The sequence below is a fragment of the Capricornis sumatraensis genome, chromosome 3 (genome assembly GCF_032405125.1).
Source record: "Capricornis sumatraensis isolate serow.1 chromosome 3, serow.2, whole genome shotgun sequence".
NCBI lineage: Eukaryota > Metazoa > Chordata > Mammalia > Artiodactyla > Bovidae > Capricornis > Capricornis sumatraensis.
Window position 1 is genome coordinate 62,102,345 of NC_091071.1, and position 130,301 is coordinate 62,232,645.

At 37.8% G+C, this 130,301-nt stretch overlaps 1 protein-coding gene across 1 annotated transcript; it reads left to right on the forward strand.

The window, feature by feature from the left end:
- The first annotated feature begins 14,884 nt into the window (after positions 1 to 14,884).
- Positions 14,885 to 102,948, forward strand: SESTD1 (SEC14 and spectrin domain containing 1). The gene is made up of 17 exons (XM_068967938.1): positions 14,885 to 14,970; positions 18,163 to 18,271; positions 31,278 to 31,368; positions 35,153 to 35,266; positions 53,556 to 53,669; positions 54,803 to 54,900; positions 59,705 to 59,760; positions 62,733 to 62,944; positions 79,691 to 79,813; positions 87,792 to 87,986; positions 88,513 to 88,627; positions 90,087 to 90,246; positions 95,036 to 95,117; positions 95,823 to 95,945; positions 96,752 to 96,943; positions 99,607 to 99,728; positions 102,257 to 102,948. The coding sequence occupies exons 1-17, from the start codon at positions 14,916 to 14,918 to the stop codon at positions 102,384 to 102,386; spliced, it is 2,091 nt and encodes a 696-aa protein (XP_068824039.1). The 5' UTR covers positions 14,885 to 14,915; the 3' UTR covers positions 102,387 to 102,948.
- Positions 102,949 to 130,301: the final 27,353 nt, after the last annotated feature.

The following is a 130,301-nucleotide window of genomic DNA, read 5'->3' on the forward strand; positions in this document are numbered from 1 at the left end:
GCGCTACAGTCCATGGGGTTGCAGAGAGTCAGAAATGACAGCAACGAAACAACAACAGCAACAAAGTGTAATATAGAAGATTTATCTTTTTATGCCAGTTGTTCGCTTTCTCAGCTAAATTCATGAGTGTTAGTTTTACATATTACTCAAGTTATTTTTCTGAGTTTTATTGCTTGTAGTTGTACTTTTTGCCTTTGAAGGTAGTTACTGTGGCATTTGATGCATAAGCATTCTTAATTTTATATTTTAATTGTATAATATGGCTGCTAACATTAGACGTTTCTTTTTGCCATGTTTCAGCTGCTTTTTCAACTTGAAATCTTCAGTATCAGGATCACTACTTTTGCTTTTTTTTCTTTTTCTTACTCTGTTTTTTTTTTTGATATGCCATGGCCTCTCTCTTTAATTTTTAGTCTTTTTGATTTACTTTGTTTTAGGTTATCTTTTTTTTTTTAATTGAGGTATACTTGATTTACAATATTATGTAAATTTTAAATGTAGAACAGTGATTCACAAATTTTAAAGATTATATTCCGTTTATGGTTGTTAAAAAATAATGGTATAGTCTCCATGCTATACAGTATATCCTCGTAGCTTATTTTACAGATGGTAGTTTGTACCTTTTAATCCCCCACCCTTATTTTACCCCACCTTTCTTAGGGTATCTCTTGCGTACAGCATTAGTTCCTTTTTGTGAGCTGTATTAAAAAATTATTTTCTGTTAATGATTGTGGAATTTGATCTCAGTTTTGTCATTGCATGTTGTGTGCTCCTGTATGCATTGAGCCTGGCATGGGGTCACAAAGACTCGTACACCACTGAGTGTGTTTCACAGGCATTGTTGTATTTTCTTTATTTCTTTGTGATGTGCTTTACTTGCATTTCCATTTTAAAAATGTCTTTAGACATTTGGATTTTTTGTTTTTGTTATAGAAGCGACTTGTGTGCTTACGCCTTTTAAAAACACCCTCTTCCTTGTTCTCATGTTTAACTTTCTACTGTCCTTTATTTTAGTTTTTAATGATGTGCTTTGATCCTTATCTTATATGCTGTTTCAATAATCAATGAGTTTATTCTGTGCTTTTCTTTTTTTTCTCTTCTCCCTTGTTTTTAGTTGAATTATACCTACTTTGCCTTCAAACCGAACTGCAGATTTGTTTTTGCACTTAGGTTTACAGTTAAATTTGTTAAATCCTCACTATCAGTTTTTGGCTGAAGTTTCCCACTCGCCTACTGGTTAGATCTATCTCAGTTTTTAGTAGATTTTTAAAGAAGAGCTTGTGAACACAATTTCCCTGAGTTTTTACATATTTAAAGTTGTTTTTCGGTAGCCTTGATACTGAAGGACAGCTTGGTTCACACTTTGTTTCCTTACTTACAAATGTGGCCTTGTTCTATATGTCATTTTTTTTGAGAAATCTGATCCCATTCTTAATTTTCTTGCACTTACAAGTCATTTGATCCTTTTGTTTGAAATTCCTGGTTTTATTTTCCCTTTTATTTTTACAGTCTGAATAGTTTCATTGTGATTGATGTCTTGGAGTTCCCTATAGCAGGTCAGTCTTCTACCTACTGGATTCTTTTAATATGTATAATTGGGCCTTTTGTTTCTGAGACACTTTCATTTGGATTATAGTCTTAAATATTCTAATGTTTTGTTTTTCTTCTGTTGGTACTCTAGTTACACATACTTATATCTTTGTCTATCTTTCATTTCAAAAGCTTTCTATTTTTTGCTTCATCGTGTCATTTTCGTCCTCTTCTTTTACTGTTTTCTTCAATGCCTTTTACAGGTTTTATTTGTATTTATTCTTGAGCACCTTGTGATTTGACCTTCAATTTTGATAGAATTTTATCTTCTTCACCTTTTTTTCATTTCTGTTAGCTTTTGTTCATTCTGTTTTTCAGCTTTAAATTTGTGATCCAAAGTGGTTTTTGTTGTTATTGTATATCAAATTCGTGTTTAAGGAGATAGACTTGAGCCTGGAATGTTTATTAACATTTTCTGCTTTGTTTTTGATTTGGAGAGGTATTTTTCATCAGCATAATTGTTCTGATTTAATTTTGTATTAGTTTTATATAGATGACGATTGCTCATGGTTCTGCATTTCTGTGAGCAAGGCTGATTGTCTTAGGGACTTATGAGAATACTAATTTAAGAATACTCCCTCTGTTACTGTCGCAAAGTGCGCTTTTTTTCTCTGTCTGTATTTCCTCTTGTAGGGGAAAGGATTGTGCATCCCTCAGTTTGCCTTGGTGTTCGGTTGATGGGTATCAAGGGAGATTCCTGGGAGTGGGGAGGCTCTTAGGAGGGAGTTCAGGAGGGTGATTGTCTTAGTTTTAGTCCCTGTAATTGTAAGGATTGAAGCCATTGTAATGAATGTAAGCTAAAAAGGGATTTATTGAAAGAATTCTGGGATTTCGCCCTATACAGAATGGCAGCTGGGCCTTCTTGAGGTATGAAGCCAGAGTGAGTGGTGAAGCCACCTGCTTCAGGTCACGCAGCTAATAAGGAGCAGAGTTAGGATCTGACCCCAGCTCAGTCTGACTCTGGTTCTTGCTCATGATACCCTGCTGCCTCTGCTTGTTTTCAGGGCTTCCACACACACAGTGCAGAAGTCATTAAAAATGGGAAGTGGCTGCTTTGTTGCCTCCTGCCTAACTTTGTACTAGAAGCAGCAGCCAGTTTAAGAAAGCCCTTTTAAACTTACATCTTTTTTCTGTAAAGTGAATAATTGATATATCTTCTCACTTAAAAAAATTAATTTTGTATGTTGTGTGTCCCAACAGAAAAATAGTATTCTTTCTAATTGCTGTTGCCATCATCTCCCTTCCAGAATATAGTATTAGTTGATGGCAGACATGATATTGTTTCAATTATCAGAAATACTTACTGTCAAAAGCTTCTTCTTTGGCTATCCAGAGGAGTCTGAAGTTTCTTCTGTGGTTGTTTTGTGGATTCTACAGATCAGATGATCTGCCAGGTGAGATGTGGGTGCCAAGTCAGGAGCCATTTAAATATAGCAAGAAAGAACTAGGAACTGGGAAGTATTTTATAGATGTTAAAGGGAGAAAGTGAGGTGGAGGAGGGGCTGATGATGAATGCTGTGATTAAAGTGGAGATGCAGCTTCCGAAAATGAAAAAGTGTTCATGTTAAATAGTGATTTTTCCCAAGTGTTGAAAATAGATAATGAAAACTCACTTGGACTATAAATGTGGTAAAGTTAAACAAGCCATTTCTAAAAGCCAAAATTAAGAGTTGGCTCAGCATAAAGAAGGCTTTATAAAATGCCTCTCTTCATTCATGATCCCGATGGGCCAGGCCCCAAGATGTTTCAGTAAGGATCCCTGAACTAGGTAATTTAATATTCTCTACAGAGTAAATGCATGCTCTATTCATAGTGCTTTGTCAGGTAAAATTATTAAGCTTGTTTTTCCCTTGCTGCTGCTTCTCCTTCCTAATTATTCTGCCCAGTGACACCTAAATGAGAAAGCTGGCAGGATTGTAAGAAGGGAGTTTATTCAACGGTTATTTATTGTGCATTGGTCATGTGCCAGGCTTTGTCCTGGGCAAACAAGTAGACACATTCAAATGGCCGAGCTAACACCTACTTTAGATTTCAGAAGTAAGTTTTTTGGCTCTATTGACTGTATAGGCAGAACAAATTGTTATTAAATTTGAAACATGCTCTTATGTGTTAATATGTTATACACAAAACCTTTGGACTCTCATTCTTTTCTGAGTCAAACGATATGGTACTTAATTGAGTCTCCACCAAAGAGCTCTTCCTGTCTTCTGACCAGCCATTCTGTTCATCCATCACAGTGAATGCCTATTGTGGACATAAATTTTGCTTTTCTTAATAATTTAATTACTTATAAAAGATACAGTGAGAGGGAGACTTCTGAAAAAAATGCCTCCAGTCACAAAGTGAGACACGTATAGGGATAGGAAGTAAGCCTGCACTGCCAATACTGGTGAAAGTAGGCATTCTGCCTGCCTACCTTCTTTATCTTTGGTTATTGCCTGTGTCAGAATTGGTCTCTTCCTCCTCAGCAGTCTTAGTTGGAGACCAAATACTTAGATCTTTCTACATAAAGAATTTTAGGATATGATGGTCAATATGTGAAAAAATTTTTAAATTATGGGTAGCCTGTTTCCTGTCTCTTGACTTTGAAATAAGGAAAATATTGCTAAATGTAAAAAAAGTTGTTAAGGATTGTGGCTTCCTCTTTTACAGTATTGATAGGTTTAAAGACTTAGTTTTCTTAATTGTATTTTGGACATTTTCAAAGATGTAAGAGCAGAGAGAGGAGTAAAATGAACCACTGTTGACCCGTCATCTGTTGACTGCCAGCAGTTGTCAATGTGACCAGTCCTACTCCATGCATATCCCCCTCCCCATCATTGATGCAGATCCCAGTCATATTGTGTTTGTGAATGTTAAAGTGTCATCAATAAAAGATAAGGCACTGTTTTTAATAAACATAAATTTACTGTCATTACATCTAAAAAAAATGTTCTATTTGAGAAATGTTGAAGACCCTCCTTATTCATATCATAATATAGGTCACTGTGTTAAACAAGAGCATGAGAAGTAATGGCACTTAGGCCTTGGATTCAGCATTAGGTTTAAATGCCAGTTTTGCTGCTTTTTAACTGCATGAGCTTGAGCTGGTTCAGCTCTCTTCATCTCACTTAGCCTCCGTTTCCTTAGCTGTTAAATGGAAATAACAGTAATTCTGGCCTCAGAGTTCTGAGTTACAAATAAAGCAGTGAAGGTGAAGTGACTAGAATATTGTTTTATTATTACATATAGAACATTTTCAGTAATACTAGTCATTTTATTTGGCGATATAAGGAAATGTACCTTATATGCCTAGGCTTCCCAGGTGGCTCAGTGGTAAAGAATCTGCCTGCCAGTGAAGGAGACGCAGGAGTTACGGGATCAGTCCCTGGGTTGGGAAGATCCCTGGAGTAGTAAATGGCAACCCACTCCAGTATTTTTGCCTGTAGAGTCCCATGGACAGAGGAACCTGGCAGACTGCAGTCCATGGAGTTGCAGAGAGCTGGACACGACAGAGCATGCATAAGGAAATACACAGATAACTAATTTCACATTCCACCTTTCAAGTGTAGGTGATGTTTTAAGGTGATTTGCATTCAGTGATACTCTAAGCCTCTGATTTTTATGGGATGCTAAAAAGTCTTAGTATTGTTTTAATTCAGAGGCATATTTTACACTTTTCTCAAAAGCAGATGATTTGTTTTAGGACATATGATGCTGTTGAAAGGAATAAGTATTTAATCTTTACTCCAGTCTTGGATGTCGTTATGTATATTTGTATGAAAGCTTTGAGAAACCCTAAGAGACCATTCTTTATTTTTAAAATTTTGTTCATGTATTTATTTCGGTTACACTGTATCTTCATTGTTTTCTGCAGTCGCAGCGGACAGGCCCCCCTCTTCACTGCAGTGCTCAGGCTTCTCATTGCTGCGGCCTCTCGTGCTGCAGAGCGCAGGCTTTAGGCGCACAGGCTTCAGCACTTGCAGCGTGTGGCTCAGTAGCTGTGGCTTGTGGGCTGGAGAGCACAGGCTCAGGAGTCGCGCGGCACAGGGACTTAGTTGCTTCATAGTGTGAGGGATCTTCCCGGACCAGGGATTGAACCTATGTTCCCTGCGCTGGCAGGTGGATTCTTATCCACTGCGCCACCAGGGAAGTCCAAGAGCCCATTATTTATAAATCTCCCCATAGCTTAAAAATAAAAAGCAGATCTAAATGCCCTTCTGTAGTGCCAGTTTCCTTAAAGTGATAGTTTGGGCAACTGTAAAGTAAAAGTGGTATCAGTATTATTGCTTACACTCTCCTTTCTCCCCTCTGTTTAATCCATTTAATCTTTTCTTATTTTACACCATCCAGAAGGTACAATGTTGAAAGAAATTTGTCTTTGTAGCTGAAGTTCTTTCATAGCAGGGTATTCTGCTGCTGCTGCTAAGTCGCTTCAGTCGTTGTCTGACTCTGTGCGACCCCATAGATGGCAGCCCACCAGGCTCCTCTGTCTCTGGGATTCTCCAGGCAAGAACACTGGAGTGGGTTGCCATTTCCTTTTCCAATGTATGAAAGTGAAAAGCAAAAGTGCAGTCTCTGAGTCATGCCTGACTCTTAGCGATCTCATGGACTGCAGCCCACCAGGCTCCTCCGTCCATGGGATTTTCCAGGCAAGAGTACTGGAGTGGGGTGCCATTGCCTTCTCCGAGGGTATTCTAATTGTAGTAAAAGTTGGGGATAAATTGTTCAGCATAAACAGTTCAGTTTATAGACTTTCTGAAACAAATTGATTACATATTTTTAGTTTTAATTTTTAATACTTGAAGTGCACATCATTTTCATTCAGATTTTCCTGATTTATAAAATGTTCAATTCTGGTTTTTTAATTATTTTTTGATAGCTTTATTAAAGTAAAATTTATGGTCATAAAATTCACCCATTCTAAGGTTGCAATTCAGTGATTCTTTAACACATTTTTTGACTAGGGGCTTTTTGCAGAAACTAATGCTTGTGGCTGGTGATTTGTTATGAAAGTGAATATTGAAATGTCTGTGGTCAATAACATTTGGGTAACAAAAGATATAGTAATACATCTCTGATCAATAATATGTTAATAGAGTTAGAGAATCATCACTGCAATTTGATTTCACATTTCCATCACCCCAAGAAAGAATCCTTGTGCCCATTGCCAGTCATTCCCCGTACCTAACCCAGATCTAGGCAACCATTAATTTGCTTTGTTTCTATGGATTTGCCTGTTTTGGATATTTCATTTAAATGGAATCATATGATTTGTGACCTTTTATGTCTGGCTTCTTTCACTTAGCATAATTTTTTTTAGCATAATGTTTTATGGTTCATCCATGTTGTATCATGTATCTATATTTCAATCCTTTTTTAATTGCTGAGTAATGTTCTATTGTATGGATGTACCTTATTTTGTTTATTCATTCAGAATTGATGGACATTTGAGTTGTTTTCATGTCTTTAGTGTTATGAATAATACTGCTGTGAACATTTGTGAGTAAGTTTTTGTGGGGACATTTATTTTAATAAATTATTCACATATGTAGAAATAATGGTTCTCTGTTAATTCATGTATTTTTAATTTTGATTTTATTATGTGACAGTATAGTGGAGAGAAGCCCTGTGCAGGGTTTTAGGAGTCTGGGTTTCATGTTATTACTCAGCGTTCAATGTTATTACTCAATGTTAGAACAGTGAATCTGTGTTTATAGATCTCAGTTTCTGCTCTAGATTGAATCTTTTTATCCTTCCCAAAATTCATGTATTGAAAACTAATTGCCAGCATGATAGTATTTGGGTAGGCCTGGAAAATCCCATGGACGGAGGAGCCTGGTGGGCTGCAGTCCATGGGGTCGCTAAGAGTCAGACAAGACTGAGCGACTTCACTTCACTTTACTTTTTAGAAGGTGATTAGTACACTTCTAAGAGAAACCCCAGGGAGTTCCCTTGCCCTCCTACCAAGTAAGGATGTAGAGGATGGCCCCGCAAGAACCAGGAAGGGGCCCTCATCAGACGCTGGATCTGTCTGTGCCTTGATCTTGGACTTCTCAGACTCCAGAACCATGGGAGATAAATTTATTTATAAGCACCCCTTTATGGTATTTTTGTTTTAGCAGCCTGAATGAAACTGTGAAAAATAAATTTCTATAATATTTCTATTATAACAGCCCACATGTACTAAGACAGTTTCCTTATCAGTAACGTGAAAAAGTTGAAGTAGATGCCCTCTATGGTTCTAATCACTGGTTCTGAATCTATTAGTTTTTGTCTGACCTTGGGCAAATTACTTAATTTCTCTGTGCCTCAGTCTCCTCATCAGAAAAAATGGGGATATTAATGTAATTCTGGCTTCCCTGGTGCTCAGGCAGTAAAGAATCTACCTGCAATGCATATAATTATGTTGTTTTGAGGGGAAAATTATATTCTGGAAACTTGAAATAAATGCCAAGATGTGTTAAGCTACTTGTAGTATGTTTGTTCCCATTTTAGTGTGTTGTACCAAGAAGGCCTCAGTGGGAATGCTTTGGCTGTGGCCTCTGTAAAGAATCAGTGGTGGAAAGCTAAATAGTAGCTGGTGGAGGAAGGAAAACTGAGCTGCTAATAATAGATGCCGTTGAGTGCTTACCATTGTAGAGTGTACTGACCACTGCACATGTATTAGTTCACCTAATCCTGGGTCTGATGAGTTAGATTCAGTGACTGTGCCCATAAAAGAAAAGTTAAGGAATTGTCCAAACCACCTAGCTAGTAAGTGGCTGCGTCCTAGTCACACCCTTGCCCTAGGCCATGATGCTTAACACTGCACCAAACCACCTTTCTGGGAGAACACCTCCCCACCTCCACGGGACAGAGTCCCAGGGCAGAAAGGTGTTCGGTTGGGGAGGACTTTGCTTGGGAAAGATTCCTAGTATTGCTAGCAGGCCTTCTGAGGGCAAAGAGGTACTCATGTTGCACATAGCTTTCCATATGTCTTATATTACTTGGCTGCCTGTACAACTGTGATGTGACTGTTTAGTTACTGAACAAGTTAAGGGATTTGCAGTATGATCAGTATTGTTTTTGTGTTTTTGGCTCAAAAAGACATTGTAACATACATTGTTGTGTGTGTGTTTTTTAATGGACTTTTTGTCTGATGGAAAACAACTTTCACGTGTTCCACTGGCTTCTTTCTACTTGGGTAATGCCATAATAATTTCCATTTTGTGAACAGTTTTCCATATCTTTAGTTAACTTGTTTTTTAAACTTTTGTTTTGTACTATTATACATTTTTAACTTTTTTTCCAGTGTGCTGTTTGATGTACCAAATATTTTCATCATATAAACAAAAATTAGGAACCTAATGATACTTTTGTTCAGTCCGTTAGACGATTATATGTCTGAGTTAGATTGAAAAGCCTGAGATTATCTCAATGAAAGGTATGTATGTCTTTGCAGAGTATAGAGTAGGAACACTTCTTTCTGGGATAAAGGTCAATAGAGAACAGATTTAATGATGACCCAGAGAAATTTTGAGATAAAGAGAGGATGGGAGCTAGAAATACAATCATGAGTTTGTTATCACGTGCTTCCCCTGATGAATGAGACAGACCTATTCCGCAGCAAGTGAACTCAGTGGACACATCTGTTGCCCTGGGGAAGGAAGTGGTCCAGGCTTCTTGGAGCTCAGTGTGATACTCAGATGCAAAAGCTGTGCGTGAAGAGAGATCACTTCAGAGAGCTCTCGTATCAGGTAAAGACTCTCTAGCCATGGGATGCTCTAGAGCTGGGGATGCCAGAAATGTCTTTACTGGAATTCTATCAGCCTCATTCACTTCTCTAAAGCGGTATTCCTTTTGCTGCCCCAGTTTTGGCGAGGAAGGATTTACTTTTAAATTAACACAGATAGGAAAAGCCAAAAATTTGAAAAAGTCATACAATAAAGGACCTTCTGAAGCTGAACCTTCAAAAAATGCAGGTTTGCAGTTGCTAAGGACTTGGTAGACTAGCTCAAGAGGTGAGGAGGTCCTTAAAGAACTGAGTTCCCTCGTGTCTGGCTCCTGAGGAGAAGGGGCAGCAAGGATGATGTAGGGAACTGCCTGTATTGTTTTTGAGAAGGGTTTTGAAGTGGCAGGCTATCATTAATATTAGCTTTAAATCTTTGGACATTTAAATACAGTGTAGGACTTTTCATGCATTGGACCTTTACTGTAGAATTTTCTTGTCTTTCAAAGTAGGTTATGTTTTCATAGAAAACTTGGAACTTTCTCTGTTTGCTTCATCCCTTTCTTCTTTTCTCCCTCCCTCACAGAATAAACTAGGTCTTGACCCATCTGTAAAAATGGTGTCAAACGAGGTTACTTCAGGTTTCCATTTTATTTAAAAGAATTACTGTTTTGGATAGATTTGTATTGCTGTGAAAGTTAAGCATTTTATCATTTTCATTTGAAGTCTATCCCGAAAGCTTGGTTTTCTTTCAGAATTGTCAATGTTACTGTAAACCCAGATTAATAATCATACATTGGCACCTACAGTGACAAAAATGACACGTTTTTAACTGTTGATCTGCTTTATTAATATATTTTTGTAAAGTTGAGTAATGTTTATTTCTGCCTAATTTTACACATGGATATGTAGGTGATGTGTCCAACTAGGTTATTAATACTTGGTACCTCTGCGTGTGCTTATTTGTTTTCATCTAAGGTTGCTCTTGCTTTGTAACAATAGTTGAAAGTATTTGTAATCTGAATTCAAGGACAACTATAGTATTTCTTCCGGAAATAGAAAGCTAAGGGAGCGAGCGTGCATTCTGGCTTTGTTCATTGCCATTATGTGTCTGCGTGATGTAGACTCATTAGAGATGATTTAGTTAGCCTTCGGCTATCCTAATGGGTTTTCACTGGTTGTTAAAAATGCTCTTCGAAGAATAACTAAATTTTCCAAATAAACTGGTTGATTTATACTCAGTGAAAGAGGAGTTCCAGTGCACCCATTCATATCATCAATTACAGTCTCTTATGAAGTGTAATTTGCCCAGTCTTGATTAAAAGGCCTGAAATTCTCTTTTCCTGCTGCTTAACACATCTTCTGCTGCCCTCTAACGGCTGCCCATTGCTAGAACCCATCGTGGTCCCCCTTACCATCACATAGACCTGCCTTTCTCCAGCATCTCGTGATTGTGGAGCTGCTGGATCCCTGGGAAACTGTCCCAGTAGAAGCTGGAAGGAGCTGCTTTGAAGGAAGATCAGCTCGTGTGACCTGTGATCACACCACGGGGCGCTGATGGTCAGGTAGTTGTGATGATGTTAGGACTCCTAGGCTGTGTGTTTCACTTTGCTGTTTGTCACATGTTTGTTCATTTGTTCACTGATTTATCCATTCATCAATGAAATATATTATGAATGCCAAGGACATCCAGAGCATCTTGCCTTGTTTCAATCTAGTAGATGCTTATTGTAGATTTGTTAAATGAATGAATGAATGAATAAATAAATATGAAAATAAATAGGACAAGTCTTTCCTTTGGGGAGGCAAAATATCACTTTAACTACGTAGTTGCCCCAGCTTTCCTTTTTTTACCTCTTCAAGATCTTGAGAAAGATGTTCAAACTAGAAGACAGATACAAATTTCCATTGAAACCTAGTCTCTTTATATTTTTCAGAATTTCTCAGAATTCATCATCTCTAACTGTAGACGGGCTATTTTCAGATAGGATTTATTTTGCACCCAGGAATGAGAATTTACTTCGATGTTTCTTGCTTTTGGTTGGTGGCAACATGCAGTCATGGTTGCACATTTTCCTGTATATTCACCACTCTCCAAGGCATCTCACCTGCTATGAACTGGCTTTCTGCTTCTTTTATGAATAATAAATTGTGACTTAATTTACCCAGATTGTTTTAAATACCATATATGAAATATGACATGTTTGTGTTAAGCACTTTGTGACTTGTTGAATTTTCTGCTAATTTTTTTAGCCTGCTTCATTTGGCAAGTTTTTTTAAAAAACTTATTTTCCTTGCCACTTTCCATTAACTCATATCAGGTATATGCCTGTCATTGACTTCATTCCTTGTTCAAGAAATATTTCACTCAGATATGTTTAGGTTCAATAAGTTTCTAGTGAAAAATCAGTGATCTGGATCTACCCACTGGAGAAAAGTATGAGCAGATACCCCATATTTAACACTTACTGTGGTGATAGCAGTGGACAGTGATATTTTGCAGGATTTTCTCTTTATTTTGTTTTGTGTTGTATTAGCTGTGAAGATGTCTTGCGGAATAACCTGAAGAATCTTTTTGGCCAACCCAATATGTTAACTATTTTATGAATTACATATAAGATAACTACAGATAGGCAGATTTGCTTTTTCTTGTTTGTTTCTGATGACTGTGCTAAGGACTTGAAAAATCTTAAATGACTTCCGTAAAATTAAATTTAATTGGAACTAGTAGTACAGAAATCATGACTTTTCATTACCCACCTCTTTTATGATAACAATGAAAGAGATTGATGGAAAGGAGACTCTAGAAGGGAGGAAGATATAAAAAGTAAACATTACAGCTTTCATCTCATTGACTGCTTCACATTTTATTCATCCGTTTGATCTTGGCCCACACATCCCAAACCTACGTTTCTCATTACTTTAGATTACTTTTTCATCACTTTCAAGATGTTATTTAAAGAAAAGGGCTATTGGATTAAACGAAAATCAGTATTTTGCCATGCTGAGATGGTTTTGTGAAGTCATGGAAAGTTTTAGATACTGCATCTATGTCTCAGGAGAGTGATGAAATGTACTCTTGCTTCTGGATATTACAGTTTTCCAAGATAAATCTATACCAGAAATTGAACCATCTCCCTTTTGTGCTTTAAGTATGTGGAGAACACAGTGGTGAAAAATTTGGCACTTGTTGGCATAAAATTGATAACCTGACTTGCAAAGCTCACATAACACAGATTTACTCAAAGGGTCACCTTCAGCTATTACTTCTTATGCCTTAAGAATTCCCGATCTTCCATTTTCTTAGGTACTGATTAATTGTTATTTTTAAGATTTTTAAATTTTTTTATGGCTGTGCTGGGTCTTCGTTGCTGCATGTGGGGTTTCTCTAGTTGGGGTGAGAGGGGCCCATTCTCTAGTTGTTGCAGGCAGGCTTCCCAGTGCCGTGGTTTCTCTTGTTGCGGAAAATGGGCTTTAGCATGTGGGCTCAGTAGTTGTGGCTCGTGGGCTCTAGAGTGCTGGCTCCTGCGCTGTGGTACGTGGGCTTGGTTGCCCCACGGCATATGGGATCTTCCTGGACCGTGGACTGAACCCGTGTCCCCTGCGTTTACAGGCAGATTCTTTACCACTGAGCCGCCAGGGAGGCCCTGATTTGTTGGGCTTTATTGTGACAAGGCTTAAAACATCAGTGTTCATTTAGAATAGATAACAGCAGGTTGGGGGGGAACCCACAAAGAGCAATCAGTGGCATTGAGTGATTGTATATATGACCTACCAAACTCTAAACTGCAGTTTTGCTTCCTGTACTGGTCAAGTTTCTCCATTGACTAAAAGAGAAGTCTGCTCTGGGAACTTAAGCAGAAATGGATCTATTAGGAGAATAACTCACAGAATTTATGAGGCTCAGAAAAGTAGGAATGACCCAAAGGCAGCTGAGAAGTTGTCTGTGCTTATACCATAGGAGAAGTGTGGTGAGGAAGCCAGTTCTGTTGATGCTTCTATGACTAAGTTGCTCCTGTATCTACATTACTCCTTCATGTTTGAAATTCCTTTGTGAGGGCATCCCACTGATGACCTCGATCAGCAGTTCTCTTTTTTCTAGGTTTCAGGGTGTCTGTAAGTTCAAAATTATTTTTTAAGTAATTTTTAGTACGTCTTAATAGTGGGCTTTCACTGCATTGACATTTGCACTGATGATACAAAAGCTAGACTCCATCTTATTCACTTGGCCTAACGTCACTGGATATTTTCAGGCCTGTTTTATTGGTAAGGTGATGATGTGATATAAGAACAGTGTTACTGGAACCAGATTCCCAGGGTGTAAGTCCTAACATCTCCACTTACTAGGTTTGAGATGTTGGGCCACATTTAACTTCTCTCAACTCCAGTTTACTTTTCTGTAAAATGGGATTAATAATAGTACTTACCTTATGGAAATGTTGTGAGCAGTAATCAAGTTAATACAAGTAAATCAGTGTATGCCTTGTAATAATCACTTGCTAAATGTTAGCATTCATAATCATTATCCAACGTTCACATCTGATCTTTGACAAGCTGGTCACAAGAGAAAGGAGCTTAGACATGAGCCTGAGCTGTCTGGTTCTTGAGGAGCTGAAGAAAAGACTCATCGGATCAAGATACTGATCTAGAAACATGACGTGCTACTATTTTAGGTTAAAAATGTAAAACATGAACCTTTCCCTCATTCTTCCTACTGTTTGTATGTTAGCCTGGGCTGATGTAGAACAAAAATGAATGACCAAATTGCAAGCGAATATTCAAGGATAAAACTTAAAGAGAACATATCATGTTACTTTGACAACATGTTTTCTTTTGTAGACAGGTGCCAATAGTAGTGATTTTTTTTTTTAGTTGTATATGCAAAAGCTGTAAAATAATATGCTTCTTTTAGGTAGTCATGCTTAAATAGTCATTATCTGACGTGTTAAGATTACATTTCTTTCTCCAAATAATCTCGGATTTCTTTTCAAAAGACTGCATTTTTTTCAGGGCAAGGCTGTAACTTGAGATTTTAGCTTTAGCTGAAAGCACAGAGCTTGAAATGGAATAGGTTTATAGCAAGTATTTGCTGAATAAGTAATGTTTTGGTTTTCCAGTACTTATAAAAGTTACACTTACACAATATTATAGTCTGTTAAGTGTGCAGTAACATGTCCAGAAAAACAAGGTGTGTATCTTAATTAAAAATATTTTATTGCTGAAAATGGCTAACCATCTTCTGAGCCTTCAGCGAATTTAATCTTTCTTCCAGCGATAACATCAAAGATCACTGATCACAGACCATCATTATAAATTAGTAATAGTGAGAAATAATAATAATGGTGAGAATACTTAGTAATAGTGAAAAACTTTGAAAAGTTGCAGGAATTGTGAAAATATGACACAGCGCAATCAGGAAATAAGCAAATGCTTATGGAAAAATGGCATCAATAGACTTGCTTAATACAGGGTTACCACAAGCCTTCTATTTGTAAAAAAGAATACAATAAAGTGAAGCATAATAAAAATGTATGCCTGTATATATTTCATAGAGTAATTATTGCTATGCAGTTGACACTTAACTTTCTGTGTTTTCAGAGAGAAAATTTTATTGGAGGAAGGTTATTGGAGTAAAATGGAGGCCTCAGTAATATTACCCATTCTGAAGAAAAAACTAGCTTTCCTTTCAGGTATGTTTCTTCTTGAAATTGGAAGTGTTTGATGTATAAACTTGCTTAATCTTTTTTTCTTTGATAATGCAGAAATCCATTTCCTTTTTCTAGGAAGGTTCTGTTTTAAAGGTATTTCTGAGATACCTTTCACTCAGAATGGATAGCAGTGCAAGCCAACTCTGTCACTTTTGGTGCTTGGCAGGCCAATTTTTATTCTGTTCTGTAATTTGATTAAAATGACCTCCATAAGGTAGATATCATGATGTCTCACTTCTCATATGAAAAATGAAATAATTATTACAGGGTGAGAATAATTGACTAGCCAACATCTAACTTACTGTTTCTGAAATACAGAATAATTCATTTTTGTCATATCCTCTGTCCTAGCTTTTGTCTTCCATCTTTCTAGGAAGAAGAGTTATGAAATATGTTACATGATTTTCTCTTTTTACTACTTGAACTTGGTTTATACAGGCTTGAATTTACCTTCAGTTATTAACCCAAAGGCTGCATCAACAAGGAAGAGACAAAGAGAATCTTTGAGATGTTTTACTAGTGTGAAAGCAGTGGTAACACTGGGTGTAGCAACTTTATAGAATTTTGGATCATTGAGTAAATTTGCACATGCTGTAGAATAGGTACTGTGGCCCCCCTGTTGAAGATTAGTTAAATTATTTTGTTTTGTTTTTTTTCTCTTTAGGTTCTATCAGAATTGTCTTGATATTGAGACTATTATGTCCTTTTTCAATGTATATTGTATCTCTGTGATTGGCATGCTTTTTTAGTGTATGTTATAAAGGACAAAGATACTGAATTTCATTAGTAATATTGCTTCTCTAATATGTGTTTCTTTTTTTAAAAAATAAACTTCCTTCCTTATCAATTGACACTTAGATGTTTTCTCTGTTTTTTTTAATGATATGAATGGTGTTGTAGGAAGCATTCTTAACAGTTTGTGAGTTTTGTGCAAGTTCAGCAGTATAAATTCCTCCAAGTGGAAGTGTTAAAGAGAATTTACATTCAAATTTGTGTTACATCTCGTCAGATTGTCCTTCAAGAATATTGTTTCAATTGTTATTTCTTTTCTCCCATCAGTGTATGAAAATAGACCCACAGATGTAAAAAATAGACCCACAGGTGTAAAAAAACAAATTTGCAGTTACCAACCAAAAGAGAAAGGGGAGGGATAGTTTGAAATTTCAAATTAAAAGATACACACTACTATATATGAAATACATAAAAACAAACTCCTAATGTGTAGTCCAGTGAACTATATTCAGTATTTTAAAATAACCTATAAGAGAAAATAATCTGAAAGAGAAGAGATATATATGTGTATAACTAAATCACTTGTCTGTGTGTCTAAAACACTGTATATCAACTATACTTAAATTAAAAAAAAAAAAACAAAAAACGCTTATTTGCCCATACTGTTGCAAAAAAGAAATCTTTATCAGTGATGTTTTTGCATTCTTATTACACTTGTCTCTGCAGCATTTGACCTTGTTTACCGTACCCAGCTTGAAAGGATGTTCCTTCTTGGCATCTGCCTTCTTTTGCATTTACGCTGGTGATTATTTTATTGTCCCTTACAGAAAGCTAAGGGCATAAGGTTAAATCTAGTGCTAAATGTTAGACCTGTCGTCTGCAGGCAATTTCACAGTGGTTTAGAGTGCTACACTTCAGATATGAACCTTTTTGCAGATATGGTTTAATGTAGGAATAAAGCTTAGCGGTTTTTGAGGAGCAGATGAAACTTTTCTGAATCCAATCCCTCTTGACTTTCTCTACTGACTGTTAATTATTTCAGTCGGTAATATTCAAGCTTTTTGAATAACAGACAAAAACTTTTCAAACCAACAAAGTCCTTCAGGGAATACAGTTTGAAAACTATGGGTGCAGTTCTTTAAAAAAAAAAGAAAAGGAAAAAACTTGTATTCTAAACAAAAAACATTTGCAGTAAGGCACTATTGATTATTAAGTTAACCATTTGAAATTGCCATTTATTGAGATTAAACAAAGTGCTTGAATATCAGTAATTTATATGGTTAACCTGATAAAGGATCATTTATGGTTTGTACTTGGTAAATTGTATCCATGTTATTCATAGGATGGAGAAGGAAATGGAGAAGGAAATTCTCTTGCTGGAGAATTCCATGGTCAGAGGAGCCTGGCAGACTACAGTCCACGGGGTCGCAAAGAGTCAGACATGTCTGAGTGACTAACACTACATTTTATTCATAGGAATCTTTTTTTCTTTTTTCATTTCACTTTGTTCAGTTTTTAGTGAAAGAGATCATATAAAAGTGTTTCCTTTAGTATTTACGGGCTTTTACATTTCTAAAATTGCCATAAATGTCGGTTGGGTTAAAAGATGGACTTCAGTGTGAAAACCAGTCATGTGGGAAGCTTTGAAAGAAGCTATGTGTATATAAAGTACTAGTAATATTTTCATGTTTATGGAAAATCAATGAGGACTTGAACGTCTATGAAATACACACACACTCCACTTCCTGGCTTTCAGGCTTCTTTATGAGGGCCCATACACTCTTCTTAGCTGGACAGCGCTTTCCCTGTATTGCCTCATGAACAGAGAATCCTATATGACCTTTGTGAGTTACCTCAGATCATTCCTTGTCACAGAATGCTCTTTTGGCTCTAAATTCTATCCATTTTTCTTAAGTTTTTAACTTTTCTATGAACCATTATACGTATATTATGGCTCTTACGTTCTCCAGTTTCTAAATCCCTATTTATAATATTTTATATTTTGTACAGCACAGCCTAGCAAGCTGTCATATTTCATACTATTATTTCTTGTGACTTAAAGTTTTTCTTCCTAGATTGATTAGAAATTTATTTTGTTTTACTTGTAAATGCTTACTGTGCTGGGCACACAATAGGTGTTTGATGAATTGATTACAATCAGGAGCAGATTGAATGGAAGAAATTAAACGAAATGGTAATTGCTATGTTTAAGTGAAGAGTTCATGGGTGAATTTTTTCCTCCTATTTTTTTCTAAATTTTGTACAATTTTACTGCACTACTATAAACATTTATAATATATAAAATAAACAGCCATTATATTGTTTTTTACTTATGTCTTAACCTTGAAATTGTTTTTGTAACTTTGAACTCAAGTATATATTATTCATTTAGTGCTTCAGTATCTCTTACATGTTAAATTTACATATTATTTTCTTTAATAGGAGGAAAGGACAGACGAAGTGGCCTCATTCTGACAATTCCATTATGCCTAGAACAGACAAATATGGATGAGCTGAGTGTCACCTTAGACTACCTGCTCAGCATTCCAAGGTGACTCTAAAGGTGTCTTTTCTTAAATTTCAGTATGTTTTCATTTACTTAATAGTGATTCCTGCCATTGTTAAGCTATAGTTTGTTGTCTTATTTGCTTTTATTATCAGTGAAATTATAGTCAAAACATGAGAATCAATCATATATAATGCCATAGCAGATGAAATAAAGACATTTTATATTCCTGGGACACTGAATGATCACAGATTTCTAAAATGTATGTGCTGTCACCTTTTAAGAAATACAGAGATTGAGCATCTGTCTGTATACCATGTAAGTTGAGAAAACTTGAATCTTGTATTTAGGAAGCCATTTAGACATAACTGAGCCTCTGGTGGCTCAGACAGTAAAGTGTCTGCCTGCAGTGCGGGAGACCTGGGTTTGAGCCCTGCGTCGGGAAGATCCTCTGGAGAAGGAAATGGCAACCCACTCTAGTATTCTTACCTGGAGAATCCCATGGACATGGGGTTGCAAAGAGTCAGACACGATTGAGCAACTTCACTTTCACTTTCTTTAGATATAACTATATAGATATAAATATATCTGTGTTTTTTAATATATTGGATGAAGGCTGTTTGGAGTTAAAACATTTTTTAAAATGTGAAAATGTTTATATTTTAATCCAAAGAGGTTGGATTTTTAATTTTTATATTTCTTGGGTGAAGACCAACCTTAACCCTTTGTATATGCTCGAACCTACCCATCACTACAACAGCAACAGACAAACCCCTCCCCGGCTTCCCTTCCCACATGTGATATTTGGGGGCTGAAGTCAGACTGCACATTAGACTCATCTGGAGATTTTTTTCAAAATTTTTATGCCTGAGCATCCACCTCCAGAGAGTCTGATCTAGTTGTTCCTGGGAATCCTGCTTATCAGAAAAAAAAAAATTCTGTTAAGTTTCCCAGACAATTCTTATATGCAGTCAGAGTTGCAAATCATTGCAGTAATGAGGGCAGAATTTTTATGTGTGTTTGTAGAATGTAGAGGTGATAAAAGGAACAAAGTTATCTCTTAAATAATGCTGGTAAGGTTCAGATGCATTTTAAACATTTTAATCAAAGCAGACAATTTTTTACATCTTTTTCCTGTACTTGAATTATTGACATAATAAATTATTTAATTTTAAACCACGTTGCAGAATACAAGGTTAAAATTGTGTTTTGGAACAGCTGACTTTAATCCCATCTGCTTCCAATATTGGTCTATAATGTAATGATTCTATTGCTGAATGTTTTTTCAATATTAGGGGAACAGAGGTCTCCAGGTAAAAATTTTCAATTTTTTTGTTTTTGCTTTCTGGAAAGGAAAGTTATCAGACCTCGCAATGGATTAGTACTAAATAACCTTGCTAATTCTCTGAGCTGCTGACTGCTAATTTGTATTATTCTTTATTAGATTGTGAACTGCTTTTTAGGTAAACAACACTGGTTAAACATATAACTGGCAAATTATCAAAAAGAATTCATGGTTTCATAGGTGGTTAAAAGTGCTGAGGGAATTAGAGACCATCTGAACCAACTGCCTTATTTTCCAGTTGAGGGGGTTGAGACTCAGAAGTTAGTTACTTGCCCAGGATTACACAGTCAATTAGCAGTAGAGCTGGGGTTAGAATCCGCAGTTCTGACAGCAAGACAGAGATCTGCATACTTCAAATGAATAGAATACAGTGTAGTTGCATCTTACCTGAGGTGAGCTTCCAAAGTATAGAATGTAGTGCAAAAATGACTGATAGTCAAAATCACCCTTGAAAAATGCCTAAGGAAGAATTAGAGACTTAGATGAGCTATTATTTTGTGAGCATGCTAGGTTTTCTTCCAGCGTTAGAACATGTCATGAAGACTGAGTTCCAGAAGACACAGTTGTCCTGTGGCTGGGTCTGTGATCAAAAAGTGCATGCTGTTATATACTAGGATCACACTCGGCCTCCTAGGATGCTCATACTATACGAGGCCCTGGGTAACTGAGGCTAAGGGACGAGGGGTTTCACTCATGTCTCCTGTCTGTTCACTCTGGGTGTGCAAACAAGAAGTACAGTAGAGGGCAAAATAGCCTACACTATTTAAACGTTCTCTTTCTCTCTTTCATTGTTGTATAGGTATGGTGGCTCAGCGGTCAAGAATCCACCTGCCAGTGCAAGACACCCAGGTTTGATCCCTGGGTCGAGAAGATCCCCTGGAAAAGGAAATAGCAACCCATTCCAGTATTCTTGCCTGGAAAATCCCTTAGACAGAGGAGCCTGGCAGCCTACCATTTATGGGGTCACATAGAGTCGGACATGACTTTGCAACTAAACAACAATACGTATAATACTGTGCATGCTGAGGCCCTTTAGTTGTGTCCAACTCTTTGTGACCCTATAGATCGTAACCTGCCACTCTTCTCTGTCCATGTGGTTCTCCAGGCAAGAATATTAGAGTGGGTTGCCCTGCCCTCTTCCAGGGCATCTTTCCGACCCAGGGGTCAACCCGTGTGACTTAGTCTCTTGAATTGGCAGATGGGTTCTTCACCACTAGCTCTACCTGGGAAGCCCATGGATAATACTATTGCAGTGTAAATTATGAGTCAGTTTCTGCATACATACACATACCTACCTGCCAGCTAACAGAGAAAATACAAGTTGAAATAAGGTGAAAGAATTTAATTTAGCAAGACAAAATAGAGATCTGGATACTTTATTTTTGATAATTGTTCTGCTAAATTTTGACCTTCTCAAATATTTGCAAATGGCTCTGAATTTTTAGCCTTCTGCTTTTCTGGACCAACCTCCTATAACTTTGGCTTTTAAAAACATAGTTGACAACTTTAATCAGTACTTGCTATTTCATTAATGAGCTCAAGTGTTTTTGAGGTCTTCTTTGCAAGCCTGAAGAGTAATTTATTAGGTGTAATCCTAAAAAGTGGTTTTTCTCCTTCAGAATACCTACTATTCAAAACTACTTTTAAATTGTGTTATGAGAAGTCTCAAATATACAGAAAAGTTGAAGGAACCGTGCAGTAAACATCATTACGCCCATCACCAAGAAGCCTGCACCCAGTGTTGCAATACTTTATCACGTATCTATGTGTTTATCCATCGCTCTTTCCATCCCAGAACTGTTTTTAAGTTTACCCTATCAGATCAGGCTCAGCCTCGGTCTAGAAGGGGTTTCCTTTTTTTTTAGTATATCTGCATTTTTTGTATTTTATATTTATATTTTTATAAATATATGTATAACTTTATAGGTTTATATATTTTTTCCAATTTTGATTTGATTTTTATTTTATTTATTTTTATTATTTATTTTTTACTTTACAATATTTTATTTGTTTTGCCATACATCAGCATGAATCTGCCACGGGTGTACACGTGTTCCCAATCCTGAACCCCCCTCCCACCTCCCTCCCCATACCATCCCTCTGGGTCATCCCAGTGCACCAGCCCCAAGCATCCTGTATCCTGCATTGAACCTAGACTGGCGATTCGTTTCTTATATGATATTATACATGTTTCAATGCCATTCTCCCAAATCATCCTGCCCTCTCCCTCTCCCACAGAGTCCAAAAGACTGTTCTATACATCTGTGTCTCTTTTGCTGTCTCGCATACAGGGTTATCATTACCATCTTTCTAAACTCCGTATATATGCGTTAGTATACTGTATTGGTGTTTTTCTTTCTGGCTTACTTCACTCTGTATAATCAGCTCCAGTTTCATCCACCTCATTAGAACTGATTCAAATGTATTCTTAATGGCTGAGTAATACTCCATTGTGTATATGTACCACAGCTTTCTTATCCATTCATCTGCTGATGGACATCTAGGTTGCTTCCATGTCCTGGCTATTATAAACAGTGCTGCGATGAACATTGGGGTACATGTGTCTCTTTCAATTCTGGTTTCCCCAGTGTGTATCCCCAGCAGTGGGATTGCTGGGTCATAAGGCAGTTCTTACATTGTTGGTGGGAATGCAAACTAGTACAGCCACTATGGAGAATAGTGTGGAGATTCCTTAGAAAACTGGAAATAGAACTGCCTTATATCTGCATTTTTATGTGTGTGACTTGCTTGTTTCTCCAAGCCCCTGCTGTTAAAGTTTCAATTCAGTTCAGTTAAGTCGTGTCCGACTCTTTGCAACCCCATGAATCGCAGCACACCAGGCCTCCCTGTCTATCACCAACTCCCGGAGTTCACTCAGACTCATGTCCATCAAGTCAGTGATGCCATCCAGCCATCTCATCCTCGGTCGTCCCCTTCTCCTCCTACCCCCAATCCCTCCCAGCATCAGAGTCTTTTCCAATGAGTCAACTCTTGGCATGAGGTGGCCAAAGTACTGGAGTTTCAGCTTCAGCATCATTCCTTCCAAAGAAATCCCAGGGCTGATCTCCTTCAGAATGGACTGGTTGGATTTCCTTGCAGTCCAAGGGACTCTCAAGAGTCTTCTCCAACACCACAGTTCAAAAGCATCAATTCTTCGGTGCTCAGCCTTCTTTACAGTCCAACTCTCACATCCATACGTGACTACTGGAAAAACCATAGCCTTGACTAGACGGACCTTAGTCGGCAAAGTAATGTCTCTGCTTTTGTTAAAGTTTAGCTCCTTTCAATTGCTGATGTCTCTGGACAGCTTCAGCAATGTAACTAGCTAATGTGGCCTCTTCTTTATAGGAGATATCCAAAAGGAGTCTGTCTTTGCAGTGAAAATGTTAGCATTTTGAATATTACTAAAAGTTATTTAAAAATGGAAAGGAACTATTCAGTTTCTTATCTATGAAAGTTAAAGTCTCTCAGTTGTGTCCAACTCCTTGTGACCCCATGGACTATACAGTCCATGGAATTCTCTAGGCCAGAATACTGAAGTGGGTAGCCTTTCCCTTCTCCAGGGGATCTTCCCAAGGCAGGGATTGAACCCAGGTTTCCTGCATTGCAGGTAGATTCTTTACCAGCTGAGCCACAAGGGAAGCCCTTCTTATCCATATTTTATGCTTATTTTAACGACCAGGAGCAGGGTGTGATACCTACCTATTTCAAATGGGTAACCCAACACCGCTGAAAATGAGAACATCTCCTGATTTTTTGTCACACACAGTTTGGCCCTAAGCTTGTGTTTTTGTTCCAGACTCTTAATCAGAGGGGCTGAGAAGAAAGGAGAGGTTCAGGTTAATCACTGACTTCCCAGGTGGCGCAGTGATAAAGAATCCACCTGCTGGGGTAGGAGACACAGGAGATGTGGATTGATCCCTGGGTTGGGAAGGTGCCCTGAGGAGATCATGGCAGCCTACTCCAGTGTTCTTGCCTGGGAAATTCCATGGGTAGAGGAGCCTGTGAGGCTTCAGTCCACAGGCTTGCAAAGAGTTGGACACAACCTAGCGACAGAGCACAGTCATGACCAGAATATAAGTTTATGGCCAGGTCTGTGCGAAGTTCAAGGCTAACCCTTTACTGCCCCATTTTCTAGAAAGGATTTTTAATGAAAAATAATATAGACTGAAACCGTTGGACCAACCTGAGTGCTGAGTTTTAGGAGAGGTGAATGGAGTTTTTCATTTGTTTTTCCAGCAATTGCTGTACATTTTAAAAATAAACAACATGGTCAGAAATTGAATCCATGATTCAGAAAGCATAATCAAATTTGAGATTCCTTTACGGAGGTAAAGACAAGACATATAAATTAATTTGCATATCTTTTTATTTAAAAAGTAAATACTGAGATTAGCTTTATCTTATTTCTTTTTATATTTCAGAATTTTACATCAGAAGCATGTTTACCTTCAAAGTATAAAATGAAATTTGTGTCAGTACTATCATACAAAGTATGATAATAGATATTGAGACTGCCTGCTTTTTAAAAGGGTTTCCCGGGTGACTTAGTGATAAACAATCCACCTGTAATACAGGAGACCTAGGTTCAGTCCCTGACTGGGAAAAATCTCCTGGAGAAGGAAATGGCAACCCACCCCAGTATTCTTGCCTAGAAAATTCCATAGACAGAGGAGCCTGGAGGGCTACAGTCCATGGGGTCACAAAGAGTTGGACGTGACAAAGCCACTGAGCACGCGTGCACATGTTTTAGAAACGTGTGACAAAACATTATATCCGTGTTTCTCAGCCATTTTTTGTTATTGTTGTCTTTGTGAGGAGCCCTTTTAAACAGTTTTTCCTATTCACTTCTGCTTGATGTCATAGAGTTCACTGTTTAATCAGTTAGTTATTAGATTATAAAGTTATGTCTTCTTTATCCCCAATAAAAATGATTTGGATACCTTAGGTGTTTCTTAGACGGATACTGAAGGAACCAACCAGAATGAAGTCATGGAAACTACCCAAAATACATCATGAAAGGAGCTATAACAGCTGTGTAGTTCTTATTTAGAATAGTGAAATTTTAATTTGAATCCCGTATAGGTAGTTTCATAATTGCCAGAATTCTATGGGCTACATATTCTATGCATTCAGAATGAAAAAATATCTTTGGGCATTTTTATTCAAAGAAGATCTTACAGAGAATCTAAATTTATGAAAGAGTTAGAAGTCAGGCCCACAGCCTTTTCTGCTCACCCCTGCCTTCTCAGACTCCACTTCTGCTGTAGTGGCCCCTTACAGAGCACTTAGAGGGTAATTTGAATATGTATGCAACACTGATTGGTCATTGGTTTGTCTTAGACTTTAGAAAGCTCAGTATAGTCTGCGAGGGTGCCTTGGATGGCTCTTCTCGATTTCTGTTTTTTATGGGGCATGCTTCTAAGAAAGTTTGAGCCAATGCCTTGCTTTCCTCCTTAGCAAAAGCACTTCTGGCAAATGAAGTATAATTGTGTTGACCTACTATAGTTAAGTGCTCTGGACATGCTTTATGCTGTTGATGAGTGCTTTTTTAAGATTAATTTCATTAATTTCAATGACTATGTATTGAAAACTTACATTGTTCCATTTTAAAATGTGAGAGCTAAGTTAGTATTTCCTTTCTTTACCATGAATTTTTAAATTTGTTGTCTTTTCTGTTCCCTTATGCTTAAGTTCACGTCGAGGAATGGCTTAGTTGTCAGGCTGGGCTAGTACAGCAGTATCCAGGCTAATTTCTCTAGCTCCAGTCTCTCCCCGATTTGTACACAAGAACAAAATTAATTTCGCCAAAACAACAGTTCTGTCATCCTTCTCAGTTTTATAGACCTCCTCTTTCACACAGTGAACTTTAATGCAATAGTCTGTTTATTTTGTTGATACAAAGTGCAGACATTGTTCACCATGCTTTGTGAAGACCAAAAGACTGTGTCTGCACTCTCGATGAGGGTCTTTCAGTCTTCTCAACTGCTTTGCCGAGACTGTGTGTGGTTTAACCCACTCTTTCAGTTCCTGTTTCTTGAGTGCTTACTTATTATGCAAGACACTTTTATAGCACTTGCATTAACTCAGTCTTCAAAATAATGATATTATCTCTATTTCGTGCATGAAAAAATTGAGGGCAGAGAAATTAAGAAATTTTCCCAAATTGATGAGGTTCCTTTGCTGATATTCCTCTTGCTCTGTTTCCTTTTATGTTAGTTTTCCTTAGCTGCTTATATAGGTATTTCCCAGAATCTGCCAGCATTTCTTCAGACTTACAGCACTTGCCGTTTCTGACTCTTTAGGCATTCAATCAGAATGTGTTTAGTGATAATTCCTGAAATTTTCCATTTGTTTGTCTTATATTTTAAAAAATTTCAAGGATGTATGTTGCTTCCCTTGTAACATTAAAAAGGTAATGTCAGTGAACAGAGATTGGACACTAATTAAAATACCTGCTCCCCACCTTTTCATCTTTCTAAATGATCTTAAGCTTCTTAATGGGAGAAACTGTCTTATGTATTTTTTCATAGCCCTGTGCAGTACCTCATACTTAGTGATCCATAGCCAGTGGATGTGGGTTTCTGCTCTTATCTGACTACTTCACTTTCTTCGGAGCTCTGTGTTCTCAGGCTGACTGAGCATTCTCACAGCATCTTACGTTTTGTTGGAAAAATCAAACATGTAGAAGTTGCAGCTCAGTAGAAGCCATTTTGATGGAAACAACACTGTCTAGGCTCGTCCTGCTTTCCTTTGAGAACACTAAATTTGAAATGGACCTGAGAATTTACTTATGGATGATAAACTGCATTAGTTTACTTATGGATGATTGGGATGCATATGTGAAAAGAATATTCTGTACTTAAAGAAAAAATAGGTAACAGTAAGTCATTTAATTCTCATCAGAGCCCTATTAGACGATCACTGTTATCCTTGGCTGGCCCTGTCTTACATATAAGGGAACGGAGGCTTAGAAAGTGTGTGGAATTTAAGTATCTTGATTAAGAACCTGTGGCAAGTTAGGGTTTAGACCTGGTGGCCTAACTAAAGCCTGTGTTTCTAGTCACTGTTGTACTCACCTCTGTTACAATCACAATGCCATTGCAATTGAAAACTCTAATAATCATTTACATTTAACCTGCATTTATTACAACTTAGGGTTGACATAAAGATAACTGTGGTGAACCTAGTGGAACATAATGTAAATCTTTCAGATCATTTTTGTTTTAACATTTTCTTTCAACCATGTATTCAAGGTACATTTAAAATCATAGCGTTTTTCTAGGTCTCAGGGAAATTGTTGGTCATGGAATGTCAAGATTGGAAGGTACCTTAACAGTAATCTAGACCAACATCTTCTATCATCTAGACTAACACTTTACCCATACTTAAATCCTCTTTATAGAAAATGCTGCCAAGTAATTGCCCAGATTAATCTAATTCTGTAGAGTCACCATTTATAGAATTACCTTTCTGTTTCTTTCAAGTTTTGTGTTTTTTTTTTGAAATTGAGTTTTAGGTCTGTTCTTCCTAATTGTAGAAAAACTCATTTATATTACAGAAAAAAGCTTCATCATACAAGGGTTTAATGAATGACTTGTCAAGAGTCACACGGAAATTAAGCTCATAAGTCTTCAGTCACTCAGTAAATACATGGGATCCTGTGATGAGTTCCTCATCTTTCTAGATGCGGAGGTAGTGGTGAACAGAGGCCCAGTCCTTGCGTCCATGGGCCTTGTGTGCTAATGATGAAACGAGCATTATACACAGTGCATTGGCTGTCCATAAGTACTGTAGGACAGAACACGGAAGGAGTTGAGGAGGGATGGAGTGGGAAGGACTGTGTGGCAATGCTGTACAAGATGATAAGATGACATTGTACCAGAGATGAGTGAAGTGAAGGCCAGGCTGTATAGATAGCTGATGAAAGAGCATTTAAGAAAGACTATTTTAGACAGAAGGAGAAGTAAGTGGAAAGAAAGACGCTGAGGCAGTACTGGCTCAGTGTGTTGTGGGGTCAGTAAGGAGGGTAGTGTGGGTGGAGCAGTTAGAGAGAGAGAGAGAGAGAGTGCGGGGGGAACGTCCAGAGGGGCTGGAGTCAGACCTTAGAGGGCCTGATGAGAAAGAAAGCCATTGTTATGTTCTGACCAAGGAGTGTGGTGTGATGTGTGGCTTCTGACATTTTTAGGGGCCCTCTGTATTTAAAGCATTGAGCTGGAAGCTTCCCAGATGCCAGTAAGACAATAATATCCTTGCTTTCTGGAAGCATGGTATCTAATGAAGATGAATTATAAACAAGCAATTGTAAGAAAAGCATAAGTGAAATTCATGCCATGGTGGAAGTATAAGGAGAGCTCTTTGAGTGGGAAAAAATGGAACCTTTAGTTGTAATCAAAGAAATTAGTAAAGAGCTACAGAATACTGAACCCAGAAAATCCACTGATCGTCTCTTTCTTGCCAAAGTGAATGAACGAGTTTATGAGCCACTTCTCTTTTAAAAGCTGTTTTAATTCAGCCACCAGACCCTTGAAAGGCTCTAATGGAGTATGAACAACAAGGTAGGGTCTTAATAGATTTTGATTTTTTTGTATATTGGTCTTAAAACTATGAACATGTTAATAGTAGTATAGGAATTTACTAATACAGCACTTCAGCTACTCCAATACACCATTTGTAAGGGACATGATGTGCTTCTAAATCTAAGTATATTCTCATTAAACACAGTTTAAACTGTGAGTCTACTTGTAGGACTGAAATTAAAAGAATTCCTTTCAAGTAGTTTGTAGTATCAGTTGGTCTTGCAGTTTTCAAATATGTAGTATCTTAGCACTGTGTGTATTTTCTTTATCTATCATAGTAAAATGTGAGAAAATTATGATTAAGGCTGTTTTTAAGTACTCTAAAAGATAAATTTAGAGTATTTTATGCCCTTAAGTTCCTACAGATGGTATTTGCAAGCTTCATTACTTTCTTTGTCTTAGTATACAGATTAATTTATTGTGCTTTGAAATATAAATGTGTTTGTATAAAACTTGCTTGTTCAACAAATTGATTGTGCAACCTGTGCCTCAGAGATACAGATGCCAGTGACAAGAAAGTGCCAAATTATGGGGATGACACATTTTTCTTGGCTCCAGTCCCAACCAGGGAAGGTGCTTCACTGGGAACCGCCACATGTCATAGCTCCCCTTCTTGCAAACTTCCATTCTGCACTGGTGGAGTCCCTGCCACTCCTCTGGTGACCCCTTGCTGACAATTACTCTGTTAGGCTGGTCCTTCTAACACTTGTATCCCCCCTCAGTCACAGTGGTCTTTCTTCCTGCCTGGTCCCACACCTAGCAATTAGATAATCAGAGTTACTTCCCCAGCGAGTCTTTATGTTGCCAATATGAAAGTGATCATTGTATTCCCTTACCCCCACCCTTCAAGAGTGGTTAGTGGGTCTTTTATTTTATAATGCAAAATCCAAGTCACATACCCATCACTTTTTTAAAGTGTTTATTTCAGTGGTTTTCGGTATTTTCACAAGATTGCATAACCATCACTCTAATACTCGAACATAGCCATCAATCCCAAAAGAAAAGCTGTACCCATTGGCAGTCACTCCTCATCCCGTTCTCCCCTCCTCCCAGCCCTTGGTACCCACTAATCTGCTTTCTGTCTCTATGGATTTACCCATTCTGGAAATTTCATATAAATGGAATGATCAGTATATGAACTTTTGACCTGGCTTTCTTTTCACTTAGCATAATGTTTTCAAGGTTTATCCATGTTGTAGTACATATCTGCACTTCATTTCTTTTTATGATTGAATAATACTCTGTTGAATGGTTTACCATTGCATTCATCAGTTTTTGAAGATTTGAGTTGGTTCGGATTTTGGCTCTTATGAATTGTACGGCTGTGAACGTCTGAGGGCAGATGTTCTGTATGGACGTGTGTTTCCATTTGCCTCACCTCTTGAGGTGCCTCTCTTTTCTCTTTGAAAGCTCAGCTTCTGTCCCCACTTACTGGAGCACCTGTTCTTCCAGGTCTTTAGCAATATTGTCCCCATTCTTGTTGCCTTACTGTTTCTCGGTAGAATTGGATGTCACTTCTCCAGTAATCCTGTAGAGGTTAGTATGAGTGCTTGGAGAAAGTAAGGAGAATTAGTAAAATTCCATAGACTGTTGGATTTAAATCTCAGGAGAGGTCTCCTATTAACCTTTCCTATAATGTAGGCAATTGAAATAACTTTGGGGAGAATTTTTACTACCAAATCCTTGCTCTGCTAGGCACATCTGCAGTTTCTTCCACTCTGTTAGAGGGAGGGCAGTTGAGATCCTTGTGTTAAGATGATTTTTTTTTTTCCTTTTTATTCTGTTGATTTCTTTTCTTTTCTTTTTTTTAATTTTAATTTTACTTTATTTTACTTTACAATACTGTATTGGTTTATAGTAATACAAATAGTAATAATAATAAAGCTATGTAGTTTTCCACTTATGATAGAGTTTTTCCATGTAGTTGTTGCATTTTACTAGGGCAGGCTTCTGGGAGGTGTTTAGTTGGTACTTGAATAATTGAATGTAATGTATAAGCAATAACACATTTTCCACCACTCAGGATTTTCTGGTCAGCGACTAAGAGGCAAAAGTGAGAACAGAGGTAGCTCCGATATGGTGTGTTCGAGCTTTGAATTATTATATACACCAAATTTTCACCTCTTTAAGTTTCTCCCAAAGACACAAGAACCTCATTTCCAATGGTTTAATAATCAGTTCAGTTCAGTAGCTCAGTCATGTCCGACTCTTTCCAGCTCCATGGACTGCAGCACGCCACACTTCCTTGTCCTTCAGCATTTCCTGGAGCTTGCTCAAACTCGTGTCCATCGAGTTGGTGATGCCATCCAGTCATCTCATCCCCTGTCATCCCCTTCTCCTCCTCAATCTTTCTCAGCATCGGGTCTTTTCCAGTGAGTCAGTTCTTCTCATCAGGTGGCCAAAGTATTGGAGCTTTAGCATCAGTCCTTTCAATGAATATTCGGCATTGATTTCCTTTAGGATTGACTGGTTGTATCTCCTTGCAGTCCGAGGGACTCTCAAGAGTCTTCTCCAGAACCACAGTTTAAAAGCATCAATTCTTTGGCACTCAGCTTTCCTTATGGTCCAACTCTCACATCCATACATGACTCCTGGAAAAACCATAGCTTTGACTAGACGGACCTTTGTTGGCAAAGTAATGTTTCTGCTTTTTAAAGGTTTGGTAATAGCTTACTTTATTTTCCACCTGATTTTGAAATATCAGTTCACAACCTTATACTCTTGGCGGGAAGGAGAGATAAGAAGTATATCCACACTTGGCAGTCATTAGTTACCTATCACTGTGATCCCATTTTACAGATGAGGAGGTTGAGGGACCAGTGAGGCTATTTGAATGTTAGTTTTATTTTTTTCTCATATTAAGATGTTGAATTTACATGCTTTTAGAGTAATTTTCTCACCAAATTAGCTTATAAATTGTCGATGTTTCCTGAAGTGAGAAAAGTAAATTGCTTGAGAAAACTGAAAACTGAAAGGACATCCTGAAGAATTTTGTTGATAGTGCAAACCAAATCAAGTGAAATTAATGCTGTGCCATATACGATTCAGCTGTAAGCTTTATTTAGGGTTTTGAAGAATAAAATAGGAAGCTTATTTTAATATACTCTGTAATTTTGTTTTGTTTCAGTGAGAAGTGTAAGGCTCGAGGATTTACAGTGATTGTGGATGGCAGAAAATCCCAGTGGAATGTGGTGAAAACAGTAGTCTTAATGCTACAGGTAATTTTATTTTTGGCTATCAGGAAGCGGTTTTATTTTACAGCAACAGATTAGATGATAGCAGCAAATACATTTCATTTATTGGACTGTGCCCAAGATTCTAAGCAGTGACCGAGCTCTGAAATGCACAGATGAGTGTTGAATTGTTCAGATTTGATCTTTATAGGTTTTGCTTGAGTAGTAAAATAAATTTCGGCCCTATATTAAAGGTATGTAAATTACCAAAAATAACATGTCATGTTTAAGTAATTTAAGCATTGAAGCCAGTGAGTCTCAAAATGTGAGGGCAGAGGTTACCAGACTCATCAGGGCACTCTGGCACACTGTAGTATTTGCATCATCCCACCTCAAGGAGGGAATAGGACTGGGTAAGTCTAAGCTGAGAATTCTGATAGGTTTCTCCCTTCTGTTTCCCTCTTTCCTCCAAAAATCACCAGGATTCGTGATAGTCATATCTGTTTCTAATCTAGAAGAAATGTACTCAGCTTTAGCTGTTTCCTTGGGGACTTTAGCAGCTCACAGACAAGCATTTCATAAACAGCTGTGGCCTGGGTGGGTCATAGTCTTTTGCTTATATTTCCTTGTGTTCCTCACAGAATGTTTCTGTAATCCCTTGCATGTAGTAGGTGCCTAGTAGATACTTGCTGATTTATTATGAGAGTATTGAGGATATTGAGAAAAATATAGCAACTGAGTGAGTGAAAGGGGACAGATTGCCCTCATGTACCTGGGTTTCCTTAGAAGGGCTTGTGTAGAAAGTTAAGGTTAAGTGAGTTAAAGAGATTATCGAATCTAAAATAAAGAAAGTGGAAAGGGCTTTCCTGGCTGATTTAGTGATAGCTCAAAAATTAAGTGAATACAGTAAAAGGAGCTGATGGCAGGCTCGTTGGGGGAAGGTGAACATTCGATTAAGTATCAGTGATATTGAAAGAAAGATCAAGAATTTCAAATGACCTGGAAAATGATTAGTAGGTACTTTAGGGTTCTGTGGAAAGGAATATAATTTAAAATTTTAAATGACAACGAGGGAGAATGATTGTTAATGGATTATTTTTTGTTTAAGATAATTAGAAAAAGAATCTCAAGGAATGGGTACTCATAATTTTAGTTTTAATGCTTAGTATGGTTCAGGTGCTATGTTCTAAGCTTGTTATATAAATGATCTCATTTAATTTCGTCCTCACAAACTTGGGAAACAAGTTCTGTTATCCTCAAAAGTCTTCAAGGATTTTAAATAACAACCTATGTTCTTGTGGTGAACATGGGAGAAAATCACAGTTGGAACCTGGAACAGCCTAAGCCCCTTTAAAAGTGTATGTTTAGCAATGGGATGTATCTGAGATGGTTCCCAAATTTTCTGCACGGTACCTTATTCTTGATTGGTTGGCCTAAACCTTCATCATTAGACTCCCTCCTTTGGCTCCAGTGGATCAGTTTTTAAGGGAACACAGATTGGTGTCCCATGAATAACTCTTTCTGTTAAATATATTCCCAGCACTTTTATATTCTAAACCCTGAAGATAAACTCTTCTTTGTACAAATTGTTAGAAACCCGTTAATTACAGCCTTGTGTTCTTCCATTCAACTGTGTCACCAGTGAGCTGTTTGGGATCAGTGGCAGTTTTGAAGAACAATCAATGGATGATTAAATCCCCTCTTGTTTTTTTTTTTGTGTGTGTGTGATTTCTATTCTGATAGGTGTTTTAACAACTTTTGGATTTTGTTAATAGTTACATTTTCAGAAATTGCAATGGCGTGTTGTTCACTCCTCCTCAAATAGTTCCTGCATACAGAGTTAGTTATGTAGCTTTTATTTCAGAAGGTGCTGGAACCAGCTGTTTGGGAGCCCAGAGTTTAAGCACTGGCTCTGCCTATACATGACTGGCTTGTTTTCTTTTGTTCCTAACGGCTTTAATACTCAGTGATTTTGAATATTTGTTTTCCATAATCATTATGTAAATAAACCTCATTCTACTCTAAATTTCCCACCCCTTCTGATAAAGTTTTGATAGCACTGAGTTTTCTTTTTTAACTTTATTCATAACCCAGGCATTGCAGGGGGCACTAGATTTGTGACATGTCCAGTGGGATATTTAAATTGAAAGGCTTTCTATTTTCCCCTGATCAATAATAATAATACTTATTATCATATAGCATTATTATTATTCAGTAGTGCTACTTATGGTCTAGAACAGTGGTTGACCCCTAGAGTTTGTAAACAGAGTTTTGTTTACATATTGTTTATGGCGGCTTTCACACTATGTGGACAGAATAAAAATAGTTGCAACAGAGACTGTATAGGCTTTAAAACCTAAAATATTTTTTATCTGGACCTAGAGAAAGAATTTACTGACCCCTGGTCTAGAATGTTTGGAATGTCATGGTAAAACTTGAAAGTCAGACCGACATATTTGTTGTTCTAGTACTATTCCTTCAAACTCCGTTCCTTTAGACAAGTTACTTTAGTTCTCTCAAGCTCAGTTTATGCTTCTGTAAAATTGGAAGGATGAGATCCACTTGTTCATGTGCATTCATTTATGCAGCAGAGATTCATGGAGTATCTTCTGTGTGCCAGACACTGTCATAGGCCCTGGAGATACAGGAATGCCGTGATAGATGAGGTACCTGCCATTGGGAAGCCTAGGTTCTGTCTGAGGAGTCAGACTATAAGCAGTTAGTTACATTACTAAGTAATGTAACATCATATACTGATAAATGCTATTTAGAAAAGTAAATTGATGAAAGGGGACTGAGTCAAATGTTGCTGCTTTACATAGGATGGTCAGAGAAAGTCTCTCTAAAGAGGAGGGACTATTTGAGTAGAATCCTAAATAAACTGAGAAAGTGCTCCTAGGTATAGGGGAAAGAACATTCCAGGCAGAGGAAACATCAAGGGCGTAGTCTTGAGCTGGGAACAGACCTGTCACTTTCCAGGCGCAGCAAGAAGGCCAGCGTGGCTGTGGTAGAGGAGTGAGCTAAGACGGGAGAGGCGTGTGATGAGGTCTGAGGTCATGGGGCCTTGAGCTGGGCAGGCTTCCTGGCTTTGCTAGGGGTTTTTTATTCTGAGTATGAAAAAATGCAAAACTGGGAGGCCTGCTAAGAGGGTTTCAAAAAGCTGACTTATTTGGCGGTATCAGCAATGTAGGTGGTAGAAACAGGTAGGTTTAATTAAGATATATTTTTAAAACAGACTCTGTGGGACTTGCTGATAAGATATATATGGAATATATATTACCTCAGTAAATGTTAATTTCCATTCTTTAGGTGATGATGTGAATAACTATATCTAGCAAATGTGAAATTGTATTTGTGGAGGTTTAGCTTTGTCTTCTTCAAGTTAATAATCATGTAGAATCTTGGCTTCTTTATATAATGGAATAAGAAACATTTTGTTAGAAAATTGATTTACATTATTGGGAGAAATTCTCTAAGATGATTGTGTTAGACAAAATTTTTTTCATATCATAGAAAAGCCAAATTTATTAATTTCTGAACTAAAAGTTATCTTGCAGTTTAAATATATTCCTATTAGAGATTCAGTAAAACACAAAAATAATTCACATGTGCTGTCTTTAAACATTATTTTCTGAATCAGCTTATCTTTCAAATATTTCTTTATTGCCTTGTATGTTTTGCAGTTTGCAGCGTTTCTTGTGTTTTATCACTTTAATTATTTTCCAGAGGTCTCTTACTCTGCTCAATCATGAATACCTAATAATTTACAACTTCAGTAAATTACTAACTTTACATGTATAATTTTTTCTTTTTTTTTTGTATTTTATAGAATGTTGTTCCAGCTGAAGTGTCCCTTGTTTGTGTAGTGAAGCCAGATGAATTCTGGGATAAGAAAGTAACACATTTTTGTTTTTGGAAAGAAAAGGATAGACTTGGCTTTGAGGTAAATATACTCTATGAAAAAGCAGAAGTGTGCTATATCTTTAAAAACAGCATTTTGCTGGTATTATTCTGTTTGTTCAGCATTGGATACTATGCAGTGCTTACACAATGCTCAGCCTAAGTAATGATTAATATTTAGTCAGCATTCTTGTTGAATGAATTATTCTTTGTCAAGGCCACAAATGCTTTCTTGTTTTCATTTTTATTAATCTTTGTGAATTCTTTTGAATAAGTAGAACCTTTCCATTAAAAACATTTTTGGGGACTTTCCTGTTGTTCCAGTGGTTAAGACTTTGTGCTTTTTGATCCCTGGTTGGGGAACTGAGATACCATAGGCTGTGCAACATGGCAAAAAAAAAAAAAAAAAAATATATATATATATATATATATATATATATATATATATATATAAAACATTACCAAGAAGGCATTTAGCTAATACTAGGAAATCCTAGGGAGAAGGCAATGGCACCCCACTCCAGTACTCTTGCCTGGAAAATCCCATGGACGGAGGAGCCTGGTAGGCTGCAGTCCATGGGGTCGCTAAGAGTCGGACACGACTGAGTGACTTCACTTTCACTTTTCACTTTCATGCATTGGAGAAGGAAATGGCAACCCCACTCCAGTGTTCTTGCCTGGAGAATCCTAGGGACGGGGGAGCCTGGTGGGCTGCCATCTATGGGGTCGCACAGAGTTGGACATGACTGACGCGACTTAGCAGCAGCAGTAGCAGCAGCAGCAGGAAATCCTAGACATTTAGAAACTGAAGTCAGAGCCTATTTGGTATGATGTCATAATTATTTCTTAGTATGTGGTTTGATTTTGATATATAAAAAGTTATTCATCCTTCCCTGTTTACAGTATACTCTCCCTCTTACTTTTCTTGTGTGAAACTTCAGTTGACCCTTGAGCAACATGGGTTTGAACTGCACAGGTCTGTTTACAAGTGGAGTTTTTCAATAAGTACGTGTTAACCCTCCGTATTTACAGGTTTAACGTGTGCAGATAGAGAGGGCCATTCATTGTACTTTGCCATTTTGTGTAAGGGACTTGAGCACCGCAGATTTTGGTGTCAGTGGAGTGTCCTAGAACCAGTCCCCTGTGGACATTGAGGCAAGGCTTACATATTATTATTGTGGGTCAGAAAGAAGTCTCAAGGTAGAATGCAAATTTAAACAATTCTCTCACATTTCCTTCCACAGCCTATTAATCCCAGCTTCATAGATGTTAACCTTTATGTTAGCTAGAGTGTGGAAGCACTGAAGGGTGCCAACACCTAACCCAGCCCTGTAAAACCTAGAGCCTTGGAATGTTTCCAAGAGTCAGGCAATGAAGACACATTGTAGACTTGGCCATACTACAATAGTCATTTTTATTTTCAATAAAATCAATGTATTTTTTGCATGAAATATCTTAAAAATGTGTAACATTTTTCCTGCACTTTAAAGTTACATATAATATTCATCTATTTTAGTGTACAGTTCTGAGAGTTCTGATAAACCCAGACTGGTCTGTAATCACCACAGTGAAGAAATCCAGGGAATATTATTCTATCATGTTCTTTAGTCAGCTCCTTCTTCCATCTTTAGGCCTGACAACCACTGATCTGTTTTATGTTCTGTGTTTTTTGCCTTTTTCAGAATCCCATGTAAGTAAAATGACAAAGCATGTAGCATTTTACATTTACTTCTTTCATATACATACTTGCGTTTGGGATTCATCTGTGTTGTTGGGTGTACTGGTGGTTCCTTTCTTATTGGTAGGTAGCAATCCACTATGTAGATGTACCACAGTCTGTTTAGTCATTCCCTGATTGAAGGACATTTCGGATTGTTTTCAGGTTTTGGTAATTACAAGTAGTCACTGTAAATATTCGTGTATAGATTTCATGTAAAATTTTTTTTAAGAGATAAAATATCTAGGAGTGGGATTATTGGGTCGCATGGTAAGTGTATGTTTATTTACTTTGTAAGAAACTTCCAAACCAACAGTTTCAAGGTGGCTGTATTACCTTCCATTCCCATAAATTGTGTGAAGTTCCAGTTGCATCTTGGCGGCACTTAGTATTATCAGATTTTGTTTCTAAATTATAGTTACCCTAGTAGGTGTGTAGATGTTTATCAGTATTGTTTTACTTTGCGTTTCCCCAGTGGTTAATGATGTTAGTATATTTTCAAGTATTCGTTAGCCATCCATATACTTTCTTTCATGATGTCTGTTCAACTCTACTCATTTTTTAAAAAGTAATTAAGGCTTTTGAGAATTATGTATGTGTTTTGGATAGAAGTCCTTTGTCAGATATGCCATATGCAAAAATTGCATCTCAATTTGTTGTTTGCCTTTTCATTCTCAACAGCGTTTTTAGAGAAGATTGTTAATTCTGATGAAATCTGGATTTTAAATTTTTTCTTTTATGAATCAGGCTTCTGGTGTCATAGCTGAGACATCTTTGCCTCAGCCAGGGTCACGAAGATTTTATGTTTCGTTGTAGATGTTGTGTAATTTTAGGTTTTATATTTAGATCGGTGATCTATTTGAGTTAATACTTGTGTGAATTATTGTCTGACAGTATATATGTAATGACTTCAGTTATTTTATGTTTGTTAAGATTTGGTTTTTGAGCCAGTAGATGCTCTACTTGCTGACTTCCTCACGTGCGTGTATTCTCCATGTACTGCGCGTGTGTATTCTGCTTCGGGGGTGGCGTGATCTGCAGCCATCAAGGTTGTTTATGGTGGTGTTCATGGGCTTTGTAGTGTTCTGTCTGCTTATTCTACCAATTACTGAAAGAGGAATATTACACTCTTCCAGCTATAATTGTGTGTTTATCTGTCCTGTCATTTCTATTGGTTTTTGCTTTATGTATTTTAAAGTTCTTACTGAGGTGTCTAGTTAAGATTTCATTACTAAATGTCCTTTTTTTTATCCATGATGATACATCTGGTTCTGAGGTACACGTTGTCTGATACTACTGTAGCTATCCCAGCTTCTTTTACATTTACAGTGGGTTTTTTTTTTTAATAGATTTAGTATAGTTGGGTCTTGTTTTCATATCCAATCTGACAGTCTCTGTCTTTTTAGTGATTTGTAAGACCAATTATATTTAATTAATTGTTAGTATATTTGGATTAAAATCTTCTATCTTGCTAGATTTTATGTAGTTTTTCTTTTTCTGCCTTTTGGATTATTTTTATAATTACATTTTATCTTCATTTAGTTCAGTTCATTTCAGTCACTCAGTCGTGTCCGACTCTTTGTGACCCCATGCATCGCACGCAGCATGCCAGGCCTCTCTGTCCATCACCATCTCCCAGAGTTCACTCAGACTCACGTCCATCGAGTCAGTGATACCATCCAGCCATCTCATCCTCAGTCGTCCCCTTCTCCTCCTGTCCCCAATCCGTCCCAGCATAAGTCTTTTCCAATGAGTCAACTCTTCGCATGAGGTGGCCAAAGTACTGGAGTTTCAGCTTTAGCATCATTCCTTCCAAAGAACACCCAGGACTGATCTTTAGAATGGACTGGTTGGATCTGCTTGCAGTCCAAGGGACTCTCAAGAGTCTTCTCCAACACCACAGTTCAAAAGCATCAATTCTTCGGCGCTCAGCCTTCTTCACAGTCCAACTCTCACATCCATACATGACAACTGGAAAAACCATAGCTTTGACTAGATGGATCTTTGTTGGCAAAGTAATGTCTCTGCTTTTCAATATGCTGCCTAGATTGGTCATAACTTTCCTTTCAAGGAGTAAGCGTCTTTTAATTTCATGGCTGCAGTCACCATCTGCAGTGATTTTGGAGACCCCCAAAATAAAGTCTGACACTGTTTCCACTGTTTCCCAATCTATTTCCCATGAAGTGATGGGACCAGATAACATGATCTTTGTTTTCTGAATGTTGAGCTTTAAGCCAACTTTTTCACTGTCCTCTTTCACTTTTCATCAAGAGGCTTTTTAGTTCCTCTTCACTTTCTGCCATAAGGGTGGTGCCATCTGCATATCTGAGGTTACTGATATTTCTCCCGGCAATCTTGATTCCAGCTCGTGCTTCCTCCACCCCAGCGTTTCTCATGATGTACTCTGCATAGAAGTTAAATAAGCAGGGTGACAATACACAGCTTTGACGTACTCCTTTTCCTATTTGGAACCAGTCTGTTGTTCCATGTCCTGTTCTAACTGTTGCTTCCTGACCTGCATATAGGTTTCTCAGGGTCAGGTGGTCTGGTATTCCCATCTCTTTCAGAATTTTCCACAGTTTATTGTGGTCCACAAAGTCAAAGGCTTTGGCATAGTCAATAAAGCAGAAATATATGCAGGGCAAAGGCTAATAGAATTTTGCCAAGAGAACGCACTGGTCATAGCAAACACCCTCTTCCAACAACACAAGAGAAGACTCTACACATGGACATCACAAGATGGTCAACACAGAAATCAGATTGATTATATTCTTTGCTGCCAAAGATGGAGAAGCTCTATACAGTTAGCAAAAACAAGACTGGGAGCTGACTGTGGCTCAGATCATGAGCTCCTTATTGCCAAATTCAGACTTAAATTGAAGAAAGTAGGGAAAACCACTAGACCATTCAGGTATGACCTAAATCAAATCCCTTATGACTGTCTTCATTATTGACTGGTAATTTATATCTCTTAATTTTTTCCAGGGGTTGCCCTGGGTTTATCATATACATCTTTAATTAATGGAGTCTTATCTTCAAATAATACACCATTTAACACTGGTAATCCCTTAGTACAGTATATCTCTAATACTTTCCTCCATTGTTTTCATGCATTTTACTTTCACTATACTGTAAGCACACAATATACTGCTACTATTTTTGCTGTAATATCTTTATAGAAATTAAAATAAAAATTAGTTTCATATGTCTTCACTTATGATATTCCCAGTATTACTCATTACAGCTTTTTGGCTGGTGTAGTCCTTCTGCCTAAAGAACTTCCTTTAAACATATCTAGCATTGCAGGTCTGTTGGCTTTGAATTTTCTTAGATTTTGTTTGCCTGAAAAAAATGTTTCTGTTTCAGGTCTGAAAATTATTTTCAGTTGGTATCGTTTTTTTTTTTTCCATTATTTGACTTTTTTTTCTTTTAGCATGTTAACTGTATCACACCTTCTATATCATATCTGTATCATTGCCTTCTCACTTCCTTGGTTTCTGAGAACTCTGCTGTCACTTGTATCTTTGGTCTCCTATAGGTTATATATCTTTTTTTAATCTCCTTAGCCACCTTTAAAATTTTTGCTTCATTTTTAATATTTAGCAGTTTTATTTGGTGTTAATTCTATTAGTTGTTTGCTTCACTTCTTGGACCTCTGATTTGACTTCTGTCATCAGTTTTGGAAAATTCTTAAGACATTTTCTTTTCAAATATTTCCTTTGCCTCATTTTATTTTTCTACTCTTTCTAGAACTCCTATTGCATGTATGTTAGACGGTGTGAAAATTTCTCACTGTTCTAGGTTGGTGTTCTATTTTATTTTTTTCTTTTTGTGTTTCAGTTTGGATATTTTCCTGTTGATCTGTTTTCAAGTTCACTGCCTGCTTCCTTAGCTGTGTTGAGTCTGTTGATGAGCCATTTGTAGATGGACTTTATCTCTTTTTATCATGTTTTTGGTTTGTAGCATTTCTTCTGGATTCTTTCTGATGGTTTCTGTCTCTTTGCTGTAATCCCTGTGTGTTTTGCCTGTTGTCTTCCAGATCTTCCATGAGAACTTAAAGCATAAATAATAGTTATCTTAGTTCCTTAGCTAATAGTTTCAGTATCTGGGTCTCTCTTACTCCAGTTATATTATTTGGTTTTTGGTCTTGGCAGTATGTTGCTTCCATTCTTGCTTTTTGTATGTTGCATGTTGGACATCTTGTTAGGACAGTAAAGACTGAGATAAACTGTATTTGTGCCTGTACGTGAGCCCCTCTTGTTGTTGCTGGGCTCTTGGTGGGACAGGGACGGGCTTGATTTAGTCTAGACAGGAGTTGAACTGGCCCTGGCTGTTGCTCTTCTTTTCCTCAGGGCATGACAGGCTTCAGACTCCTCTAGAGTGGATGTTTGTTTCACCCTCAGCTATAGATCTTTCTTTTGTGCCTGTGTGTCTCAGAAAAGGTTTCTCTTTGCACGCCGCTCAGCAATAGACTACTGTTACTTGTTACTCAGTGTTTGTCAGTGGTTCATTTTTTTTTTTGTTCTGATTCAGCTTCGGTCTTAGGAATGCTTTGGGACCCAGGGTCTAGAGGGTCTAGGACCCGCTTTCCCAGCTTTAGGAAGACTAGCAGTCTGGGTTCATAATATATCCCTGCCTCCACTAGGATAGGGGGCCTTTCTTTCCCCTTCCTCCAGCTGCAGTGGGGTTTTGCGTTCAAAGGGCTTCCCAGGTGGTTCAGTGCTAAAGAATCCACCTGCCAAGAAGGAGAGGTGGGTTTGATCCCTGGATCAGAAAGGTCCCCTGAAGAAGGAAATGGCAACCCACTCCGGTATTCTTGCCTGGGGAATCCCATGGACAGAGGAGCCTGGCGGGCTATGGTCTGTGGGGTTGCAGAGAATCTGACACAATCGAGTGATTAAAAAACAAAACAGCACAGGTCATCCTGTCTCACTGGCTTCCCTCAGCACCTGAAAGTTCTTGTCCCTTAGGGATGACAGAGTTGAGGAATCTGGGCTGTGCTTCAGCTTCCTGCCTTTCCCTTGGTGGTTGCTGTCCCCTTAATCCAGGTCTTTTTTGTAATTTCTTACCTCCCTATCCACAATCTTTCTCATGAGTCTCTGAGAGGTCTGTGGAGAAGAATCTGCAGGTACTTTTTAATTCTTCTTGTATCTTTGTTTCCAACAGGTTCAGTACCTTTATAACAAACCACATTTGGCCTTTAGCAATTCATTGGAAAATTTGGCTGGATTCTTAATCTGACTTGTATCATACCTGGTATTTTCCCCAGATAAGCAAGTGTTCCAGCTCCATTTGTCCTTGAAGGAGGGTCTTTACTGGTTTTCCTGTAGACTTAACTCTGTGATGTGTTAAAAAAATTTCATTTTTCAGATTAATTTGCATTACTTTGTTGTTCTTGTAAGGATTGGAGCAATGCTCTTTCCATCTTTCTACATATCCTAAGCAGAAGACAGATGTTTTGTTTTCCAGTGTTATCTGGCAAACTTTTGTCATGGGCTAACTTGACTGTGATGTAGACTTACTAGAAACTGTTCGCCAGCAGTAAAAGGGAAGGCAGCCCTGGCTGTTGGATAGGAAAGGTGTTAGCCTAATTGCCAGATGGAAAACTGCATCCCATGGAGGAGAGTGAAAAGTGGACTGAGGGAAGACAGTAAACGCTGAACGCAAGAGGCCTGCATGTAGCCCTGGTGAGCGAGTATTTCATTCAGGCAGGGAGGTCTGCCTTATATGCCAGGGCCATGCAGGAAGTGTTGCTCTGATGGGATGCAGAGTGGACAGAGGCCAGTAGTTCAGATGCTAACACCGTGAACACCAGGTAAGAGCAGAGATCCCTTTCATGAGGAACTTGTCACATCCTGCTTAAGTGAGGCATCTGCTCAGAAATGGTATGCCTAGTTGGGTTTCATGCTATATGAATTTGTAATGGGTAAATACCTTGCATCTTAGAGGGTAAAATGGAAGACAGAATTCCTATCTGCCTTGAACTGATATCATAGATAGTTTAGTTTTAACTTAGTTTTAAAACTGTGGTTTTACAGCTTATTGTATCAGTATATTTCTTTCACATATTGAAGAGATCCAGCTATTTTTCTAGCTAGATAAGTAAATAAGCACTAGACACTTATTTAAAAGCCTGATGTCTTAATGAGATGAAAGTAATTTCAAATGCTGGCTAATATACCACCAAACATAATCTGCTCTAAGGGGCAATTCAAAACCAGTCATTAAATGATACTTAGAACTACATATCATTATAGATGTTTGTTTGATTAACAGTTACTTTCCTTGATGTTATTTTGGATCATTTGAGTTGTCATAATTGAGCTTATGTTTTTTTATATATTCTAAATATTTTTAAAAGAATAACTGTTACGAGTACTGATATTCCTATAAGCAAAAGTTTATGTTTTACCTTATTGAATTATTCATCACAAAAATTTATTACCAGCTGTCCACAGTATTCATCAAATAAATATCCGGTTGTCATTTTAATGGCAGCTTGTTACCGTGATTTCATATTTTCCTGCCTATTATCCTTTCTATTTTTTTTTTCCCCTCTGGATGACCTTCCTCTTGTCCAATTTCCTAGTGTTTTTCATCAGCCATTGAATATTCCTCATCTCAGGACATCTCATTGGTCATCTAAATATTTCTTTATATATTCTTCCTATCTCTGAAATAGATACCTACCTGTTCCTTGTTAGCAACTCAGATATTCCAGGGCTTTCTGACCTTCAGTAGCATTATACCTGGTGCTTTGGTACCTTTTGCTGGTTAGTTGATAGTATCTATATAGTCTAATGACAAGGTGGAATTGAAGTAGTGCTGGCATTAATCTTAAATTGAGAAACTAATAATCAAAAGGATCTTATTTTCTCATTCTTTATTGTCATTCATGAAGGTAAATTTTTTTTTTTTTTTTTTACTGGTAATGTTAACCAGTAAGAGCAGTAATGTTAACCACCAGTAATGTTAACCACTGTTCTAAGTTCTCTTCTTGTCTTATTTCTTCTATTACGTCATCTGATCCTTTTTTCTTTTTGAGGCCATACCTGTGTTAGGATCCAGGACCAGACTTCCTTCATGTTTCTGTCGAGAATACCTGTGGTACCATCACTTCTGACTTCTTTCTAGTTTTTGCAGAAAATTATTTTCTTTAGTGAGAAAAATATTCCCCAGCCAACAGATACAACCAAATATTCACATTGAAATAGTATAACAGATAACATACACGTGAATCTGTATTAAGCACTCAGAGACACACTTGCATTTTAGATCTTGCACACACATTTTTAGCATGAATCAAATTTAAAAAGTAAAAGCATCTGAGTGCCTACAGAGTGAAAGTTTCAGTGTTAGATTCTTTGAGAATTTTTTATTAGGGAAGGATAAGTATTTTAGTTATAGATGGAAGAGTGGGAGTAAAGGAGAAATATGTTTTGGGTCTTTCTGTAAATTAGATTCCAGTAAACCTTCATAAATCTTTGATTAAAAACTTTATGATAAATACCTTTTTCCTCAAACTTGTTGAACAGTGGTATGTACTAGTTAGCAAAATATTGTGGTTTAGTTGTTTAATTTGTCTTGTCTTAACCTCTCTCTGACATATGTAAAATAAAGGAAAAAATATTTATGTAGGACATTACTATTTTTAAAATGTTATGTTTTTATTTCCTTTGAAAGGACTTGGCAAAAGTTTGAAAAACTCTCGTAGGTAGTATTTTTCCCTCCATCTTATAGTTCTTCCATTTTACTCTGGTTCACTTTGCACTTGTTACCTGGTGTCAGATTTCCCTGGAGATATATCTAAAGTTTAAATTTCTGCTTATTAAAGTGATAACTACTTTAAATATAACCAATAACCCTTTTCTTTAAGATTTTAATTATATCTGTCCATACTAAGATATTCATGGAGATGAATATTTGAGGATAATTAACATTGGTTGTGCTTACTCAGTCGCTCAGTCATGCCTGCCTCTTTGCAATCCCATAGACTGTAGCCCTCCAGGCTCCTCTGTTCATGGGGACTGTCTTGGCAAGAATACTGTAGTGGGTTGCCATTTCCTCCTCCAGGGGGTCTTAACAATCAGGACATGATCCCCACCACATCCCTGAATAGGTGAGATAAAGCATATGCTAAAGAGTGATTTTCATAAGGCTAGAGTCAGGACACCCATGTGACTATAAAATAGTCGTAAGTGAGACACATCCTGCAACTCATTACCTAATGAAGTCATCGGCAACTTGTGAGGTGTGGTTCAAAGAGCACTTGAGGAATTTAGGACTTTCATAGACAGATAAGGTTGCCAGAGTAGACACAATAGTAGCTAATGTCCTAATCCATAAATTCTAAACTTTAAGATTCTGTTACCCTACTGAACATAAATTTATGCTGTTGAAATAGTATGTGTATAACGTATAGTATCCTCATGAATTTGTACTAAGCATACAGAGACACATTTTCATTTTAGATCTTGCACACATAAATAAAATTATTTTAGCATAAATAAAATTTTTAAAAATCCACCGATCATATATCATTTGCATTTCTCTTGAACAAAATCTAAAATTTACCCTTGTTCCTACTGAGATAAGTACCTATTGAAAGAGAAAGTCAGTTAAAGTCACAAGTCTAGCTGTGCGTGAACAAACGCCCAAGAATATCTTTTGCCCATTCCCTAAGATTTAGATAGTGTTTCTGATATGTGAAGTATATTTTTAATAGGATTATATTTTGTAAAATTTGAATATGAACATTAGTGACATCAGTTCAGTTTAGTTCAGTCACTCAGCCGTGTCCGACTCTTTGCGACCCCATGAACCGCAGCATGCCAGGCTTCCCTGTCCATCACGAACTGCTGGAGTCTACCCAAACCCATGTCCATTGAGTTAGTGATGCCATCCAACCATCTCATCTTCTGTCATCCCCTTCTCCTCCTGCCCTCAATCTTTCCCAGCATCAGGGTCTTTTCCAATGAGCTACTTCTTTGCATCAGGTGGCCAGTATTGGAGTTTCAGCTTCACTGTCAGTCCTTCCAATGAACACCCATTACTGATCTGCTTTAGGATGGACTGGTTGGATCTCCTTGAAGTCCAAGGGACTCTCAAGGGTCTTCCTGAACATTCAAATCATTGCAGAATAATAGAAGCTATTTTCTGAAATTTGGTACTACTGATTTTAGTACCAATCTCTCTATAAGCTTTGTATTCCTAACCAAGACTAGTGGGGTTTTTTTTTTAATGTTTTCCCATATTATTTTCCAAATTATTAAATACTTAAAGGAAGAATTCACTTTTTAAAATTTCCCCTTTTCAAAAATATAAGCAATTTCTTTTTCATTTAAAGTGTTGCTGTTGTCCAGTTGCTCAGTTGTATATGACTCTTTGCAACCCCATGAATGGCATCATGCCAGGCTTCCCTGTCCTTCGCTGTCTCCCTGAATTTGTTGAAACTCATGTCCATTGAGTTTGTGATGCCATCCAACCATCTCATCCTCTGTCACCCCCTTTTACTCCTGCTCTCAGTCTCTCCCAGCAACAGGGTCTTTTCAAATGAGTCAGCTCTTCACATCAAGGGGCCAGAGTATTGGAGCTTCAGCTTTAACATCCATCCTTCCAGTGAATATTCAGGGTTAATTTCCTTTAGGATGACTGGCTTGATCTCTTTTGCTGTCCAAGACTCTCCAGAGCCTTCTTCAGCACCATAGTTTGAAAGCATCAGTTCTGCGGCACTCAGCCTTCTATATGGCCAACTCTCACATCTGTACCTGACTACTGGAAAACCATACGGACCTTTGTTGGCAAAGTGATGTCTCTGCTTTGTAATGCCTGTCTAGGTTTGTCGTAGCTTTTTTTCCAAGGAGCAGTCATCTTTTAATTTCATGGCTGCAGTCACCATCCACAGTGATTTTAAAGCCCAAGAAAATAAAGTCTGTCACTGTTTGTGTTTTTCTCCCCATTTATTTGCCTTGAAATGATGGGACTAGATGCCGTGAACTTAGGTTTTAGAATGTTGAGTTCTAAGCCAGCTTTTTCACCCTTCTCTTTCACCTTCATCAAAGACTCTGTAGTTCTTCTTTGCTTTCTACCATTAGGATGATGTCATCTGTATATCTGAGGTTACTGGTATTTCTTCTGGCAATCTTGATTCCAGCTTGAGCTTCATCCAGCCCAGAATTTCGCATGATGTACTCTGCATATGTGTTAAATAAGCAGAGTGACAATATATAGCTTTGATGTACACCTTTCCCAGTAATACATTAGCTTTTTTTTTCTTTATACCTTTTGATCCCCTTAACACATTTCTTCACACCCCACCCCACCTAGTAGTTCTCTGTATTTATGAGCTTGTTTTTGTTTGCCAACTTAGATTCCCCATATGAGATGCTATTTATCTTTCTCCTTCTGACTTAGCCGGAAGGTAAAGAGGTTTTGGAGAAACTTCCATGCTGTTATTTTATTTAGATTTAAAAAAATTTCATGTTGGATTGGTTTTTGCCATACAGTAATGCAGATCAGCCATAATTACACAGACATTCCTTCCATTTCCTCTCCTCCTCTCCCACCTTTCCTGCCTCCAAGTCATCACAGAGCTTCAGACTGGGCTCCCTATGCTACACAGCAGCTTCTCACTCGCTGTCCACCTTACACCCAATAGTCTATGTATATTGATGCCACTTTCTCCATTCGTCCCACTCTCTTCCTCCCCTGCTGTGTCCACAAGTCCATTCTCTGCCTGTGCATCGCCTTTCCTTCCTTGAAAATAGGTTCAGGAGTATCATTTTTCTAGGTTGCATATATATGTTAGTATAGTATATTTGTTTTTCTCTCTCTGACTTACTTCACTATGATAACAGGCTCTAGGTTCATCCGCCTCACTAGAATTGACTCAGATTCGTTCTTTCTATGGTTGAGTAATATTTCACTGTATATACGTACCAGATCTTCTTTATCCATTCATCAATTGATGAACATCTAGGTTGCTTCCATGTCCTGGCTCCTGTAAACAGTGCAGCTGTGAACATGGGAATACATGTCTCTTCTTTGTTTACGGCTTTCTCAGAGTATACGCCCACTAGTGCAGTTGCTGGGTCATATGGCAGATTTGTTCCTCATTTTTTAAGGAATCTCCATACTGTTGTCCATAATGGCTATATCAGTTACATTCCCACCAACAGTGTAGGAGGGGGTCCCTTTTCTCCACCTCCTCTCCAGCATTTATTGTTTGTAGATTTTTTGATGATGGCCATTCTGACTGGTGTGAGGTGAAACCTCACTGTTTTGGTTTGCATTTCTCTAATAATTAGTGATGTTGAACACATTTTCATGTGTTTGCTGTCTGCCCATTTTTGAATTGGATGTTTGTTTTTTGCTGTTGAGTTCTGAGTTCTTTATACGTTTTTGGATATTGGCTCCTTACCAGATACATGATTTCCAAGTACTGCCTTCCATTGAGTTGGTTTGCCTTTTCATTTTGTTGATGGTTCCTTTTGCTATGCAGAAGCTTTTTAGTATGATGCAGTCCTGCTTATTTATTTTTATTGCTTTTACTTTTGGTGTCAGATTAAAAAAAATCAGTGCCAAGACCTCTGTCAGGGAGTTTACAGCCTGTATTTTCTTCTAGGAGTTTTAAGGTTCCAGGTCTTATGCTCAAAATTGAGCTATTTTGAGTTAACTTAAGCTTAAGTGAGTTTAAAATCTTTCTAATATTATCAATTGACTAGTTAGGTGGAAATCTATCAATCATTTGGAAATCTATCAGTCATTTAAGATTTATTACTAAGCTGGAAATTATAAATGATACGGTGGTTTTACTTAAACACTTGTCAATAACAGAAACTGTAAGATTCACTGCTAGTTGTTATATAACAACTTAATAAGGAGCATAAGAATGGTAATAATCCTAAAAATTTAACTCAGAGCAATTATCCTGATGAATAAATTGTACTCATTTCACCAAAATTATTATTTATCATAATGTCTTTAGTACTCTAAAAATTATGGTAAAAATGATAGTATATAATGTGATTAGAGCAAATTTGGATCTTCATTATGGGGACTGAAAGACCTTCTACACAAAGAGTTGTCTACCAGCTTAGACAAACCTGTACTCATATAATTGCTTAAAAGGAAATATAAAAAAGTATAAAAGTAAACCAGCTAAATTTTTTTTTTTAGTATAAAAGTAAAATTTCAAAGATCAGGTTATAAAAATAATTTTCCCCCTCTGTTTGTGCTGGCATAATACCACTTTTCATCCTAATTTATGTGTAATTTTATCCAACATGAAAATAGATAATTTTAAAGATGATTTACGATTCATTCTGTCTTACATAACTATTTTAAAATTAAAGATTATGAATTCCATTTGTAGATAAGTCAAAATTGGTCTTTTTACTTTGGTGTATGTTAAGATAGTATTATGAAGTTCACTTTGATGCAGTATTTTATAATAGTAATAGTTTAGTGAATTTCTTTTTTAAACTTACACTCATTGCATATTATTTCTATATTATATTCTGGACAAAGCAATAAAATTGCTGTATAATGATACAAGATTTTTGTAACTGGGAAGTGCTGCTTTAGAGTGATACAGTGGGTTATTTTCTGAGATGTTCCATTCCTCTAAGAATGGTATTAAGTATTTTTTGAAAAATGAAATGTCAAATTCATGGTTCCATCTTCTCCACAAGTAGACATTGTTTGATTTTTAAGAAGATTTGCTTTTGAGCTAGCAAAATGGGACTTTTTATTAATTAACCATTTTAGAGTAGATGAAAATGTCAGTAGATATGGAAGTTTTATAGATAATATAAAGAACTTAATAGATAATAAGATAATAGATTGTAAACTTTATAGATAATAAAGAACTGATAATAGTATGTCTAAATGAATGTTCTAATACTGTTATGCACTTGTATCTTTCTATGTGTTAATCACTCAGTTGTGTCTGACTTTTTTGTGACCCCATGGGCTCTAAACCTGCCAGGCTCCTGTGTCCATGGGATTATCCAGGCGGAATACTGGAGTGGGTAGCCTTCCATTCTCCTTCCTAACTCAGAGACTGAACCCACGTCTCCTGCAGTGCAAGTGTATTCTTTACTATCTGAGCTGCTAGGAAAGTCTGTGTCTTTTTGTGTCTTTTGTACTTTGTATTAGAATTTTCAGCAGTTGTGTCATTATTTATGTGTTTTCATATTTTGAATCTTAGGGTGAAAAGGGGGTCACACATAATGCATGTGACCTCAATATGTTTTGAACTCTTATTTTCTAATTTTCTTTTTAATTTTGGTGATCATTGCTTTGGAGGACTAAATTTTTATTTAATTATTTTTATTTTCCTCTTTGCCAGGTAATAAAACATCTCCCATAAGATAAAATGACTGCCTAATTTGCACTGTTTTATATTTTAACTTGTGTGCAGGTTTGGTGTATTAGTGATTTCTTTAAGAACTGTTAAGAAAGGGGAATATAGGAAATTTTCCTAGTATAAATTTTTGAAATGTAAGAAGCTGTAATGAATGGTTTTAGAGAAAATAACCTAGCATGGGAATCCAAATTTGTCTTACCACATTGATTTGGAAATGTGTTAGGTTTTTGTTTTGTTTTTTTTTTTAATATATAGATTATTTACTTTCTAATCTGTTTCTGTAATTTACTAAGGTCCAGAGATCTTTCTCTAAACAATTTCCTTTTTTAAAATTAGGGTTAGGGTTAGAATTAGCATTCTAATTTCACCTCAGACCTTAAGCCTCACTTCCCCATGCTCAGCCCTGAAAAATGTAGTATCATATTTTTGCTTGTGTATTTGAAATTACTATGTTTGTGAAGTCACATTCTTCTGTGATGGTTGCTGTCACTTAGAGTTCAGTTTGCTGTCTGTTAAAAGGTGATTTGACCTCTTGGAAGCAGTTGTCTGTATAGTTTATGTGTTGCATTCTGGCAAGTGGTGTCATTTTCCAAAGGCAGTTGAAAACAACACCAGCTGTGTGCTGAGAGGAAGCCTTCTCCTTCCTTCTTAGGATGACACTCCTGACTCACTTGAAAAGAAGATTCTTAGATACAACCATTTTCATACAATAAGATTCTTTCCTACTGTTGCAGACTTCTCCTAAAATGTTGTTTCCCTCATTCTTTTTGAAACATATGTTATGCAATAAAATAAAAACAGTTGTGGCTTTTTTTGCCAGCCTCCTCTGCACTTTCTCCTCATTCTCGCCATCTCAATAAAAATGAGATTATTGCAGCGGAAATGGAGATATTTCACCACGGTAGATAGTTCTCTAAACTGTTAATTTGAAGTGATGGTGGTTTTGAGTCAGATCACCTGACTGTTTAAACCTTTGTTTTTTTTCTTGACTTTGTTTCGCTTTGAGATGCCTTTGCTGTTGATACAATTTGGTATATCTATATAGCAGATCAACTGTTTTCACTTTGAACAGCCACCAGTGAATTTTAAAAGAATATAGATACTATAAACTTTTTTGTAGTGATGGAGAAAATTTGTTTTATGCAAATTTCCATAATTATTGTGTTCTTTTGTTTACATTTGTTTTGCATAACTAAAAATATCATAATAGCAGTAATCTTAGCCAACTATTTAAAAAATTATATTTAGTAAGAGATAGTTTAGTCTCATGGAGAAGGAAATGGCAACCCACTCCAGTGTTCTTGCCTGGAGAATCCCAGGGATGGGGGAGCCTGGTGGGCTGCCGTCTATGGGGTCGCGCAGAGTTGGACACGACTGAAGCGACTTAGCAGCAGCAGCAGCATATTCTCAAATATATTTTGCATCATGGAAGAAAGTGAATCTGTACTCATTACATTTAAATTGATTTTTAGGAAAAAAAAGAAATATTCAGAACTTTTAAATTCACAGAAAATAACTGTGAATTTTCCCTTTGGCTTTTGTTGTTGATAATTGCTAAGTTGTGTCCTACTCTTTGAGACACCATGGACTATAGCCCACTAGGCTCCTCTCAGGAGGATTTCCCAGGCAAGAATATTGGAGTGGGTTGCTATTTCCTTCTTCAGGGAATCTTCCTGACCCAGGGGTCAAACCCGCATCTCCTGCATCAGCAGGCAGATTCTTTACCACTCAGCCACCAAGGAAGTCCCTCCCTTTGGCTTACTAAACTTGAAATCTGTTGCTAATGAACTTTAAGGTATTTAGGAACTACAACTGCAAGTGAACTTAATGTATTTAAGTGTATATAGTGAGATGAACCAGAGTGGATAGAAGATGACAACTGCTGTCTTCACTGCGCAAGATAGGTTATTTATTAGAGAAAATGACCCAAATTAAATGTATAGGATGACAACTCATTAGAATTATGACCTCTTAGAGCTTAAAGAGACATCAAAGATAATTTAACGCAGCTGCCTTCTTTGGCACATGGATAAGCCTGGAGTGAATTCCTTTAGGTTGTCTTCTACAAGTCAGTGAATTTGTGGCAGAGCTAGGACCGAAACCTGGAATAACTGGCTCCTGGCTTAGTATCCTTCCAATTATCGTATAATAATGTTTAACCTAGGAAAGGGATTTGAAATCATTTGGGATATCCTGGTAAAGCTTTTGGCCCTCTGTGCTACCATGACCAAAGAGAAAACATTTAGATTTAGAGTATTTTCAGTAAAGGTTTTAGAAACAAACTGGAAAACTTTTAATATACAAAAACGTGCAAAACTCTCTGGAATATTATAGAAGTAATAACCTATGGCTGATTCGTGTTGATGTTTGACAGAAAGCAACAAAATTCTATGAAGCAATTTTCCTTCAATAAAAAAAATAAATTAAAAAAAAAAAGCTCATTTACTTTGTAGAAGCATCTTATTCATCCTTATATTCCCAGCTCTGGAACATGTCACTTCTAATAAATAATACTTCTAATAAATAAATGTAGCGTCCACTATGGAGAAGGAAATGGCAACCCACTCCAGTATTCTTGCCTCAAAAATGCTATGGGCGGAGGAGCCTGGCGGGCTACAGTCCATGGGGTCGCAGAGAGTCAGACACAAAACAGTGACTGTTGAAAAAATGAATAATGTATCATTAAAATGTTAAGTTATAAGGGCTACATGATACCAGTTTCTCAAAGATATGTTTTCACTGTTTGAATATTGTGCCAAATAAGGGAAGATTGAGGGCAGGAAGAGAAGGGGCGACAGAGGATGAGATAGTTGGATGGCATCACCGACTCGATGGACATGAGTTTGAGCAAGCTCCGGGAGACAGTGGAGGGCAGGGAAACGTGGCGTGATGCAGTTCCTGGGGTCACACAGAGTCGGACATGGCTTGGTGACTGAACAACAGCTAAAGGGACTGACTTTTATACCAAGAAATTACTCACATTGATAAGATTTTGAAAAGATTTAAACTGAGCTGCTAGTCTCTTTTTTTAAAATGAGATTTTAGAAATGGATTATGGTAGCTCTTTTCTTAAAAGATTGACAGTTTATTGAATTGCTTTTAAATGCTGTTATATTATTAAATATTTATATAATATTTAATTATGTTGGAAACAGTATTGGATATTAACACCTCATCACTTTTCTTGACATTAATAGTGGCTCATTAAGTGGTTTTTATTTCTTTCTTTTTTTTTTACCTTTATAGGTTATTTTAGTATCTGCCAATAAATTGACTCGTTATATAGAACCATGCCAGTTAACGGAAGATTTTGGTGGGAGTCTTACCTATGACCACATGGATTGGTTAAATAAGAGGCTGGTTGGTATATTACAATGAGATAACATGTTATTACATATAAATAAGACATATTTTGATAGCTATTTCATTTTAATCCACTAAAATGTAGATTGTTTTTCATTGTACAAAACCAAAGAAATATAACATGTACGTGATAGCATTATGCTTGAAAGCAGATACTCTGGAGACAGACTCACACTTGCTAACTATTACTGGTGTCATTAGTAGCAGTATTAAAGTTGTAAATCTTTTGAGTTGAATAATAGTAGCATAATTTTCTGAGAGATAATCTAGTTGATGCACCATTTTCAGAGAAATATTTAGACGTCAATTTGAGTTGAAAAGCAAGGTTAAAGTTTTTATTTCTGAAAACATATCTTCTTTCTCAGGACAGGCTTTGGAAATCTGCTATTCTGTACACAAATGCATTATTGTTTAATTGAACAGCTGGGGACTAAAAGAACAGATTTAAGTTAATGTAGTTTAGACTATATGCTAATGTTTTGGAGAACAATGAGTCAATGGATATTTCAGAATGGATATCCAGTTCTTTTTTCACCGTATTTTGAATAATGATATTAGACAAATAAGTGTCTATTTTGTTATAAACAGACTTGCCCAAATCCCTTTTTAGAAATATTTTAATAAATCATGTTAAGATTATAACTAATTTATTCTTCTGCTACATGCTTGTATGTAAAACTTTAAAACTATTACATATAGTCAGAATGATTAATAGAATAACATAAAGAAATATTCTTTTAACTGAGATTAGAGGCTTAGAACTGGTCTAAATAATGTTCATATAGTGAAAATGATTGTTGGTGCAGATGTTTCTTAAGGAAACAGGAATAAATATAAACTGATCTGATTGAGAAATAAAATAATTTCTTAATGTATTTAAATTATAAAAATTCCTTATCCATTAAAACTATTCACTGTTTTAGAAAGCAGTGTTGTTTCTCAGTTGTAAAAAGCAGGTGGTTTTTGTCTTTTACATTGCTGGGCTCTAGTGATTGACTTGTGAACTCTGATATCCAGAGCTGGAACCAGAATCCCGCCTGGCTAATTATGTTGCTCTTTGTTGGAAATCTTTCTGTTCATATGAACTTCTAAGGTTATTCTTAATATGTTAATAAAATCTCATACTGTAGGTTTTTGAGAAGTTTACAAAGGAATCTACATCATTATTAGATGAACTTGCATTGATTAACAATGGAAGTGATAAAGGAAATCAGCAAGAGAAAGAAAGGTAAGTGGCTTCTTGTTGTTCAGTCAGTAAGCTCTTGTTTTTATTTGTTTGTTTGTTCTTTAGTCACTGAGTCTTGTCTGACTCTGTGACCCCATGAACTGCACCGCACCAGGCTTTCCTTTCCTTCAGGATCTCCGGGAGTTTGCTCAGATGCATGTCCATTGAGTTGGTGATGCCATCTAACAGTCTCATCCTCTGTTGCCCCTTCTCCTGTCCTCAATCTTTCCCAGCATCAGGGTCTTTTCTAGTGAGTCAGCCCTTTGCATCAGGTGGCCAAAGTATTGGAGCTTCTACATCAGTCCTTCCAATGAATATTCAAGGTTGATTTCCTTTAGGATTGACTGGTTTGATCTCTTTGCTGTCCAAGGGACTCTCACGAGTCTTCTTCAGCACCACTATTCAAAAGCATCAATTCTTCGGTGCTCAGCCTTCATTAAGGTCCAGCTCTTAAATCTGTACCTGGCTACTGGGAAAAGCATGGCTCTGATTGTACGGGCCTTTGTTGGCAAAGTGATGTCTCAGCTTTTTAATACCCTGTCTAGATTTATCATAGCTTCTCTTCCAAGGAGCTAACATGTTTTAATTTCATGGCTGCAGTCACCATCTGCAGTGATTTTGGAGCCCAAGAATATAAAATCTGTCACTTGTTTCCACTTTTCACTCATCTGTTTGCCATGAAGTGATGGAACTGGATGCCATGATCTTAATTTTTTGAATGTTGGATTTTACACGAGTCTTTTCACTTTGGTCTTTCACCCTCATCAAGAGGCTCTTTAGTTCCTCTTCACTTTCTGCCATTAGAGTGGTATCATCTGTATATCTGAGGTTATTGGTATTTCTCCTGGCAGTCCTAATTCCAACTTGTGCTTCATCCAGTCTGCATTTCATATGATGTATTCTGCACATAAGTTAAATAAGCAGGGTGACAGTATACAGCCTTGACATACTCCTTTCTCAGCTTTGAACCAGTCCATTGTTCCATGTCCAGTTGTAACTGTTGCTTCTTGTCCTGCATACAGGTTTCTCAGGAGACAGGTAAGGTGGTCTGGTATTCCCATCTCTTTAAGAATTTTCCAGTTTGTTGTGATCCACATAGTCAAAGCTTTGCCATAGTCAAGAAAACAAAAGTAAGTGTTTTTTCTGGAATTACTTGCTTTTTCTGTGATCCAGTGAAAGTGAAGTCACTCAGTCATGTCTGACTCTTTGCGACCCCATGGACTGTAGCCCACCAGGCTTCTTCCATCCATGGAATATTCTAGGCAAGAGTACGGGAGTAGGTTGCCCTTTCCTTCTCCAGGGGATCTTCCCGACCCAGGAATTGAACCTGGGTCTCCCACATTGCAGGCAGACGCTTTACCGTCTGAGCCACCAGGGAACCAGGGAGCCAGTGAAAGTGAAGTCGCTCAGTCGTGTCCGACTCTTGGCGACCCCATAGACTGGGGCCTACCAGGCTCCTCTGTCCATGGGATTTTCCAGGCAATAGTACTGGAGTGGATTGCCATTTCCTTCTCCAGGGGATCTTCCCAACCCAGGGCTTGAACCCAGGTCTCCTGCACTGTAGACAGATGCTTTACCGTCTGAGCCACCAGGGAGCCAGTAGATGTTGGCAATTTGATCTCTGATTCCTTTGCCTTTTTAAAATCCAGCTTGTACATCTGGAAGTTCTTGGTTCATGTACTGTTGAAGCTTAGCTTGAAAGATTTTGAGCATTACCTTGCTAGCATGTGAAATGAGCTCAATTATACGGTAGTTTGAACGTTCTTTGGCATTGCCTTTCTTTGGGATTGAAATGAAAACTGACCTTTTCTAGTCCTGTAGCCACTGCTGATTTTTTACAAATTTTCTGACATATTGAGTGCAGCACTGTAACTGTATAATCTTTTAGGATTTGAAATAGCCCAGTTAGAATTCCATCACCTCCGTTAGCTTTGTTTGTAGTGATTCCTCTTAAGGCCCACTTGACTTCACACTCCAGGATGTCTGGTTCTAGATGAGTGATCACACTATCATGGCTACCTGGGTCGTTGAGACCTTTTTAGTATAGTTCTCTGTATTCTTGCCACTTCTTCTTAAACTCTTTTGCTTCTGTTAGGTGCATATGATTTCTGTCCTTTATTATGCCCATCTTTGCATGAAATGCTTCTTTAATATTTCCAGTTTTTTAAAAGAGAACTCTAGTCTTTCTTATTCTACTGTTTTCCTCTTTCTTTGCATTGTTCACTAAGAAGGATTTCTTATCTCTTCTTGCTATTCTCTGGAACTCTGCATTCAGTTCGGTATAGCTTTCCCTTTCTCCTCTGCCTTTCACTTCTCTTCTTTTCTCAGCTATCTGTAAGGTCTCTGCAGACAACCACTTTGCCTTCTTGTATTTCTTTTTTGGGGGAAGGTTTTGGTCACCACCTTCTGTATAGTGTTACAAACCTCCATGCATAATTCTTCAGTCACTCTGTCAGATCAAATCCTTGAATCTATTCATGCAGTTACTTTATTTTCACAAAGCTATAAGTTATCTGTTAAAAGATAACCTCTGTTAACCTCTGTTAATGCAAACCAAGAGAACTAAGGTAAGCACGTCTCCATCAAACTTAGCATACAAAAGTTGTGTTAAATTTATTTTTTAATTCTTGAGAATTTGATTACATGTAAAATTTATTGATTTGAATCCAGGTTTCTTTACAAAAGAGTTTTTTGTTGAATATACTTACTTTTTTCTGACCCTGTGTATAATAATTTACAAGAAATATTTTCAAACTGAAAGACTTAACCGTCCTTTTTAGAGTTTTACTTTGCTTGTAAAGAGTACAGAAAAGCTTGCAGCTTGAAATAAAATCATTATAACCTTATTTAAATACATTAGCACTTAAATGTCTATCTTGTAGAACTCCTGTGTCCTTGTAAAATATGTGATATTCATGAGTTCAGCTTGGGGAATTTATAGTGTTTTATGACACTGGATGAAGTAATTGTTCATTTGTATTATCTAAATGTAACTACCTAGATGTATCATTTTAAGAGATTTCCATTGAACTTTTCAGCCTTAACAATTTGCAGACCAGTTTCCTTTCCCCAGGTGAAAAGCACTGTAGGAAGCAAATTAATCCTCAGTAATAAAGTAGTCACTAGACAGTAATTTTTCATTAGGAAATTTGAAAGGATCAACACTTACCTTGTCTGTCTCTTTTGAATCTGACCTTATAAATACAATGAAACTTTGACAAAATGCATTGTTACTCTGTTAATCCAAAATAGTCCAGACTGATTAAGTGAGATAAGGTAGGACAGCTATCAAAAGGTCATTGTTTAATGCCAAATCTTGATTTAAAACAACGTAAAACAAGTGGTTTGAAGTCTAAAGTTGGAACTAACATTTAGTAACATTCCTACCTTAGAGACCATATAAAAATGTAAGTGTCGAAATTTTACGTATATGTAAACATGAGAGCATGTGTATAGATATCACACACATGCGCGCACTATGTAATTGAAAATATCATGCAAGTTACTTGACAAAAATTTGCCAAACCTCTTTATTTCTGAATAGTCTAACAGTAAGTCTGGTGTTTCTCGGAAAGATGTTCTTTAGGTAAGACATCCTAAGAGGGCACTGGTAGAATCACTGTGAATATTGACAGAATACAGGCTTCCCAGGTAGTGCTAGTGGTGAAGAAACAGTAAAGGAGACGTGGTTTCGATCCCTGGGTGGGAAAGATCCTCTGGAGAAGGGAATGGCAACCTACTCCAGTACTCTTGCTTGAAAAAGTCCATGGACAGAGGAGCCTGGCAGTCACAAAGAGTAGGACACAGCTGAAGCAACTTAGCATGCACACATCGGTTCTGAGACAGTGTTGCAGTAAAGAAACCTGTTTAATTGCTTTCTTAAAATTTCCTGTACTTACATGCCACTGGAACCCTGGTTTTTTTTCCTACCTAATTGTAATCTCGTTCAGTGTTTTGGGAAATACTAGGAAACCATGGCTTGTGACTGCAGGAAGTGTCCGGTGAAATCTTGTATTTGCCAATCTCTTCCCAAGGAACTCAAGTGTTATTACATAGTCTCTTTTAAACTCCATACAACAAAATCCCTCTTGGAAATTTTCATCCCTTATTTCAGTCCTTAGGAAGCACCTGGGCTACACAAGAGGGGAAGCCCTAGATCAGCTGACAAAAGTGACAGGTACAGAGCTAGACCTGTTACAGTAGCTAGGCCCCAGGCTTTGCTTTGTCATGTATCTTTCCTTTATCATCTCCACTTACTGTATATGTTTAAGAAAATGAAGGCCATAGTTCAGCTGCAAATGAAATGTGATTAGTACAGGGAAGAGAGCACATGTGCTAGGGGACACACATACGGTTATCAGAGGCTATTTGCAACTCTCAAGGATTGCTGTAGCTAAGAAACTTTTGATTGGAGGATGGCTACATGCATGTTTTTAATGTTAATGTTCCTGGGTTGCCGTATAGTGACAAATTTCAGTTTAAAGCGTGTATCCAGTGGAAAATAGCAAGATGGATTCCTCTGATATACTTGAAATAATACTGTAGTTAATAGCAATAACTTGTAGTTTCCAAGTATTGTATTTTATTATTTATCACATAGATGTTTCTTTGGCTGCTACTGTTTAATTAGTCTCTAGTGGGCTTCCTGATGTTTAAGAGAAATTAGCCTGGTAGGCCAATATACTTCACATTTTCATACTTACATGTCCCTGTTTTGGTAAGTATATATAAAGCATTTCCTTAAGTTATATATTAATAAATAGAAATACATGTAGTTTTAAAAAATTACTCTTTTGGTGCTTGCCAGGTCCGTGGATTTAAACTTTCTTCCATCAGTTGATCCTGAAACTGTTCTTCAGACAGGTAAGATGAGACAATGTATTCATTACTGATAATCATAATCCATTAAATCAGCCATATATTAATCAATAAGACAAACATGAATTGAGTACATACTATGTTGTAGAAACTCAAGAAATTTTTCAAACTACTCTTTGGTTTAAAAGTATATTAATATACTCTATAATATTAAAAATTACTAATAATGATCAATAATGATCAATTATCTTGAAATATTTGAATTTATTTATCTGTGACTTGAAGATAAAAACTTCTGTTTCATTGGGTTGCTATGAGGATTACTGAATATGGATTATGTTGCTAACATTGTATTTGTGTACATTTTCATATTTCATTCCCATAACAACTCCTAGAAAAAATAAGTATTATCTTCTCTATTTGTATTTGAGGAAGCCAGGGCTTATAGATATTAAAAATCTTGCTCAAGATGAAATGATTATTGAGTTCTGTCACCATAACACTAAAGACAAGGTATAAATCCAGAGCCACTTGTGCTGTACAGTCATCTGTGTAAAAACATGTAGCACCAGCAATGGCCTTGCGCACAGTGTGTGTTCGCTTGCACAGAGCTGCGTGATGGGTATATTCCAGCCCAGATAGTAGTTCCACACATTCTGGAATGCATTGGAATTTTTTCCAATGAAAATACCTTAATTTTATTTATAATATATTTTTCTAGTAATAGGGCATAATTCTAGTTCTCTAGCAGGTAATGTTTTAAGCACTTTAAGTGCGCTAACTCATTTATCCTTCACTACAGCCCAGTGAAGTAGGTGCTCTTGTCATCCCAGTGTTAAGGTGGGGAAACTGAGGCAATAAGATTAGTAACTTAGGCAGATTACAGAACTGACGGTGCTGAATTTGGTACTCGAGCCGAGGCAGTTTGGTCTCTAACTGTGCTCTTTGAAACCATTATATAGTGCTGCTTCTGTAATGGAATTGATATCCACAAGGAAAAGATTAAAGGTAGCAGTCATCAAAATAGAAAAAATATTATGTATTCTGAACTTAATGACTTTTATGGGTATGTATATGTAAAGAATGCATGTGTGTGTGTATATATGTGTATATATATATATATATATATAAAGACTTTGTGTAAGTCTTTAAAACAGATGTTTTTCCAATTATAAATTATGATGAAGAGTAAAGAAATAAATTCTGAATATCTTTATTGTATAGATTCAGTTTTCTTGAGTTTTTCAGTATGATTTGGGTCTTACTGCCTGAAAAAACAAAGAAATAATTGTAATCTGAGTAACTGCATGTTTAAACAGTAAAATAGACTGTCAGTAAAAATATTGCTTTAGATTAAAAATATCTAATATGATGTTTATATTTAAGATTTTTAAAGTTGCTAAAGCCATTGAATTAAGAAACTTGTTACATTTGTATTTTAGAATTATTTTTATATGTCACTGAATCCTTTTTGTTTGTTATTGGCTCATAAATCAAAGATAGAAAATATAAAATGGAGACATTTAAAACAATCTTGGATGTTTTTCAGAAATTGGAAATACCTCTAAATCATAAGAAAAAATGTTTATATTATTTAAAGCCATTTAAATTTAGGACACTTTAATAAAATTGAAGAGGAAATAATTTAAATGTCTGTATTTTTGACTCGTTAATAATAATTATAGTTGTATTATCCTAGAATGTACAGTTTGTTCACTTTTAAAATTGTTAATATTATACATAGAGCTTTAGATGTTGCACATTCTATAATTTTAATTTCTTTTGCATGAGTTATTTTTCTCTACGAGGTTGCTGTAATCAAAGAACACTGAATGCAATTTTTATACTAGTATAGCCCCCCGTGATTCACAACAGTTAATATGTTGTAGAGATTTATGTAGAGATTATTTGAGTATTATTTTGTACCAGTAGTGAAGACTTTATCCCTTTAATCATTCATTTGTTACACACCAACATTTCTCTAAGGTGCTATGATTTAAGGGTATGAATTAATACTGAAATCCTACAACATTAGCTTAGTATTGTTTAGTACCATCAGACAAACATGCTAATTGGTACCATCAGACAGGAAGTCCCAGATTGTAATTGTGCTCTGAAGGGAAAGAGTGTTGGATGGCACAGTATCCTGAGCAGTGAATCCAATAATAACAAGAATGTGATAGAAAGATAGTTAGATCTAGAAAATATATATGCCATATGTATGCTATATGCTTACTATGTAGTATGACATATATGGTATGTATGTATTTATGACACTGGTATCCCCGAGTTACAGCATGGTTTCATCCTGATAAACCCATAATAAGTTGAAAATATCATGTTGAAATGCATTTAATACACCTAAAGTACCAAGCCTCATAGCTTAGTCTAGCCTACCTTAAACATGTTCAGAATACTTACATTACCCTACAGTGGGGTGGCATCATCTAAAGCAAAGCCTGTTTTATAATACAGTGTTTAGTATCTCATATAATTTACTGAATAATGTACTGAAAGTGAGAAACAGAATAGCTGTGCGATTACAGGATGGTTGTCAGTGTATCAGGTGTTTACCCTCATGGTTGTGTAGCTGACTGCAAGCTGTGTCTCACTGCTGCTGCCCAGCATCACAGAAGTGTTATACTGCATGTTGCCAGCCCAGAAAAAGAAAAAATTCGATTTTGAAATATGGATTCAACTGAATGCAACATTGTAAAGTCAGAAAATTGTAAGTCAGACCATCACTAAGTCAAGGACTGTCTGTATGTGATACAGTTTATGATACAGAACATAGTGTATAGATAAACTAAACAGTGTGTATCCATATGTGTATGTATACATGCAGCTTTCCTGTTTATTTCTGTATAAACTGAAAAACTGCTTTTTAGTACTTAAGACCTGTTAGGTAGACATAGGCAGGTATGTTCTAAAACTAAGGGACTAAAATTGAGAAGATTGAGAAATAAGATTTGGATTTCTTTATGGCTGTTAATTGTAAGTATCTTTCATTTGTAAAGGGCATGAATTGTTATCCGAATTACAGCAGCGTCGATTTAATGGCTCAGATGGAGGGGTCTCATGGTCTCCTATGGATGATGAACTGCTTGCACAGCCACAGGTTATGAAATTATTAGATTCACTGCGAGAGCAATATACCCGCTACCAGGAAGTTTGTAGGCAACGAAGTAAGCGTACTCAGTTAGAAGAGATTCAGCAGAAGGTGATGCAGGTAGGTGTCTGTTTTGAATATATTAAATTCTTTTTAAAATCTAATTTTTTTTTTGTAATTCCTACTCTGTACCTGATTTTATACTAAGCCTTATTTACACTATATAGAGAGCTTTAGATATGTCAAACCAGACATTCAAACTATTTTTACAATTAGTTCAGTTTAATTCAGTTCAATCACTCAGTTGTGTCTAACTCTTTGCGACCCCATGGACTGCAGCCCTGCAGGCCTCCCTGTCCATCGCCAACTCCCGTTCACTCAAACTCATGTCCAACCAGCCATCTCATCTTCCGTCGTCCCCTTCTCCTCTTGCCTTCAGTCTTTCTTGGTTAGCATCAGGATCTATTCCAATGAGTCAGTTCTTTGCATCAGGAAGTATTGGAGTTTCAGCTTCAGCATCAGTCCTTCCAATGAACACCCAGGACTGATCTCCTTTAGGATGGACTGGTTGGATCTCCTTGCAGTCCAAGGGACTCTCAAGAGTCTTCTCCAACACCACAGTTCAAAAGCATCAATTCTTCGGCACTCACGTCCATACATGACTACTGGAAAAACCATAGCTTTGACTAGACGGACCTTTGTTGGCAAAGTAATGTCTCTGCTTTTTAATATGCTGTCTATATTGGTCATAGCTTTTCTTCCAAGCAGCAAGTGTCTTTTAATTTCATAGCTGCAGTCACCATCTGCAGTGATGTGGGAGTCCAAAACATAAAAAAATAAAGTCCAAAAAAAATAAAGTCTGTCACTGTTTCCACTGTTTCCCCATCTATTTCCCGTGAAGTGGTAGGAACAGATGGGATCTTAGTTTTCTGAATGTTGAATTTTAAGCCAACTTTTTCACTCTTCTCTTTCACTTTTATCAAGAGGCTCTTTAGTTCTTCACTTTCTGCCATAAGGGTTAGGTCATCTGCATATCTCAGGTTATTGATATTTCTCCCATCAATCTTGATTCCAGCTTGTGCTTCTTCCAGCCCAGCGTTTCTCATCATGTACTCTGCATATAAGTTAAATAAGCAGGGTGACAATATACAGCCTTGACGTACTCCTTTCCCTATTTGGAACTAGTCTGGTGTTCCATGTCCAGTTCTAACTGTTGCTTCTTGACCTGCATACAGATTTCTCAAGAGGCATTTCAGATGGTCTGCTTTTACCATCTCAAAAATTTTCCATAGTTTGTTGTGATCCACACAAGTCAAAGGTTTTGGCATAGTCAATAAAGCAGAAGTAGATGTTTTTCTAGAACTCTCTTGCTTTTTCGATGATCCAACAGATGTTGACAATTTGATCTCTGGTTCCTCTTCCTTTTCCAATTCCAGCTTGAACATCTGGAATTTCATGGTTCCATACTGTTGAAGCCTGGCTTGGAGAATTTCGAGCATTACTTTGCTAGCGTTTGTTCAGTTCAGTTCAGTCGCTCAGTGGTGTCTGACTCTTTGCAACCCCATGAATCGTAGCACACCAGGCCTCCCTGTTCATCACCATCTCCCGGAATTCACTCAGACTCACGTCCATCGAGTCCGTGATGCCATCCAGCCATCTCATCCTCGGTCGTCCCCTTCTCCTCCTGCCCCCAATCCCTCCCACCATCAGAGTTTTTTCCAATGAGTCAACTCTTCACATGAGGTGGCCAAAGTACTGGAGTTTCAGCTTCAGCATCATTCCTTCCAAAGAAATCCCAGGGCTGATCTCCTTCAGAATGGATTGGTTGGATCTCCTTGCAGTCCAAGGGACTCTCAAGAGTCTTCTCCAACACCACAGTTCAAAAGCATCAATTCTTCAGCACTCAGCCTTCTTCACAGTCCAACTCTCACATCCATACATGACCACAGGAAAAACCATAGCCTTGACTAGAAGGACCTTAGTCGGCAAAGTAATGTCTCTGCTTTTGAATATGCTGTCTAAGTTGGTCATAACTTTTCTTCCAAGGAGTAAGTGTCCTTTAATTTCATGGCTGCAGTCACCATCTGCAGTGATTTTGGAGCCCAAAAAAATAAAGTCTGACACTGTTTCCACTGTTTTCCCATCTATTTCCCCATGACTGCAATTGTGCAGTAGTTTGAGCATTCTTTGGCATTGCCTTTTTTTGGGATTGGAATGAACACTGACCTTTTCCAGTCCTGTGGCCACTGCTGAGTTTTCCAGATTTGCTGGCATATTGAGTGCAGCCCTTTCACCACATCATCTTTTAGGATTTGAAACAGCTCAACTGGAACTCCATCACCTCCACTAGCTTTGTTCATAGTGATGCTTCCTAAGGCCTAATTGACTTCGCATTCCAGGATGTCTGACTCTGGCTTGCTGATCACACCATTGTGATTATCTGGGTCATGAAGATCTTTTTTGTGTATTTTCTTTGGTGTATCGTGCCACTTCCTCTTAATATCTTCTGCTTCTGTTAGGTCCATACCATTTCTGTCCTTTAATGAGCCCATCTTTGCATGAAATGTTCCCTTGGTGTCTCTAATTTTCTTGAAGAGATCTCTAGACTTTCCCATTCTATTGTTTTCCTCTATTTCTTTGGGTTGATTGCTGAGGAAGGCTTTCTTTTTTCCTTGTTATTCTTTGGAACTCTGCATTCAAATGGGTATATCTTTCCTTTTCTCCTTTGCCTTTCATGTCACTTCTGTTCACAGCTATTAGTAAGGCCTCCTCAGACAACCATTTTCCCTTTTGGCATTTCTTTTCCTTGGGGATGGTCTTGATCCCTGCCTCCTGTACAATGTCATGAACCTCTGTCCATAGTTCTTCAGGCACTTTGTCTATCACATCTAATCCCTTGAATCTATCTGTCACTTCCACTGTATAATTGTAAGGGGTTTGGTTTAGACTACTGAATGGTCTAGTGGTTTTCCCTAGTTTCTTCAATTTAAGTCTGAATTTGGCAATAAGAAATTCATGATCTGTCAGCTCCGGTCTTGTTTTTGCTGACTGTATAGAGCTTCTCCATCTTTGGCTGCAAAGCATTAAATCAGTCTGATTTCAGTATTGACCATCTGGTCAATTAGTATTGACATTTAAATTATTTCTACAGTGATGATGTTGAGCACTCAGCTTACTGTATCAGAATGAGCTTCAAAAATAACTAGTTATTGGGAACCTCTGTTGTGGTCTTTGTAGTCTTGTAATAAATAACATTTTATTGTTCACCATGAATTTTATTTTAAATTTCCAATAACATTGTTTTTTTTGTTGTTAATTTGGACGTTATGAAGAGATTTTCTATCCTACTGAAATGATGACGTGTGATATGTTAACTATAATATTATTTCGTTACTGTATGGTACTGATAGAAAATATGAAATATATTTAATACTTAGTTTATTTCTTTTTCAAATTGATTTTTGTAAGTAGGCTAAAAACACTAAAAATCAGTACTTAGGAAGATATTTCTGTATTTAGGCTACATTTTGGATTTTCATCTGCTGAATTATTAAGAAGTGAATCTTAAATTTCTCACTTTGCAAATCCAGATTAGAAGTGTCCCAGTGTTTTTAATATAGATTCATTCATTAGATAAGTATTTGTTAAGTATTTACTATATAAAACGCCTTGTGGTTTTTCTGAAGGACATGAATTTGGGTTTTGCTATACTAAGCTTAAGAGCGGAGAGAGTGTGTTGGGTGTCCCGAGGGAGTGACTGCAGTGCTGTGGGCGTTCATAGGGTGGATCATCCCTCTGGTAGCAGGAGATCTGGCAAGACTTAGTGGGAAAGGCAGTGCGTGAGCTTATCCCAAGAATGGGTAACCTCTACTTCAGGTTTCAATGGAGAATTAGCATCCTGTGGAGGAGAAAGGATCACGTTAGTAAATAATAACAGCATTAAATCCCAGGATCTGCTGAAGAAAAAGGCAGCTGTAGGTCCCAGGAAGTGTTCGGCCCGTAATCATGAAGCATGGTCCGTGAGCTTGAGCTGAACCCCTCTTCCTCCATGTATTTGCTGTGTGATCCTGGTCACATTTTTACGACCTGAACCTGTTTCACTTCCTTCTTTCTTTTTCCTCTTCCTCTCTTTCTTTCTCTTCCTTCTCTCTTTCACATATAAAACAGGGATAACAGGACCTCTTTTGAAAGGTTTGTTGAAAGAACCCAGCACTCAGCAAATGGTAGCCATTCCCAGTGAATTAGATTCTAGTCTAGAATTCTCGTTCACCTGTTGGAAAACTTGTTCTGTGAAGGGCCAAATAGTAAGTGTTCAGGCTGTTTGGTTCATATAGTTTTCTTGCAGCTATGGCTGTTTAACTGCTGTTATAATGCATATTCATTATGTAAACAGGTGTGTTTGGCTGTGCTCCAGTAAAACTTTATTTATAAGAACAAGTGGGGACTTGCTTGACAGTCCAGTGGTTAAGACTCTATGCTTCTAGTGCCCAGGGCACCGGTTTGATCCCTGGTCGGAGATCTAAGATCCTGCATGTCATGGGTGCGGCCAAAATAAAAAATAAATAAAAAGTAAAAGTAGATTATTAAAAAGTAAAAAGAAGTGGCAGGCTAGAATTGTCCTGCAGGCAGCAGTTTGCTGACCCCTGACTAGAGCATTAGGGAATCACGGGGAAGAAGGCTTGAAAGGAAGGACGGAATTGGATCATGGACGATCTTGAATTCCAGGCAAAATGATTTAGGCTTTATCTCATGATAACTACATACAAACTGAAGATTTCTAAGCAAGTGTTAATTATATATAACTTTTTCTATGTGACATATTCATAAATTAAAGATAGCTTTTATTAAACTCAGGTAAACTTTAGCTAAGTAGCTGAGAGTAGCTTTGAAACCCATAAAGATGGAATAGTGGTATAAAGTGCCCTGGTCACCTGGGTCTGCCTTCTACCACATCCAGGTGGTGTGATCTTGGGAAGGACATGTACTTCTCAGCGCCCTAGCTTCCTCCTCAGTAAACTAAGGAAAACAGCAACAGTAATAATAATACCTGCTTAATAGGGCTGTTAACAGGGATTAAGAAGATTTAATTTAATAAATGTTCAGTGCTTGGCACATAATGAGTTTTTATTAATAATAGCATTTTCTCACCTATTAAAAGAAAATGAGTGTCTATTATACAGTAGTGTGACATTGTGCCCAGTGGAATGTAATGGTGAGTAAAAACAAACAAGGTCCCCTTTTTGGAACATGGTTACATAATTACAGCAATAGTTGTAAAATTGCAACCATGCCAAGTCCCAAGGACAGTGAAGGGAGGAAGGTTGAGAAAGAAGACAGTATCAGAGATGAAGCATTTCTGACTTGCAAGACTTAATGGATGGTGGTGTTCTCTAGTTAAGGAACATTGGACAGGGCTTGGGTTTATGTGCAGAGGGAAAAGGGGTGGAAAATCATGAGTTTGATCTTAGACATGAAGAATACTGAGCGCTGAAGAATTGATGCTTTTGAACTGTGGTGTTGGAGAAGACTCTTGAGAGTCCCTTGGACTGCAAGAAGATCCAGTCAGTCCATCCTAAAGGAGATAGGCCCTGGGTGTTCTTTGGAAGGAATGATGCTAAAGCTGAAACTCCAGTACTTTGGCCACCTCATGTGAAGAGTTGACTCATTGGAAAAGACTCTGATGCTGGGAGGGATTGGGGGCAGGAGGAGAAGGGGACGACAGAGGATGAGATGGCTGGATAACATCACCGACTTGATGGACTTGAGTTTGGGTGAACTCCGGGAGTTAGTGATGGACAGGGAGGCCTGGTGTGCAGCAATTCATGGGGTCGCAAAGAGTCAGACACGTGACTGAGAAACTGAACTGAACTGAACTGAACTGAGACATTTCAGGAGACTTTGAGACATCTAAGAAAAGATATATAAAGGTAGTCCCAGACAGGTCCAGAAATGAGAAATCTGGGCTTGTGTGTCATCTGTGTATGAATTTTAATTAAAACATTCATGGGGTGAGAGTTGCCCAGGAAAGGAGCTGAGAGTAGATGAGAGGAGGGCTTTTTAACTGAGCTTTGAGAAACTCCAGCATTTAATGACAAGATAGAGGAGCATTTTCCTGAAGAGAAGGCAGTGAAGGATTGGTCAGAGATGAAGAAGAAAAGTATAAAGAGCTGTGTATCGTGAAAGCCCAAAGAAGAAAACATGTCAGGGAAGGAGCTGGGAACCCTCTCAAATGCTGCTGAAAGGTGGGATAAGAGGAAGACTTAACGCATCCACTAAGAATCCCTAAGATCCAGGTTGCTGCTGATGGCAGGGCCGGCAGTGGCAGGGCCAGGAGCACATCGGAGTGAACTCAGGGATGCGAGTGGAATGTGGTGGAGTGTAGAGAACTCGTTGAGAACGTTCTCTCTGCAGGAAAGATGGGAAATAGAGCAGTGACTAGAAGTAGGAGTGTGTTAATTTGCTAGGTGTGCTGCACTGAAATACTGCAGACTAGCGGACTTGAGAAATTTGTTTTCTCTTGGCTCTAGAGGCTAAAAGCCCAAGCAAGATCAGGGAGTTGGCAGGGCTGATTCTGCCTGAGGACCATGAGGGGATGATCTGTGCCAGGCCTCTCTCCTTGGCCTTCTCCCTGTTTCCTCTCATCATCTTCCCTCTATACCTGTCTCTGTTTGAACTTTGTCTCCTTTTAAGAACACCAGTCAGATTAAGGCCCACTTTAATAATCTCATTTTAATTTACCTGCCTCTTAAAAAACCCTGCCTTCAAATGAATATTCGTTACATCCTGAAGTACTGGGGCTTAGGACGTTAACGTATTGGTGGTGGGGGGGGGCTTGAGGGCACAGTTCAGCCCCCAACTGGAATCAAGTGTGGTTGGTTTGTTTGTCTGTTTTTGTGATATGGAAAACTAAGAGGCTTAGTTTGGAGGAGGAAAGTTTCTGTTTGGAGGGAGGGGTTGAATGTGCAAGAGAAAAAGAATAATTAATACTATCAAGTTTGTGACAAGGTGGAAGTGAATGGACTCCAAAGCAGAACTGAAGGGATTAGCTTTAGAATGGAAGAGAGAGAACTCCATTTTAACAGGAGGGAAGTGGGTGGGATGAATTCAGAGTTGCCTCTGTATATGTCAGGCATTAAGAAGATGACTGAGTTCCTGAGTGATGAGGTGTGTTTTGTAAGGTAAGAGACGAATGTGATCTGCTTTGTGGTAGAGATTTGGAGACAGGGCAGGGTTGGAAAGGACAGTGGTTAAAGATGATTAGAGGTTAAATGGAGTGGAAATGATTCAGAATTTTTTTTTGGAGATTGTAAGAATGAAATTACCATGGTTGTATAGATGTGTTTTTAGGTAATGTTGGCCTTAACTTTATTGTGGAAACTTTCTGGCCTGTTCCTGTGAATACATGGCTGGCTGTTAACATTCAGGCACCAGAGAATGTGGGTGATGGGATTCTTCCAGCATTTATGCTTTGCTCTGTGGGATCAGGAGCAAAGGTGTTAGTGCATTTTTGAAATGATGGACCAGCTCAAATGGATAAAGAGTAAAGAAACTAGAGAAAAGAGATGAGGATTCTTAAAATGATGGTGATGATGGCAATGAGATTGTTGTTAAAAACAACCTCATTTCAATTCCATTTTCTTTATGAGCATTACAGGTAAATTAGAAAATTAATATCCATCATGTGATGTTTTCTACACTTTGTTTTTCACAGGTCACATTTTAGAGAAAGATCTGTTTTTCTTGCCAAAATGATTACTTAAGTTTAGCTATTTAGTAACATATGTCAGCACACACAGAATAAACTATCATCTTTAACCTTGCAAATTTGGGGGAGATGAAATTTCTTGTTTATGTAAAAATAATCATAGAGTTGACTACCTCTGCTGATGTAGAATTAATGAAAGTTGACGTTTTCCTGATTTCTTTTTTTAGTGACTTATCACTGAAAACAGAACATAATGAAAAGAAACCAGCAGCTCTAAGAGATGAACTATATGATAAGTAGTATCCATTGCAGTTATCCGTCACTTATTCTCCACAGTTGAGATTGGTAGCGTTAGACTTCATATGGAATGCCGAAGTACTCTGTGTTGCTGCCACTGCATTTTAGAATGAGATTTCACATGCTTCTGGATAGGAGGTGATACCACATCACTGAAATAAGCTATTGTTATTCTGACTATTGATTACGGCAGCAATTTTGACTAGCATTGCAAATATTTCTAGAATCATCTGTGTGATTTTCTTCCTTTGTAGAAAGGAACCATAGATGCAAATCAGATACACTCTCAGGTGCATAAGTATGCAGCTGGAGGCTGTGATCCCAGTTCTCCGCATTCTTTCTTCTGGCCTAATGCTTCACACCATTTCTGTCCTTTATCTAGCCCATCTTTGCATGAAATGTTCCCTTGTACAAAACAGATCTTCATGACCCCGATAATCATGATTTTGTGATCGCTAATCTAGAGCCAGACATCTTGGAAAGTGAAGTCAAGCGGGCCTTAGAAAGCATCACTACGAACAAAGCTAGTGGAGGTGATGGAATTCCAGTTGAGCTGTTTCAAATCTTGAAAGATGATGCTGTGAAAGTGCTGCACTCAATATGCCAGCAAATTTGGGAAACTCAGCAGTGGCTACAGGACTGGAAAAGGTCAGTGTTCATTCCAATCCCAAAGAAAGGCAATGCCAAAGAATGCTCAAACTACCGCACAATTGCACTCATCTCACATGCTAGTAAAGTAATGCTCAAAATTCTCCAAGCCAGGCTTCAGCAATACATGAACCGTGAACTTCCAGATGTTCAAGCTGGTTTTAGAAAAGGCAGAGGAACCAGAGATCAAATTGCCAACATCCGCTGGATCATGGAAAAAGCAAGAGAGTTCCAGAAAAACATCTATTTCTGCTTTATTGACTATGCCAAAGCCTTTGACTGTGTGGATCACAAGAAACTATGGAAAATTCTGAAAGAGATGGGAATACCAGACCACCTGACCTGCTTCTTGAGAAATCTGTATGCAGGTTAGGAAGCAACAGTTAGAACTGGACCTGGAACAACAGACTGGTTCCAAATAGGAAAAGGAGTACATCAAGGCTGTATATTGTCACCCTGCTTATTTAACTTCTATGCAGAGTACATCATGAGAAACGCTGGACTGGAAGAAACACAAGCTGGAATCAAGATTGCCGGGAGAACTATCAATAACCTCAGATATGCAGATGACACCACCCTTATGGCAGAAAGTGAAGAGGAACTAAGAAGCCTCTTGATGAAAGTGAAAGAGGAGAGTGACAAAGTTGGCTTAAAGTTCAACATTCAGAAAACGAAGATCATGGCATCCGGTCGCATCACTTCATGGCAAATAGATGGGGAAACAGTGTCAGACTTTATTTTTTAGGGCTCCAAAATCACTGCAGATGGTGATTGCAGCCATGAAATTAAAAGACTCTTACTCCTTGGAAGGAAAGTTATGACCAACCTAGATAGTATATTCAAAAGCAGAGACATTACTTTGCCGACTAAGGTCCGTCTAGTCAAGGCTATGGTTTTTCCTATGGTCATGTATGGATGTGAGAGTTGGACTGTGAAGAAGGCTGAGCACCGAAGAATTGATGCTTTTGAACTGTGGTGTTGGAGAAGACTCTTGAGAGTCCCTTGGACTGCAAGGAGATCCAACCAGTCCATTCTGAAGGAGATCAGCCCTGGGATTTCTTTGGAAGGAATGATGCTAAAGCTGAAACTCCAGTACTTTGGCCACCTCATGCCAAGAGTTGACTCATTGGAAAAGACTCTGATGGTGGGAGGGATTGGGGGCAGGAAGAGAAGGGGACGACCGAGGATGAGATGGCTGGATGGCATCACTGACTCGATGGACGTGAGTCTGAGTGAACTTCGGGAGATGGTGATGAACAGGGAGGCCTGGCGTGCTACGATTCATGGGGTCGCAAAGAGTCGGACACGACTGAGCAACTGAACTGAACTGCACATTTGCTTGATGTGCTCTTCTGCCTGGTTTGACCTCACATACGTCTAGAAATTCTCTCATGTAGTTTTTGGAAGTCAGCCTGGTTGGGAATAAATGTTAAATAGTCACATGCATTTTTGGCCTCTTCAGACACCTATCATGGTGGATTTTAAGAGCACATCTCCAAGGTTATACTTTGCATATAAACGTAATCATTTGAGAGGTCACATTGATAAGGATTGTACATGAAACTGTGTTTGCTTTAATATTCATATCAACTGAGCAGTAGGTCCTGATTGAAATTATGTTTTATAAACCCATTTTGGGAAACCACCATCATTAATTCATTTAAATACACTTGTGTACTGGGACATCAACCTCCGTTTGCATCATTTTTATTAGAAATAGTGAAACATTTATGGTGTGCTTGTTACTGATGGTGCATTCTAAGGGAAATTACTTTCAGCATACATTAAAACTATATGTACATGTGACTGTGTAACTGAGTTTGTGTGTGTGTGCATGCCAGAGAGATGTCTTTGCTCTACTTAAAGTTTATTTTTAAATTTATGGCCCTTTGAAAGTCTCTGCTGATGAGTTGTTTTTCCCCAGTTATCATGATTTATTTTAACCTGCTTATTTTGTTTCTAGAGTTTACATGTTTTCTAGAGTTTTAAAGTTTAAATGTTTAAATAATATTGTCTTAGGCTTTTAAAAATAATGTACATTTTAACATTAGTTAAAATTTTTGAGTTATTTTTATTCCATCCTTATTTTTAGAATTTAGATATTTTCAGTGAAATAATTGATCACTTGTTTAAAATACATAAATGCTATTATATAGCTTTTATATTCATAATACATCGTAATAAATGAGAAGCAGATGAGTCCCCTCAAGCAAATGGAAACTTATTTCAAAGTGCTTACATGCACTTACTTAAAACTTACTTAAATCCTCTTACTTCAAACTTACTCTTTTTTTTTAGGTTTATTTATTTAGGGGGAGGGTGTTATGGAGAGTCTTCATTGCTGCAGTCTGTCTTCCTCTAGTTGCAGGGAGCTTGCTGTGTGCGAGCTGCTCATTGCAGTGGCTTCTCTTGTTGCAGGCAAGGTCAGGGTGCAGATGCTTCAGCAGTCGCAGCATGTGAGCTCACAGGCTCTAGAGTGTGGAGTTAGTAGTTGTGGCGCTCAGGCTTAGTTGCTTTGTGGCATGTGAAGTCTTCCCGGACCAGAGATCGGACTGGTGTCCCTTGCATTGCAAGGCAGATTTTTAACCACTGAACCACCAAGGAAGCCCAAAACTTTCTCTCCTTCTTTCCAGTTTTTGAAAGCATAGAATAAATGATAACCCTGTATGCGAGACAGCAAAAGAGACACAGATATAAAGCACAGACTTTTGGACTCTGTGGGAGAGGGAGAGGGTTGGGTGATTTGGGAGAATGGCATTGAAACATGTATACTATCATGTAAGAAACGAATCACTAGTCTAGTCTAGGTTCGATACAGGATACAGGATGCTTGGGGCTGGTGCACTGGGATGACCCAGAGAGATGATATGGGAAGGGTGGTGGGAGGGGGGTTCAGGGTTGGGAACTCATGTGCACCTGTGGTGGATTCATGTCAGTGTATGGCAAAACCAATACAGTATTATAAAGTAAAAAAAAAAAAAAAAAAAAAACGAAAAAATAAAATAAAGAAGACCTAAATAAATGGAAAATAAAATAAAATAAAAGCATAGAATAAAACAGTTCAGGGATTTGCTTAAGAAATACATGGATTTTATTGTAAAAATGTAGATGTGAGACAATGTTTATGAAGAGTGATAAACAGAAGGAACTTTTTCCTTCAGAACAAGTGAGAAAAGCAGAGAGACTAACACTATTCATACCATCCTCTGTGCTCAAGTATCTTATGTATAACGACTGTAATCGGGACAACAGTCCTGTACAGTAGGTAACGTTGACACATCTTAAATGTGATGGACCAGAGTCTTTTACCTCTTAGGGGCAGAGCCAGACTTCAGATTTCAGAGTCATGTTCAGTGCTTTCTCCAGGCCAAACTGCTTATCTGTCTTTCATGAAAGAGTGATACTTTGCATAGGCTGGTGGACACAAACAGTAACCTAGTCCCCTACCCCTTCAAAACCAGCTCATACAAAAGATTGAAGCAGAGGAAGTGGAGATGTTGAGGAACATTGTATTCTAAAGAGCATCTGCTGCCAGGGGTTTGCAGATGAATTTAGGACTCTGAAAGCATGAATTTAACAAAGAAAATCATGGCAGTGAGTTATTCCAGTGAGTCAAAAATAATACTTAAACTTCTTTTGTTTTTGAGTTTTTGCTCTCTAGTACTAAAACCTTGTAGAAAAGGTGGAAGCTATGAATATATTAATATTTAAGATACTAGGACAAAAAAGGGGATAGGCACCAAAAGATAAATCCTGAAAGAATGGCATTCACAATTTATTTATTCTAGTATTTAAAAACACACCTGAAGAGGTTTCTGTTTTGAACTTGGTGGAAGTATTTTAAAAGCAGTAGTCAGCTATGTAGAGTTCAAAACCAGAAACAGAAAGCCTGGCTGGGAGGTTACCACAAGGATATCGGTAAGGCCTGAAGCAGGCTTAGATGCAGTTTTATTTTGAAAGTCAAAACAACAGGATTCTAAGGGTATCAGATACGCAGGATGTAAGAGAAAAAAAAGGAGCAAAAAAATGACTCTGAGGGATTTTGGCTTGAGAATATTGCTCCAAATTATAACTTTAAAATGTGTAATTTATAATGCTTTTAAAATATTCTTATTATGTAGGAAGTTTCAAAATTAAAAAGAAATAACAAGAGTAATCACAAGAATGTTGTTTTTATTTGAATTTGTTTGCCATCCAGAAATTAACAGTGCAAGTTCAGACAAATCAGAAGCATCCAGGCCCTTGGAAATGAAAAAAAACTCATTTAAAAAAATAGATCAAAAGAAAAATAAACCGTTCAGTAGAAAATGTAAGACCAAAATCATCAGCATGAGATGAATCTTTAAAGATGAAAAAGAGGTCAGGAAGAGAAGGGGCTCAAAGATTTCAGGCAGCAGGACAGCCCATATTAAAGCAAGACTAGTGACAGAGCATCAGAGAAGGCGATGGCACCCCGCTCCAGTACTCTTGCCTGGAAAATCCCATGGACGGAGGAGCCTGGTGGGCTGCAGTCCACGGGATCGCAAAGAGTCGGACACGACTGAGTGACTTCACTTTCACTTTTCACTTTCATGCATTGGAGAAGGAAATGGCAACCCATTCCAGTGTTCTTGCCTGGAGAATCCCTGGGACGGTGGAGTCTGTGGGTTTGCACAGAGTCGGACACGACTGAAGCGACTTAGCAGCAGCAGCAGCAGTGAGAGAGCATGGCACCCTAGAGCACTGAATGTACAGGGTGGGCTCGGTTAAAGGAGGCAATGGTGACGCATAGGCAAGGGCCCACTCTCCATGGCATTGTATGACATCGTAAAACATGCCAGCTAGCCACCTTGCATCCCGAATGCTACTCAGAACCACACTGGAAGAGAGATTTCAACAAAGAAGAGTATTCAGCAAGACTAGTGACAGAGCATCAGAGAAGGCGATGGCACCCCGCTCCAGTACATCTCTAACCCAGTTTTGTAATAAACATAAATGATTTCAAATTAAATGTAATCATTGCTACATTATTTCGCTTGACTATTTACCCATCTCATCTCTTCCATTAAAGTTGAAGTAGACTGAGGGCAAGAACCCCATTGCAAGAGTTTTTTCGAAATGGCAAAAAATATTTTGGTTGTTAGATACTATTTCTCCCAGAGCTCCTGTGTAGATGTTTCTCAATAAATTGCACTAAGAATCTCAGAAAATAAAAATTATAAGGAAATTAAAGCAATAGTATATATATGTTGTGAAGGTTTATTTTCAATTAAAACTTTCATGACTTGAATGTTTCATACAGAAGTGTTTTAGAGAATAATTTTATAATATATATTAGCCATTAACATTATAAGATCATTGGACCCAGGATGTCATTGAAAACATTTTCTAAGAAAACAATAGAGGATTGGAGAAAAATTCTGTTGTATAACTGCTGTATAATATTCATGTTTAAATTACTTAGACGCTCAACAGAGAACTGGAGCTGTGAAAACAGGTGTAATAGTTATTTGATGTAGGACATTACCTGCTTAGCTTTTACTGTTTGTTGGTTGATTGGATGGTTTGGTTGGACAAATGAGAGAGCAAGAGGGTGAGGCAGGCAAGGAGGTTGGCCTCCTTAAGAAAGAGGTTTAGAGACACTGAAAATTATAACAACTATAGCCACATGAAAGTGAAAAACCCAAGAGAGAAATTACTTGTATTCTATGAGAATCAACTACAGCACTTAAATCTGGAGTAACACATGAAAATGAAATGCATGTGAAAAATTAATGAAAGGAAATACACATGATTATTCGTCAGGTTGAGGTTGTCATTATTGTTCAGTCACTCAGTTGTGTCTGACTCTTTGCAATCCCATGGACTGCAGTACGCCAGGCTTCCCTGTCCTTCACTATATCCTGGAGTTTTCTTAAACTCATGTCCATTGAGTCGGTGATGCCATCCAACCATCTCATCCTCTTCTCCTGCCTTCAGTCTTTCCCAGTGTCAGGGGCTTTTCCAATGAATCAGCTCTTCACATTAGGTGGTCAGAGTATTGGAGCTTCAGCATCAGTCCTTTCAATGAATATTCAGGACTGATTTCCTTTAGGATTGACTGGTTTGATGTCCATGCTGTCCAGGGGACTCTCAAGAGTCTTCTCTAGGACCACAGTTCAAAAGCATCACTTCTTCGGCACTCAGCCTTCTTTATGGTCCAAGTCTCACATATGCATCTAACTACTGGAAAAAGCATGGACTACTACTGCATGGACCTATTGGACAAAGTGATGTCTCTGCCTTTTAATACCCTGTCTAGATTTGCCACAGCTTTTCTTGCAAGGAGCAAGTGCCTTTTAATTTCATGGCTTCAGTCACCATCCTCAGTGATTTTGGAGTCCCAAGAAAATAAAATCTGTCACTGTTTTCCATTTTTCTCTCCTTCCCATGAAGTGATGATCTTTGTTTGGTGAATGTTGAGTTGTAAGCCAGCTTTTTCACTCTCCTCTTTCACCTTCATCAAGGGTCGCTTTAGTTCCTCTTCATGTTCTGCCACGAGGGTGGTGTCATCTGCATATCTGAGGTTACTGGTTTTGATTTCAACTTGAGCTTCATCTAGCTTGGCATTTCACATGATGTACTCTGCATATAAGTTAAATAAGTAGGGTGACAATATACAGCCTTGACGTTACTCCTTTCCCAATTTTGAACCAGTCCGTTGTTCCATGTCTGCTCTGACTGTTGCTTCTTGACCTGCATACAGGTTTCTCAGGAGGCAGGTATGATGCGGTGCTTTTATATAATTATTAAAACTACATAAATTCTTAGATTTTAAAATAAATACATATTAACCTGGTAGTAGCTATGGAATGCACTATAGGTCTGTGCTAAGATAAGCCTGTCTCACTGAGTCTCTAGTATTACTTTGCTGTGTGTGTGTGTATGTGCGTGCGTGTATGCATGCTTGCTTAGCTCTTAAGCATGTTTGACTCTTTGCAGAAATATCCTTATTCATTTCTGGGGAGCTATGCTAAGTTAAGATTTAGGACATAACCATATATCTGTTGTTGAATTTCTGTTTTGAATTTAGCTTACTAAATAATAATTTAGCTTGGTAGAGCTGGGTACTATTTTTTTCTGTTAGAATTACTTCACTGTGTCTATGTAGTTTTAGAGTATATATGTTTGTGGGTAGAGTAAGCAAAACCCAGTTTTCTTCTGCATGCAGATTTGATCTTCTTCTGCATGAGATTTTGATCTTAACTGTCTACCTCTATTCTCTTGAAAACTTGATGAAAATTACAATGTCAGCTGTGTTATTATGTCAGCAACATTGCTTGTAATAAAAATTATTCTGGATCTGGATTGGAAGATCTGTTAATAGCTTGATGGAAGGCATAGCTTTGCACATCTTTGATCTCAGTGACTTTTACAATGGGCATGACACTTGTGTGGTGTGAGGTTTTAATAGAGTGTCTCCCATATCTATCCCATATGGAGCTCATCTCCTGAGCTGATGGACTGTTTCAAGGACTTAGCAAAAGAGAAACACCCAACGCTGCTCTTTTGGCAAACTGTAGTCCTCTCCCTACATCTTTCTGAGTAGACTTGGTGCCCGTGGGACTTTAGATGGTCTTTCAGACCCCTAGAGTGTATTGCAGTAGTATAATTCTACTGTTTTTAATTTTCAAAGTGAGAAAAATATTTTACTTTTTATCAGTTAATTCATTCTGTTTTTTCAGTACTTTGGAAAGAACTCTAGATGATGAGTCAAGAAGACATGTGACTCTTAGTTACTAAATAATGAGTTCTATTACCTTGAACAAGTCACTTAATCTTTCTGAAAGTCACTTTTCTTATTAGATAAAAAATTTCACAAATGTCATTATTGATGGCCCTTCCTATTTTAAGTCCTGTAGTTCTCTGATTTTCTTATCATCATAAGTTAGTTTTTAATCCTATCTTATGGGAGCATCCCAGATTTTTTTAACCTGGCAGATAATCAGGTAGCTGAGAGCCTAAGATGCTCTAGTGTACATTTTATCAAATTTAAGTTTGGGAAGGTTGTCCCATTATAGCTGTATAGTTCCGAAAGAAACGTTTACTATATACAATAAAATACAATGTTCAATAAAACAATTTAAAGAATTTAAATTAAAAATACTTGAGAAACTTTGGGAGGGGTAAACCAATTAGAATGAAAGCTTGAAAAGTTTTTGATTATTTTAAAATTTCGTCTCAACTTCCATTCATAGGTTGTGAATTGGCTTGAAGGGCCTGGATCAGAGCAGCTGAGAGCCCAGTGGGGAATTGGAGACTCCATCCGGGCTTCCCAAGCCCTACAGCAGAAGCATGAAGAGATCGAGAGCCAGCACAGTGTGAGATGCTCTTTCCTCTGCAAGTTGCAGCGTTGTCGTCAATGATAATTTATAGCATGTGTGGTCCTGAGTGACAGGTTGCTATATGCTTTGGTTTGTGGTCATAAAGTACAGTATGGTTATCAAGTACATTGATAGCACTTGACCACTCTGTTCATATTCATTAGATGTTTGGTTTTGGTTTTCAGTTTAGAAGCACAGTTCATGTGAAATTGTAAAAACTACAGTAACAGAAGAAAGAGGGGTAGAACATAAATAGAACCTTCATCTGTAGTCTTGAATTTTAAAAGTATTATCTCAGGAATAGGAGCTGTAAGTTAAATACAAATCATTGAACTTTTTTTTTTCAGCATAAAAGGAAAAAAATCATGTTGGAACCTATGAAATGCATAAAATAGTTCCATTCAGTTCAGTTGCACAGTCGTGTCCAACTGTTTGCGACCCCATGAACCGCAGCACACTGGGCCTCCCTGTCCATCACCAACTCCTGGAGTTTACCCAAACTCATGTCCACTGAGTCAGTGATGCCATCCAACCATCTCATCCTCTGTCGTCCCCTTCTCCTCCTGTCCTCAATCTTTCCCAGCATCAGGGTCTTTGCAAATGAGTCAGCTCTTTGCATCAGGTAGCCAAAGTATTGGAGTTTCAGCTTCAACATCAGTCCTTCCATTGAACACCCAGGACTGATCTCCTTTAGGATGGATTGGTTGGATCTCCTTGCAGTCCAAGGGACTCTCAAGAGTCTTCTTCAACACCACAGTTCAAAAGCATCAATTCTTTGGTGCTCAGATTTCTTTACAGTCCAAATCTCACATCCATACATGACTACTGGAAAAACCATAGCCTTGACTAGACGGACCTTTGTTGGCAAAGTGTCTCTGCTTTTGAATATGCTATCTAGGTTGGTCATAACTTTCCTTCCAAGGAGTAAGCGTCTTTTAATTTCATGGCTGCAGTCACCATCTGCAGTGATGTTGGAGCCCCAAAAAATAAAGTCAGCCAAGTTTCCACCGCTTCCCCATCTATATGCCATGAAGTGATGGGACCAGATGTGAAGATCTTAGTTTTCTGAATGTTGAGCTTTAAGCCAACTTTTTCCCTCTTGTCTTTCACTTTCACTTTAGTTCTTCTTCACTTTCTGCCATAAGGGTGGTTTCATCTGCAAATATTTAGATTTTTCAATTATAGAATTTTATTTTTACGTCGCTTTCATGTGCTAATTAGGAACATTGCAAAGACAATATATATACTGTGGGCCCTTCCGTATTCACAGGTTCCACATGCTTCTGAGGAGTCAACCAACCAGAGATCGAAAATACTTAGGAAAAAAAATCCTTAGATAAAGAGCAAAACTTGAATTGCAGTGTTTTAACCAATAGGTGGTGCTGCATTGTCACCTTGAGAACAGGTTGGTTGATGCAAGATGCATGCATTAGCTTATGACGTTTAGGACGTTCTAATATTAAAAATTCTCTTTTCTCTTGGTAAATAAAAGTCAGCACATTAAAGCTTATATTGGAATTGTTCAGGTCTTCTGAAACTGACAGATTTCTAGTATATTGATTGCTTAATATGGGTAAAATTTGGAGAAACTTAATATGCCAGTTTGGGTTCAAGCAATCTGTTAAATACTAAATTTTAGATTCTTTATAAAAACATAATTCAGAAATAAACTGAAACAATCCCAAATCAATAAGAATTTTCAGTACTAATATATGGAAAATCAAAATCCTGCTAATATGTAGTTCAATCTTATTAGTAGTAAATATTAAATAACTACTAATATTAGTAGTAAAATCCTACTAATATGACAGAAAGTGGTCCAGTGGAGAAGGGAATGGCAAGCCACTTCAGTATTTTTACCTTGAGAACCCCATGAACAGTATGAAAAGGCAAAAAGTTAGGACACTGAAAGATGAACTCCCCAGGTCAGTAGGTGCCCAATATTGCTACGGGTGATCAGTGGAGACATAACTCCAGAAAGAATGAAGGGATGGAGCCGAAGAAAAAACAATACCCAGCTGTGGATGTGACTGGTGATAGAAGCAAGGTCCGATGCTGTAAAGAGCAATATTCATAGGAACCTGGAATGTCAGGTCCATGAACCAAGGCAAATTGAAAGTGGTCAAACAGGAGATGGCAAGAGTGAACATCGACATTCTAGGATCAGCGACTAAAATGGACTGGAATGGGTGAGTTACACTTAGATGACCATTATATCTACTACTGCGGGCAGGAATCCCTCAGAAGGAATGGAGTAGCCATCATGGTCAACAAAAGAGTCCCAAATGCAGTACTTAGATGCAATCTCAAAAATAACAGAATGATCTCTGTTCGTTTCCAAGGCAAACCATTCAATATAACAGTAATCCAAGTCTATGCCCCAACCAGTAACACTGAAGAAGCTGAAGTTGAACGGTTTTATGAAGACCTACAAGACCTTTAGAACTAACACCCAAAAAAGATGTCCTTTTCATTATAGGGGACTGGAATGCAAAAGTAGGAAGTCAAGAAACACCTGGAGTAACAGGCAAATTTGGCCTTGGAATACAGAATGAAGGAGGGCAAAGGCTAATAGAGTTTTGTGAAGAGAATGCACTGGTCATAGCAAACACCCTCTTCCAACAACACAAGAGAAGACTCTACACATGGACATCACCAGATGGTCAACACTGAAATCAGATTGATTATATTCTTTGCTGCCAAAGATGGAGGCGCTCTATACAGTCAGCAAAAGCAAGACTGGGAGCTGACTGTGGCTCAGATCATGAACTCCTTATTGCCAAATCCAGACTCAAATTGAAGAAAGTAGGGAAAACTACTAAACCATTCAGGTGTGACCTAAATCAAATTCCTATGGTTATACAGTAAAAGTAAGAAATAGATTTAAGGGACTAGATCTGATAGACAGAGTGCCTGATAAACTATGGACGGAGGTTTGTGACATTGTACAGGAGACAGGGATCAAGACCATCCCCATGGAAAAGAAATGCAAAAAAGCAAAATGGCTGTCTGGGTAGGCCTTACAAATAGCTGTGAAAAGAAGAGAAGTAAAAAGCAAAGGAGAAAAGGAAAGATAGAAGCGTCTGAATGCAGAGTTCCAAAGAATAGCAAGAAGAGATAAGAAAGCCTTCCTCAACGATCAGTGCAAAGAAATAGAGAAAGAGAACAGAATGGGAAAGACTAGAGATCTCTTCAAGAAAATTAGAGGTACCAAGGGAACATTTCATGCAAAGATGGGCTCAATAAAGGACAGAAATGGTCTGGACCTAACAGAAGCAGAAGATATTAAGAAGAGGTGGCAACAATACACAGAAGAATTGTACAAAAAAGATCTTCACAACCAAGATAATCACGATGGTGTGATCACTCACCTAGAGCCAGACATCTGGAATGTGAAGTCAGGTGGGCCTTAGAAAGCATCACTACAAACAAAGCTAGTGGAGGTGATGGAATTCCAGTTGAGTTATTTCAAATCCTGAAAGATGATGCTGTGAAAGTGCTGCACTCAATATGCCAGCAAATTTGGGAAAGTCAGCAGTGGCCACAGGACTGGAAAAGGTCAGTTTTCATTCCAATCTCAAAGAAAGGCAAGCCCAGAGAATTCTCAAACTACTGCACAATTGCACTCATCTCACACGCTAGCAAAGTAATGCTCAAAATTCTCCAAACCAGGCTTCAACAGTATGTGAACTGTGAACTTCCAGATGTTCAAGCTGGTTTTGGAAAAGGCAGAGGAACCAGAGATCAAATTGCCAACATCCGCTGGATCATGGGAAAAGCAAGAGAGTTCCAGAAAAACATCTTCTGCTTTATTGACTATGCCAAAGCCTTTGACTGTGTGGATCACAAGAAACTATGGAAAATTCTGAAAGAGATGAGAATATCGGATCACCTGACCTTCCTCTTGAGAAACCTGTATGCAGGTCAGAAAGCAACAGTTAGAATTGGACATGGCACAACAGACTGGTTCCAAATAGGAAAAGGAGTATGTCAAGGCTGTATATTGTCACCCTGCTTGTTTAACTTCTGTGCAGAGTACATCATGAGAAATGCTGGACTGGAAGAAACACAAGCTGGAATCAAGAGTGCCGGGAGAAATATCAATAACCTCAGATATGCAGATGACGCCACGTTTATGGCAGAAAGTGAAGAGGAACTAAGAAGCCTCTTGATGAAAGTGAAAGAGGAGAGTGAAAAAGTTGGCTTAAAGCTCAGCATTCAGAAAACTAAGATCATGTTATCTGGTCCCATCACTTCATGGCAAATAGATGGGGAAACAGTGGAAAAAGTGTCAGACTTTATTTTTTAGGGCTTCAAAATCACTGCAGATGGTGATTGCAGCTATGAAATTAAAAGACTCTTCCTCCTTGGAAGGAAAGTTATGACCAACCTAGATAGTATATTCAAAAGCAGAGACATTACTTTGCTGACAAGTTTCATCTAGTCAAGGCTATGGTTTTTCCTGTGGTCATGTATGGATGTGAGAGTTGGACTATGAAGAAACCTGAGCACTGAAGAATTGATGCTTTTGAACTGTGGTGTTGGAAAAGACTCTTGAGAGTCCTTTGGACTGCAAGGAGATCCAACCAGTCCATTTTAAAGGAGATCACTCCTGCGTGTTCATTGGAAGGAATTATGCTAAAGCTGAAACTCCGATACTTTGGCCATGTCATGCGAAGAGTTGACTCATTGAAAAAGACTCTGATGCTGGGAGGGATTGGGGGCAGGAGGAGAAGGTGACAACAGAGGATGAGATGGCTGGATGGCATCACCGACTCAATGGACATGAGTTTGGGTGAACTCCGGGAGTTGGTGATGGACGACAGTGAGGCCTTGGTGGTGCAACAGAGCGTCGCAAAGAGTCGGACAGGACTGAGCGACTGAACTGAATATGTGGTTCTTTTTCAAGGACTGTCAATAACAAGTTTTCTTGATTTTTTGACTACTAGGTAAGCACAACTGAAAAAATATTGAAGTGTAGGAAATGAGTGTATGATAATAACGATTTAAAATAATTTTAAAGTATTTCATTCCAATCTTAAACCTAATTTTAGCTTTTCATCCTGATGATTACCTCTCTTCTAGTATTTGAACCCCCAAGATCGATTCTTACCTACTGTCATATTCCAAATCCCATATCTTGGTGGTGGTTTGTTTTTGTTTCATGTATATATTTGTTTGGGGGTGGAAGGGCTATGAAATAATCATTTTCTATGCAGTTAAATGTTTTTGAGAGGTAGACCAGAGAATGACCATAACTGAACTGAATGTAGCCTGTTCATCTAAGGTTGCAGGAATTTTATGTTCCCTTATTTCCTAGGAAAGAGCATTTTGAATAAAGTATATATGTGATATATATTTACATATATTTATGTATGTGTATATATTTATTTATATTTGTGTTTATATATATGGATATATATAGTTGTTTCTCTGTATCCACGGGTGCCACATTCTCAGATATGGAGAGCCAAGAATGAGGCTTAAGCATCCGTAGATTTTGGAACCCCTGCACCAGTCCCCCACAGATACAAGGGACAGCCATATGAAACAGGTTTTCTCGACCTTGGCATTATTGATTTATTTATTGATAAATCTTTGTTGCTTTGCCCTCCCTGCAAAATAATGAAGGAACTATGTCTGAACCACTCCACTACAGTCTACAGACTGTGTTGCTTGTGCAAGGCTTTGCTTTTGCAATGATCTCTGTTATCAGCTGGAGTATTTCTGTCGGTGTACAAATACTGTATTTTACATTGAAAACAAAATATATGTTCAAGATATGTGCATTTTAATATAAATTAATATAATAAATATATAAATTAATATAAATTAACATTTAAAAAATCTTCCCTTTGGCCGTACTTTATCTTCTCAATTCCCATTCTTTTTTTAATTAACTCTGATCAGGATTTATGTCCTTCCCACTCTATCAGAATTTCAGTCCTTATCTTATTGGACCTCTCAGTAAATTTTAGTAAAGGTGACCACTTCTCCCTCCTTTTTTACTTCTTTCCTGAAACACACAGCTCCTTTTTGGCCTCTTCTGCTCAATCTCTTTCCTCTCATTGCCCTCTGAATTTAGGAGTGACCCAGGGTTCAGCTTTCCAAAGGCTCTTTTCTTCTGAACTAATACTCTTTGTGTTTGGATAATTTCATCTAGTCCCATGCCTTTAAATAACATCTGTTGGCTAATACTTTGCAAATTAGTATCTTCAGCCTTGACCTATACCCAACTGCAAACAGTTTCATATCTTTCAACTTTACCAAATTTGGTGATGAGCTCTAGTAGTTTTCTGGTGGTGTCTTTAGGATATTCTGTGTAGAGTATCATGTCATCTGCAAAATGTGACACTTTTACTACTTCTTTTCCAATTTGGATTCTTTTTTTTTTTTTTTCTTCTCTGATTGTTATGGCTAGGACTTCCAAAACTTTGCTGAATAAGAGCAGTGAGAATGAGCATCCTTGTCTTGTTCTTGATCTTAGAGGAAGTGCTTTCAGCTTTTCACCATTGAATATGATGTTAGCTCTGGGTTTTTCCTTTGTGGTCTTTATTATGTTGAGTTTTGTCCCCTCTATGCCTAGTGCCTAGAGAGTTGTTTTTTTTTTTTTAAATCATAAATGAATATTGAACTTTGGTCAAAAGAATTTTCTGCATCAATTGAGGTGATCATACAGTTTTTATTTTTTAATTTGTTGATGTGATGAATCGTACTGATTGATTTGTGGATACTGAAAAATCCTTGCACCCCTGGGATAAATGCCACTTGATAACAGTGTACAATCTGCTTAAAGTATTGGATTTGGCTTGCTAGTAATTTGTTGAGGGTTTTTTGTGGGGTTTTTTTGGCTTGTTTCAAAAGTAGGTCTTTAAAAATATTTTTATTGTACTTGATTTACAGTGTGTTAGTTTCTGCTGTACAACAAATTGAATCAGTTATACATATACATATATCTACTCTTTTTAAGTTTATTTTCCCATGCAGACCATTATAGAGTGTTGAGTAGAGTTTCTGGAAACTTTCTCATGAATGGATGCAAAGGTTTTCCTGCATGTGGTCTTCATTTCTGACAGGTGAATCTGATGGAGGAAGCAGAGTATGGCATGAGCATAGGCTGTGCCCTGGGAGTGGTTATAGCCCCTGACACAGTGCAGAAGTGAGGACAGGAGGCTCTTGAGTGCTAGACTCATGAGCTGAGAACATGCTGAGGTCAGTGGATGGGTGAACCGCATGGGGCTGTAGGAGCCGGCATACTAAAGGGTGTGAATGGGAGAGTCAGTAACTGGTGGTCAGAGAGGGGGCTGTACGTAGTACATGATATTAATAACAGATTTTGTGTCTGCTGGAGTAGGTAGCTGAGGCGTAGCTGAGGGCAGGATAGGTGGAAGTGAGGGAGGGCGTCAGGGAACTAAGAGTGCAGTGTTGGTCGGATGTCTGCACGGTGAAAGTCAGGAAGAAGGCTGACGCTGACAGGAAGGCTGAGAAGTCTGCCGACTGAGATGAGGGCACGCAGCAGGAAAGGTTGGCAGAATGGAGTCCGACAACATGCACTTCGCAGGAGATGTGGTTTTTGAGAGGATGGAAGAAATGGTTTGGAAATAGGAGTGAGGAGTGAGGCAGCCATCTCCCTCACCTCCAGGCTTGTGTTCGGTCACCTGTGGACACAGCAGCAGCAGTCAGCAGAGCAGCAGGGCTCACTGCTCTCTCTGAGCATGATGGGTTTCACAGAGAACAGGAGAGAGAGGGAAACATTTAGAGGCCAGCCATGAGGAAATAGATTTTGCTGTTGGCAGGAGCTATTCCAGGGATCTCAGTGAAAGCATTTGAATGCTGGGACTTTTTGTCCTCAAATTATTTTGATTTAAAAAAACTCATATATGTTCCTTAGTATATCTGGAGATACTGGAAAATGTAGTGTATTCTTCAGGAGCTGATTTGATCCTTAATTTACTTTGCAACGTCTCTATTACAGGAATGGTTTGCAGTTTATGTGGAACTTAATCAGCAAATTGCAGCACTCTTAAATGCTGGGGACGAGGAAGATCTTGTGGAACTGAAGTCGCTCCAGCAACAACTTAGTGATGTTTGTTATCGACAGGCCAGTCAGCTGGAGTTTAGGCAGAATCTGCTACAAGCAGCTCTTGAATTTCATGGTGTTGCCCAAGATGTAAGTGACTACTCTGATTGCTTTTCTTTGCTTCAGATTATCTGAGTACTTATCTGCACATCATTTTTTCAGGTTTGCATGTCTCTTAATTATTTTTCTGGAACAGTAAAATTTACTGGTGGGGGAAACAAGATAGACTTTTTATTTATTTATTTTTTTAATTTTATGTTACATTATTCTGCATGCAACTAAACTTTTTTTTTGTCTAAATAGAGTGTCCCAATGTAATTGATAGATTTCATTTGGATAGTTTTTTGATGTTCATGTGTTATAACATAGATTGAAATGAAAGTTTCAACACTTCTTTGCATTCTGCTGACCTGGACGTACTGTCTTCCTGGTGCATGCATCTGTGTGTTCTGTCTTTCAGATAACGTGAATTCTAATTATGTGTCCTTGTCTTTTAACAGCAGAGTTTTTTCAAGTATAATCGTGGTAACTTCATTAGCTATAAACCTCATTAATCATTAAACACTGTAGATGCTGATTATATCAGGGTTATCTCTTTGGTGTCCCTCTGCTTTAGTTGTCTCAGCAGTTGGATGGCTTATTAGGGATGTTGTGCGTAGATGTAGCACCAGCTGATGGAGCATCGATTCAGCAAACTTTAAAACTGCTTGAAGAGAAGCTGAAAAGTGTTGGTAAGCAGATTTTAAAAATGCTGAAACATAAGGGTTCTTTTTTAAAAATATCATTACCATGGTTAGACAAGTCAACTTATACTGATCTAATTATAATCATTTACAGGGAACACAGGAAAAATTAGTATGAAAGATTTTAATCCCCTTAAAGGGTGTAATTTATGCCACAGTTACTACCTTTCGTTGGTGGTCCGTCACCTTCCGGCATAAGGCCTTCGGCCTCTCTGGTTTGCCCAGCCGAATCTACAAGCGCTGTGTCTTGCATATCCTAGGAACGGTTACCTGTAGTGCATGCGTGACTGTATTTAGCTGTGGAGTGTTCTGTGGTAAACCCTGTATGCCCCACACTGTGTTTTATGCAATGATCTTTGTTGTTGCTATATCCTAACCTTGTGAAAAGAATAGTCGGTTTGGTTCTGTGCATTTGTCTCTCCAAACAGGGAATATTGCCAAGGTTACATACTCTCCAAGGAGAGGATGGTTCAGTTTTATTAAGCTAGTACCCTTACTTGACACCATAGCCCTGACTTTTACTACAGGTGGAAAATATAGAGTTTCCCAGGTCATGACCGGGAGAAGTGAACAGTGGCTGTGGAAATGGGGGGTGGAGGGTGTGTGTACCGAGTGGGACATTGGGCGAAGGGAAATGGAGTAGAGGGAGCAGAAACCTAAGGCAGCGATTTAGTGGAAAATGGGGGCATGTGGTGGAACCAATTTAATTAATTTTGAAAAGGACTTGAGGGAATGGGTTTGAAAAATCATGCTTGTATTGCCATTTTACTTGCTTATAGTCTTTGTTATTTTAATGGATGATATAATTACATGTTTAGTATCTAATTTGCCAAATGAAATTTACTTCAAAAATGTCACAAGTTTTCTTGAGCAGTGTTTTTCCTTTAAAAATGGTAAAGGAATTCCAATATACATACCTCATTTAAAGTCTTATAAATACATCCTAAGTGTTGCTTCTTGTTGAGTATAAGCTGACAGCACCTATATTCAAAATGTTCAGCGTCCTTTTCAGGGAGAACACAGTGCTTGACTGTTTGAATGTCTTGTGGCTCTGATATATTTTTTGAACAAAGCATTTGCCTTCTCTTATGTTCTCCTAAAAACTGAACTATGTAAAAACAGAAAGGAAAGAATTGAAAATCTTACTCGTCAAGACAGGAATTCTCACCCTTTCTACTTGCAATTTTGAAAAGTAATTAGTTATCTACGGAAGTTCACCTTTTAGAAATTCTCTTTAGAGAGAATTTGAATGAGAGGGAGCTCCCATTTGAGCCACGTTTAAATGGGTTTTATTGATTGAAATATCCAAAGGGCTCCAGACCAAAGTAGTTCAATGTACAAAGCTGTTACCCTAGCAATTCAAGTACAGTATCTGCTGAGAGGATTTAATTGAGGGAGGGAAAGCTTCTCTTGTTTAAGAGATTAAATCTGGTAACTTTTGTTTTAGACGTAGGATTGCAAGGTCTGCGTGAAAAAGGTCAAGGTCTTCTGGACCAGATCTCCAATCAGGCATCCTGGGCCTATGGAAAGGACGTGACCATTGAGAATAAGGAAAATGTGGACCACATACAAGGAGTGATGGAGGACATGCAGCTTAGAAAACAAAGGCAAAGTTTGACTGTTCATGTTAATTTTTGCTGAGACAACATAATATTTATTAAAATGAAAATTGATATATTTTCCATACAAAGTAGAAATTCTTACCTGTTACATAGTAGGCATGTAGTAAGTTTTTGGTAAATGTAATGGTTATTGTGTATAATTGTACTAACAAATAATGACCATTCATGTGATGGGTACCTTTCGCCTTTTTACTCAGTGATAAAAATTTCATTTCCATTCAAGTGCATCACATTCTTTATCCCCAGTATAGCCTGTGACTTGTCTGTATTTTAAGACTCTGGAGAATCTGGCGTTTCCATTTGCATTTAGTTTAGAGTTGCTGTTAAATTTATCATACATTGATCTGTTTCTTCATCTAAGCTTCACACAAATTGTCGCTCATCCATTGTTCTCATATTTGCTGTAGAAGGATTAGACAGTAAATTCTGGGTAAGGTAATGCTTAGTTTCATTTGTTATATGGTAGAACTAGATATGTAAAGGGTTCTTTGAAAACTTGCAATAGCAGTTGCAGAATATTGCAAAATAAAGGATTAAATTAATATATGCTAGTACATACAGGCTATCATGGTTGGATGAAATTTTTGTACACTTAGAAATTTCAAGGGCATCAACAAAACCTCACAGAAACTTCCCTCTGCATCGCAGACAAAACAGTCAGTAGATAGAAATTCCTTCTATCCTCATAGCTACAAACTTTATCCATTTCATTATTTTCATCAGAAGGATGAAAAAGCTCTGCTTTTACCAAAACTGTGTATCCCCATGTCTCCTCACTAAGTCAGTTCCCACTCTTTACTCTAATCCCTGCCTTTCATTCAAATGCTTTGTTATTGTTCAGTCCCCAGTCATGCCCAACTCTGCGATCCCAAAGACTACAGCACGCCAGGCTTCCCTGTCCTTCACCATCTCCCAGAGCTTGCTCAAACTCATGCCCATTGAACTGGTGATGCCGTCCAGCCATCTCTACCTCTGTCATCCCCTTCTCCTTGTATCTTTCCCAGCATCAGGGCCTTTTCCAGTGAGCTGGCTCTTAGAGTCAGTCAGGTGGCCAAAGTATTGGAGTTTCAGCTTCAACATCAGTCATTCCTGTGAACATTCATGGTTGATTTCCTTTTAAGATTGACTGGTTTGATCTTCTTGCTTTGTCCAAGGGACTCTGAAGAGTCTCCTCCAACAGTATCACTTGTTCGGTGCTCAGCTTTCTTTATGGTCCAACTCTCGCATTCGTACATGACTACTGGAAACACCATAGCTTTGACTAGACCAACCTTTGTGGGCAAAGTCATGTCTCTGCTTTTTAATATAATGTCTAGGTTTGTCATAGCTTTTCTTCCGAGGAGCAACTGTCTTTTAATTTCATGGCTACAGTCACCGTCTGGAGTGATTTTGGAGCCCAAGAAAATAAAGTCTGTCACTGTTTCCACGGTTTCCCCATCTTTTTGCCATGAAGTGATGGGACCAGATGCCATGACCTTCATTTTTTGAATGTTGAGTTTTAAGCCAGCTTTTTCACTCTTCTATTTTACCTTCATCATGGGGCTCTTTAGTTTCTTTTTGCTTTCTGCCACAAGGGTGCTGCCATCTGCATATCTGAGGTTATTAATATTTATCCTGGCAATCTTGATTCCAGCTTATGCTTCATCCAGCCTGATATTTTGCATGATGTACTCTGTATATAAGTTAAATAATCAGGGTGACAGTATGCAGCCTTGATGCACTCCTTTTCCAATTTTAAACCAGTCTGTTGTTCTGTGTCTGGTTCTAACTGTTCCTTCTTGGCCTGCATACAGGTTTCTCAGGAGACAGGTAAGGTAGTCTGGTGTTCACTTTAAGAATTTTCCACAGTTTGTTGTGATGTGTACAGCAAAGGATTTAGCATAGTCAGTGAAGCAGAAGTAGGTTTTTTTCTGTTGCTTTTTCTGTGATCCAGTGGGTGTTGGCAGTTTGATCTCTGGTTCCTCTGCCTTTTCTAAATCCAGCTTGTACATCTGAAAGTTCTTGGTTCATGTACTGTTGAAGCTTTGTTTGGAGGGTTTTGAGCATGACCTTGCTTGCATGTGAAATGAGTGCAGTTGTGTGGTAGTTTGGACATTCTTTGGCATTGCCCTTCTTTGGGATTTGAATGAAAACTGATTGCGTCCAATCCTGTGGCCACTGCTGAGTTTTCCAAATTTGCTGGCATATAGAGTGCAGCACTTTCATAGCATCATCTTTTAGGAATTGGAATAGTTCAGCTGGAATTCCATCACTTCTGCTAGCTTTGTTCATAGTGATGCTTGCTAAGGCCCATTCGACTTTGCACTCCAGGATGTATGGCTCTAGGTGAGTGATCACACCATTGTGTTTGTCTGGGTCATAAAGATTTTTTTTTGTATAGTTCTTCTGTGTATTCTTGCCACCTCTTCTTAATACCTTTGTGTCTGTTAGGTCCGTATCATTTCTGTCCTTTCTGGTGCTCATCTTTGCATGAAATTACCACCTCCTCTTCAAACCGTTCTTTCTCTCCCTTGAGCTCTCCTCCTTGACAGCTGTCATTGAAGATCTAATCTGCATTCATACTTCCTCACTGTCTCCAGTTTACTTTTCAACCCTTCTTTGTCTGACCTCTCCCCTCACCACTTCACTGAACTTGCTCTTACTGATGTCATCAGTGACTGTAATTGCCACATGTCAATAAACCCTTCATCTTACTCAAAATCCAGGGAATACTTTTGGTTCTGACATTGCTTGACCACTCTGAATACCATTAGGGACAACTGACTTTTTTTTTTTTCCTGTTTGAAACTCCCTGACAACTCTACATAGTTTAAAAACACTTTTATGATTCTCCTGGGCCCTCTGTTTCTTCTTGGTTTTCTCCACTGATTTCTTGTCCTCTAGCTAATTTCACTGCTTTCAGGGTTTGTTCTGAGGCCAAATCCTCTTCTCACTCATTGTCGTCTCCCCAGACAGTCTCACTGCTTTAATGACTTTCTTCAGTATGACCATGATTGGGTAGTTATGGCTCTGACCCAGATCCCTCCCCTATACTTTGGACCTGTAATTCCTCTTACCTACTGAGCACATCCACCCGGGTGCCCCAGACGATACTTAAAACTCCCTTGTATGGATTGGAATCATTGTCCTCCAAAACTGGCTCTTCTCCTTTAGTTTCCTATCCCAGTTAAAAATACCGTCAGCTACCAAACTTGGGATTTATCCAAAGGATTTACCCAAATCGTTCTCTTTCTCGTCTCTTACAGCCTCCTCGGATGCCCGAGTTCTGCTGCCTCGGACCCCTTTTTTCATGGTCTTAGCTCTGCCTGCTGCCCTCCTTGCTCCCCTGCAGTCTGTTGTGCACGAGCGCCGTCTTTGTAAATCGCTCCTCCAGCTACCTGACTTCTTGTGGGAACCCCTCTCAGTTACTTCCTGTTTCCTCAGATGAAGCTCAGTCTCCTTGGAACAGTGTAGGAGACCCTTCATAATCCAGTCCCGTACAATCTTACCTCCCTTAACTTTCCTACAAAACCGCACACTATTTTCACTTTCCTGAAGGCATCATGCGGTTTCAAGCATCCAGAGTACTTAGGATACTTCTTCCCTCATTTTCTGCCTAGTGTATTCCTACTTATTATTCAAGACTCTGGGGTACTTATCCTTGGAAGCCTTTTTAGATTTCTTAGGCAAGTTTTTACTTATTCCTCCCTATTCTCGTATAGCTCCACATCAATATTTATCACACTGTTTTTTTTTAAAGTCCATCTTCCCAAGTGGGACCATCTTAATAAGTAGAAACCATGTCTTGTATTTTCAGGCACACTGTCCAGCACCTGAAAATATATGTTAAATATGATATTCATCATTGATGTGTCTTACCTTGTCTTTTAGCTTCCGATTTTAAAAATATATATGATCACTTCTCTTCGGTCCCTTGTAGGATTATTTAACCAAATTGCCCTTTAAAAATATGTTATAGATTGTGTTGATGGCATTCTTGTGAAAAAAAGAAAAAAGTAGACTTTGATAATGACTTAGCTATCGTTATCAAGCTTCCTTAAGAATATCAGCTCTAGTGGAGCCCAGTGTCTCCTGGGTGGCTTGTTAGTGGTGTTCAGTACTGCCGTGAGATTCTCTCCTTCCCATCTGAAGTACACGGAATTGCATGGACATGAAGGGGATGGATCAGAGCTTAATTGATCAAGTCAGCTTAAAATTTTAATCTGTATGTTATCCAGGGAGACCACATTAAAATCTAAAAATACTCTGAATTGTGTTTCTTTCTATCCAGAGATCAACAGAATTTTTTTTTCTTTCTTAGGAGCATAGATGGGAGGTTTTTTTTTTTTAATTCAAAATTAGATATTACTCTGGTAATGTAATATAATGAAAAGTTTTAAATTTTTTATTTCCTTGGGGCATCATTCTCTAAACTAGTATTTTAGAAACTTTATGTTTTTGTCTTCGAAGTTTGTTTCATGCTAATTGGCAGTTAATATTTCTTCAGGCTTTAGTGTACTCATGTGTTTGTGCTTTGCTTCAGTATTTTGTACAATCCATACAATAGTCAAGAGCGTTTATGATTCAGTATCTTTCAGGTATTTTGAGGTTTTAATGGAACACAGATACAGATATCCTTAAAATTCTTGCAAACCAATACAAAATAGTTACAGTCTCCATAGTGTAAGACTAAGTATTTTAATACACTGTAAAATATGTTGTGCAGATTGGTGGTGTTATACTAGTTATCCACAAGACTGAAATGTTTCCCTAAATTCGTGTTTGGGTTTATTAGATGTGAAGACATGGTAGATGTGCGAAGATTAAAGATGCTCCAGATGGTACAGTTGTTTAAATGTGAAGAAGATGCTGCCCAGGTAAAGATCAGTCAAGCATATTACGTACTTGTCTTTACTTAGAAAATTGATTTCACCTAACTGTAAACAGAAGTGTTCTTTTCATGGTCCTAAGTAAATTCATTAAATCAGATTCTCATTTATCCTGTTGAAGTAATAAAAGTTTTATATTTCCAGTAATCTTACTGGTCTCGTTTGACTTACTTTTCAATGAAATGCTCTGTTGAGCTAGAAATTGGAATTATTTATTATTATGATTTGGTTGTCAGTTATATCCCAGGATGAAGGCTGGTATAGTTTATTGCCTTTTAACCCACAAGAGGGTTTTGTAGCTAGATAAACAGTTTGCTATTTCGCATAGTCAATATCAAAAAACATAGCTACAACTTAACATAGAAGAAACTTAGAATTTTAAGTTGTAACATTGTCTGTAATGCGATTCCAGTAAGATCTATATTACATAAACACATGGATTTTATTAATATAAATCATGTGATGTTAATTTTAAATGAGTACTTGTCTTTAATAGGTCTTGTCTTTAGATTTTAAAAATTTTAAGGAAGAGGAGAGATCATTTACTCATGTAGCTTGGCACTGAAATGAGCTATTATGGTTATAATAAATAGGTTAATCACATGATAGTAATCTTTCTTTTTATTAATATGGTATTTTGACATACAAGGTAAAAACTTATGAGTCCAGGTTGACTGACTTACTTTCATTCAGGCAGTAGAATGGCTCAGTGAACTTCTGGATGCTCTTCTTAAGACACACACCAGACTGGGGGATGACGCTCAGGAAACGAAAGTTCTGCTGGAGAAGCATAGAAAATTTGTTGATGTTGCACAGGTGCAAAACTGGTTATCTTCCTTTTCTACAAGCTCAGTGTTAAATAGTTTTCTACATGTTTGTAATGTGACTTAGCCCTCCAAGTCCAAGAAGGTTAGTTATATTAATCCAGGAATATAGAACTAAGAAAATGTCAGCTGATGAATCAAAACTAGCCTGTATAAATCTGAGAGGGTTTAAGTTTTCCTGAATACAGGTTCTGTAGCTGCCTCTGATTTATGATATATTAATATATTATGGTAATTGTAAGGCAGTAATCGTTCATTTGTAAAAGTTACTATGAAGTGTAAGTTAATATCAGTAAATTGGAAACCCTAGTTTCTGCATCTCAACAGTGTCAGTGTTACAACAACATGATTTTTTTTTCATGTGAATAGTATCTTAATTTATTTTCCCTAATTACTGAGTTCATGTTGTTAACAGTGTGGTTTCCTATGTGGAATATTAAGTGCCCCTTTCCACCCATTTGTTTTAATTAATGGGTGAGCAGATTTTTTTAAATTGATTTCTTTCTTTGTTTTATTTTTTTATTTTTGGGGCTGGTGAAATTGAGCAGACTGAGAGGAAAGCAGAGTAAGAGAGGAAAGCCTAACAAGAAATAAACGTATTAAAAATTAACTGGAAGTATTGCTTCCCCTTAATTATTTATGCAGGCAGCCGACTTGTAGTAAGTAGTAAGTGCCAGTGGACTCGTTCATTATTGACCTCTAGTAGTGTTACTTGCTTGCAGCTGCAGTCCTTCTGTTCACTTTCCTGTCCCTCTCTTGAGGATTCTGTTGTAACTTTGTGTCCACTCTCTTCTTCAGAGCACTTACGACTACGGAAGACAGTTGCTGCAGGCCACGGTGGTGCTGTGCCAGTCTTTGCGCTGCACCTCTCGATCATCTGGGGATACGCTTCCCCGGCTGAACAGAGTGTGGAAACAGTTTACGATCGCATCTGAAGAGAGGGTGCATAGGCTGGAGATGGCTATTGCCTTTCACTCAAATGCTGAAAAGGTTCGCTTTCTTAAAAAATGTAGTTTCAGTCGTGTTCGTTATGTATGTTTACAATGTGTTTACCTTGTAATTTTATGATTATTCTGTTCTTTAGAAATTTATATGCATTCCATTGTTTGAAGTTTGTTTAGGTATAATGTCTTAGAAAGTTCAAATCAGATTCTTGGTAAGCCGTACCAAGGTTGGAGTACTGTGGTTAGAGGAATTGAAACCATCCAGCAGTCTCTGCTCAGCACCGTGTCTCTCCCCACCAGACCTGATGCCCAGAATGCACTGTCTGTCCTTTCAGGTGTCATGATTCGCACTGTTTCATTATGCCAAGAAAGGAAACTGCTTCACAAACACTACCAATTGTCATAAATTTTTTAAAAGGTCACGTTGTGATTTTGATAACCTTTTGAGACTCTCCAGGTAAAATTACAAGAGTAAGGATAAAAATGAAACCTTTTTGTTTTCATGTGTTATCTTTAAAGAATCATTCTAGAATTTATTATTTAATGAATTCATTAATCCCAGAAACTAAAAGTTAATATGCAGTATTTTATTTGGGCAAATTTTCAATAGAACCATTTTCTCAACTGCACAGTGAAAATTGATAGCATCCAAGTCTTATATTTCCATTCCAAAGAGGAGCCTTACTAAGTAGTTAACTTTGTTTTGATTTCTTAATGATGAAAGTTTATATGTAGGGGATATTCAATGCAAGTTAAGTTATGAGAAACCTAAGATAGCCTTGGTCTGTAGGACAGAAGAGATACTGCCAGGAGCCTCAGGAATTAAGCAGTTTCTGTTTGTGTTATGCAGCACATCTGTTGGGAAATGTCCACATTAACTCTTACTGAGCCAGTTACTAGACTCTACAGGTCATTTTTTTAGTGTAAGATGGGCTGACTGTTGATGAATGAAAGTATCCAAATGGCTTGACTTATTTATGTATTGATTGTTTCAGTGAAAACTTTTTATTGAACTATACTACTAACATAGAAAAATGTGCAGCTCAAATGTTCTACTCACTGAATTTTCAGAGTGAGGATGCCTGTGTAATCAGCACACTATTCAAATAAGAGAATGTTACCAGCACCCCAGACGTTGTTCTCCATCCTCTTTTAATCACAATGCTTCTGCTGGCCTCCCCAGTGTGACCACTGGCCCAATCTCTTAACACCACTGATAATTTTTTAGGATACTACTCTTAAAATGTATCTGCAAAGACATTTAAAAATCTAGATCTCTTTAAGAAGTTATGTAAGAATGAATATATATTAGTTGCTCGGTTATGTCCAAGTCTTTGCAACCCCATGGACTGTAGCCTGCCAGGCTCCTCTGTCCATGGAATTATCCAGGCAAGAATACCAGAGTGGGTAGCCAATCCTTTCTCTAGGGAATCTTCCCAACCCAGGGATCGAACCTGGGTCTCCTGCATTGCAAGTGGACTGTTTACCATCTGAGCCACCAGGGAAGCCCAAGAATGAGTATGATTGAGAATTTTTTCACAGAATATTAATATTCCTATTTTTTCTGGTACATGGCTTTTATCATGCTTATAATAAACTCTGCTTAAGGTTATTTTATTATGTCAACTTATGTAAAACCTTTTGTTATTAGATGTTATTTTTCTTTTGGGTGGGTTCTATTTCATACTAGCAAGCCACAACTATAAGCAAACTGCATAGCAAATTATAGTGATTAGGAAAATATTTAAATTAAATCTGGAATTTTATTATATGAAAATATCCTTTATGAGTAATGCCAAAATAAACATAATTGGATTCAGAAAAGTATGCAAACAAAGTTGCAAAAATAAATTATTTTTATTCTGTCTCAAATTTTGCAGATTTTTTTCTTGGAGGTAAATTTTTAAAATTAGTAGTATTGTTTTAAATCTAAAGTGTATCTTAGACTGATAGCACATCTGCATTTGAGGCTAGACACACTTCAAGAGCTCACTAACCATATGTACCTAGTGGCTACTATGTGGGTCTGTACTTACAGCCTTAACTATTACAAATCACAGCAATTTCTTCTTTCTTTTGTACCATTTAAATTTAAATAGTGATAATTAAGGAAAAAATAATATCAAGGACTGTAGAAATTCCAAATTTGAATTAAAACCCTATCTATTAATATTTTGTTTTTTAGTTTATATCATGTAACTCAAGTCAGCAGATCTGTTTTAAAAATAACTGTGAAGTTTCTAGCTAGGGAATCACATTGTTATGTGTTTGTACTCTGAGTATATGTTGTTATGTGTTTATATGTATTTTTTTCATTTGTGAAGTTTGTAAGCTCTTTGAGGTCAAAATCTGTTTCTCATTCACATCCCAAGCCACTACATAAAGTGAGTATTCAACAAATAGTTAATTAATGTATGAAAGAATACTACTTCTTAAGCACAGTTTCAATTTAATTCCAAGTAATAGTCTAGTGGGTTTTTTTGGAAATCACTATAGAACTCTTCTTATTCCAATTATAATATTATTAGTGTGGGTTATGTGTTTGATTTTATTTGAATTTCTTGAGTCCGCTTTGTCAGTAATCAGTCTTCTATAACATACATGAAGATTCTAAGAACAGAATAGAAACACCTTCAATCTACTAAATTTTAATGAACTTGGTTGCCTTTCTGTGTCTCTTGATTGATGTTGCACTTTTATTTGTTGCAGATTTTACAAGACTGTCCAGAAGAGCCTGAAGCTATTAATGATGAGGAGCAGTTTGATGAAGTTGAAGCAGTCGGGAAATCACTTTTAGATAGACTAACTGTTCCTGTAGTTTATCCTGATGGGTATGCTGCATGTTCTTACAATTTGTGCTTTTATCAGTAAGGTCTTAAAGTAATATCAAGAGAAGAAAGTCTGTTTCTAAAAAGTCCTAGTAAATTAGCTTTGGTTCACATCTTCAGTATCTGTAATAAATTAGTTTAAAATGAAAAGAAATCCCTACTGGGTTTTTAACAGTGGCAGCAGTTGGTACTTGCTGCTATCAAATGTATTGCCCTCGATAGCTTATTGTAGAAGAAAGATCATTGACTAGGTTGACATACTGGGTTCTAGCCTTGACTGTGATGATAAGGAGTCAGGTAACTTTGAACTTCATTCAGGGAATGGATGGGGAGGGGACTGTTTAGTGTGCTCAAAATATGTACCTTATGTACCCAGCGCAAAGCTAAACATTTCACCTATAGGCTTTTGACCAAACAGTGCTAGGCCAATACAGTTATTGTGATTTACAGATGAAGAAACTAAAGCTCAGAAAGATTAAGTAAGTTGTCAGGATATCACAGCTTCTAAGTGAAATTAGAACATAGTTTCAGGTCTGTCTGGCACCAAATCCATTCTCTTTTCCACTGTGCTATGTAGAGTCCTAATTTCTTCATTTGTAAAATGATGGGGTCATGATTTTCACATTCCTTTCCATTTCACATCGTTGATGATAAAAATAGGAATTAACCTCTTGCAAATAAATGGTCCAGTAAATGAATCATAGTAGCTTTATCCCCAGGGAGCTAGATCTTCTCAATGAAAACAGTTTGGTGGTAATTCAGAGGATATTTAACTCAAACAATAGAGAAACCAAACCACTGAATATAAGTATCCTTACATTGTAATATAGGGCTTTCCTGGTAGTTCAGTGGCAAAGAATCCGCCTGCCAGGGCAAGAGACATGTGTTCAGTCCCTGGGTCGGGAAGATCCCCTGGAGAAGGAAGTGGCAACCCACTTCAGTATTCTTGCCTGGGAAATCCCATGGACAGAGGAGCCTGGTGGGCTAGTCCATGGGGTCACGAAGAGTCAGACACAACTGAGCAACTAAACAAAAATGCCAACACTGTAATATAGTGTAGTAGGTGTGATTGTGGACTCTGGAACCAGATTTGTTGGGTTTAAATCTCAGCTCCACCACTTACTAGCTGTGACATCTTGGGCAAGCCACTTAACCTTTCCTGTGCCTCATTCCCTCATCTAAAAATAGAAATATATTTTCCATACCTCCTTGGGTTATGTGTGAGGGAGTTAAATGAGCTAAATGTATATAAACTACTTAAAATGATTATCTCACACATGATAAGTGCCACAGCTAATGTGTCATGAACTTCAAAGGATTATTTAGAATTGATATTGAGAAGATATAATGTTATTCATCATCTATACATAGATAATCTCTAGTCATACCTAAACTTGAATAATCAGAAGTAGCTTTTAAAGTCATGTATATCTCCAGTGTGTAAAAGAGAAAAAAATCTAAAAGTTTTCTAAATCCAGCTGGTAACAGTGTTAGTAGGGTGCTTCTGGTTGGTCCATTCCAGGACATCACTCCACCAAAACCTCATTTCTGTGTTTCACAGCCAGTTGTCACAAAGTCAGTCTCATTCTACTCAAATCCTCCCAGGAGCATCTCCCCCTGGTACTTTTGCATGGGCTGCTTCTCCCCTGTTCTACAAATAGTTCATGTGTCATTTTCGTTTTTAGAATGGAAGAGTCAGTTAGTGCTGTATATTCAGATTTCATAACTTTATTATTTGCAATTATTATTCCATTCCCTTTTATGTGGTAATTTGTTTATACTATGTAAAATTTGACAGTGAGCTTAGTCATGTTTATCTTTTGTACCATTCTCCTAGACCAATAAAAGAAATAAGGTGGTCTCTCTGGATTCCCTGCTTGAAGACCCACGTTCAGATTCTGTTTTTTCCACTGTGTGATTGTAGTTCAGTCATTCGTTTTTCTAGGTCTTAGCTTTCTGATCTGAAAAGACAAAGAGCTAAACCAGATTATTTCCAGCAACTCTTTGAGCTCTAAAAGATTCTATGACTCTGAATACTGTGTCTTTGCAAATAGGATAAAATTAAATGATTTTGCGTATTAATGTCCCAAATGATGGCTTACCGTCAAACGGATGTTTTACTTGCCAGCTATATTAAACATCTGATGACCGTAGTCCTTGGCACTGAAGTACTCATACAGATTTTATATTTGTGTATCTATGGCTGCCAAGCTGAAAGCAGAATGTTGTTGCTGTTGCACTGTTTGTTTATTTGTTGCATTGTTTGGTTTATTGAGATTATCATAAGTATACGTGATAGGATATTTATACCATTAATATATATTTTTCCATTTTAAAAAATGTTTTATGCCATTTTAAAAAATGTTTCTCCTACCGAATTGCTACTCAAAGATAAACAGTATGGTCTGCAAATGAACTAACGGCATACCACGTAGGTAATTTTTATGGTAATTTTTGCTTCCTTTTGCATTCACTGCACAGTCAATGGGTTTGTATTAATCTGATGGAGCTTTTTCTGTTTTGATTTTTAGAACTGAACAATATTTTGGGAGCCCAAGTGACATGGCTTCTACTGCAGAACACATCAGAGACAGGATGAAACTAGTTAGTCTCAAAAGGCAGCAGCTGAGACATCCAGAAATGATGACTACAGAGAGCTAATAGCTGCCTTCTTCCCAGAGACCTGCTGTTCGTAATACCGCATGTCGTCAGCATACTCCAGCGTTAGCTACAATACGTTAAGATGCATTTCACAGCCAGGATAAGCCTCATTTCTTTCCATTACACATTTCTCTCCACATGTTAACACCTTGTAATTACCAAGGCAGAATTGTTTAACATGCTTTGAGATCATAGACTCCAAGTATCTTAAAAGAAGGAACTGTAAACATTGCACTGAAAACCTGCTTTAAAGCTTTACCTGACCTGTCAGTTTGTAGATGAACAACTGATAATAAGCTTTGAATGGTGCTAATAAGAGTTTAGAAATTCTCTCTATAAAAAATGGTTGCCCTTCCTCCCCAGGTGATGTAGTAAATTTAGACTATAGCTCAACTGTTATTAGTAGACAGTGGTTGTCCTCAAAATTTTGCTTTGTAATTCTCCTTCAAATTTGATTATTTTTATTGTGTCAGTATGAAGAAAAACCTTCAGATTTTTGATATATCATATTCATTAAAAGACATTTTCCTATTTGTATTGATAATGTATTAAAAGTTGTTTGTGCTTAATAAAAGCCTTCTTTTAAACACCTTATTTAATTTGGTGGTTATATCCTGTTTCCAAACATGAGTGCCTTAATTAAAAGGGCATTCTTAGGCTTATGAGGATGGTTTAATATTTGTTTTTTCATGTTGGTTGCATGTATTTTAGCCAGGAAATTCATATGTAAGCATGTATATATAATAAATAAGCATGTTTTATCAAAAAAATTATTGTGAAGAAAAGTTTAGATCTTAGTGGAACACTCTCATTTTTCTCTTCTTCAACTTAAAAAATGTTATCTAAATTACTAACTGTTCTGAAAATATTTTGTCTTTGGGAGAGGAGGGCTGGGAAAGGCATACACATAGTTACTTAAATGTCATCCTTTATCTCAGAGTAATCTTTCAGGAACTAAAATATCAATTGTTAATAACATTTAATTTGTCATGGTAGACTAGATGCAAGATTCTGGTGTAGAATAATAACAAAAATTGTACACATCTTTTAGAAATTAAATATAAAATGTTAATGCTTTTAAGTTTATATTAAGTTTAAATGGTAAAATACATATAATTTTGTGTTCATCTTTGTTTCAGAAAATGTTTTTAAGAAAGATTAAAAGCAATTTTATAGTCTGTGATCAATACAAAATTATGCAAAGCATGCTCTTTTCTTTCCATTGTCTACTGAAATGCCCATGTATCTTCCAGTGGAAAAAGCTCCTTCTGAGCCTGCTGGTTTTTCCAGCCTTCTTCACTGCCAGACTTGTTGCAGAAACCCATATGCATTGCCCCTGCATCCTCAGCACTCCCTGCTCAGCACCTTGCAGTCTGGCTTTACAGAGCTCTGCAGTGTAGTGGTTTGCAGTGGGCTCCAGTTACTGAATTGAATGATTTTTTTCCCAGTTTGCATTCCTCTCTCCTCCTCTGCCTCTGCAGCATTCCTACCACGGAGCAGCCTCTCCTACGGTGTTTCCTCCCTTGACGCTGTTACTTTCTGTTGTAACTCAGTCTAGTCACATAACTGTTACTTAAAATGCATCTACTGAAATGTGCCCTCTCAGATTCTGTCTTCAGAGTGATTCTGGATGTATCCTGTCCTTAGGGTATCTTAGTTATCCCAGTGTCCTGTGTTATGTATCTGGTCCGGACTTCTCAACCTGTACTTTCAGCTACCTACTTGCCATTTTCAACTTGGGTGAAGTTATTTATCATATTTTTTTCCCCTTTCTCAGAGTAATTTTGGTTTGAGATACAGTCCTTTTTAACGGACATGCCAGGAAATATGGGGGCTATGTTCAGCTGCTCCCTTTTATGCTGCCACTGCTTCTGAGAACATCCAGAAAGGCTTTTTCTTTATTTGTTAAGCCTTAGTCTTTTAGGGTTTAACTTCTATGAGTATGAATGTCTGTGATTCTTCATTTCAGTCCTCATGACGGTGCTAACCACATGCCACAGTTGTTTATGTCTGTACCTGCTACACTATGAGCTCTTTTGAGGGAAGGAAACTTGTGGGCCTGACTTCTCCCATTCCCGGCGTTTTGCTCATGGCATAATAGTTACTCTGGAAAAGCCCCTGATGCTGGGAAAGACTGAGGGCAGGAGGAGAACGTGACAGAGGATGAGATGGTTGGATGGCATCACTAACTCAATGAACATGAGTTTGAGCAGACTCTGGGAGATAATGAAGGACAGGGAAGCCTGGCATGCTGCAGTCTGTGGGGTCACAAAGAATCAGACATGCCGTAGCAACTGAACAATAATAGTTGCTCAGTTCCCCTGGATGTCTATTGTAAGGGTTAGTAATAATTCCTCTTGTATTGTAGTCTGAAGTATGTTTTAAACAGATTTCCTAAAGTTAGAACTGACTGAGAGAATCTACTCATTAGGAAGTCATTTGATAGTTTTAGATACTTAGGTAATTGAGATAGTTGTAGTCAATATCTATTTCTCATACTGAATTTCACAGAACTTTTTTATTTTTTGTTAAGACTTTGCCAGAAAGGAACTGGATTGTAAGTAAAGAGACTCTCTAATTCTACCATCCACTCCCCTACTTACTGTCAAATGAGTTAATTTTATGTGCCTTAATCTGTCCTGCCTACAGCAAGAGTGAAGTAAGGCACATTTGGAAATATTTGGGGTTGAGTATTTCAAGTGAAGATTATGCTTTTAACACACAGTAAATATTGTTGCTTTTCATTTGTAACTTTGCTCCTGCTTTCTATATGTGTATCCAAATACCCATATACATAGTTATGAATGAAAACCAACAATGCCCTAATGTGATTTTTCTTCATAGGATCATAGTTCACTAGAATACCTGTGAAGGAAGTGACTTCAGTCTGTTTGAAAAGACAAGTTCTTTGTAAATCATAAATTAACATTGGCCTGCAAATAGAGAAAGAACCATCATTTTTAATTGGTACAATATAGGCTACAACTCGGGCTTCCCCAGTGGCTCAGCAATAAAGAATCTGCCTGCGATGCAGGAACCACAGGAGACGACGGGTTTGATCCCTGGGCCAGGAGGATCGCCTGGAGGAGGCATGGCAACCCATTTCAGTAATTTTGCCTGGAGAATCCCATGGACAGAGAAGCCTGGCAGGCTACAGTCCATAGGTCACAAAGAGGTAGACACGACTGAAACGACTTGGCACACGTGCTATAACTTCCGCATTATCTTAACTCATCTCAGGGAGTTATTGAATGTTAATTAGGCTAGCTTAATTTTTTTGTTTTGCTTTGAGTTTTTCTTTTGTCTTCATGTCATAAATTTGCTCCTGTGTAAGCTAAGTATCTATGGACAGTTTAGGCATCTGTTCACACATGTCTAACCCAGCAAAATTATGATGTGAAGATGATAACTTCCTTTCAGATAAAATTGACTGTATTCCAATCTTCATTGTTGGTCACCTGATTCTACCATGGTAACTCGTGGGTGATAAAATTGCTCAGTCTGCCAGCTAAAGACGTCGGCAGTTCTAGGCTTCTTTGCTGTGTAGAGGATTGGATGCTTCCCTCACGTTATAGGTCTTTAATTTGGCCAGTGCTCCGAAGCATTACCTGGTATTAACGTGTGTGTTTCACTGTCAGTTGGTGTGCAGGGTGTGCTATTTAGTGTATTATTAGTGCATTCTCCTTAATATGAATATGGCAGTTACTTTTCTGATAGTGCTGAGTAAATCATACATAAGCCCGCTATGAAAAATGGCGTGATTGTGAGATTAGTTGAACCTGTCTCTGTACTGGCTTTGTTTGAAGAAAGACTTCATAATTCTCTACGACATTTTAAGTTCCTTGCCTGAAGGATTGGAAATTACTGTGTACTTTTCCCAGCCCCACAGGACCATGGTAAAGTACTGTGGTTACTAAAAACTGAACATAACTGCAGTTAAAATCATCCCCATCTTGAGTCTATTGAAAACACTATAGGAGATTAACTGGTAAATAGCAGTGACAAGAGATGTATGTTTGAGATATATTTGTTTAAACCTCAAAAGGAAACATTATCTAGGGTTAAGAAGGTGGACTAGAATATAGCTGACCAGTTAACCTAATTAGCAAAACTTAGCTAGAGTTACCTTTCAGTTAAAAAATAAAGAGCTCCAGTTGGGTGTGGAAAATTTCGCTCCTGGTATATGTAGAGGGGCAACAGTCACCTTGAGGGAAAAGGAAGTGCAGGTTTAACACCTGACATTAGTTGACTTAGGTGTGTGCTGCAGAAAATCTAGTTTTAGCCAAGAAACATAAATAATGGCAAGAATAGTACAGGAAAGGTTGTAAACTTAGGCTAAAATAAGAACTGTAGTGAATATAATGAAAAGAGGTGGAGTTTAAGTACTTCAGAATCTGGTTTTGGCATTTACTAACCTGGGTGAAAAATCATTAAACTTCTCTGAACCTGTAAAATAGAGAAATCATATCAAGTAATTTTAAGAATGAAGTATAATTATATTAAAAGTCTTGAAAAATAAAATGTTATTCAAAATGGAAGGATTATTATCTTTCCAGAATAAAATGAGGAGCATTCTTTAATCGTGTTCTTGTCCCAGATGGCAAGCACGGGGTTTTGGGGGAAAGGGAACCTTGTCTGCTCACCTCCCAACACTCCCATTTCCCCTCCATTCCGTATACTGACAATACTGAGGGTGGGGCCAGTGAGCTCTGCAGTAAACAGCAAGACTTTTAAACCTGACAAATCAACCCTGTTGTGGCAGGATGATAGGCCAGCCAGATGGAGGACACGGGAGGAGTATCTTCTACTTTGAGGTTAACAGGACATGATACAATTCCATTGAAAAGTAAGAAAGTAAGTAAAAGTCGTACTCATGATCTTAGTGAGTCAGCACCAACCTATAGAGACAAGAGCATGAATCTGACCACCATCGGTGCTGTAATGGTTAGAGAAGAGCAATCCTGGTAAACTTGGGCAGCGATAATAAGAGGAAAAGACTGGTCCTGTAATAGAGGCTGATAGAACTGCGGGTGCTTCATGAAATAGCATAAATACATGGGAATGTTGGATACTGAAAAAGGCTCATGGGTATGATGCTGAGTAATGTGACTGTAGTATTTTAAAGCAGACTTGAAACATGGCAAGACTAGTCCATGCGCTTGAGGAAAAGGCAGAGCCTGTGCTAGAACAGGAAGAACTTAGAGATCACAGGAAAGGCCAGAACTGTAACTACACACTGTGCAAGCAGTAAGTAAAATTATAAAAAAAACCAAGATTATTTCTGTTAGAAAATTTTTAGGAGGCAACACACATGATACCATAGATAATTACATAGAAATTCTTGCGCTGTGTGCTCAGCCACGAAGTCATGTCCAGCTCTCTGTGACCCTTTGGAGTGGAGGCTGCTGGGCTTCTCTGTCCATGGAATTTCCCAGGCAAGAATACTGGAGTGGGTTGCCATTTCCTCTCCCAGGGAATCTTCCCGACCAGGGATCAAACCCGCGACGCCTGTTTCTCCTGCATTGGCAGGCGGATTCTTTACCACTGAGTCACCATAACTAAAAATAGTTACCAGCTTTCAATAGTAGAGTAGCATTGTTATGAATCTTAAGTCAGGTTTGTGGAATACTAACTATTTCTGACAAAAGGCTATAGGAGTCTGAAGCCATTCTTAGTGATCCTCACGGTGTCCCCTTAGAAGTATTTACAAGTCAGATGCCACCTCTATATGGTGTCTCCAAATGTGTCATTCCTGGAGAGACAGGAGGCTGACTCCGATGTCCTTCCATTGACTAGCGGACACCTGTTCGCTATGATGAAGCCTTACATCGTGTTTTAGGTCTCCACATCTTTTCTATTACAGTTACTCTGGTTCTTTCTTAGTATTAAAAATCAGTAAAAATGTGCTTGATTTTTCCCTTTAGAATGTTTTTTCATCTTAACTGTTAGTCTACACAACCAACAAAGCAGATGGAAAATCACCTTGACAATTTTAAGTCAGCATAGATCCAAGAACTGATTACTTACCTCACACAGGAATATCCTTTCACAAGCTCTTAAGTTTCTAAGTTGACCCTGTTGGGAAGAATTTATGATTATGAAATCAGTAATGAAATTCTCAGCAGTATTATTTTGTAAGCAGTGTGCCCTGAATTTTTTTCCCCAACAGTTTTATTATAAAATTTTTCAAGCATATAAAAAAGTTAAAATTTTATAGTATGCTCATCACCCAGATGTTAGTTAGCATTAACTATGCTTTGTCACATATCTATCCATCCATCAGTTCACCAATTCAGATTGTTTCTGATGCATTTTAAATTGAAGAAATCTACACACTTCCTACTGAATACTTCAGTCACTAGCTAGAATTCAGTATATGCTTACAATTTCACTTTCATTTAAAATTTGGCATACAATGAATGTGTAAGTCTTCAGTGTGTATCTGCTGGGTTTGGGTAAATGCATACAGTGCTATCAAAATATAAAATACTATTTAAAAATTCCCATGTTGCATTTCCAGTCAGTCCTCTACTCACCCACATCCTCCCCCGCAGGCAGCCACTATTCTTTGTTCTACCTTAAATCAGATCTTGTGTTCTAGATCTTTGTGTAAATAGCGCCACACAGCATGTGTCTTTCTTGAAGGCTTCTTTACTTACCATGTTTTGGAGATTTATCCACGTGGTCATGTGTATTAATAGTTAATTCCTTTTCTATTGCTGAGTAGTATTCCATTGTATGACTGTATTACAGTTTATTTATTCATTTTCCTATTTATAAATACCTGGGCTGTTGGCAGTACTGGCGATTGTAAGTGAAGCTGCTATGGTTATTCTTAACACAAGTCTTACGTGAGCATAGGCTTTCATCTCTCTTGGGTGAATACCTAGGATTAGAATTTCTGTGTCATAGGGTAGTTTTGAAAGAAACTTCCATATCTTTTTTTTCAATGTGGGTGTGCTGTGTCCTGGGTTTTCACTATATTTTGAATGTGTAGAAAACTGTAAACTATTTTTATGACCCATAATCTGAAGTATTAGAAGTGGATTTGGAATAGAAATGGCATTCTTCAGAGTTGGCAGTTAGTGTTGAAGGACACAAATGCCTGTCTGCCCAAAACAGCTCCCCACGTGGTACCTATCCCTGAAATTTTAGTGTAACTCCTTGAATGATTAAAGTACTTAGCCAAGCATGGTGATAGTATTAGCTAGAAGAAACAGCATTGGTTTGTTATATTACTAACTTTTGCCACCCGTTTTCAGTAGGCAAAGTAAGACTGATAGAAGATTCATTCTGTGGAAGGGGTATTAAAGAACATGTCCTACTGGTTAGTCCCAGGTACAGCAGTGTGAAAGAGAAGCATCTGGACGGAAAATCCCCCAAACGGTGGTCAAGAAACCAGAAAACGGGGTGGGGAGAATTCTACCTCACAATTGTGCTTAGGAAGTAGCTATGTTTTTGCAGGACATTTTAGCCTTTACAAGTCAAATCATATTTTCAACATTGTCTTTTTATTCAGTCCCACCCAGCTACAGTTATTTCACACCCCTGGTGACTTTTATCCACTTTGTCTTACCCTTCTCACCTGTTATGTTACATACAGCAGTTACCTGTACAAGCCTGTAAAATTATAATCATATGTATGTTTCCATTGCTTGTGTTCAAAGATATTTATGTATGGTCCATTCAGTCTTTCTTATTTGATTTTTAAGGGCTGGGATATTTGGCTTCTACTGTAAATCCTTATAATGTTCCACACACATTGTAAATGCAATAAAGATGTTAAAAACTAAGTAATGGCAACAGATTTGGCATGTATTTCTTTGATATGTTATCACTTTGGACAATAAATTTGGTTTCTGTTACTAATGACCTTGGATGACATCCAGGGAGAATTAAGTCTTACTGGTCTCTATAAGATAATCTGATGAATTCTGCATTTTTAAAATCATTCAAATTAGATTTTTTTACGTTACTTTTTTTTCCTATCAATATTCTGTAAAATATTTTATTAAGACTAAAATTCAACTCCTTTGTTCTGAAATTACCTGGAGTCTTAGAAGACAGAGACTAAACACACTTCACCTGTGCGCCTCTTTCCCTTGTCAAAGCTCCCATCCTGCCTTCCCACAGGCTTAGCACAGAAACTCGGGACTTTCTGTAAGTCCCACATTGTCAGAAATTGTTAGGTTCTCATCACAATGGCAGTGGTCAGATTTCCTTTGTTCCTACCAATAAGTCCATTTTTAAGACTGCGAAGGAGAGAGTGTATTTGGGGTTGGGGAATGCATGTTAGAAGAAAGTTAGCTGTACTTCATATGACACATTCATATTATGCTGAACATAATAGCGGCTCCAGAATGGCTGCCAGGAATTCAGAGTTGCCAGAATTTGGAAGCTGGCAAGCCTTGTTGGATGAAGTATATTTGAGTGATAGTTCAACATATGAGCAAGAGATATATATACATATATATGGAAAAAGTTCACTTTCCCAACTAGTGTCCATCCTTGCCTCTAGATTTCCCTTTAGACACGATGGATTCACAGAGTTCCACATTCTGCATAAAATCTACACAAAAGTATTCTCATAAACATAAACTCTTAGGAGAAAGTTAAAATGAGAGGAAGAAATACCCAGTTTTTGCCGGGACTAGAGATAGTATTTAACAACAGCAACAGCAAAAAAGATGGAAAAACTGAAAGGGAACAATAAGCAAAAAGCTGGTTTGTGACCATGAGTAAGTAAAATATAATGGTTAGCAAACCATACTCCCGTATTAAATAGTCTTGTACTGCACCAAACCATAACTTACTTACCTGGCAGTCTAACTTCCACTTAAAGTGTCTAATCTTGAAAAGATTTAATTGTAAATATGTTTATAGAGTAAAAAGTTGACAACAACCCAAAGATTTGAATAAATTTATCCTGTAAGTTTAAAATATTGTTACAGAAATATATTTTTTGAAATTAAAGTATTAGAAAGGTATTTATGGTATATTATTGAGTGGGAAAAGTTCCAAAACTATAGAAATGTTATAACCCATTTAAAAATGAAAATAACTATAGAACTTAAATAAGTTATCTTTGAAATGTGGAATTGATAGATCATCATAATTTTCTTATGGTTGTTACTTTTCTGATTTTTCTGTTCAAATGGGTATTTTTAAAGATCTTCTAAATAGAAAATGCCTAGCAAGTATATTCTGAAGTATCTGTTGCAACAAGGTGAAGTAGGCAAAAATAGATATGAAAATCAGGGAGGATGGAATCTTTAAACTCAGTATACTCTTTATTTTCAAATGCTACAAAAAGTACATCTCATTGAAGTCTTAGTATTGGAGATATGTAGACGATAACATCATGAATTTAAATACTTTAAGAATATGTGCATTAAAGTCTGCTTACATCCCTCTCTTCAGGTCTGTTTCAAGCAAATTATTTTGTATAGGACAATGCTCCATTTTAGAAATGGACAAGCAAAAAAAATACTCTGAGAATATCAATAATAATTCTGTTGCTGCAGGTTGGTACTAATGAAGCCATGCCTGTATTGGAAGGGTCTCGTTCCTCTATCCCAGGATGATGAGTTAATCCAAATACCTCAAGATAAGTATCTATTCTTAGTCAAAGACTGGAAGAGAACGTGAATGAGTCAACAGCAGACTTTCCTATCTTTCTAACCCATTTTATTCTTTATCTAGAACACTCTCAGAATAGGACTGTTAGCTGTACCCACTTGTCTACACAGTTGAGTCTGCAGGGGAGTCCTATAGTGATGACAGGGCCAGGCTTTCCTTAGAGTGTTCTGTTAGAACTGGGGACACATTTTCCCATAAGAACAATTAAAATGCAATAGGTCTTCTTCAGCTACACTGTGGATTAATCAAGCTACTCAGTTGGATGACCTGGAAATTTAGTTAGTATTAATTTTATCATTTGTTGCAAGTTGTGAACTGACCTACCAGTAGCTTTTTAGAACATATTTATTAGTTGGAAACTGATTGTGGTCAACTGTCCTTTTTTGCTTTATTCCTTAAAATTCTGTTAAATATCAGAATAAAGTATAGTTATTGTTTTTAAATAGTATCTTAGGAAATAAAAATATTAAAAGTAAAACTGCCCATAATGCAGAAGATACACAGTTAATGTTTGATGCCCTCCCTTAACCTAACAATATTATATACCATTACTCAACTTTTATTTTCTGCTGTTTGTGGTCATTGTAACATAAAAATTTCCCTTTATTAATTTTTCCCACTGTTAGTCAATAGCTGTGTAATATTCAATAATAAATAGATACCATAACTATTATTACTATTAGATAAAATGTTTTATTTCATTCCTTTTTCTTTCTTTCTTAATGCTTTGATAAATAATGCTACAGTGAATGTCCTTGTACTTAATTGTAATTGTGTCTACACTTGAGATAGATTCCTTAAAGTAAAAATATTGGATTAGAATGTATCCATATTTTAAGATTTTTGATAGCTGTGACTGAATTGTTTTCCAGAAGCAAATTTATGCTTTGCATCAAAAGTGTGCATTTCATGGGTTTCCTTCTCGCATGAAGTGTTATTTATAAAAAGTCTTTGCAAATTTTTGAAAAAAAATTTATTTTGTATTTCTTTAACTGCCATGATGCTGAAAATAATTAAATAATTGGTATTATTCATTGTATTTCCCCTTAATGACTTGCCTGTGGTTTTTGTTGTTGTTGGTTTTTTGTTTTTGTTTTTGTTTTTTGTATTTTTCCTCTGGAGTTTTAGCCTTTTTTTCTTATTTGTTCATAGAAAATTTTTATATAGCAAGGATAATAATTCTTTATCATATTGGAACAGTATTGCTCCTAGTTTGTCATTTTTTTTAATCTTTATGAATTTTGATGATGTTAGTATGTTTATTTTTATGGTGAAATCTACTAACCAATCTTTTTGATTTCTTACATAGCCTCAAAGCATAGAAAAATCCTCTCCTTCTGCTTAATTTTTTTTTCCTCTTGTAAAGTTTTATTTTTCACTTTTAAATCCAAAAGCAATTTTGATGAATTATGTGAGATAATGATCTAATATGATAGATTTTCCCAAACATCAACTGTTGTCACCATTATTATTGAATAGCCTGGCCCTCCCACTGATTTCTGATACTTCTGTGAAAATATATTGAGTTCCTAAGTTCCCTGGGTCTGCTTCTGAGTTTGCTGTTGTGTTCCATTGATTGGTATGTCTGTCTTTTGCCAGTCCCACACTGCCTTTAAGACTGCTTCCAAACAAAAGAAAAACCAGAAGTTCCTTGTAGGAGCATTACAAAAATTAGCTCTTTCCTACTGAAAGAATATTTTTGTGACATAAGTTAATAAAATCCCTGGCTGAGTGTAGGTGTAGGTGTCAGCAAATTTAGGGGGATGAAGACAAAGGGCTATACGCTTAAAGATGATTAAGACAGAAGGAGGTAAGTGAAGAGCAGTAGCTGAAAAGTGTATTACTTGAATGGGCACAGTACGCAACATGGAGGGAGAAAACAGGATGCAGAATTCAGAGAATAAAAAGTATAATATAAGAAATACAAAACAGCCAGAAAATAGTGAAAATGGAAGGGTAGGAGAAAATGGAGAAACAAGATGAAGTTTTGCAAGAAGAGAATAATGGCTGTAGTATTATAGTATAAATATATGAAGTATGTTTGCAATAGTATATTTCTATATAAAATGTAAAATACAAAACAAGGCCCAACCCATGGGGTAAATAGAAACGTACAGGAACAGCATGTTGTATCAACATTGATGACAGATGAATCAGACTGAGACAAGACCCAGGTCCTTAGACTGTCCTTAGAGAGCTGATTCTCTCATATGATCAGATTAATAGTAAAAAGAATTTGCAAATGTAGCGCTTACCTGGATATACTTGAAATACTTGAAATTGTTAATTTACAGTTGACCCTTGGAAAACATGGGGGTTAGGGGCACCAGCCTTCTGCTGCAGTTAAAATTCCACATATAATTTTACAATGAAACCTCCATATGCATAGTTTCACCTCTGTGGATTCAGCTAAGTGCTGATTTTGTAATAGTACATATTTATTGGAAAATCCACATGTAAGTGGACTCATGCAGTTCAAACCCATGTTGTTTATGGGTTAACTGTATACTTTTTCAATTTGTAAGTTTGCTGTGGAGTTATATAAGCTTTGACTCTACAGTTTAAAGCCCGTGTTTGACAGTCTTGTTTTTGATGTTGGATTGACATGAGTTAAACTTCATAAACCTTATAATTTTGGGTATTTAATGTATCTAGGTCAATTTCCTTAATAAAATGAGATTAGTAATAGAAAATACATGAAAATGTTTCTATGGTAGTTACATGAGATCATAAATTCTTTAATAGGTAAGTTGACATACAAGCAGCACCCTATATTGAAAATTTTGTCTGTAAACTTCCTAACTGCAAACTCCTTGAGGGAAGATACTCCACCTCCTTCCCTGATGTTTTGCTGTGCCAATATTAGTTTTTAACACATTTGATCCTTTAGAGGGCTTTTCCTTCAGGGATAAAAGTGTGATGATGGGAAAAGAGAGGGCACAACCACAGGTTTGCTTTCTGCAGGCCCACTCTCTGAATGTAAAAAAGCCATCTCTTCTTGTCAAGAGTCTCCTCCAAATGCAACTTCATCAAGAACGGGCTGTCGTTTTAGCATCAACTAACACATTAGGATAAGAGCCCTCTGATGTGGACTAATAACCAGTAAGGGCAGGAGTGGGTAGCACAGAGGCTAGGGGCCCATTGCAGGTGGTGGGCAAAGGAGACCGGAAAGGAACAGAGACTGAGAGGGTACAAAAATGAACCTGTATCTTTCACTTCCCCATGAGCTACTCTTATCTATTTTATTCTGCAAAATTTTAACATCCAAATGTACTTAGGAGGTGGAATTCTGTGAAGAGGGTCTAAATAAAATGCATCCTACTTATTCCTCTGGAGCATACATTCTGAACCACAAAGCTTCCTTCCAATTCCTTAATCTCAAATTTTTTTTTTAAAGAAATGAGTTTAAGTTCCTGCTTGAGTTTGATTAAAATGTGCCTTTGCTTCAGCTTTGTTACTTACTCAGGTCTCCTGGCCATGAAGGAGGAAATTAAGGAAACTATTCAAATTAAGGAAACTATTATATAACTTGGATATCTTCAAGCTTAGCCACTCTGTGGATACTAATGGCAAGAGGAGTGTTACATTGCATTGAGTGGGTGAGTGAAAGTCACTCAGTCATGTGTGACTCTTTGTGACCCCGTGGACTGTACAATCCATGGAATTCTCTAGGCCAGAATTCTGGAAGGGTAGCCTTTCATTCTCCAGGGGATCTTCCCAACCCAGGAATCAAACCCAGATCTCCCACATTGCAGGCAGATTCTTTACCAGCTGAGCCACAAGGGAAGCCCAAGAATACTAGAGTTGGTAGCCTATCCCTTCTCCAGGGGATCTTCCCTACCCAGGAATCAAACTGGGGTCTCCTGCATTGCAGGCAGATTCTTTACCAGCTGAGCTACCAAGGAAGCCCCATCCAACCTCTTATTTCCCTAAGATATGGAGGGGGCAGGCTGGTGCAGCAGAACCTCTAAATTCTGTGTAGGAGAAATGAGCCCCCCAAATACCTTTGGATTTGAAAATCAATAGGGAGCATGTTTAGGAAAGCTATAGAACTATAGGGAATGGAAAACTCGCTCTTAAATGACATACCTGCAGACTCACTCAACCTGAAAACCAGCAAAAAAAACCCATCAGGTGGAAAAGTACATAGATCATATGTAAAAGGGATTCACTTACTAATCCTGAAGTATCTGCCAGAGAGCAAAGAACCAGTTGGGATGCTCCCTTTGGACTGAGACACTAGTGGGAGCCATTTTTTTGTGACCCCAGGTTATGTAATGTCAGCACTGGCTGGCAAAATAGTAAAGTTCTCTCTCTAACCTGTTAGTGCCAGTGGACATGCCACACTGAGGGCACCCCCCACCTCTGCACCTCAGCTGGGCCTCACAGCCAGCCAAACAGTAGCTTTGCCCACCATCATGTGCAGTAGCAATGGCTGGACCCTGCAGCTTGTCTGAGGTCCAGCCTCACTGACCAGGGCATCACACCAGTAGCTGTGTCTTCATCACAACAAGAAGGCACATAGAACCCACAGAGAGGATGCCTCTTGAGCACCTGGCTCTGGTGTAAGTAGGATTGTACCTCTAAACCCTCAGGACATCTAAATTAAGCTACTGCTTCAAGACTAGGAGAAATTGCTGATTTACCTAAATCAAAGTAGCAAACACACATTTAGGTAAAATGAAAATACAGAGGAGTATTGTCCAATAGAAAGAACAAGACAAAACCTCAGAAAAAGACCTAAATGAAATGGAAATAGGCAATCTACCCGATAAAGGGCTTCCCTGGTGTTGCAGAGGTTAAAGCATCTGCCTGTAATGTGGGAGACCTGGGTTCGATCCCTGGGTCAGGAAGATCCCCTGGAGAAGGAAATGGCAACCCACTCCAGTATTCTTGCCTGGAGAATCCCATGGACGGAGGAGCTTGGTGGGCTACAGTCCACGGGTCGCAAAGAGTCGGACACGACTGAGCGACTTCACTTCACTTCACCTGATAAAGGATTCAAACTAAGGGTCATAAAGAGACTCAATGAACTCAAGAGTGGATAAACACAGAACTACAACAGAGATAGAGAATATTGTTGTTGTTCAGTTGCTTAATTGTGTCTGAATCTTTGCAACTCTGTGGACTGCACCACACCATGCTCCTGTGTCCTCCACTATCGCCCGGAGTTTGCTCAGATTCATGTCCTTTGAGCTGATGATGCTATCTAATCATCTCACTCTCTGCTGCCCCTTCTCCTTTTGCCTTCAGTCTTTCCCAGCTTCAGAGTCTTTTCCAATCAGTTGGCTCTTCACATTAGGTGGTCAAAGTCTTGAAGCTTCAGCTTCAACACCGGTCCTTCCAGTGAATATTCAGAGTTGATTTTCTTTAGGACTGACTAGTCCCCGCAGGGCTAGGGATGCTCAAGAGTCTTAGAAAATACAGAACAGAAGTTACAACTATCAGAGAAACAATTCCATTTACAGTTGCATCAAAAAGAATAAAATACCTAAGAATATATTTAACCAAGGAGGTGAAAGACCTGTACACTGAAAACAATACAACATTGATGACAAAAATTGAAGATGACCAAAATAAATGGAGAGATTTCATGTTCCTGGATTGGAAGAATTGATAATTATTAAAATGTCCATTCTACTCAAAGTAAATCTGTAAATTAAATACAATCCCTATCAAAATTCCAAGAGCATATTTCACAGAACTAGAATGAATAAATCTAAAATTTGTATCGAACCACAAAAGTTGCCAAATGGCCAAAACAGTCCTGAGAAAGAATAAAACTAGGCATTATGCTCCCTGATTTCAAATTTTACTATATAACTATAGTAATCAAAATTGTCTGATGCTGACACAAAAGCAGATAGCTCAATGGAACAGAATTGAGAACCCCAAAGAAATTCACACATATATGGATAATTGGTGACAAAGGAGCAAAGAGCATACAATGAAGAAAGTTCAGTCTTTTCAGTAAATGGTTTTAGGAAACTGGACAGCTACATGCAAAAGAATAAAGCCTAGAAGCCTATCTTACAGAATATACAAAAGTTAACTCAAAGTGGATTAAAGATTTGAATGTACTACTTGAAATCATTAAATTCCTAGAAGAAAAACACAGGCGATAACCTCATTGACATCAGGCATGTGGCTGTGACTCCAAAGGCAAGGGAAACAAATAAACAAATGATACTATATTAATGCTACTGGAGATCAGTGGAAAAAATAACTTCAGAAATAATGAAGGGATGGAGCCAAAGCAAAACAACACCCAGGTGTGGATGTGACTGGTGATAGAGGCAAAGCCTGATGCTGTAAAGAGCAATATTGCATAGGAACCAGGAATGTTAGGTCTATGAATCAAGGTAAATTGGAAGTGGTCAAACAGGAGATGGCAAGAGTGACATTCTAGGCAAGAACGTCGACATTCTAGGAATCAGCTAATTAAAATGGACTGGAATGGGTGAATTTAACTTAGATGACCATTATATCTGCTACAGTGGGCAGGAAACCCTTAGAAGAAATGGAGAAGCCATCATAGTCAACAAAAGAGTCCCAAATGCAGTTCTTGGATGCAGTCTCAAAAACGACAGAATGATCTCTCTTCATTTCCAAGGCAAACCATTCAATATCATGGTAATCCAAGTCTATGCCCTGACCAGTAACACTGAAGAAGCTGAAGTTGAATGGTTCTATGAAGACCTACAAGACCTTTTAGAACTAACACCCAAAAAAGATGTCCTTTTCATTATAGGGGACTGGAATGCAAAAGTAGGAAGTCAAGAAATACCTGGAGTAACAGGCAAATTTGGCCTTGTAGTACAGAATGAAACAGGGCAAAGGCTAATAGAGTTTTGCCAAGAGAACGCACCCTCTTCCAACAACACAAGAGAAGACTCTACACATGGACATCACCAGATGGTCAACACCAAAATCTGATTGATTATATTCTTTGCAGCCAAAGATGGAGAAGCTCTATACAGTCAGCAAAAACAAGACCGGGAGCTGATGTGGCTCCGATCATGAACTCCGTATTGCCAAATGCAGACTTAAATTGAAGAAAGTGGGGAAAACCACTAGACCATTCAGGTATGACCTAAATCAAACCCCTTATGATTATACAGTGTAAGTGAGAAATAGATTTAAGGGACTAGATCTGATAGATAGAGTGCTTGATGAACTATGGACGGAGGTTCCTGTCATTGTAAAGGAGACAGGATTCAAGACCATCCCCATGGAAAAGAAATACAAAAAAGCAAAATGGCTGTCTGGGGAGGCCTTACAAATAGCTGCGAAAAGAAGAGAAGTGAAAAGCAAAGGAGAAAAGGAAAGATACAAGCATCTGAATGCAGAGTTCCAAAGAATAGCAAGAAGAGATAAGAAAGCCTTCCTCAGTGATCAATGCAAAGAAATAGAGGCAAACAACAGAATGGGAAAGACTAGAGATCTCTTCAAGAAAATTAGAGATACCAAGGAAACATTTCATGCAAAGATGGGCTCAATAAAGGACAGAAATGGTATGGACTTACTCCTTGGAAGGAAAGGTATGACCAACCTAGATAGCATATTAAAAAGCAGAGATGTTACTTTGCCAACAAAGGTCTGTCTAGTCAAGGCTGTGGTTTTTCCAGTGGTCATATATGGATGTGAGAGTTGGACTGTGAAGAAGGTTGAGCGCCAAAGAATTGATGCTTTTGAACTGTGGTGTTGGAGAAGACTCTTGAGAGTCCTTTGGACTGCAAGGACATCCAACTAGTCCATTCTAAAGGAGATCAGTCCTGAGTGTTCATTGGAAGGAATGATGCTGAGGCTGAAACTCCAATACTTTGGCCACCTCATGCAAAGAGGTGACTCATTGGAAAAGACCCTGACGCTGGGAGGAACTGGGGTCAGGAGGAGAAGGGGATGACAGGATGAGATGGCTGGATGGCATTACCGACTCAATACACATGAGTTTGGGTGAACTCCTGGAGCTGGAGATGGACAAGGAGGCCTGGCATGCTGAGACTCATGGGGTTGCCAAGAGTCGGACACGACTGAACAACTGAACTGAACAGAAGCAGAAGATATTAAGAAGAGGTGGCAATAATAAACAGAAGAACTGTACAAAAAAGATCTTCACAACCCAGATAATCATGATGGTGTGCTTACTCATCTAGAGCCAAACATCCTGGAATGTGAAGTCAAGTGGGCCTTAGGAAGTATCACTATGAACAAAGTTAGTGGAGGTGATGGAATTCCAGTTAAGCTACTTCAAATCCTAAGAGATGATGCTGTGAAAGTGCTGCACTCAATATGTCAGCAAATTTGGAAAGCTCATCAGTGGCCACAGGACTGGAAAAAGGTCAGTTTTCATTCCAATCCCAAAGAAAGGCAATGCCAAAGAATGCTCAAACTACTGCACAATCGCACTCATCTCACACAGTAATAAAGTAATTCTCAAAATTCTCCAAGCCAGGCTTCAGCAATATGTGAACTGTGAACTTCCAGATGTTCAAGCTGGTTTTAGAAAAGGCAGAGGAACCAGAGATCAAATTGCCAACATCTGCTGGATCATTGAAAAAGCAAGAGAGTTCCAGAAAAACATCTCCTTTATTCACAATGCCAAAGCTTTTGTGTGGATCACAATAAAGTGTGGAAAATTCTGAAAGAGATGGGAATACCAGACCACCTGACCTGCCTCTTGAGAAACCTGTATGCAGGTCAGAAAGCAACAGTTAGAACTGGACATGGACGAACAGACTGCTTCCAAATGGGAAAAGGAGTATGTTGGGAAAGATTGAGGGCAGGAGGAGAAGGGGATGACAGAGGATGAGATGGTTAGATGGCATCATTGACTCAATGGACATGAGTTTGGGTGTACTCTGGGAGTTGGTGATGGACAGGGAGACCTGGCGTGCTGCAGTTCATTGGGTCACAAAGAGTCAGACACGACTGAGCAACTGAACTGACTGAGTATATTAAAGTAAAAATTTCTACACAGCGAAGGAAAACTGTCATCCTAATTAAATAAGGCAGCCTACTGAATAGAAGGGGTTAATATCGACAATATGTAAAGATATCATAGAGCTCAACAACAACAACAGAAACAACTTGATTAAAAACTGGATAGAATATCTGAATAGACATTACTTTTCAAAGAAGAAATACAGATAGCAAGCATCACTGATTATTAGGGAAAAGCAAATCAAAACCACAATGAGATATCACCTCGTACCTTAGGGTGACTATTATCAAAAAGATAAGAAATAACAAATGTTGGAGAGGATGTGAAGAGAATCCTCATACACTCTTTTCCATGGAAAACAGTATGGAGATCCTTGAAAAAAATTAATAATAGAACTATCATATGGTCCATTTATTCCACTGTTGGGCATTTATCTGAAGAACATGAAGACACTAATTTGAAAAGTAATATACACCACTGTGTCCATTGCCAGAAGCAACAGTTAGAACTGCACATGGAACAGACTGGTTCCAAATGGGGAAAGGAGTACATCAAGGCTGTATAGCGCCACCCTGCTTATTTAACTTATATGCAGAGTACATTATAAGAAACGCTGGGCTGGAAGAAACACAGGCTGGAATCAAGATTGCCGGGAGAAATATCAATAACCTCAGATATGCAGAGGACACCACCCTTATGGCAGAAAGTGAAGAACTAAAGAGCCTCTTGGTGAAAGTGAAAGAGGAGAGTGAAAAAGTTGGCTTAAAACTCAACATTCGGAAAACTAAGATCCCATCTGGTCCTACCACTTCATGGGAAATAGATGGGGAAACAGTGAAAACAGTGTTAGACTTTATTTTGGGGGGCTCCAAAATCATTGCAGATGGTGACTGCAGCCATGAAATTAAAAGACACTTGCTCCTTGGAAGGAAAGTTATGACCAACCTAGACAGCACATTAAAAAGCAGAGACATTACTTTACCAACAGAGGTCTGTCTAGTCAAAGCTATGGTTTTTCCAGTAGTCACATATGGATGTGAGGGTTGGACTATAAAGAAAGCTGAGTACCAAAGAATTGATGCTTTTGAATTGTGTTGGAGAAGACTCTTGGAGAGTTCCTTGCACTGCAAGGAGATCCAACCAGTCCATCCTAAAGGAGGTCAGTCCTGAATATTCACTGGAAGGACTGATGCTGAAGCTGAAACTACAGTAGTTTGGCCACCTGATGCAAAGAACCAACTCATTGGAAAAGACCCTGATGACGGAAAAGATCGAAGGCGGGAGAAGGAAATGACAGAGGATGAGATAGTGGGATGGCATCACCAACGTCATGGACATGAGTTTGAGTAGGCTCTGGGAGTTGAGGATGGACAGGGAAGCCTGGTGTGCTGCAGTCCATAGGGTTGCAAAGAGTCGAGCAACTGAACTGTGTTCATTGCAGAATCGTTTATAAGTCAAATATGGACATAACCTAAGTGCTCATTGCTAGATGACTGGATGAAGAAGATGTGAGGTGTAAATACACATACCCAATGGAATACTACTTAGCCTTAAAAATGAAATCCTGCCATTAAATGAAGCAATGTGAAATAAGTCATATGAAGAAAGACAAATACCATATAATTTCACTTATTTGTACAGTCTAAAAAAGCAGGCGAGCATGCAAATAAAACTCAAATACGGAAATCAGATTAGTGGTTATCAGAGGGGAAGAGGTTTGTGGGGGTGGGCAAAGTGGTCTCACATTGAGAGATACTATTTAGACTTGTGGTGATTGCTTTGAAATGTAAACATGCTTAATTAAAATGCTGCATACCTGAAACCTATGTAATAATAAAAAGTATGCATATAAGTATAAAATCTCAATAAAATATTGACTGAATTCAGTTCAGTTCAGTTGCTCAGTTGTGTCCAACTCTTTGCTACCTCATGGACTGTAGCATGCCAGGCTTCCTTGTCCATCACCAACCCCCAGAGCTTGCTCAAACTCATGCCCATCGAGTCAGTGATGCCATCCCACCATCTCATCCTCTGTCGTCCCCTTCTCCCCCCACCTTTAATCTTTCCCCAAGTCAGGATCTTTTCCAGTGAGTCAGTTCTCATCAGGTGTCCAAAGTATTGCAGCTTCAGCTTCAGCACCAGTCCTTCCAATGAATATTCAGGACTGATTTCCTTTAGGATGGACTGGTTGGATCCTTGCAGTCCAAGGAACTCTCAAAGAGTCTTCCCCAACACCACAGTTCAAAAGCATCAATTCTTTAGCACTCAGCTTTCCTTATGGTCCAATTCTAACATCCATCCATAACAACTGGAAAAAGCATAGCTTTGACTATATGGAACTTGTTGGCTAAGGTCTTTAATATGCTTTTTAATATGCTGTCTAGGTTTGTCATAGCTTTTCTTCCAAGGAGCATCTTTCAATTTCATGGCTGCAGTCAACCATCTGCAGTGATTTTGGAGACCCAAAACATAAAGTCTGCCACTGTTTCCACTGTTTCCCCATTTATTTGCCATGAAGTGATGAGACCAGATGCCATGATCTTAGTTTTTTGAATGTTGAATTTTAAGCCAGGTTTTTCACTCTCCTCTCTCACTTTCATCAAGAGGCTCTTTAGTTCCTCTTTGCTTTGTGCCATAAGGGTGGTGTCATCTACACATCTGGGGTTATTGATATTTCTCCCAGCAGTCTTGATTCCAGCTTGTGCTTCATCCAACCCAGCATGAAGTGTAAAAAGTGTAAGTATAAGTGTAAAATTTCTCAATAAAATATTGGCAAACTGAATTCAAGAGCACATTAAAAGGATCATATATCATGATCAAGCAGGGTTTATCTCTGGAATGCAAGTATCTCAACTTATGCAAATCAATAAATGCAATACACCACACTGATAGAATGAAATATAAAAATCATATGATTGTCTCAATCGATGCATAAAAAGCACTTGACAAAATACAACATCCTTTCATGATAAAAGCTTTTAACAAATTGAATATAGATGGAATATACCTTAACATAATAAAGACCATATATAACAATCCCACAGCTAACATAATCTGTAATTGGCAAGCTTACCACTGGCACCACTTGGGGAACACAGCATGATACTCAGTGATGAAATATTGAAAACTTCTCTGTTAAATTCAAAATCAAGGCCATGGTGCAGACTCTCACTGCTCTTATTCAACATAGTAGTGGAAGTCCAACCATAGCAATCAGGCAAGATAATGGAAAAAGAGAAAAGATTTCAATTGGAAAGGAAGAAGTAAAAATGTCTCTGTTGCAGATGACATGATCTCGTGCACAGAAAGTTACAATAACTCCACCAAAAAAAAAATTAGAAGTAATCAACAAATTTAGTAAATTTGCATGATATAAAATCAGCATACAGAAATCAATTCCATTTCTATACATGAACAACAAAACATGAAAAAATAATTCCATTTACAATTACATCAAAAATAGTAAATTTAACCAAAGTGAAAGATTTTGGTTACACTGAAAACTGTAAGACTGAGTGAAACTGAGATACAAACAAGTGGAAATATATCTTGTGTTCATGTATTGTAAGAATTAACATTGTTGAAATGTCCAAAATACACAAAGCCCTCACTAGATGTAATGCAATCTCTATTAGAATTTTAATGGCTTATTTCACGGACGTAGAACAAATCTAAAGTTTGTATAACTCCAAAAGACTCTGAATAACCAAAGCAATCCTGAGAAAGAAGAACAAACCCAGAGGCATCACATTTCCTCATTTCAAACTATGCTATAAAGCTATAGTAATCAAACAGTAGACCAATGGAACACAGTTGAGAGCCCAGAAATAAACTGTCCCATATATGATCAACACACATTTGACAAGGAAGCTAAGAAGATTCAGTGGGGAAGGATAGATAGTCTCCTTAAGAGTTGGTATTGAGATAATTATACGCATAAAGATGAAGTTACACTCCTACCACATACCCCTCACAAAAGTTAACTCAAAATGGACTAAAGAGTTAAACAGAAGACCTAAAACCATAAAAATACTAAGAAAACAGAGGGAAAAATCTCCTTGACATTGGTCTTGGCAATGATTTTTAGATATGGCACCAAAAAAAAAAAAGCAAAAATTAAGTGGGATGACATCAAAATGAAAAGTTCCTCCACAGCAAAACAAGCAACCAACAAAATAAAAAGACAGCCTATGAAATGGGAGAAATTATATGCGAAGCATATATCTGATAAGTGGTTAATATAAAAAGTATGTAAAGAACTCATACGATTCAATAGCAAGACAAAAACAAACCCTATTTTAAAATAGTGAAATTGAATAGACATTTCTCCAAAGAAGACATACAGATGGCCAACAGGTACATGAAAATGTGCTTAGCATCTCTAATCAGGGAAATGCAACACAGAACCGCAATGAACTGTCATCTCACACCTGTTAGAACAACCATCATCAAAAAGACAAGAGAGAGCAACTGTTAGCGAGGATTTGGAGAAAAGCAAGTCCTTGTGCACCACTGGTGGAAATGAAAGTAATGCAGCTAATGAAAGATGGTACGGAGGCTCCTCAAAAAATTAAAAACAGAGCTACCAAATGGCTCAGCAATCCCACTTCTGGATATAAAACTAAAGGAAATAAAAACCAGGATCTCAAAGAGACCTTTAGTCCCATATTTATTGTCTTACTATGCGTAAGAGCCAAAATCTAAGAACAACCTATGTGTCTGTCAGTGGATGAAGGAATAAAGAAGACATGGTATATAAATATACATACACACACATATGCACGTGTGTGTGTGTGCTAAGTCACTTCAGTCGTGTATGACTCTTTGTGACCCTACAGACTGTAGTCTGCCAGGCTCCTCTGTCCTTGGGATTCTCCAGACAAGAATACTAGAGTGGGTTGCCATGCCCTTCTCCCCGGGATTTTCCTGACCTGGGGATTGAACCCACGTCTCTTATGTCTCTTGCACTGATAGCCGGGTTCTTTACCACTAGCACCTCCTAGGAAGCCCATATGTGTGTGTGTGCATGTATTAATATTATTCAACCATGAGAAAGAAGGAAATCCTTTCATTTGCAACAACACAGATAGACCTTGAAGGTATCATGTTAAGTGAAATAAGTCAGAGTAAGACAAATACTGTGTGATATCACTTACATGGAGAATCTAAAAAAAAAACCTCCAAATTCATAGAAACAGAGAATAGATGATAGTTAAAGGGGCTGAAAGATAGCAACAATTGGTTAAAATGTACAAACTTCCACTTAGAAGATGAATACATTCTGGGGATCCTATTGAGAAATCTATATACAGATCAGGAAGCAACAGTTAGAACGGACGTGGAACAACAGACTGGTTCCAAATAGGAAAAGGAGTACGTCAAGGCTGTATATTGTCACCCTGCTTGTTTAACTTCTATGCAGAGTACATCATGAGAAATGTTGGGGGGAAGAAGCACAAGCTGGAATCAAGATTGCCGGGAGAAATATCAATCACTTCAGATATGCAGATGACACCACACTTGTGGCAGAAAGTGAAGAGGAACTAAAAAGCCTCTTGATGAAAGTGAAAGAAGACAGTGAAAAAGTTGGCTTAAAGCTCAACATTCAGAAAACTGAGATCATGGCATCTGGTCCCATCACTTCATGGCAAATAGATAGGGAAACAGTGGAAACAGTGTCAGACTTTATTTTGGGGGGGCTCCAAAATCACTGCAGATGGTGACTACAGCCATGAAATTAAAAGACGCTTACTCCTTGGAAGAAAAGTTATGACCAACCTAGATAGCATATTCAAAAGCAGAGACATTACTTTGCCAACAAAGGTCCTCTAGTCAAGTCTATGGTTTTTCCAGTGGCCATGTATGGATGTGAAAGTTGGACTGTGAAGAAAGCTGAGCGCCGAAGAATTGATGCTTTTGAACTGTGGTGTTGAAGACTCTTGAGAGTCCCTTGGACTGCAAGGAGATCCAACCAGTTCATCCTAAAGGAGATCAGTCCTGCGTGTTCATTGGAAAGACTGATGCTGAGGCTGAAACACCAATACTTTGGCCACCTCATGCGAAGAGCTGACTCATTTGAGAAGACCCTGATGTTGGGAAAGATTGAGGGCAGGAGGAGAAGGGGACGACAGAGGATGAGATGGCTGGATGGCATCACCGACTTGATGGATGTGAGTCTGAGTGCACTCCGGGAGTTGGTGATGGACAGGGAGGCCTGGCGTGCTGCGATTCATAGGGTCACAAAGAGTCGGACACAACTGAGTGACTGAACTGACCTGAATGCACAACATGGTAATTATGGTTAACAATATTATATATTGAAATTTTCTTACAAAGTAAATCTTGAATATTCTCAAAACAAAAGAGAAATGGTACTGATGTGATGTGATAGAGGTGCTAGCTTTTGGTATCATGGTAATTATTTTGTAATATATAAGTACATTAACACATTGCAACTCAATTTACACAGTATTATATGTCAAATATGTCTCAGTAAGCCTGGAAAAAATAAACAATTAGAGTAGTAATATCTCTAAGCCTAAAATTTGTGATAACTCAAAGCATCTTTAAACATCTCCACAGAAATTATAAATATTTTTTCCAAGGCACCTTTTAAAACCTATTAACACAATTTCCTCTATGATATACCATTGGCAAGAAGAAGGAAGTGGTGTGTTAGTAATTTCACAGATTAAACCAGAGCGTGATAGATTAAAGAAGGTTGGAAATTATTAAAATATGTTCTTAAAAACTCATGTAAAGGCCAAAGTGAGTGGATTCATATATTCAGAGAGTCACTCTATGTTTAAATTTGGTCTTATATGTCTTTATTTTAAATCTGTATTAAATTTTCTATCTTTCTAACATAATCCAATGATAAAGCAAGTAAAGATAGACTGAATATTCTGCATACTGGTAAAGTTAAAAATGAATACTAAATACAGCTATTTCCTCTCCCCATAAAATTTTTTTTCTAAAGTATCAGTGAAGTACATGGAAAAAGAAAATCCAAGGAAATCACATCTTATTTTAATTATTTACATTTACCTCTGTAAAGTATGGAGAAATGAATAAAATAGAATTAGGAATCTGAGAAGTTGAAAGTATACAAAATAGATTTTAAACAGACCCGTTGGAAAGCAGATACTTTATTTTATGTTTTAGGTCCAAGAAAGATGAATATCAATGCATAATTCATATAAATGGCTATACAAATCATTAAACAATCTTATAATATATGTTACTGGAAAAATTGATTTCCATTCTTCTATGTAATTAATCCTTAATGCGATTACATTTTAACAAGTACAACAAAAAAAAAGAACTTTGACAGAAACTCAAACCAGTTTTATTATCACATTAATTTACATCTGTGCAGAAAAATGTTCTGATGCTTTTTCACCTTGATTTGGAAAACTCTTTAAAAGGGATTTTGTTTCCAGGACATTTTAGTTTGGTGTATTTCCTGTGTTATATGACTTTCTGGCCATATTGCTTCATGTGTGTATTTTATCTTCAGTTTTCTAACAGAGAAAGCTGAGGATAGAGATGTTACTTTGTACTTCTCTTGTTGCCTTTTAAGGGTGCTTGGTTTTCTGACTCAGAGAACTCTGTCCAGGAAATGCTCAATCTCTGTGGACTAGCTGAGTGATGGGTTTGTATGGACACCTATATAATTTTTGATCTAACATTAGGATAGAACTTACTCCCTGTGGCATTGGAGCAAGAGAGTAAGAGGGAAGTGAGTTCTAGACTCACTTGCTTCTTGAACTTGAATAAGCCACTTAACTTCTCTTGCCTCAATTCTCCAACACATATGGCAGAATTGACAGTCCTGCCGACTGTAGTACAACCATCCTTTTTCTATCCACAGGGGATTGCTTCCTGGACCTCCTGCAGATACCAAAAGCTGCAGATGCTTAAGTCCCTTACAGAAAATCTTCAGATATGGAGGGCTGACTGCAGGAGGCTGTTGAGAGGTCCAACCAGATGAATTGGTTATGCGTTTTACGAACTAAAGGGAGCTAATGAGGATGGGGCCTATAAAAAAAGCAGAGCCTGTGCACTGTAGGTGCTCAAGAAGCCCATTTATTGGTGAGGGCTTCAACTCGCCACAGCAGAATTTAGACTACATAAATTGCTTTTGAAATCTGCCCTTTGTGAGGGTGGAATTTGTGATAGGAAACTGGTTTGTTTAGGGTGGTGTGAGCTGTGGGGGGTGGCGCACAAATGACCTGCTCCTTTTGTTTCCATTTTTGATTTCCAGGTTTCTGTGAGTTTCTCTCATCTTGCTTCCTGTTTTTCCTGAAAGCCTGAGTATATGAATATCTTTTTTCCTGCAGGTGTTGGTAACTGCTTTATCCTTCCGGACATTCTCAGCAACCATTGCCTTTCATGTGGCTTCTAGGACTGCAGTGAATGATGTAGTAACAGAAACCAGGATAATGATAGTGATGGACTTCTGTGTCAGCGCAGGTGTGAGGCATTCTTGCTTGGAATGGGGATCCAGATCTGAAAATCCATACAGTAAATTTTTAGAAACGCGGGCAACTGAACTTTAAAAAAAAATTATCTACAAGGGAATTCTGTTAACAGTGACTTTGTCATTAGTGAAAGTGAAAGTGTTAGTCACTCAGTTGTGTCCAGCTCTTACTGACCCCATAGACTGTAGCCCACCTCTGTTCATGTAGGCTCCTCTATCCATGGACTTTTTCAGGCAAGAATACTGGAGTGGGTTTTCTTCTCCAGGGGATCTTCCTGACCCAGGAATCAAACCCAGGCCTCCCACATTGCAGGCAGACTCTTTACGGTCTGAGCTACCGGGGAAGACTTTGTCATTAAATTGATAACCAATAAACTGTCAATATATGGTGAAACATCACCTCATACAACTGAGAAAGCCCATTTTAACAATATTTGAGAGTATTGTTGCAGATAACATAATCACCTGAACACATATGTGTATTGTGTACTTTATATATATATATAAAGCTCTTTATGTTTTAGCTCTTTAAGTTCTTTATGTTTGAGTCTTTCTTAAAACATCATTTTAAACGTTCTGTTTTTAACTCTTTGCATACTTCCTGCTTTGAATCCATGGGTGCTACCATTCTGTTTAGGGTATCTGATTTTTATGTCCTAGAATTTTGCATTATAGTATTTTTCCTTCCTTGGCAGAGTTATAGCTGCATGGAGAAGTGGCAGGTCACTCTCAGTGTCACTGCTGGGCTCCCAAGCAGCTGGAAGGACTGCTGCTCTTCAGGCTTCCCCGGGGATTACTCTGGGCTGGAAATTCTCAGCCTCAACTGGAGTTAAGGAATAGTGAGGACAAA

Bases quoted from the DNA above. Each gene is read 5' to 3' on its own strand.
- SESTD1 (XM_068967938.1), top strand. From the start codon at position 14,916: ATGGAGGCCTCAGTAATATTACCCATTCTGAAGAAAAAACTAGCTTTC. The intron at 35,267-53,555 runs GTAAATATACTC...TTACCTTTATAG, and splicing joins AGGATAGACTTGGCTTTGAG to GTTATTTTAGTATCTGCCAA. The intron at 53,670-54,802 runs GTTGGTATATTA...CTCATACTGTAG, and splicing joins ATTGGTTAAATAAGAGGCTG to GTTTTTGAGAAGTTTACAAA.